At 53.2% G+C, this 136,835-nt stretch overlaps 10 protein-coding genes and 1 pseudogene across 14 annotated transcripts in view; 4 read left to right on the top strand and 7 right to left on the bottom strand.

Annotated features, from left to right (window-relative positions):
- S1PR2 (sphingosine-1-phosphate receptor 2) overlaps positions 1–5,588 on the bottom strand; it is a 7,975-nt gene extending 2,387 nt beyond the window's left edge. The window contains exons 1-2 of the mRNA XM_081091079.1: positions 5,295–5,588; positions 1–54 (exon numbers count right to left, since the gene is read on the bottom strand). The exon at positions 1–54 is cut by the window's left edge and continues 2,387 nt beyond it. Of these exons, the coding sequence (XP_080947205.1) occupies positions 1–12 (12 nt within the window). The 5' untranslated portion in view covers positions 13–54; positions 5,295–5,588. The remainder of the gene's footprint in view (positions 55–5,294) is intronic.
- A 15,511-nt stretch (positions 5,589–21,099) lies between these two features.
- MRPL4 (mitochondrial ribosomal protein L4) lies at positions 21,100–28,647 on the top strand. The gene is made up of 9 exons (XM_081093477.1): positions 21,100–21,415; positions 21,500–21,566; positions 21,641–21,791; positions 23,886–23,937; positions 25,128–25,245; positions 26,161–26,267; positions 26,369–26,478; positions 26,553–26,629; positions 27,707–28,647. The coding sequence occupies exons 1-9, from the start codon at positions 21,359–21,361 to the stop codon at positions 27,850–27,852; spliced, it is 885 nt and encodes a 294-aa protein (XP_080949603.1). The 5' UTR covers positions 21,100–21,358; the 3' UTR covers positions 27,853–28,647.
- A 9,681-nt stretch (positions 28,648–38,328) lies between these two features.
- ICAM1 (intercellular adhesion molecule 1) lies at positions 38,329–49,931 on the top strand. The gene is made up of 7 exons (XM_081091163.1): positions 38,329–38,448; positions 40,556–40,816; positions 46,534–46,842; positions 47,202–47,489; positions 47,568–47,822; positions 48,007–48,255; positions 48,345–49,931. The coding sequence occupies exons 1-7, from the start codon at positions 38,382–38,384 to the stop codon at positions 48,512–48,514; spliced, it is 1,599 nt and encodes a 532-aa protein (XP_080947289.1). The 5' UTR covers positions 38,329–38,381; the 3' UTR covers positions 48,515–49,931.
- Positions 49,322–51,308, top strand: ICAM4 (intercellular adhesion molecule 4 (Landsteiner-Wiener blood group)). Its single transcript, XM_081091164.1, has 3 exons — positions 49,322–50,535; positions 50,653–50,958; positions 51,099–51,308. The coding sequence occupies exons 1-3, from the start codon at positions 50,142–50,144 to the stop codon at positions 51,215–51,217; spliced, it is 819 nt and encodes a 272-aa protein (XP_080947290.1). The 5' UTR covers positions 49,322–50,141; the 3' UTR covers positions 51,218–51,308.
- Positions 51,309–52,471: 1,163 nt separating this feature from the next.
- On the top strand, positions 52,472–59,520 carry ICAM5 (intercellular adhesion molecule 5). 2 transcript variants are annotated; one of them, XM_081091162.1, is made up of 11 exons: positions 52,472–52,865; positions 53,779–54,048; positions 54,223–54,543; positions 54,773–55,060; positions 55,351–55,605; positions 55,732–55,980; positions 56,691–56,933; positions 57,022–57,300; positions 57,380–57,619; positions 58,207–58,473; positions 59,274–59,520. In XM_081091162.1, the coding sequence occupies exons 1-11, from the start codon at positions 52,784–52,786 to the stop codon at positions 59,369–59,371; spliced, it is 2,592 nt and encodes an 863-aa protein (XP_080947288.1). In that variant the 5' UTR covers positions 52,472–52,783; the 3' UTR covers positions 59,372–59,520. The 2 variants fall into 2 exon arrangements, with proteins under 2 accessions (XP_080947288.1, XP_080947287.1); XM_081091161.1 differs by having other exon boundaries at positions 59,097–59,520.
- A 2,565-nt stretch (positions 59,521–62,085) lies between these two features.
- ZGLP1 (zinc finger GATA like protein 1) lies at positions 62,086–64,704 on the bottom strand. The gene is made up of 6 exons (XM_081090900.1): positions 64,585–64,704; positions 63,969–64,343; positions 63,294–63,367; positions 62,849–62,942; positions 62,571–62,696; positions 62,086–62,425 (listed from the first exon to the last, which is right to left on the bottom strand). Exons 1-6 carry the CDS (start codon positions 64,695–64,697, stop codon positions 62,338–62,340), a joined length of 870 nt encoding a protein of 289 aa, XP_080947026.1. The 5' UTR covers positions 64,698–64,704; the 3' UTR covers positions 62,086–62,337.
- A 490-nt stretch (positions 64,705–65,194) lies between these two features.
- Positions 65,195–71,049, bottom strand: FDX2 (ferredoxin 2). Its single transcript, XM_081090901.1, has 5 exons — positions 69,539–71,049; positions 69,390–69,444; positions 69,092–69,198; positions 65,865–65,952; positions 65,195–65,615 (listed from the first exon to the last, which is right to left on the bottom strand). The coding sequence occupies exons 1-5, from the start codon at positions 69,681–69,683 to the stop codon at positions 65,459–65,461; spliced, it is 552 nt and encodes a 183-aa protein (XP_080947027.1). The 5' UTR covers positions 69,684–71,049; the 3' UTR covers positions 65,195–65,458.
- RAVER1 (ribonucleoprotein, PTB binding 1) lies at positions 69,902–85,273 on the bottom strand. 2 transcript variants are annotated; one of them, XM_081090898.1, is made up of 13 exons: positions 84,902–85,273; positions 83,242–83,308; positions 80,307–80,776; positions 76,478–76,669; positions 76,154–76,283; positions 75,714–75,808; positions 74,674–74,761; positions 74,152–74,363; positions 73,749–74,057; positions 72,324–72,398; positions 71,732–71,890; positions 71,264–71,347; positions 69,902–71,174 (listed from the first exon to the last, which is right to left on the bottom strand). In XM_081090898.1, exons 1-13 carry the CDS (start codon positions 85,169–85,171, stop codon positions 71,028–71,030), a joined length of 2,298 nt encoding a protein of 765 aa, XP_080947024.1. In that variant the 5' UTR covers positions 85,172–85,273; the 3' UTR covers positions 69,902–71,027. The 2 variants fall into 2 exon arrangements, with proteins under 2 accessions (XP_080947024.1, XP_080947025.1); XM_081090899.1 differs by having other exon boundaries at positions 71,732–71,872.
- Positions 85,274–85,669: 396 nt separating this feature from the next.
- ICAM3 (intercellular adhesion molecule 3) lies at positions 85,670–92,412 on the bottom strand. The gene is made up of 7 exons (XM_081090743.1): positions 92,070–92,412; positions 91,190–91,456; positions 87,589–87,885; positions 86,970–87,257; positions 86,399–86,653; positions 86,039–86,287; positions 85,670–85,955 (listed from the first exon to the last, which is right to left on the bottom strand). The coding sequence occupies exons 1-7, from the start codon at positions 92,149–92,151 to the stop codon at positions 85,762–85,764; spliced, it is 1,632 nt and encodes a 543-aa protein (XP_080946869.1). The 5' UTR covers positions 92,152–92,412; the 3' UTR covers positions 85,670–85,761.
- Positions 92,413–97,551: 5,139 nt separating this feature from the next.
- Positions 97,552–98,531, bottom strand: LOC308518939 (phosphoglycerate mutase 1-like; annotated as a pseudogene). The gene is made up of 2 exons: positions 98,315–98,531; positions 97,552–98,090 (listed from the first exon to the last, which is right to left on the bottom strand). The product of its transcript is annotated as a phosphoglycerate mutase 1-like (transcript).
- Positions 98,532–99,679: 1,148 nt separating this feature from the next.
- TYK2 (tyrosine kinase 2) lies at positions 99,680–117,532 on the bottom strand. Of its 2 annotated transcripts, none has more exons than XM_081090741.1 (23): positions 117,322–117,532; positions 114,459–114,582; positions 114,191–114,338; positions 113,683–113,846; positions 111,444–111,810; positions 110,783–111,001; positions 110,539–110,696; positions 108,685–108,793; positions 108,405–108,594; positions 108,219–108,322; positions 107,941–108,123; positions 107,783–107,870; positions 106,779–106,906; positions 105,838–105,973; positions 105,600–105,754; positions 104,308–104,458; positions 103,534–103,631; positions 103,234–103,426; positions 102,846–102,964; positions 102,253–102,425; positions 101,951–102,068; positions 100,960–101,070; positions 99,680–100,865 (listed from the first exon to the last, which is right to left on the bottom strand). In XM_081090741.1, the coding sequence occupies exons 1-23, from the start codon at positions 117,515–117,517 to the stop codon at positions 100,731–100,733; spliced, it is 3,567 nt and encodes a 1,188-aa protein (XP_080946867.1). In that variant the 5' UTR covers positions 117,518–117,532; the 3' UTR covers positions 99,680–100,730. The 2 variants fall into 2 exon arrangements, with proteins under 2 accessions (XP_080946867.1, XP_080946868.1); XM_081090742.1 differs by having other exon boundaries at positions 110,783–110,986.
- Between the last annotated feature and the right edge of the window lie 19,303 nt (positions 117,533–136,835).

The raw sequence follows: 136,835 nt of genomic DNA, 5'->3' as shown, positions 1-136,835 counted from the left end.
CAGGCTGCCCATGGTGGGGCTCAGTGGCCGGCCGAGGCCATGGAGCTGTCAGAGCTGCAGAGAGAAGAGACGGATAGGCAGGTCAGTGGTGTGGATGCTGCCTGGGCTCTGACGTTGGACGTCTAGGGGTTGAGTCCCAGGGCCATCCCTCCTCGCTGAGCGGCCACCTAAAGTCAAAATGACCATGATCCCTGCTTTACAGATGGGAAAGCCAGAGAATCAACTCACTTTGCCAAAGTCTCAAAGTTAGTAAGTGGCAGAGTCAGAGCGACCGGCTCCAAAGCCTCTAGATCAGTGGTTCTCAGCCTGTGGGTCGCGACCCCTTCGAGGGTCGAATGACCCTTTCACAGGGGTCGCCTAAGACCATCGGAAAACACATATATAATTACATATTGTTTTTGTGATTAATCACTATGCTTTAATTATGTTTGATTTGTAACCATGAAAATACATCCTGCATATCAGATATTTACATTACGAATCATAACAGTAGCAACATTACAGTTATGAAGTAGCCACGAAAATAATTTTATGGTTGGGGGTCACCACAACATGAGGAGCTGTATGAAAGGGTCGCGGCATCAGGAAGGTTGAGAGCCACTGCTCTATAGCCTCTAGGCTACACTGTCTCTCAGAAGCTCCCCCAATGGCATGAAGGACACCAGGTGGACCTCCAGAAGCCTTGCCCGCCTACCCAGAGGTGGAGCTGTGGGCAGGAACCGGAGGGCTCGCCCCTTTTCTCAAATACACCAGAGCCTGGGGCCTCGTGCCACCTGCCAACCTGGTCAGAGAGATGCTTGGTGCCCTGCTCATGACCACCCACGGCCCTAGATTTCAGACTGGGCGTAAGCCTAGAGGCTGTGGGTGCTCCCAAAATAAGGTCTGGAGGAGAAACCAGGTTGGCCCTGAGGTTCCAGCATCCCAGAGGTCATGTCACCCCAGAGGACAGAGGCCTGGAAGACAATCTAGTGTCAACGCCACACCCCCTCTGACATGCTGTGGGGTCTTGGGCAAGTCAATCGGCGCGCAGCCCCAGCGTCGTCACCTGCGCAACGGGGAGAAGCAAGCCCACGTCACCGGGTGACAGAAAAATCCCGTTGAACAATGCAGGAGGCAGCCTCCCCACGTAACAAGCGCGAAATAAATACGGTTAGTTCCCTTCTTCCTGCCGCACTCTGCTGGGGACTAGCTGCCCTCCACCCAATCTTTTGGGAGGGGATGCTGACGGAGCCAGCCCAGCAAGATTCCCAACAGCCCGTTCTCATCAGCACCATGTAGCCCTGCCCTTGGACAGAGGGTCCAGAGGGATAGGCAGGGCGCTGGCACCCCCTCCCAGGCCGGATGAAATCCAGATGTGAGGCCCCTGGAACAAACAGGGTGGAGTCCTGGTTCCCCGTCACATCCGCTGTGGGGAAGGCGGGGAGGGGGTGATGGGATGGGGGAGAGAGACACCGGAGACCAGTCTGGGAGGTCCTGGCTGGGAGGATGGGGCAGCTGTGCTGAAGTCATGTGAGAGGTGAGGGGGTGTGCAGCCCCGCGGGGAGGGGGGGGCGGTATTTGTTTCCATGAAAGCCTGAGTCACCCCCTCTCAAGGAAAACCAATCCGCCGGGGAGGGGGCGGGAAGAGGTGCAGAGAGGATGCAAGGCCGACACCGCGGCCGGCCTCCCTCCAGCTTGGGAGGGAGGTGTCTCAGAGGAGCGGTGCAGCCTGCCTTTCACGAGGGGAACCATTTGCTAAAAGGGGGTGGGGGATGGGGCGCAGGAAGAGCCCTCCCCAGGTCCCTGGAAACATGTCTGCCAAGGCCTGGCAGGGACCACGTGTGCGGCAGGACCCGCCTTCCAGAAAAGGCTGGTTAGGCCGGTTCCCTGTGAGCCCCGGGAGTGAAGGGGGACTTCCGGGGTCGCTCGGCTATCTCTGTCACCGTCACCGGTGCCCCCTCAGGGAGGTGGCCCGGACCTTGGCCGGACAGAGAAGCAGCTGCTCCCCTTGGGCGAAGGGACATCCGTCCTAGTTTGGGAACAGAGAAGGGCTTGTGTGCATCCCCGGGGCTGCTGCCCTGCCCAGATCGCCACACAGAGGCCCCTTGTTCCTGTACAGGACAGAGCTCTGGCGCCCCGATGCCCTCTGCCCGCCGCAGAGGCCAGAAGCAGGCTTAGCCCTACCAGACCCACGGTCGGGCCAGAAACAGCCCGCACCCTGATTGGCTTATTTTCAATTCCAGGGTATTGGGCTATTCGCTCATTGGCCTGAGCTTCCCATCTTCGGCTTCTGATTGGCCCAGTTTGGGAGCGCTCAGCAGCTACCACCACTGAACTGGTCCTTTCCTGGAGGCTGGAACTCACTGCTTTCCGAGGAGAATTAAAACTGTGTGAATGTCCCTGGGGAGAGTTTGAACTGTAGTCTGACCGCCAGGTCATCCTAACCAGACATCCCCAGGCTGCCCTGGCCTACTGGGACCCTCCTGGAGTTTAACATTGAGAATCAAAAACCCGTCACTGGCCTGGGAAGCACCCTTGCTAGTGGGGCCAGAAGCGCAGGGCGTGTCCTGTGGCTGCTCCCTCCTTCCCTGAAGGAGGGCCACCACCCTCTCGAGTCAGGCGGCCAAGAGACAGATTTATGGCCACTTCCTGGAGAAATAAGAAATGGGGTCAGCCCTGGCCGGTTTGGCTCAGTGGACAGAGCACCGGCCTGCAGACTAAAGGGTCCCAGGTTCAATTCCAGCCAAGGGCACATGCCTAGGTTGTGGGCTCGGTTCCCAGTGGGGGGCGTGCAGGAGGCAGCCAATCAATGATTCTCTCTCATCATTGATGTTTCTCCCTTCCTCTCTGAAATCAATAAAAATATATATTTAAAATAAATAAAAGAAATGGGTTCAGCCCTCGAACCCCAGGAACTGACCAAAAAGTCTATCTCTTCCCTGGGAGGGAGGACCAGGGCACTGCACCCTCATTTTCTGCAGCCCCAGGAGGCTCGTAGGCATCCTCAGGAGGGGTGGCGCTCCGAGTAAGAGAAGGGGAAACTGAGGCTCACACGACTTCATCTTCCCAACTAGAGTTTTGCTAACTAAAGCAGGAGCTTAAGGTGGGTTGGTGCTTTCCAGAAAGAGGAAGCCAGCCCCGGGTTGGGGCTAGCAGATGCATGCCTCGCCTGCTTCTCCTCCCTGGGTGGGCTCCCAGGCCTGGCTACACACCGGGCCTGTCTCCTGCTCACCTTTACCAAGGCAACCCTGACTCCCTCCCAGAGGCCCCGCAAGAGGTCACTGGGCTCGAAACCAGGGAATGTCCAGGCCTGAAATGGAGCAAGAGGGACAAGTGGGAACAAGAGGCAGGGTTGGGAAGGGCAGGGAAGAGACACAGATCAAGATTGTTCAGGGGGTGATGAGGAGGGAGGAAGGCAGGAGGAAGCTCCGTGCTTCCAGGAGCCCCTCCCCCGAGTTCCACTGAGGCAGGGCCTGTGGTTCGGTTCCCCGTGGTCACTCACTGATCCCATGCCTCTTGCCTAGGGCAGCGGGCCCCAAACCCCACTTTCCTCCGGTTTCTCTTCAGCTGTCAGGTCCCTCCTACACTGCCATTCACTGTATGCTCTTCCATACAGCAGCCTGGGGAGCTCCAATATGTCACTCCAAATTCTTCCATGGCTCCCCACTGCCCCAATCGGCATGGCCCCTGGCCAGTTAGCTTCCTCCCACTCTCCCCCTGAGCCATTCCACTCCAACCACACTGGCCTCCTACAGGCCAACCCCACCTCCTAGCCTTTGCCCCTGCTGTTCCTCCACCCGGCATGCCCTTCCCCCAAATCCTTGAGTAGTCTTCGTTCCCCCAGGGGTCTCCTCATCTTTCAAATTTCAGTTTTAAGGTCACTTGCTCTGACCCCTGCTCTAGAATAGCCGCTGTCTCCTCAGAGCATCTTGCTTTGTTATCTTGGCAGCACTTAACACTTGTGAAAAGCATGATTTCTAGTTTTCTATCTGGCTTCCATCGTAGAATGTGTCAGCAACCAAGTCCACTTGCAGTCCCTTTGGATGGAGACCTCGCGTACACACGGTGCTCAGAAAACATGTGGGATGGATGTGGATAAACAGATGGACGGATGGATGAATGAATGAACGAACCAACCAATCAACCAGCCAACGAAAAACAAATGAGGCCCCAGTGGGCCAGGGCGGGTGGAGGCTCCTAAGTTCAGCCCAGCCCCAAACAGCAAAGAGGGCTGGAGACGCCCCGGGTGTGCTGGCAGCCTCCCTGCTAGGCAAGCCCAGATGCCCAGAAAAAGGCGACAGGACCCGCCCCCGCCCTTGGGCCACAGTCTCAGCCTCCTTATCTGGCGGTGGAATGTACGGTATCCACACTTGGGCTACTGGGGCCGCACCTCCTTTCTCTTTCGCCATACACACGCACAGTATCTCCACAGCTGCCAGTGGGGTTGGGGGACCCCTCCCCGTCCCGCCAGGTGCCCTGCCCCAATACTCCCAGAAGACACGGGGGGTGCGGGTGGGGGAGATCCCAACCTCAGCCTCACGGCAAGCGCCGCACCGGTATCGGTGTCGCGCCACAGGGGAGACTGTGGGCTCAGCGCGTGGCGCCCGGAGCATCTGACTAGAACAGAGTTTGGGGAGGGGGTGGAAATCCCCGGTGAGTCAACTCGTGCCGGGGGAGGGGGCGAGGTTCCGAAGCTCTGCTGGGCCTGGGACCCAGCGGGGCCCATGCCGCGCGCGCCTGCACCCCCGCCCCATCCCCGGCCCCAGGGGAGAGGGAGAGGCGCCGGAGCCACAGTCACGCTCCCTTCTCTTCCAGAACAAAGCCAGGTCCCCGCGGGGGACCTGAAGACGACTTGAGGAAACTGAGGCAGAGCGCCAGATGTGCAGGCGGGCCGACTGCCCTCGCCAGGGGCCCCGCCCCTCGGCTTGGCGGCTCCGCGGCGCGCAGCACCTTTTGCTCAACCCGAGTTAGCCAAGAGGGGCGCCCTACCCACCTCCTACGCACTCCCCAAACTCCCCGGCACGCCGTCCTGTCTCCCAGTCTCCGGTCAAAAGGGCTTGGATTCCGCCTTCTCGGAGCCAACTTCCTGCCGCTGGGTAAGCGCAGTCAGGGGTTCGCGGCCGAGCCCGTGGGGGGCCGCCTGGAGTCGCCGAGAGGGCGCACGACGACCACTCCCCGGTGCAGCGGGGGCACGGCGACGCGTGCGCGCCCCCGACCCCGGCCAGGCCCCCCGCCCCCGCCGCCACGGCTCGGATCCCGCGACCCGAGAGGACCGAGCCCGCCTTTGATTCCTCCCCCTTGCCACGCATGCTCACCTGGCTAGGCGGACCCGGGTCCCGGCCCTGGCCGGAGGGGCTTTGGCATCAGCGTTCCCGGGACGGCCTCGGCTGGGGCTGGGGCTGCCCGCCGGGCTCGGCTGCGTCCCGGGGCTGGGGACTAGACGGAGCGGGGGGCGGGGAGAGGCGCCGCCTTGGCCCCCCCACTCGCCCCGCCTTCCTCTCCTCCCCTTTCGGGAGGCCCAGCAATGCATTCCAGATGTGGTCTGGCCGCCCGGCGCGCGCGGAGGCCGGCGGGGGCGGTGCGCCAGTCCCTTTGTCCGCGCCCCCCCCTTCCCCCGGGCCCTGCCCCTCCCAGGTCCTCCCGTGAGAACCGGCTGGAGCTTGACGTCACTCGGCCCCGTGACTTTATGTCCCTCCTGGCCAGGTGGCCTGAACCTGAAACAGCTGTCTGCAAGTACGGATTTATTCTGGCCCATCCCTGGGACCCTGGAATTGGAGGAGAGCACGGGCTCCCCTTGACTCAACAAGGAGCCACGAAGCGCCTACTGTGTGTTCATTTAAAAAATAATCAAGTTCCTACCGTGTGCCGCGCACTGTCCCGAATACAGAGCTGATTTTTGCCTTGATAGGCTCCCAGAATTCGGCGCTGCCTCCTGTCCCCTAGAAGACGCAACCCACAGCCTACCTGCTGTTGCCCATGGCTGCCCCGCCCTCGCTGCCAGGTCCAAGTTGTACCCTGCCTTCCAACTTGGGGCCCATCCTCTATCTGGTCCATGAGTGTCCCCCTCTTTTCCCCATTCAGCCTGCACTAGTTGTGAACATGCATAAGTAACCTGCTTATATGTTTATTTACCAAATACACTAAACATCTGGTGGGTGCCAGACACTGTTCTAAAGGATAGAGACAAATCAGGGTACAAAACAGGCAAAACTCCCGGCCCCGTGCGGCTGATGTTCTACCTGATGTGTGCAGAATATCCAGAATATTGCAAGAAGAAACTGGTAAATGTCCTGGGGGAGGAGGCGGTTCCACTCTATGCATCCTTTGTACCTTTTGGCTGTTGTAACGTGCACGTTATTGTAACATGTTTAAATATTCCAACAATAAATTAAATTAAAAATTAAGCCTGCTTGCCCAGCTGGTGTGGCTCAGTTGGTTGAACATTATCCTATGCACCAAGAAGTTGCCGGTTAGATTCCCTGTCAGGGCACAGGCCCTGGGTTTCAGGCTTGATCCCCAGTAGAGGGCGTGGAGGAGGCAGCCAATTGTTTCTCGCTCATGTATGTTTCTCTCTCTCCCTTCTCCCTCTCCTTTCTCCCTCTCCCTTCCTCTCTCTAAAAAATACATTAAAAAAAACATATTTTTTAAAAAATTAAAACTGTTTGATACCCAAACAGTGCAATAAAAAGAAGGGAGAAGGTAGGTGCTTCAAAAAACAACAGCAACAATATTACGAAAAAGGGTATCTCCACTCCCACATGTATTGCAGCATTATTCACAATAGCCAAGACATGGAAACAACCTAAGTGTCCCTCGGTGGATGGCCGGATAGAGAAAATGTGAGCCCTGGCCGGTTTGGCTCAGTGGATAGAGCGTTGGCCTGCAGACCAAAGGGTCCCAGGTTTGATTCAGTCAAGGGCATTTACCTTGGTTGCAGGCTCCTCCCCGGCCCAGGCCCCGGTTGGGGTTCATGCAGGAGGCAACCCATGGATGTGTTTCTCTTACATCAATGTTTCTCTCAGTCTTTCCTTCTCTCTTCCACTCTCCCTAACAATCAATGGAAAAATGTCCTCAGGTGAGGATTAACAACAACAACAACAACAACAACAAAGCAGAAAAAGTGATATGTGTTTTTCATATATATAATGTTCCATTTATAATTTCATATATAAAAAATATATATAATGGAATATTATCTAGCCTTAAAAGTAGGGAGTCCTGCCGAAACCGGTTTGGCTCAGTGGATAGAGCGTCAGCCTGCGGACTGAAGGATCCCAGGTTCGATTCCGGTCAAGGGCGTGTGCCTGGGTTGCGGGCACATCCCCAGTGGGAGATGTGCAGGAGGCAGCTGATCGATGTTTCTCTCCCATCGATGTTTCCAACTCTCTATCTCTCTCCCTTCCTCTCTGTAAAAAATCAATAAAATATATTTAAAAAAAAAAAAAAGTAGGGAGTCCTGTCATTTGCAACAACATGAGTGGACCTTGAGGGCATTATGCCAAGTGAAAAAAGTCACAGGGAAAGACAGATAGTGCATGATGTCACTTGTATATGGAATCTAAAAAAAGAAAGTCAAACTCACAGAAACGGAGAGTAGGAAAGTGGCTGCCAGGGGCTGGGGTGAGGGAAATGGGGAGAGGTTGGTAAAAGGCTACAAACTTTCAGCAGTAAGATGAAATAAGGTCTGAGAATCGAATGTGAAACATGGTGACTATAGTTGATAATATTGTATGATATTGAAATGTGCTGTGAGTAGAACTTAAATGTTCACACACACACACACACACACACACAACACCTCACAAAAACAGATAAACAAGTGAGGTGATAGATGTATTAATGAAATCAATGGGAGAACTCTTTCAGAATGTATACGTATATCAAATCACTATGATGTGTGCTTTAAATACCGTATAATTTTTTTATGTCAATACAGCTGAAATTAATGAAACAAAAAAAAAACTAAACTGCTTGATACCTTCATAAAGGGTATTGAAAAGCAAAATGATGAAAAAGGAAATTAAAATGGACCCATTAAGCCCTAACCGGGTTGGCTCAGTGGATAGAGCATCAGCCTGCAAACTGAAGGGTCCCAGGATCGATTTCTGTCGAGGGCACATGCCTGGGTTGCGGGCTCCATCCCCAGTAGGGGGCGTGCAGGAGGCAGCCCATCAAAGATTCTCTCTCGTCATTGATGCAATATAAAAAAATATATTTAAAAAATGGACCCATTCATGCTCATTACAAAATTAAAATGGAGTAGTCTTGTTTGTACTGAGTGAAATTGTCTTCAACGTGTTAACTTGAAAAAAAGCACAATGCAGAACAGTTTGCATTGTTTGCCTGAACTTCTGGGTGTATTTACAAGGGCTGTATAAATACTCACACATTTGCCTCTCTGGGAGAAGGCACAAGACACCCGTCACAGCGGTTAACCTCGGAGGGGAACTGAGCGGGGGGCAGGAGGATAGGTGAGAGGGTGTCAAACTTTTCATCCTGTGCCCTGTAAGACTGTCTGAAATTTTTAGTTCATATTACCAATTCAAAAAATTTACAAAGACATAAAAATTAAATAAAAGGTAACAAATCACCAGACGTTTAGTTGTAAAAATCATTCCTGTAATAATAATCATAATCAATATAAATATACAAAGCACTGTTAATAAAGATATCGATATTATTATTCAACTTATCAATACTAACAAATTTATATTAAGAATAAACGTGTTGCCCGGCCAGCATGGCTCAGTGGTTAAGCATTGAACTATAAAGCAGAAGGTCACGGTTCGATTCCCAGTCAGGGCACATGCCCAGGTTGCAGGCTTGATCCCCAGTGTGGGGGCGTGCAGGAGGCCACCGATCAATTATTCTCTTTCATCATTGATGTTTCTATTTCTCTCTCCCTCTCCTTTCCTCTCTGAAATCAATAAAAACAGCTTTTTTTTACACTATAAGTGCAAGTTCTTTTTAAAAAAATCTTTATTGTTGTAACTATTACATATGTCCTCCATTTCCCCCCATTGACTCTTCTAGCCTGCCCCCACCCTAGGCTTTCACCACTCTATTGTCTGTGTCCATGGGTTATACATATATGCATACAAGTTCTTAGTTGGCCCTAACCGGTTTGGCTCAGTGGATAGAGCATCAGCCTGTGGACTCAAGGGTCCCAGGTTCGATTCCAGTCAAGGGCATGTACCTTGGTTGTGGGCACATCCCCAGTGGGGGGTGTGCAGGAGGCGGCTGATCGATGTTTCTCTCTCATTGATGTTTCTAACTCTCTATTCCTCTCCCTTCCTCTCTGTAAAAAAATCAATAATATATATATATATATATATATATATATATATATATATATATATACATATATATAAAGTTCTTGGGTTATTTCTTCCCACCCACCCACCCACCCAATAAAAACATATTTTTAAACAATTAAAAAAAAATAAACATGTTGCCCGGGCCCCATTTTCTCAGTGGTTAGAGCACCAGTCCAAGAACCGAAGGGTCTTGGGTTTGATTATTAGTCAAGGGCATGTATGTACCTGGGTTGCAGGTTCAATCACCTGCTGTTTAGGGCAAGTACGAGAGGCAACACATCCCCGATTTGATGTTTCTCACATCAATGTTTCTCTCTCTCTCCTTTCCCCTCTCTCTAAAATCAATAAACTTATCCTCAGGTGAGGATAGTTTTTAAAAGTATTTAAAAAATAAACATGTTTACATGATTAACAAAGGAATGCATAAAGATTATATTAATGCTATATATATGTGTGCAGCATATCCTATATAATAAAAGGCTAATATGCAAATCGACCGAACAGCAGAATGACTGGTTGCTATGACGCGCACTGACCACCAGGGGGAAGACGCTCAGTGCAGGAGCTGCCCCCTGGTGGTCAGTGTGCTCCCACAGAGGGAGTTCTGCTCAGCCATGTGGGAAACTGTTTATTGCCTTCACTATCTGATAAGCATAGACAGAGAACCCCCCGAAGGCTGGGTGCCTTTGAAGCCCTCCCAAAGGTTGGAGCTAGGCGCCACCTCTGTTTGTCCAGACAGTGGTAGCTGAAACTACTCCCCCATTTATTATTATGTAAATCCTTGCTGATGGGCTAGTCTGCCTGTTGCAGGGGGTCACCTGCCTAGGGCTATGCTATGGGTGCATCCCAGATGAATAAAAGCTTGGTGAGGCCTGAGCACGAGGAGAAGTCCTTCGGGACTTGCCGCCTGGTCCCCCAATATTGCAAAATTATCTCGTGTCTTTTTCTCTCATTTGCTGTGTGGCTCCTCTTTCAGATACCGAACCCTACTCCATGCGAGTCGTGGAAGGAAACACACTCAACATCTGGCGCCCAATGCCAGAAGCAGGGAGTGGGCCTAAGCCATCAGTCGGACATCCCCCGAGGGGTCCCAGATTGGAGAGGATGAAGGCTGGGCTAAGGGACACCCCCCCACCCCCCCCAGTGCACGAAGTTTGTGTCCAGGCCTCTAGTATATTCATATAATGCTCTGTGCAGGTTCTGGTGATGCCTCCTGGGTCTCTGCCGCCCAGACCTGACAGTCTGATGGAGGAGACAGTGAAGAAGCCAGACAGTTCTAGCAGCGTAACACGGCTTTGATGTGGAGATAAGGAAAGAGACCGTGACTTTGCTCCTTTTCCTGAACCAGATTTCAGCGTCCACTCATTTCAGGGCCAGATCTTGGGGTCCACTGACACCTCAGCAAAACCCCACTGAGTCCTCTCCCAAGGGAAATGTCTTGCCTGAGCAACTGCTCGAAGCCAGGTGTTCAACACACAGGGGACAAGGCAGAGAGCAAACTGGGTCTCTTCTCGACGGGGAGCTATCAGAGCGGAAATCTCAGCTCTTTGTGGGGACCTGAAGGCTGGGGAGGAAGTGACCCCCCCACACACTTGCCTGGGCTGGCTCAGCAGTTTGCCATCCCCCCAGGGACCTGGGGGTGGGGATGATGTCAAGGCCACAGACATATCTGGCGTCTGTTAGAGAGACCATGGCTACTAGACAAAGGTGATATCCTCAGAGACACAGAGATACACCCATAAGCAACTTCCGTCCCCTCTTCTCAGCCCTCCCACCGCCCACTTCTGGGGCAACACCAGGTCTCCGCAGGGTCAGCTGAGGGAACGGCTGGAGAACTGGAAAACACGGGAGGCCTGGATTTCCTGAGATCGGCCGGGGTGGGGGAGATGGGGGCACAGGGGAAGCTGCTCTAAGGGGGCTCCTAAGAGAGAACAGCGGACGAAGGAGGAAATGACCCTCCTCTTGGGGAGCTACCAGGAAGGGAAACTAGAGGTGAAGCGCCTCGGAGCAGCCTCCACTGATGATAGGGAGGCTGACAATGGCTAAAGCTCACGTGACACAGACTATTCTGAGTGCAACTCTGAACCCTCCCAATCCTAGGAGGTGGGGAATATTATCATCATCCTATTGTTTTAAATCGGCTTTATTTTTAGGACCGTTTTAGGTTCACAGCAAAACCAAGCGGAAAGTACAGCGATTTCTCATATACCCCCGCCCCCTGCCCTCAGGCATGCAAAGCCTCCCCCTCTATCAACATGGCGCCACAGAGGTGCTTTGGTTATCATTGATGAGCCTACACTGATACACCATTAGCACCCCAAATTCAGAATTTACACTGTGGTTTGCTCTCGGTGTTGCACCTCCTGTGGGTTTGATGAAACATATAGTGACTTGTACGCATACAGAATGGTTTCCCTCCCCTAAAGATTCTCCGTGCTTTGCCTATTCATCCCTCCCTACCCCCAACCCCTGGTCTTTTTTTCTTTTTTTTTTAAGAATAGTTTATTGATTTTTAGAGAGAGAAGAAGAGAGAGAGAGGAAGGGAGAGGGAGAAAGAAAGAGAAACATCAATGTGAGAGGGGAACATCCATAGGCTGCCTTCTACATGCCCCCTCCCGGGATCGAGCCCCAAACCCAGGCATGTGATCTGACCAGGAATAGAACCGGCAACCTTTTGGTGCACTGGGTGATGCCCAATCCACTGAGCCGCACTGGCCGGGGCACCCCTGATCGTGTTACTGTCTCCACAGTTTTGCCTTTTCCTTCTCACCCCAATTTAAAGATGAAGAAGCTAAAACAAACAAACAAACAAAAACCTAGTTGCCCCGCAAAAAAAATAAAAATAAAGATGAAGAAGCTGAGGTACACAGCAGTGGGAGGATTTGAATTTGTTTATCCCCAGTCCTGATGCAGCGACCCCCTGCCCTGTCCCAGAGGGTTGGGACAGAAGGATGATGGTTACTACTCAGGACCACATGGGTCGGTGGTGAGATAGGATGTTCTTCTCTGTGATCCAGGTGAGGGAAACCCTCTGATCTCTGATTCTTTGAACTCCCCCGGATCGAGGGGGCCCAGGCCTGTCTTCAAGCCTCTCTGGGTCTCTACTGTCACCCCACCCCCAGCTCTCCGCTTTTGGCAGGAGAAACTGCATAAAAAGAAGTGTCTGAGACAGGTCCCAACTTTCTCATCATCACCCCGGCACTGGGGGAAGGGGCCCCAGCTGCAGAGAAGCTTTCCAGATGCTGATCTTGGCAGACGCTTCCTCCATCCATGGGCTTGGGGCCCACTTTCAGCTTCAGGGATGGGCTGAGTTCCTGCCACGTCTGCACCAGATGCAGTCTTGGCCCTTCCAGCCTGGGAAGGGTGGGCTCTGTCTTCCGGACAAGGGACCAGAGAGGCAAGCCGTTAGGGGGAGGGGGACACCTGAGGCCCACTTCTCAGGACCACCCCCTCTTCCCCGTCCCGTCTCCCCCCTCCCCCACCCCCCACCCCCCCGCCCCGCCGCCACCAGCATAAAAGTAATGGCTGACACATTTTTACGGTGCCTGTTACTGTCCTAAACATTTTGCAAATATTGGCTCATGAAAATCTCACGGCAGCCCTGGCAGTTTTGCTCAATGGTTAGAGGACCAGCCCGCAGAAGGGTCTCGGGTTCAATTCCCAGTCTAGGTCATGTACCTTGGTTGCAGATTCAATCCATAGCTCAGTCAGGGCATGTGGAGAAGGTAATAGTCTCTGTTGTATCGATGTTTTTCTCTCTCTCCCTCTCCTCCCTTCCTCCACTGTCTCTAAAAAAAAAAAAAAAAAAAAAAAAAAAAAAAAATCAATGGAAGAGATACTTTCCAGTGAGGATTAAAAAACAAACAAACATCACAGCAGCTGCCCCAACTAGGGAATGTAGACACACTGCAGTCCCTCCTTACACAGGTCACTCAGGAATATATTTGGAACCGCCAGTTCCAAAAGGATGGAGCCAGTTATAAATAACAACGTGGATGGATCTCAAATGCATCATAAGGAGAGAAAGCAGCCATACACCAAAGGCTGCAGGCTGTATGATTCCATTTCTATGACATTCTAGAAAAGGGCAAACTATAGGGACTATGAACAGACCAGTAACTGGCAGGGCTGGGGGTTAGGGAGGACTTGACTACAGAAGGGGGAAAGTTTTTGGTAATGGAACCATTTTATGTCTTGATTGTGGTGGTGGTTACATGACGATATATGTTTGTGGAAACTTGCAGAACTGTACACTGATAAGGGGAGACTTTATTGTCTCTAAATTGTATCTTAAAACAAAAACAAATAAAATCCCTCACAGCTGCCTTACATCAGAAAAATAGAAATATTTCAAACAGAGGGGATTTAATACAGGGGTTGGTTACATAGATACGAAACCGAAGTGTAAACAGGGTGAGATTAGAAATTAGCACATAGGGCCTGACCAGTGTGGCTCAGTGGCTGAGCGTCGACCTATGAACCAGGAGGTGATGGTTCAATTCCCGGTCAGGGCACATGTCCAGGTTTTGGGCTCGATCTCCAGTCGGGGGTGTACAGGAGGCAGCCAATCAATGAATCTCTCTCATCATTGATGTTTCCATCTCTCTCCCTCTCCCTTCTTCTCTGAAATCAATAAAAATATATTTTAAAAAAAAGGAAATGAGAACTTAGGCAGGCCTTATCCAGTGGGAGATGTTGCCAAGAGCCGTTGGGAAGAAATATTCTGGCTTCTCCTATCCTCCTGCCTTCCAATCTACCCTCAGTGCCTGCCATTGGCAAAATCTGGGCAGAAACCAGTGGACAAGGGAAATGTTGTGTGCAGGGGTCAGCCCCTAGCCATGGGACAGGGTTGGCGGGGGAAGTGGGTGTCTGAGGGTACAGAGGCTCAAGGTGGGCACACACCATGGGAGGTCAGGTCAATTACACCTCATTTTACAGAGGAGGAAATTGAGACCCAATGAGCCCATGTGCCCTCCCCAGGGTTTCAAGCCCTGAGGAGGGTCTGAGTTTCTGCCAAGACCTGACTGGAGTGCTGGTTCAGTGCCTTTTTTTTTTTCTTTCTTTCTTTTCTCCAAATTCCTATTGCGGTTAAACTGAAGGTAACTAAAATGGCATGGAAATGACTATGCAAATCAGGCCCATCCTGGGGGTGGAGGGGTGACTCAATGGGAGACTCCTCCTCCAGGCCTTGGCAGTTACCCACAAACTGAGCTGCAAACACACAGCAGATGTTCTGGCAGGTGGTGAGGGGGCACTTTAGACAGCTCCCCTCAGTAGGTCAGATCCCCCCATCAAGCCTGCACCCATGCTCTGCATCTCCTCAGGGCTGCCCCCAATATTGCAGCCTTGGCCTCTGGCCTTTGTGAAAACCTTTGCACAGTGATTGGGGAGGGGGGCCTAGGAAAGACCAGATGTTGGGGGGCCCTGCAGTTTATGATGTGTCTTCCCTAAATTGCTATCATGCTTGTGGCCAGCAGAGTCACGAGGCTGATACTGGAGGCAGAGGCTACCTGCCGTTGAGCCTTTGATCCACAGCCGTGAGCTGGACATGTTGACCTTTGACCTCCACCAAGGCTCAGGCCAAAATGGCCAAACTTTGAGCCTTGCAGTATGCAGGTCTCAAGGTCACTATTTCTCTTTCATGAAAGGCTCAAAAATCAATGTGCTGCCGCGGGCGGGGGGGGGGGGGGGGGGGAGGTGCAGAGCCCTGTGCAAAGTGCTTTCTCTACATCCAATTTGTTCAATTACTGTGTATGGAGAACTTACTGGGTGCCCTTCTTAGCAATGGAGTCCAGCAGTGAGAGAAACAAAGAACCCTGTCAGCTAGGAGCTGACGTTCCGGTGGGGGAGACAGACAAGCGTCAGGAAAATAAGAACTCGGTGTCGTCTGTTAGTATATGGTGAACGTTCCGGAAACAGATGACACCTGGGAAGGCAGCAGAAAGTAAGGTAGGAAGGGAGCAGTGATTTTAGACCCAGTGTCAGCTGAGAAGGTGGCCTTTAAGGAGATGAGGGAGTGAGCCATGAAGACATTCAGGGGAGAGTGGTGCAGGCAGAAGGAATGACAGATGAAAAGGCCCCGAGACTGGCGTGGGAGTGACAGGTCTGGTGACAAGACCATTGTGGCCAGAAACCAAAGAGTGACAGAGGAGGAGGGCAGGAGGCGGTGAGGACAAGTCCTGAAGGGCCTTGTCGGATGCAGGGAGGACTTTGGCTCTAAGGGAAATGGGAAGTAAGAGGGTTCTGAGCAGAGGAGGGATGTGATCTGATTCCTGTTTGTAGGTTCCCTCTGTAGGAGAGAAAGGACAGTGGGGAGTATAAATGGAAAGAAAGAGAACTCTGGTCCTCCATACAGCAGGATCATAGGGCGGAATGTTTGTGTGTGTCACACTAATTAGACCCCCGGAAGAGCTAACCACTTGCTGATAAACATGTGGCCAATTAGCAGCAGCCCCTGGAGTTGAACCTGTGTCTATGTGACTCCAGTGCCATTGGGTAAATTATCATTTACTGGGTACCTTATGTGCCTGTGACTTCAGGGGGATAGACACCTTAATACAACAGGAGTGCTTTCTCTGTTTCTGGTAATACCTCTGCAACAGGGCAATGAGAAGGAATTGGCTTAAGAAACACGTCATGAGCCTCTACTGTGTGACAGGTACTAGGCTGCATGCTGGGCTATAGCAGGGAACAAAAGGGAGCAAAATTTCTTTCTGACTTGGAACCTGGCTGGCATGGCTCTGTGGCTGAGCATCAACATATGAACCAGGAGGTCAAGGTTCAATTCCCGGTTAGGGCACATGCCAGAGTTGCTGGCCTGATCCTCAGTAGAAGGCGTGCAGGAAGCAGCCAATCAATGATTCTCTCTATCATTGATGTTTCTGTCTCTTTCTCACTCTCCTTTCCTCTATGAAATATATATAAAATAATTATATATGTATATATAAATAATATAAATATGTAAATTTATATAAGTATATATGTACATATAAATAAATATATACAAGTATACATGTATATATAAATAAATATATACAAGTATATATGTATATATAAATAAATATATACAAGTATATATGTATATATAAATAAATATATATAGGTATATATGTATATATAAATAATTCCTACCCTGGAGAAGTTTATATTCTAATGGGAAAACAGACAAAAAGCATTTAAAAAGGGTAGGATTATGTAGGATGTTAGAACATAAATCTGATGGGAAAAATGGGGCAAGATGAGGGAGTCAAAGAGAAACCAAGATGGCGGCATAGGTAAACACCGGAGTTTGTTGCCTCGAACAACCACTTCAGAAATACAACTAAAAGATGGAACGGACATCATCCAGAACCACAGGAAGGCTGGCTGAGTGGAAATTCTACAACTAGGAGGAAAGAGAAAGCATACCGAGACTCAGAGGAGGCGCAGTGCTGAAGTAAAATACTAAGGTGCAGAGTGCATGCAGAGCGGGCTGGAGGCTGAGGGTGTGGTTGTCATTTTCAATCGGGAGGGAGTGTCAGGCTCTGAGCTCCAGTTCCGGGCGAGTCTCCAGGGACCCAGACTCAAACGGGAGAAGCGGGACTGTCTGGCATCGCTCAGAACCCTAGGGCAGCTTTCTCTCCGAGGGGCTTGCAGCGATTACTGGGACACTGAGAAGCCGAGCCTCTGAAGGCAAGATGGAGAGCAGCCATAATTGCTAACCCTGTCCTGTTGATCCCGTGGGACCCGCCCCGCCCAAGCTCTGCAGGGAGACTTTTGCTGGATAGCCTCAGGCAAAGGCTAGATTCTTTAGCACCTCCCTAGAGATCCAGGAGCCAGGAAGCCCAGAGGTCAGCGTGGGACCATCCAGTTTGCAGCTCCGTGGAACCATAAAAGACACGCTCAGGGGGCAGACTCAGTGAGCACCAAAGCCCCATCAAAGCAAGTCTAGCCCCAGAGGGGTGTCTCCAGCACAGAAGCTCTCCCACTGCAGACACAGCTGATTCTCACAGCCAATTGGCCTGGAGGTCAATTCCTCCCAGTGATACCTACAACAATCAAGGCTTAACTACAACAAGACTGTGCACAAAGCCCACAAGGGGGTGCACCAAGAGTGCCTACCTCAGGTAATTGGGACACTTAGCACAGAAAGGAACTCTATCGACACAGCGAAGCATAAAAAATGCCGAGACAAAGAAACAGGACACAAATGACAGAATTGAAGGAAAGCAAACTGTTGGATATAGAGTTCAAAACCACACTTTTAAGGTCTTTAAAAAACTGTCTAGAAGCCGCCAATAAACTTAATAAGGCCCTCGAAAAGACTGGTGAGACAGCCGATAAATGTAGTGAGATCTTCAAGAAGACTGGTGAGACCGCCGATAAATGTAGTGAGATCCTCAAGAAATCTAATGAGACCCTCAATGTTGTGATAAAGAACCAACTAGAAATTAAGCATACACTGACTGAAATAAAGAATATTATACAGACTCCCAACAGCAGACCAGAGGAGTGCAAGAATCAAGTCAAAGATTTGAAATGCGAAGAAGCAAAAAACACCCATCCGGAAAAGCAAAATGAAAAAAGAATCCAAAAATACGAAGATAGTGTAAGTGTAAGGAGCCTCTGGGACAGCTAGAAGCGTACCAACATCAGAATTATAGGGGTGCCTGAAGAAGAGAGAGAGCAAGATATTGAAAACCTATTTGAAGAAATAATGACAGAAAACTTCTCCTACCTGGTGAAAAAAATAGACTTCCAAGTCCAGGAAGCGCAGAGAACCCCAAACAAAAGGAATCCAAAGAGGACCACACCAAGACACATCATCATTAAAATGCCAAGAGCAAAAGACAAAGGGAGCCGAAACCGGTTTGGCTCAGTGGATAGAGCGTCGGCCTGCGGACTGAAAGGTCCCAGGTTCGATTCCAGTTAAGGGCATGTACCTGGGTTGTAGGCACATCCCCAGTAGGAGATGTGCAGGAGGCAGCTGATTGATGTTTCCAACTCTCTATCTCTCTCCCTTCCTCTCTGTAAAAAAATCAATAAAATATATATAAAAATTTAAAAAAAAAAAAGACAAAGGGAGAATCCTAAAAGCAGCAAGAGAAAGAAAATCAGTTACCTACAAGGGAGTACCCATACGACTCTCAGCTGATTTCTCAACAGAAACTTTGCAGGCCAGAAGGGAGTGGCAAGAAATATTCAAAGTGATGAATACCAAGAACCTACAACCAAGACTACTTTATCCAGCAAAGCTATCATTCAGAAGTGAAGGCCAGATAAAGAGCTTCACAGATAAGAAAAAGCTAAAGGAGTTCATCACCACCAAACCAGTATTATATGAAATGCTGAAAGGTATCCTTTAAGAAGAGGAAGAAGAAGAAAAAGGTAAAGATACAAACTATGAACAACAAATACACATCTATCAACAAGTGAATCTAAAAATCAAGTGAATAAATAATCTGATGAACAGTATGAACTGGTGATTGTAATAGAATCAGGGACATAGAAAGGGAATGAACTGACTATTCTTGGGGGGGGATGTGGGGGTGAGGGAAGAGATTGGACAATAATCGTGCACCTATGGATGAGGACAGTGGGGGAGGGGGGTTGAGGGCGGAGGGTGGGGTGGGAACCGGGTCGAGGGGACTTATGGTGGGAAAAAAGAGTAACTAATGTAATAATCTGAACAATAAAGATTTAATTTAAAAAAAAAAACCAAAAAAAAAAAAAAGAAAGATGAGGGAGTCAAAAGGGCAAGGGGGAAAAAAAAGGGCTAGGGGTGGGGACTGCAATTTTAAAAAGAGTGGTCAATAGAAAAAGACAAAAAAAATAGGTTGGTCAAGACAGGCTTCTTGCTAGAGGTGACCTTTTGAGAAAAGAATCAAAGGAAGTGAGAGATCAAGCCATGTGGAGCTCTGGGAAAAGTATACTCTAAGCAGAAGGAACTGTGGAATGTTAAACGCACATCCACAATTATTCTTTCAGGGATATTCTTGCAAAGACCCTGAAGTGGGTTCAACATAAGTGCAGGAGTTGAAAACAAAGCATGTGGCCATCAGGAAGGTTCAGCTCCCCCACCCTGTCACACCCTACTCATTTCCAGGCTTCGTAAACTCTGTTCCCTCAGCCTGGAACACCTTTTCTCCTCTGGACAAACTGCCAGTGGACCCTCAACCCTTAACTCCCAGGTTACAGCTTCAGAGAAGCCAACTCTGACACCTCATCCCACAGACTCTGAAGAACCCCCTCCCCCCCCCCAATTCCAATCCCTCAGCCTTCTCCACTGGACTATATCTCAAGGGTGTCTACTGGCTTTACTCCAGTGGTATACAGTAGGTGCCTAATATAATCATTAAGCAACTAAGTGCCATTCCATCATTCATCACAAAAAATCTTAACTCCCTGGCGATCTGCCTGTAAAATCAAACTGGTTCTGAGAGGAGACACACAGCTATTTGTGGTGGTGACTTCTGGGAAGGGAACTGAGTTGGGGTCAGGGGACAGAGGTTAGAGAAAACAGATTTTTTTGTCTGTGCTAGTTACCCATTTATAGTTTTTAAAAAAATATATTTTATTGATTTTTTTACAGAGAGGAAGGGAGAAGGATGGAAAGTTAGAAACATTGATGAGAGAGAAACATCAATCAGCTGCCTCGTGCACACCCCCTAGTGGGGATGTGCCCGCAACCATGGACATGCCCTTGACCGGAATCAAACCTGGGACCCTTAAGTCCGCAGGCCGATGCTCTATCCACTGAGTCAAACCAGTTAGGGCCCATTTGTAGTTTTTGAATTTTTTTTTTTACCAGGTGCAAATTACTGACACAAACATAAAATGAATAAATGAAATTCTACAAAACAAAGGACTAAAAGACTTTTAAATTGCAAAGAGTGTGGAATTTTAAACACACATTCAGTTATTCTTTCAGGAATACAATACACAATGAAATACATTGTAAGTTTTAATTATCAATTCATACAAATATTCATTTTATATATCAGATGCAAAAAAAAAAAGCCTGTATCTTTAACATGTCATTCAAATCCTCCAGGGTCCACCCTCATCCCTGCCTTGGTTCTTGCCTCACTTTGATGACAAAATTCACCTTTAATAATAATGATAATGCGATGTAATAAGTTTTCACCTTGTGACAAGCATGACACGCTTTGCCTCCATTTATTTCATTAAAGTACCACAACCACCCCGTTTTCCAGATAGGAAGACTGACTGAGGTCGGTGCAGACCACACCGACTCCCTGGTGATCAGGCCTGATCGGGAAGGGAAGGCTGCTATGGGCTCGTAGCGCCCCTGGAGGTCGTGCGGGGAACGTGGCAGAGAATTTATAAATGAGCATTTGGATTTCTGTTGAGAGGGTGGGCGACAAGAAAGGCGATCCGGGATCCCTGGACTCTCCACTTTGCTGTCTCCTTGGAGAGCCTGGCAGTGCTCTGACGGGACAGGAACCTGGCCTAGGGCGTGCGGGAGACACAGACCTAATCTGGGGGGGGCGGCGGGGGGACGGACACAGCCCGTCGCCGGGGAATCTAAGCGAATAGGCGCTGCCCTGCAGGCTGTCCTGAGGGCTTCCTGTAGAAAATAAGACCCCGCAAGCGATCAAACAAGCAAAGCCTCTCATTGAATAGAGCAAAACCATCTCGGAGCCCAGGCGGCTAAGGGGGGCGGGGCTTGGAGGGCGTGGCTTACACCAAAGCTTAACGGTTATTGGTCAATTCCCTTAGGTGTCCGCCCAGAACCTCCCAGCCATGGGCGGGCCACTTCTGCAGACTTAACGCTCATTGGCTGAACGAGCACAGGCTCTACGGAGGGAAAGGGGAGGCCTGGGGGGCTCCATGCTGTGGGGTCGCGTTCCCAGGTGTCGCAGAGGGCCCTTTAGGCCAGGAGTGAAAATGGGGATCCTGGGAAGGCAGTGGGGCTCGGCGTCTTCACTCTGCAGTACACGCTCTGCTTTTCGGCCCCGAACGTGGGCGGAGCCGGCGGCGGCGCGGACGTGACGTCATCACTAGACGCCGCGCGCGCCCAGAGGAAGCTTTGACCTCGGGGCGTGCGGGGCTGCTTCGCGATGCTGCGGCTAGTCCGGGCCGGGGCGCGGGCCTGGCTTCCGCCCACCCGCTGCCAGGTGAGGCCGGGACTGGGAGCGGGGTCGAAGGACCAGGGTTGGAGGGTGCAGGCGTCGTCTCTCATTCTCGCCCACCGTTTACAGCGGCTGAACGTGCTGGCGGAAGAGGCAGTGCAGCCGCCGGAGAAGCCGGAGCCGGTGGCGAGCGCGGGTGAGGTTGCCGGGGTCGCCCCTCTTGGGAGCTCGAACCCTCTCCCCAGACCCCTGACTTACCAATTGCTGCAGGTCTCCAGGCACCGGTACTGCGAAAATGCGAGCTCCCCGTACCCTCACACCGGCGGCCGGCGCAGGCCTGGGTCGAGTCCCTGCGGGGCTTCGAGCAGGAGCGCGTAGGTCTGGCCGAGCTGCACCCCGACGTTTTCTCCACGGCGCCCAGGTGAACTGAGAGCTGAAATGGTGAATTGCGTGGCAAAGAGACAGTGAGCGCGGCTTTAGGAATCAGGTTGACCTGGGCTGCAGCCTCTTTAGTTTTTCCACCTGTCAAAGGGATGATGATAGCTTTGCGCAGTGGCAATGAGGTTTATCTGGGGCGCAATTATTGCTAATTGAAAAAAAAGGGGGAGGGGGGTGGGGATTATTTTCCCTGCTGCAGAGTGGTGAGGTTGAGAGCTGAGAGGTAACTTCGTCCAGGCCGGTTCAGGAGGCAGAACTCTGGAACTTGCAGGGGTTAGGGATGCAGAACCTCGTTCAAATCCTGCCTTCCCCCATTCTGTCAAACATCAAGAGGTTGCCGTGATGATTAAATGAGATAATTCCGGCACATAAGTTCAATAGACATGTTGATTATCGTTGCTGTGACTGGTTTTTGCAAAAATCGGTTACTAACAGTGTCTAAATCCTATCTGTGTGCCGGGCACAGCCTATTTGCATTTTCGTTAACTAGACCTCATAGCAACACTAGGAAGGGGTTCTGTTAGCCTTGTTTTGTAGATAAGGAAACTGAGCACAGACAGATTAAGAAATTTGGCCACACAACTTGTAAGCTTTAAAGCCAGGATCGCAACCTTATGTGGGCCAACTCCCAGGGCTGGGTTATTGCTTGCCCAGGTGTATAACGCATCTCAGGTGCATGGTGTCTGGTACCGTAATAGGTGCTATTAATTCATTACTCCTACTGTTATTGGTATAGTTTGCCCCTACCTGTACAGAGTCATAATCTAGTAGAGGGTGACAAAGAAATTTTAAAACATTTGTTTTGTAAATATTTATGAAGCAACTATTATATGCCAGATTCCATTCCAGGTGTAGTGAATGAACACTGATGTTGCTTAGAATCTAGAGCAGCCGCGGGCCGGATCCGGCCCGTTTGAAATGAATAAAACTAAAAAAAAAAAAAAAAAAAAAAGACCGTACCCTTTTATGTAATGATGTTTACTTTGAATTTATATTAGTTCACACAAACACTCCATCCATGCTTTTGTTCCGGCTCTCCGGTCCAGTTTAAGAACCCATTGTGGCCCTCGAGTCAAAAAGTTTGCCCAACCCTGATCTAGAGGAAGGGTCAGATAGTAAATACAGTGGGGCCTTGACTTACGAGTGTCCCGACTAACGACTTTTTTGAGATACCAGCTGTGTCTCGGCTGATTTTTTGCATTGAGTTGATAGAGTAATTTGAGTTAACGAGCTCGGTCTCGGAACGAATTAAACTCGTAAGTCAAGGCCCCACTGTACGTTAGCTTTTGCAGACTAACATCTCCATGGCAACTATTGATCTCTGCCAATGTAGTGCAAAAAGTAGTTGATTCATCAGCAAATGACCATGGCTGTGTTCCAGTAAAACATATTTACAAAAAGGGGCAGCAGGCCAGATTTGGCCTATTAGCCATAGTGTTCCAACCCTGGCATACTGTTACCCTGGCAGCGGTGTCCAGTGTAGCCACACAATGTGAGCCACATAGTGTGTAACTTAGATTCTGCTGGTAGCCACATTTTTTACTACAACAGGAAGAAACAAGTGAGATTGATTTCAATAATATAATTATTTAACCTGATGTAGATATTATTGTCATTTTAACACGTGGCACTGCCCACAGTTTAGACATGTGGCCAGTGTCTACTGTATGGGACAGCGCAGGGCTAAAGAGTCAAACCAGTTCACAGAGAAGGTGGCATTAAGCAAGCTGTAATGGTAGGAAAGGAGGACGGTGTAACTCTCTCTTTTGCAAGGGAGCTTCTCTGGGTGACAATGTTTGGGCTGAGACCTGTAGGCTGAGAAGGAACCAGTCAGGGGAAGAGCATTTCAGGCAGAGGGAACAGCAAGTGCAAAGGCCTGGGGGCCAGACTCCATTTCACAGAATGGAATGGAGGGCAGTGAGAAGGCGGCAAGACCTGGGGTCAAAGAAAGGCTGAGGCAGATCACACTGAGCCCTGGCCCTGGCGGGGGAAGAGAGGAGCTTGGGTTTTCATCAGTGGGGAGGGACTGTGGGAAGGCTTTAAGCTGAGGGAGACATCTTGTGTCCTTCCTCCACAGGCTGGATATCCTGCACCAGGTCGCCATGTGGCAGAAGAACTTCAAGAGAATTGTGAGTGTCCTGAGTGGGGTGAGGTGTGGAAGCCCCTTGGTGTGTTGTCTCTGGATTACTGGGCTTGGGCCCATCTTCTCTCTCCTGACCATTCACTGATGGGCCATTTGCCAGGCATTTTCTGAACACCCACTGTGCACAGGCATGGTTCTCGAGGACGGGACAGGAGAGATCCCTGCCCTCAAGCAGCTCACGGTTTAGGTGGAGAGGTGAAAGGATCATGTAGTGATACCTGTAAATGTCTGATTAGGGAAGTTATCCCACAGAAGGGATATTTAACCTCAGGTTTGCAGTAAGAGTCACTAGGTGAGCCCAGCCAATGTGGCTCAGTGGTTGAGCAACAGCCTAGGAACCAGGAGGTCACAGTTAGATTTCCGGTCAGGGCACATGTCCGGGTCGTGGGCTCAATCCCCAGTGTGGGATGTGCAGGAGGCAGCTGATCAGTGATGTTCTCTCATCATTTGATGTTTCTATCTCTCTATCCCTCTCCCTTCTTTTCTGAAATCAATTTAAAAAATATATTTTTAAAACAACTAGGTGAAGGGGATAGTGGGGCTGGGGTGGAGGTAGTGGGGACAGCATATGCAAATGCCCTGTGGCAGGGGCCAGAAACAGCCCAGTGGAGCTCAGAGGCCAGCAGGAGTAATGGTGCAGACCTTGGATTTTATGCCAAGATTGAAGAAGCCGTTATCAATCAGGATCTCTCCGCCTTCCATCTGCCCACCTCAGAAGTCCAGCGAGCTCTCCCCCTGCCACACCCTCCCTGGCTCCTTGTTGCTCTAGGAATAGTGGTTAGCCCGGCATTGGAAGTTCCTCATGGTCCCCTGCTACACTTCCCTCTGATTCTCTCTCCGTGTCTGTCTCCAAGTTCCACCTTCCTTTCAGTTGCAGCCCCATTGGAATTATTTCAAAAAATACTGAGCACCTACTGATGCAGGCAGCAGAGTCCCTGCCTTTCTGAGACTGACATTCTGGAGTGCAGGAGGGAACTCTTGATTTCTTTGTCCTTCCTCCCTCTGAACGTGATCAGTGCTTGTCCTGATAGAGCCCCATTCTCTGTGTCTCCTCTCTGGCTCCCCAGTGGCAGGCCCAGTCCATCCAGGTCACGGCTATATTCCTGGGCTTGGTGCCTTTTGGCTACAGTGACATCTGCCTCAGGAACCTGACCCCTCCTCACTTTGTGTCCACAGAGCTATGCCAAGACCAAGACTAGAGCTGAGGTGCGGGGTGGTGGCCGGAAGCCCTGGCCACAGAAAGGCAGTGGACGTGCAAGGCATGGCAGTATCCGCTCCCCAATCTGGCGAGGAGGCAAGTGGGCAGGGCGGGGAGGAGGCTCTGGGCTAACTCGGGGTCTGGATGTTTCTTTATACACATCTAGCATGATGTCTTGTTGGTCCCATTCCCTGTACCTCACTGCCCACATGCAGCCAGAGGTCTGAGGGTCGCTCACTTTTCCCCATCCCCTGATTCTCCCGGCTCCACCTGCAGCCAACTCCAGCCTTGGCCTCTCATCAGACTATGGCCACAGCCCCTTTTGGCCCTACCTCACATCTCATCTCTCCACACGTCACACAACACTCAGAGGATCTTCCTAAACCTCCCAGCTTCTGCGGCCTTTGCATGAGCTCCTTACCTTGTCATTCCAGGCACTGGTGGCTGCTGGACCCTCCCCATGTCCCCTTCGCACCCTTTCTGGCCAGATAGCTCTGACTTAGTCATCTCCCCTTTGCCTGGTCAACTCTGTTCATCCTTCTGGTGTGTTGGGGCCATACTCCTCCAGGAAGCCCTCTGTGACCTCCTTTGGGTTCCCTGCCCACCCACGCCCACTCCCAGACTCTTGGGCTGCCATGCCCAGCCCTGATTCCCTCCGTAATCAAGCCTCTGTATGAATGTGAATGGCGTGAGGGCAGGGATCCTTCCATCTTGTTCTGTGCTGTATTCCCAGAGCCCGGTGGGAGGGTGGACGTACAGGTAGACAGCCCTCACTCAGGGTTTGATGGCCGAAGAAACAGAGGCCCAGAGAAGTGAGGTTACTGGTCTCAGGTGATGCCCAATCAGGCCTCCCCTCTCCATCCTTACCTGAGGCCCTGCCCTCTTTGCTGGAGTCGAGCCTGACTGCTGGCAGCCTACCCACCCCCTCCCTCACACCTACCACTGGGGCTAATTTTTTACCTCCAGTTCTAGCTGGGGCCCTCACCTGCTTACACACCTCTGTCCCCACAGGAGGTGTTGCCCATGGCCCCCGGGGCCCCACAAGCTACTACTACATGCTGCCCATGAAAATGCGGGTGCAAGGCCTCAAAGTGGCGCTGACCATCAAGCTGGCTCAGGTACAGCCCGATCCCATTGGGAGCCCCTGGGGTATTTGGGTGTGTGGGCCGCGAGGGCCGGGAGAGGTGGTAGCGCAGACCTCTGTCCTTCCTCCCACCAGGACAACCTGCACATCGTGGACTCCCTGGAGATGCCAACTGCAGACCCTCAGTACCTGACAGAGCTGGCCTGCTACCGCCGCTGGGGGGACTCCGTGCTCCTGGTGGACTTGTGAGGATTCAGGGCAGAGGGGTGGGGGCTGAGCTCCATCCTCCACAGGGCTCACCTCCTGGCCTCTCTTTCAGAGTGCACGAGGACATGCCTCAGAACATTGTGACAGCCACAGCGGGGCTTAAGACCTTCAACCTGATCCCAGCTGTGGGTGAGTGAAGGGCACTGGTCCACTCCCAGATCTCCAGGGAGCGCCTGGGTCAGTTCAAGTCCTGTATCTGCCTCTCAATCACTGAGAGGCCTTGGGCAGTAACTGCCCTCCCCACTCCTCAGCTGGCCCAAACGGAGCACTGGGAGGATGATGTCCTTCTTAAATGCTCTGATAGCACATCGTCCAGCTGCGCTCAACAGTGCTGGGCGTGGAGTGAGTGCGAGGGCCCACTGGCTGTCCCCACCTGGCTCCTCCCTCAGAGAGGCTGGATCAGGTGTGTCCTGAGCACATCACAGCTTTCACCCTGCCGACTGATTCCCGTCTCCGGATTGCATTCCTGCTGCCTCCGGGGTAGCTGCACATGGGGGTCTCAGGCATCTCCTTCCTTCCAGTGGCTTAGGCCCCCACCACGCCGTCACCCTCCACTCCAGTGAGTCAGCTCACACAGTTGGCTCTGTCTTTAAACATATCCAGAATCTGATCGCTTCTTGTCACCCTGGGCCAGCCCCCTGCCTTGATCAGCACAGCCCCCTCTGCCCTCATCCCCACAGTCTGTCCCCCCACCCCAGCTGCCAGACGACACCTGTGAGCACCTGAGTCTGCACGCATCACTCTGTTGTCTCCAGCTCTCCGTGGCTCCCACTGCACTCTCGGGGGTGGGGGGAGCCCAAGTCCTCCCCAAGACCCACCAGATCCTGCATGACCTGCCTTGTCCCATCTCTCCTCCCTTTCTCCTCCCCTATTAACTGTAGCCCCACTGGGTACTTTGTTTTTCTTTATCTGCTCTGTCTGTGATCAGTACCCATCCATGGGAATCATGGCCAAGCAGAGGGCAGAGGCAGGCACATGGGAGGCTGTGAGTCAGAAGCTGATGGGTTAACAGTCCCTTGCCCAGGGTCCCCCATGGTGAGCTGCTGAGCCAGAGTTTGAATCCAGGCCGCAGCGCTCTTGACCCCATGTCAGACCATGGTCTCTCTATAAGGGGAAGTGCTCCCGGAAGGAGGGAAAGGGGCTCCAGATGGGTACAGTCCCACTCTGACTGCACTCCTGCCCTGACCACACTCCCTGCCTCCCCAGGCTTGAACGTGCACAGCATGCTGAAGCACCAAACGCTGGTCCTGACCCTGCAGACTGTGGCCTTTCTGGAGGAGAAGTTGCTCTGGCAGGACTCACGATACACGCCCCTCTACCCCTTCCGCCTGCCCTACTGCGACTTCCCCTGAGCCCCGACCCTGCGCCCAGGCCCATCCGCTGCCTTCCTTCCTGCAGCGCTCTCCATGCCAGGTGCTTGCTCTGAGCCACGCCGAGAACCTGGCCGGTTTGGGGGCCTTGCGCCCACCCTGCGAGGGCAGCACTATCCAGGCTCCCTCGTCCCAGGAGGAAGCTGAGGCCGTGAAGAGTGGCTGGGCAGGCCAGGCAGGAGTCACGGTCATGACCAGGAAGGGGCAGCTCAGCAGAGAGCCCAGTCAAGCTCCTGTCCAATTCTCTCTTTTCTGTTTTAAAGATAAGCTTTATTTTTTATTACAGAGGAGAAACAGAACAGCTCATTGCCATGTTGAGAGTAATTCCATCTGGCAAGTCGGGCTCTTTCCTTGGTGCTGGGCACCGTCAGTACCTCTCTCCCCAAAGGGCGACCTCAGTGCTGTTCATAGGAATGTCTCAGCGTTAGCTTCCCTAGAGTGAGCCAGCCTCCAGGGACTCTGAGGATCGGAGCACTGCCCTTTCCTGGGAGCCTGCTCCTGGCACCCCCTGGCTCTCGGGCACCCAGGCCTGTTAGGAGAGCATGTGCACAGGAAGCTGGGAGCCTGCCTGGGATGTGGTTGTTCATAGCGCTGTGCACCTGCTTTCCTAACAGGATCTGGGCCCCGTGTTATGGTCCCTCGGTCCAATGCGCGGGCTTGAGTCCACTAACAGGTGCCGTATGCACACCAGAGCTTCCATCACAATGATTTCCCCTGAGCGCAGAATCAGAATCACTGGTGAATAAATGAGAGAATAAATACATTTTTTAAAACACCAAACCAGTATCCCAATTCTTGAGTCTGCTGATGTTGTTTGCCCCCAAGTTAATTTTTTTTTTAAATATATTTTATTGATTTTTTACAGAGAGGAAGGGACAGAGGAAGGGATAGAGAGTTAGAAACATCGATGAGAGAAACATCGATCAGCTGCCTCCTGCACGCCCCCTACTGGGGATGTGCCCGCAACCCAGGTACATGCCCTTGACCGGAATCGAACCTGGGACCCCTGAGTCCGCAGGCCGACGCTCTATCCACTGAGCCAAACCGGTGCTGGCCCAAGTTAATTTTTAAAATAATCATAATACAGCCCAGCAGGCATGGCTCAGTGGTTGAGTGTTGACCTATGAACCAGGAGGTCACGGTTTGATTCCAGGTCAGGGCACATGCTTGGGTTATGGGCTTGATCCCCAGTGTGGGATGTGCAAAAGGCAGTCGATGAACGATACTCAGCATTGCTGCTTTTATCTCTCTCTCCCTCTCCCTTCCTCTCTGGAATCAATAAAAATGTATTTTTAAAGATAACCATCATAATACAGACTAAATAATGTGGCTGGTTTTTTTGAAGTCACCCAGGACCATCTGCATCTGTGCGCAGGCCCAGCCAGGCCAGCAGTCACGGTGGCCACCCACCAGCTGGGCTGTCCCTCACCAAAAGCATCTCTGAAATGCTTCTCTTGGGAGTGACTTCAGAACTTGAAACACATTCTTTGAAAATTCTCAGTGGACATAAAGTTTGACCCTTACAGCACCGGATTTGACTAAGTAAAAGAAAATCATTCGGAGCCAGCAGTAAGGGGTGCTGAGGCTGAGCAAGAAGTGCTATGTGGGCTTGAGACAGGCCGTCACCCCTTTTCCCTGCGCCTCTGACCAACCCTGTGAGGCATCAAGGCCTAAAATAAGACCCAGCTGTTGCCCTGACAGCACCTGGCCTCGTCTAGTCATAAGTGGAAGTAACACGGCTCAGTTGTCTACAGCACAGTCATCAGGAAACCGAATGATCACCCCCTGCCCAATGGGTTTTCAAAAAATGGGTCAGAACATGTTTCCCTCCACTGGAGTCCCTCAGCCAGATCAGAATGGAAAAAGGGCCCAGGCAGTGTGGCTTTGTGGTTGAGCGTTGACCTATGAGGAGGTCATGGTTTAGTTCTCAGGGCGCATGCACAGATTGTGGGCTGGATCCCCAGTGGGGGGTGTGTAGGAGGCAGCCAATCAATGGTTTTCATCATTGATGTTTCCCACTTCCTTGCTCTCTGAAATTAATAAAAATAAATTTTTAAAAAAGGAAAAAGGGGGTGGGAGCGGCTGGGAAGAGGTCAATGGAGGAAAAAGAAGACATGTAATACTTTAAACAATAAAGAATTTAAATTTTTAAAAAAATGAGCTAGTGGGGAAAAAAAGGGGGGGTATCAGAAAAAAGGTCCAATGCCTAGAATATGCTTTTAAATAATTGGGTGGGGGGTAGTGTGTGCTCAAACTGCCATAACAAAGTACCTCAGATTGGGCCGGGGGCGGGGTGAGGGGGGGGCTTCAACATCAGATGTATCAGCTCACAACTCTGGAGGCCAGAAGTCAAGATCAGGGTGTCAGCGGGTTGGCTCCTGAGTCTGTGTTGAAGAATCTGTCCCACCCCTTCCCCTGGCTTCTGGTGGTTTGCCAGCAATCCTTGGTGTCCCTTGGCTTGTAGACACATCCCCCCGATTTCTGCCTTCATCTTCAAATGGCATCCCCGTGTGCATGCGTGTGTGTGTCTGGGTCCAAATTTACCCTTTTTATAAGGACACCAGTCATGTTGGGTTAGGGTCCACCCTAATGACCCCATCTCGAGTTCATCATCTTCAAAGACTGTATCCCCAGATAAAGTCATATTCACTGGTACTAGAAGTAAGAGGAGTTTCTCTTTTTCTTTTTAATTATTATTATTAATTATGATTTTGCAGGGAGGAGAAACAGTTAAACCTGTGACAGTATGTAAGGAGAGAGATGGAACAAGAAGATTGGCTGTGAGAACTGTGGAAGTTGGCACATATGGCTTCATCATATGTCCTTTTTGCTGTTGCCTATGTTTGAAAATATAATAAAAAGCCCCTTTTTTTTTTTTTTTAAAGAGAGATGGATGAAGACATTTCTTCGGGGGGGGGCGGCTGTTGCTACCTGCAAGTCCCCACCCCACCTCTTGGGGCAGGGGCTAACCCAGAGCCCAGAGCGGGAGGGGACTTCACAGCTTTTGAAAGTGTCCTTTGTAAAGGCTACCCAGGACGTAGGCTGACTCAGGCCAGGGAAGCCGGGACCTGGCTCCTGGGGAACTTGGAAGGCAAGAGGCAGCTCTGATGGTGGAGCCAGAGGGTCTGCTATTGGTGCTCAGTTGACCTTGAAGGGAGGAGAAAGCAGGATCAGATTCCCCAACCCAGCGAAGGGGTCCCCAGGAAAGAGAAAGCCTCAGAGCTCCTCAGATCACACATCCACCATTTCCACCAGGGGGTGCCACTTGAACACACTGCTGGGTCGTCCAAAGTGGGCAAAGCCATTAGCCAAGGAGGAACTGCCCTGCCCTTCCCTGCGTCTGGGCAGAAGGCGTCCAAAGGCTGGTGAGAGGAGGAAAGGTGGACAGGAAGAAAGTCAGTGGTAAAGGGGAGCCCTTCTTCCCCATTGAGGCCTCCATCTTGAAGAGGCCTGACCCTGGGCTCCCGTCAGACACCAATCAAGTTTAGACACTTGAATGTAATGCGGAGCTGGGCCTGCTCCCAGCGGGAATTCTCAGACAGGGTAGGGCAAGATTCCACTACAGAATTAAGCGGTGGAGGGAAAAGCATGAGTTTTCGCTCTACACCCTAGGACCACTAGGGGAGCTGTAATGCAGTACGAACAAGACCTGTGGGAACCAGACAAGCAGCGAATACAGTGGGGCCTTGACTTACGAGTTTAATTCGTTCAGAGACCGAGCTCGTTAAGGAGCTCGTTAACTCAAATTACTCTATCAACTCAATGCAAAAAAATCTGCCGAGAGACAGCTGGTATCTCAAAACACTCATTAGTCGGGACACTCGTAAGTCAAGGCCCCACTGTACTCTCTGCTCTCACATCCACCCTTTGAGATATATGTTATCCTAGTTCTACAGCTGAAGCCATTAGGTGCAACCAGGGGAAGTGGCTCGCTGAAGGTCACAGCTTGTGACCGGTCCTCTCAGCGCTGTGCACAACCGCATCCCCTTGGCACCAGCTGTCCCAGGCACACTCCCAGCTTCCTATGCGGGGCTTGTACACCGGAAAGTCAGAAGGACTGGGAACCACAATGAGATACTACTTCCCACCCATTAGGATGGCAATAATAATAAAATAAAAAATAAGTGCCAAGACCGGTTTGGCTCAGTGGATAGAGCGTTGGCCTGCGGACTGGGGGGTCCCAGGTTCGATTCCGGTCGGGGGCGTGTACCTGGGTTGCGGGCACATCCCCGGTGGGAGATGTGCTGGAGGCGGCTGATTGATGTTTCTCTCTCATCGATGTATCTAACTCTCTGTCTCTCTCCCTTCCTCTCTGTAAAAAATCAATAAAAATATATTAAAAATAAAAATAAAAATAAATAAAAAATAAGTGTTGACGCCCTAACCAGTCTGGCTCAGTGGACAGAGCGTCAGCCTGCGGACTCAAGGGTCCCAGGTTCGATTCTGGTCAAGGGCATGTACCTTGGTTGCGGGCACATCCCCAGTAGGAGGTGTGCAGGAGGCAGCTGATCGATGTTTCTCTCTCATCGATGTTTCTAACTCTCTATCCCTCTCCCTTCCTCTCTGTAAAAAATCAATAAAATATATTTAAAAAAATAAGTGTTGACAAGGATGTGGGGAAAACCATTGTCCATTGCTGGTGGGGATGTAAAATGGTGCAGCCACTGTGGCAAAGTCTGGCAATCCCTCAAAAAGTTAAACACGGAATTACCATATGACCCCAAATTCCACTTCCAGGTATATACCCAAAAGAACCTACAACATGTTCATGCAAAGACTTATACATGAATACTCATAGCAGCTTGATTCACAATGGCCTAAACATGGAAACAACCCAAATTTCTATCGACTAATGAGTGGATGAACAAAATGTGATATGTCCATGCAAAGGAATATTATTCACCAATAAACAGGAGTGAGGTATACCCAGCGGAGGATACAGGAACTCTAACAAATGCTTGTATGCCAATGTTCACGGCAGCATTATTCACAATAGCCAAAGGTGGGAAGAGCCTAAACGTCCATCTACAGATGAGTGGATAAGCAGAATGACATATAGCCTTACACCGGAACATTATTCAGCCAAAAAGGGAAGGAAATACTGATGCATACTGAGACATGGATGAATCTTTATGGTAAATGTTCGGAGTATCACGCTGAGTGAAAGAGGTCAGACACAAAGGCCACATATTGTTTGGTCCCATTGATTTGATTTTATTATTTTAAAATATTTTTATTGAGTTCAGAGAGGAAGAGAGAGGGAGAGAGAGAGAGAGAGATAGAAACATCAATGATGAGAAAGAATCATTGATCAGCTGCCTCCTGCACGTCCCACACTGGGGATCGAGCCCACAACCCGGGCATGTGCCCTTGACCAGAATTGAACCTGGGACCTTTCAGATGGCAGGCCAGCGCTCTATCCACTGAGCGAAAGAGCGAAACTGGCTAGGGCTGATCGAGAGAGAGAGAGAGAGAGAGAGAGAGAGAGAGAGAGAGAGAACGAACTATATATGATCCAGCAATTCCACTTTTTGGCATTTATCTGAAGGAAACAATATCACTACCTGGAAAAGTTACGTGCAACACCATGTTCATTATTTACAGTCGCCAAGACATGGGAACAGGCTAAGTGTCCACGAGTTGTGGGTTCAATCCCAGGTTGGGGCACATGTGGGAGGCAACTGATCAATGTATTTCTCTTCTCTCCTCTTCTCTCTCTCTCTCTCTCTCTCTCTCTCTCTCTCTCTCTCTCTCCCCCCCTTCCTCTCACTCTAAAATCAATAAATAAATTAAAAACAAATTTTAAAGATGTTGTTCATGCCTTGCTGGCCTGGCTCGGTGGTTGAGAATTGACCTATGAACCAGGAGGTCATGGTTCGAGTCCTGGTTGGGGCACATATTGGGTTTCAGGCTCTGTCCCCAGTGGGGGTGGTGTGCAGGAGGCAGCAGATTGATAATTGTCCCTCACCATTAATGTTTCTATCTCTCCCTCTCCCTTCCTCTCTGAAATCAATAAAAAATATATTTTTAAATTTTATATTTTATTGATTTTTTACAGAGAGGAAGGGAGAGAGATAGAGAGTCAGAAACATCGATGAGAGAGAAACATCGATCAGCTGCCTCCTGCACACCTCCTACTGGGGATGTGCCCACAACGAAGGTACATGCCCTTGACCGAAATCGAACCTGGGACCTTTCAGCCCATAGGCTGATGCTCTATCCACTGAGCCAAACCAGTTAGGGCAATAAAAATATTTAAAAAAAATAAAGACGTGGTTCATATATACACAATGCAATGTTATTCAGCCATGAAAAGGGGGGAACTCTTGCTATTTATGGCAACATGTATGAGCCTTGGCATTGTCTCAAGTGAAGTAAGTCAGACAAAAGACAATACTGTACAATTTCACGTATATGTGGACTCTTAAAAAGAAGACTTATAGAGATGGAGCGCAAATTGGTGGCTGCCTGAGGTGGGGGTGAGGAGGCGGGGATGGTGGGGCAGGGAAATGAGTGAAGGAGGTGAAGAGGTGTAAGCTTCCAGTCACAGGAAAGTCAGTCCCAGCCCTGGCCAGGTACTTCAGTTGGTTAGAGCGCGTCCGAGCACACCAAGCTTGCGGGTTCTATCTCCCGTCAGGGCACATACAAGAATCAACTAATGAATGCATAAATAAGTGGGACAACAAATTGATGTTTCTCCCTCTCTCAGATCAATTTAAAAATTTTCAAATATATTTTTTATTGATTTCAGAGATGAAAGGAGAGGGAGAGAAATATAGAAACATCAATGAGGAATGAGAATAATTGATCGACTGCCTCCTGAACATCCCACACTGGGGATCGAGTCCGCAACCTGGGCACATGCCCTGACCAGGAATCAAACCATGATTTCCTGGTTCGTAGGTTGACGCTCAACCACTGAACCATGCCAACCAGGACAATAATTTTTTTTTTTTTTAAAAAAAGCTAAGTCCTGGAGATATAATATACAGTATACTGACTGCCAGGTCTGATCAAATCATTGAATGGATACCCCCTCCCCTGGGAACTTCCCTTTAGGCCACTTCACAATGGACATTCCACTTGCTAAGACTCTTATCTCTCCCCTCCGGAGTTTCCCAGAATCTGGACTTGCACAGAGAATTCTCCACCCAGAAAAAGCCCGCCTAGAGTCCTTTAAAAACCTCTGACTCCCCGTCTTTGGGGGCTGGAACCACTTTGGGGCTCACCCCATCTGGTATCTAGATGACCTGATAAGCCTTGTGCGTTCCTCCTCCGGCGACCCTAACAATGACTTAAAGTATTGGGGAGCTGACATTCCTGGAGCAGCTTTTACTGGTGGAGCAGCTTTTACTGGTGGAGCAGCTTTTACTGGTGGAGTCTACCCACAGTCAAAGTTCCCGAGTGAAATGCACTCGTTTCCCCCAAAAGGGAAATCCACTAATGCTCATCTTTGTTGTCTCCTTTCTGATTCCCTCTGCCCACGTGTTTCCTGGGGTCACCTCCCAGATAAACTACCTGCACGACAACCTGTGAGTGAAATGCTCTGGGAACCTTTTGTAAAAGCGGTGGGAAGGGAATTCTGGGCTGGAGGAACAGCATGTGCAGAATGCTCAGAGATCAGAGAAGTTTATTTGTTCAACAAGGACGCGTTGATCACCTGCTAAAATGACCATTCATTGCTTCAGGTTCTGGGAAGCACAGGGTGCCTCTTTCTGGAGTTCACAGAAATGGAGGTCACAGACGATCAAATAAATCGAAAGAATTTCAGCAAGTGAATGAAGTTTCAGTAATGAGCCCACTCGGGCAAGGAACAGGAGTGAACCAGGAGTGGCCTAGAATCAGGGCGGGGGGCGTCCAGGAAAGCTTTGCAGGGAGATTCGGGCCATAAGCAAATAGCGGCAGGCCACGTCAGGGTTGAGGAAAGAGCATTTCAAGCTGAGGAAACGGCAAGGTGGCCACACCAGAGCTCAGAGTGAGGGAAGAGCAAGTGTAATGCCATGGAGCCAGGCGTTGGGCTTATTTCTTGGCCTGCCTGAGACGGCCTGGCATCCTGGAGGAAGCCCTGCCTTTCCTGGCGTCAGAAGCAAAGGATTGGGGACGATGTGCTTCCCTTTTCCTTGGAAACACACAAGGGAGGGTAAGATGGAAAGATTCATGCTCCTCCTGCCAAACCTGCCCCCCATTACCATCCCATTCTCACTCAGGAAACGGCCCTCGGCGTCCCAAGGAATCATCCTTGACTCAGCCCTGCCCTCATGTTCTAGCAGGTCCAGTCAGCCCTGCCTCCAAAGCAGATGCCAAATTCCACTACTTCTCCGTCGCCACCGTGCAGTCATCACTTGCCCGAACTAGACAGTCACCGCCTCTATCATTTGTCTTCTACCCTGTCTTCCCACTCCCTGCCTGGCACTCTTGCAGTCTCAGGAGGGCACCTGTATACACCTGAGTCAGGGCTGGTCCGTACCTCCTCTGCTCAGAACCCTGCATGGCTCCCACCTCACTCAGGGGAAAAGCCAAAGCCCCCCCCCCCCACCCGCTCCCTGCCCTCCTCTCCTCCAACTCTCCTCCTCTTCACTGCACTCTAGCCACTCTGGCTTCCTGACTGTCCTTAAGGCAGTTGCTACCTCAGGGCCTTTGCACATTCCGTGTTCTTTGTCTGACACACTACCTTCTTAATATTGTCACTGCTCCCTCTGGTCTTTGCTCAAATGTCACATTCTCAGTCTTCCCCAGAATACTCTATTTAAAAGTACATTAACCCTCGTATTTCCTCTCCCCTTCCCGGTATTATTTTTCTCTTTAGCACTAATAACAACCTAACATTCATCTATTTTATTTTTGTGTCTTGACTGCTGCCCCCACTAAGACCATCTCAGTACGATGGCAGAGATTTCTGTCTGTTCTGTTTATTGTGTGTCCCCAGCATCTGGAGTGATGCCTCATAGAGAACTGGCGCTCAATCAACACTGCTCAGCGGTGTGGAGAAGGAAGAGCGCTTTTCTGGCTGCAGGGGGTACCCGGGCCGCGAGGGGGAGCCAGCGGCTGTGCACTTGGATTCAAGGCCAAGGGACCCACTGATGCGAGCCTGGGAAAAATCCTCCGGAAAATAACACGCCGCGCAGGATTTTCCCAGGCTCTCTCGAGGGACTCGGACCCCAGGCCATTCTGGGGGTGGACTTTTGCATCCGCCATTCTCCCCCAGTAAGAAAGATCCCCGTGGAAATTCCTTAGGAACCATCAGGGTGGGGGGAGCGGGACGCATTTCTGGATGGCGGGTGACTCGAAGCACCATCTCTCCGAGGAAGGGCGGAGGCATCCCCCGGGCCCCTTCCTTTCCCCTTCTGCTGGGCGAACCTGTGGCCCTCGGAGGTCTCCATGGTGACGCGGCACGCGCCGCACAACAGGAAGCCTTGGGCGGCGCTCTTAGCGCTCGGGACCCTCCTAGCCTCCACGTGGTGAACGATGAGTCTTGAGGTCACACGCACGGCCTGTGCCCTCGGGATGAGGGACGTGGGGGCGGCCGGTGGACGCGGCGCGGGGCCTCACGGCGCCTCCATCGCCCTAACGGAACCAGCCCGGACACCTTCCTGCCCATTTTTAGTGCTAGCGCCCCGGGTTCGAGTTTCAGGATGGGCAGGGGTTTGAGCGTCCCCTCTCCCCGCCCCACTTCAGAGCCTAGGAGCTGCCTCAGTTTCCCCTGGAAAGGCAAGGGCTCGAGTGCCTCTCCTCCCCCGTCTGGGTCGGCTGCCTCAGTTTCCCCGCGGAGCCTGGGAACGGCAGCGGGGAGCGCGGCATGCTGGGGCCACGTGACTTCCTTCCCCTTTCTGGAAACTGTAAAGACGCCCCCACGGCCAAGGCAGAAAGGGGAAGCGAGACCTCGGGAGAGGGGGCGCCATCGGTGGGGGAAAGCGGATCCTGGGAAGTGACGCCGCCGCGTGTCCTCGCCCCCGTGGCGCACGGGATCCTGGAGGTGCCGCTCCGGCCGCTTCTCGGAAATCACGGAGTCGTGCCCTTTCGGGGAGGGACACCCTTGATGGAGGGTCACGGGACCCGACCCAGCGAGGGATCGTCCACTCGGTTCAAGGGACCGGCAGGCGCTGGGGGTCAAATCCCCTCGCAGCTCGGAGCCCCAGTTTACCCCTCTGTGGAATGGGCACAGGAACAATTCCTAAGACGCAAGAACAGCTGTCAGCTCTCAGCGAGCGCCGCATGGAGATGAACCCGCCCCCAGGACCGGACCCCCGGCCCGGGGCCGCCCTCCGGTCGCTACCACCTCTGTGGTCCCTTTGCTTCATTTCGGAAATTCCGGCGCGGCAGCGGCCAGCGAGGGGGCACCGTCAATCCGGAAATGCCAGAACCCTCCTTCCAGGGTTTCCGGGAAGGCAGCACCGCCCCCACCCCACCCGCCCCCGGGGCCTGCTATAAAGGACGCGCGCGCGCGCGGCTGGCGCCCAGTGAGTGCAGCCGACCTCAACTCCAAGTTCACTGCTCTGCTCACTTCGGTCGCGATGCTTCCCGTCGCCGCCCGATCCCCGCGGACCGCGCTCCTGGCCCTGCTCTGGGCTCTGCTCCCAGGTGAGTGGAGGACAGGGGCTGCTCTGGCGAGCGCTCAAGCGGTGGGAGGACCGCCCCCCCCCCCATCCTGGCTGAGGTCCAGGCCATTCGTATTTAGGTAGTTGTTTAGGGGAAAGTGCGGCTACCACCCACATATAATAATCAGTGAATACATAGATAAGTGGGACAAAAAATATCTGTCTGTCTGTCTCTCCTTTCTCCTCTCTCTAAAAATCAGTAAGTCACCCTAACCGGTTTGGCTCAATAGATAGAGCGTCGGCCTGCGGACTGAAGGGTCCCAGGTTCGATTCCCGTCAAGGGCATGTACCTTGGTTGCGGGCACATCCCTAGTGGGGAGTGTGCAGGAGGCAGCTGATCCATGTTTCTCTCTCATCGATGTTTCTGGCTCTCTATCCCTCTCCCTTCCTCTCTGTAAAAAAATCAATAAAATATATTTTTAAAAAAATTTTTAAAAAATCAATGTCAAAATTTTAAAAACGAAAGTCAAGGCCAGCCTGTGTGGCTCCGTGGCTGAGCATCGACCTGTGAACGAGGTTTGATTTCATGGTCAGGGCACATGCCCAGGTTGCTGGCTCGATCCCTGGTGTGGGGCGTGCCGGAGGCAGCCGGTCAATGATTCTCTCTCATCATTGATGTTTCTATCTCTCTCGCCCTCTGCCTTCTTCTCTAAAATCAATAAAAATATTTTTTTAAAAAAAGAAAAAAAATCAACCGCCATGGGTTCAAATCCAGACCCTGCACCTCCATGTGTGGCCTGGGGCTACAGGCTGAGCCTCCCGGAGCCTCCGTTTTTCACCTGTAAATGGAGAATGTGATGTCAGTGCGCACACTTTGCCTCGGTTGTTCCTGACCCAGCACAGCTGGCAGTCGTGTGATGGGGGACGCTTACCCTCTGAGCAGGCTGGGACCCCACGCAGCAAGCACAGTTTCTTCCTCCTTTCCAGCCCTTGGGGAAGTCCAGACCTGCTTCTGCTCAGGGGAATTCCAAGCCTGACTCGCCCAAGGAACACAGGCTGAGAAGTGAGATTCCGAGGCACCCCTCCACCAACTCCAGAGGGGGGCGAGAAGGGGAACAGAGAGTCTCAGAGGGTGATAGGGTTGGGGAGCAGGAGAGTGGAAGATGGACACCATGGTTACCAGCTTCATAAAACGTTCTAACACAGACTGCAGTCCAGATTCTGCCACTTTCTGGCTGAGTCACCGCCCCCCTCCTCCCCCCCGCCCCTCCAGGCCTCACCATTTTCCTCTGTGAAGTGGGAATGAGCCCAGGATCATCCTCGGAGAGCTGTTTTCACATCTCTCCCACCCAAGATAGAGTGGGCCCAAAGCGGAGGGCAGGAATCTCTGGGGGTGGGGTAGGAGGGACGGGTTCAGACATTTTTTCAGCTTTGGAGGCACCAGGGTCTGAGGGAGCTAACACAATCCCTCTCCTTATCTGTGGCTTCTTGCTCCCTGCCCTGTCCTAGGAGATACTTTCAGTAACAGGGTTCGGAGGACTGTACTTACAGATGGGGACACTGAGGCAGGAGAAGGGAGATCACTTGTCAAAGAGAGGGAGGAACCAAGGTGATGAGAATGCGTCCATCCCCAAAGGGCTGCCCCCGCTACCTGACCTCTTGGGAGGGAGGACAGTGATGCTATGTTCCTCCTCTGCTGAAATCCTCCAGTGGCTCCCCATGGCCTTCAGAATGAAAAACACATCCTTGGCATGGCTTCCACGGCCTGCGTGATCTTCCTGAGCTCATTTCCCCTAACTCTTCCCCCTTGCTGACTTGGCTGCAGACACCCTGCCCCAGGACCTTTGCACTTAGGACTCATTTCCCTTTTCTCTGGATCGCCCTTCTCATCATCCATATCTGTGCTCATCCACAACCCGGTCATCAAGTCACTGTCCTGTCACCCAGTGTTGTTGTTTGGTTTTTGTCAGAGTTCTTATTAACATCAGTTATTAATTATCTTGTTTGCTCGTGAATTTTTCTGCCTCCCACACTGATGGCAGAGAGTTCTGTCTTATTCAAGGCTGTGCCCCCCAGCACAGGCTGGGGACCCAGGAATATCGATGAACCCAAATTGCAATGCCTTTCTCCTCTTCACACTTTTGTTCCAGGGCCTGGAGGTGCCCAAACATCAGTGCACCCCAAAGAAGTCATCATACCCCGGGGAGGTTCCGTGTTGGTGAACTGCAGTACCTCCTGTGATCAATATACCCTCTTGGGCCTGGAGACTCATTTGGATAAGAAAGAAGTGGCCAATGGGTCCAACTGGAAGATGTATGAACTTAGTTCCGTACAAGGAGACACCATCCCATACTGCTACTCAGTCTGCCACAACGACCAGTCGGAGGCTACAGTGTCCCTCACTGTGTACTGTGAGTGGCTGGGCCCAGGGGCTGGGCTAGGCATGCTGGGTGGGGGAGGTGGGCAAGGGAGTCCATAGTGGGCTGGGACTGCCTTTGAAGTTTGGTGGTGGGGCCAGGGAGGGTCTCACTGAAGGGCAGGTGGTCACATCTTCGGAAAGCCTCCTTGTCATTTGAAACCTCTCCTTGAGCTTCCTTGGGTGCACTTAAGGGTATCTACAGGGATTCAGCACATTCAAGAACTGTCTCTCTAGACCAGCGGTTCTCAGCCTGTGGGTCGCGACCCCTTTGGGGGTCGAACGACCTTTTCACAGGGGTCGCCTAAGATCATCGGAAAACACATATATAATTACATATTGTTTCTGTGATTAATCACTATGCTTTAATTATGTTCAAGTTGTAACGATGAAATTGGGGGTCACCACAACATGAGGAACTGTATTAAAGGGTTGCGGCATTAGGAAGGTTGAGAATCACTGCTCTAGACCTCTGACAAGGCCCTAGATCTGACTCTTTTTTTTTTTTTACAAACTTGGAAGGCCCTCTGATTTCTTTTTTTTTTTTTTAATCTATTTTATTGATTTTTTACAGAGAGGAAGGGAGAGGGATAGAGAGTTAGAAACATCGATGAGAGAGAAACATTGATCAGCTGCCTCCTGCACACTCCCTACTGGGGATGCCCGCAACCAAGGTACATGCCCTTGACCAGAATCGAACCTGGGACCCTTGAGTCCGCAGGCCGACGCTCTATCCACTGAGCCAAACCGGCTAGGGCTAGATCTGACTCTTTTATATATATGTACTTGAGGCCTGGTGCACGAATTTGTGCATGGGTGCGGTCCCTCAGGGGTGGCCTGCGGGGATTGGGTCCCAGCTCATGCCCTCAGCCTTGAAGCCCCGCAGCCCTGCCTGGCACCCTGCCATGGCCGGTGCCACCCCCTCACCTGCTCCACCATCTGTGGGGCGATCAGCAGGGCAATCAGCCCCTGGCTCACACCTGCCTTGGCCTGGCACCACCTGCTCACCTGCTTCACCATCCCACTGCTGTCCCATGCTGCTGTCCCGCTCTCCACGGGGCCCATTGGGCTGGCAGCGCCTCCACTGCCAGTGCTGCGTCTCTGACTCCCGCCATGTTCTGCACCGCCCCCTGGTGGTCAGTGCACATCATAGCAAGCGGTGGAACTCCTGGTTGGACAATTTGTATATTAGGCTTTTATTATATAGGATATATATAATTGATTTCGGAGAGAAGGGAGAGAGAGAAACATCAATGATGAGAATCATCGATTGGCTGTTTCCTGCACATCCCCTACTGTGGATGGAGCCTGCAACCCAGGCAGATGTCCTGATTGGGAATCAAACCATGACCTCCTTGTTCATAGATTGACATTCAATCACTGAGCCACACCAGCCAGGCAAGCTGACTCTTATGTATTTATTTTTATTGTGTTTTAAGATATATATCTTTATTGATTTCAGAGAGGAAGGGAGAGGGAGGAAGAGATAGAAACATCAATGGTTAGAGAGAATTATTGATCAGCTGGCTCCTGCACATCCCACACTGGGGATTGAGCCCGCAACCTGGGCATGCGCCCTTGACTGGAATTGAACCCGGGACCCTTTAGTCCACAGGTGGACGCTCTATCCACTGAGCCAAACCAGATAGAGCCAGCTGACTCTTTTTTAAAAGATGCAAATTAAAACTAGCCCCGAAGTGAAGTTTTCTTCACTCATTGGCAACAATGGAAAGAATTGATAACAGCTGCGCTGACAAGACTGCGCTAGCAGGCCATCCTGGGACATCGCTGACGGGTTGGGAGCATGAGGAAGCACAGCCCCAGGCAGGGAAGGGGCTTCAGTTCTCCAGGTGACACATGCGCGTGCCCTCTGATACAGAAACCCGACTCCTGGGAACTGGGCTTGCATGTGTCCCTGCTCAGAGGGGACTGGGGGTGGGCGGGATTATTCTGCAGCTTTGTTTGTAAGGACAAAAGTTTACAAGCTGCTCAAACGTCGGGGCTGGGAAATGACTGTGGGTTGGCTATACAGTGGAATAGTATGCAGCTGTGTACACGAATGAGGAAGTTCCTTGTGTCCCCAAAAGAGAGGGTGCTAGTTGCTGCACACTCTGAGACGCTGCAGTCAAACTCAGAAGGAAGGTATGCCCAGAATGAGTGGCATGCCATTCTGTGTGTCAGGGAATGCTGGAGTAGGGTGAGGGAGGTTGTGTTTACTGAAAGAAATGACCATATTAACTGTGGAGGGCGGGGGGGGGGGGGGAGGGGGGCGTTCCAGGAGAGGGCAGGAATGAGTTTTTTCTCCTTGTGTCTTTTTTTTTTTTTTTTTCCTTTGGGCATTTTGAATGGTGAGAATGAGTGACTATGACCATAGGCAATAAATAAAATTCAAATTAGAACAAAACAAACCAAAAAGGAAGGAAGGGAGGAAGGAAGGGAGGGAGGAAGGGAGGGAGGAAACTGGTCACCTGGCTTTGGGATTAGACAGCCTTGGGTTCCAGTCCCATCATGGCCCTTACTAACTGTGTGACTGTGGGGGACCTGGCTTCTGGGTTGACTTTCACATGAGACCTCCTGGGATGGGGATGGGGATGCAGTAAGGCATGAAGGGCATTCCATCTTCATGGTGTCTGGGCGAGGAAGCCTTTGGGCGAATATCAGTTTTGCTTTTGATATGGAGGATGTTTGAGCAGATGCTGGCCAGATGAGGGAAGTCCCCAAACATTCCCAGGGGCCTCTGAAAACCCCAGGGAACTCCCTGGAAGGCCCTTCCACAGCTCAGCCTGGTCGTTGAAAGCCCAGCACTTCAGGCGTGAGTTCCTGCCTCTGCCACTTACTCTCTCTGTGACTCTAGAGACCAGACTGTGCCTCAGTTTCCAGCTCTGTGAAATGGAGCAGGTAGCAGGCGCACAGCAGGGCTGTCCGCTGGGAAACACTCTGGCTTGGGCCTGCCCCGCCCTCAGCGTAACGGCAAGGGGCTTCCCTGGGTGGCTAAGCTTTCTCGAGAAAGGTTAGAGTGGCCATTTGTGCAGGAAGTGACCCCTAACCAGGCCTTGAAGGGTGCACGGGAGCTGGTAGACAGGCATTCTGGGCAGAGGGAACAGCCTGGGCAGAGGGAACAGCCTGGGCAGACGTTTGGAGGGGGAAACATGCTGATCCGGGGTTGGGCAGGTCGGAGGGGCTGAACATCAACAGATGAGCGAGACTGGAGCTAAGGCTGGCAGTTCCTCGAATGCCAGGCTGGGGAGTTGGGCCCTCTCCCCAGGGTGATAGGGAGCCACACTTCAAAAGTGTGTGAGCAGGCCAGGGATCTAGAGAGCAGAAGGCCAGACTGAGGGGAAGCCAGAGGACAGTTGGCTGAGGGCCTTGTCCAGGCCACACATTTTGTGGGCAGTGGCTGCTTACAGGAAAGGAAGGGCAGACAAATATTTGAAGAGCAGTGTGACCAGGACTTTGTGAGGGACTGAAGGTGGGGGGTTGGGGGTGTCAAGGAGAGGTACAGGCAAGACAGACCTCTTCCGGCAGCCTGGCTTACAGTGCAAAGAGCCAGGTTTGGAGACATGGGGGCTGAGGTTTAAGGAGGCCTCTCGTTCTGCAAATTGTGGTTTGCAGCAGATGATTAGATGTCAGAGCTGGGTGCCTGAGAGTTTTCTGGGCCTTTAAAAAAAAATTCTTTTTTTTTTAATTTTAATGATTTCAGAGAGGAAGGGAGAGGGAGAGAGAGAAACATCAATGATGAGAGAGAATCATTGTTTGCCTGCCTCCTGCATGCTCCCTACTGGGGATCAAGTCTGAAACCTGGGCATGTGTGCTCTTGACCAGAATCGAACCCGGGACCTTTCAGTCTATAGGCCAAAGCTCTATTCACTGAGCCAAATCGGCTACAGCTCTGGGCCTTTTTTTAAAAAAAAACAACAACAACAGATTTGAAGTGCGTAAGTCAATGAATTTTAGTGTTTATAGAGTTGTTCAACCATCACCACCATCTAATTTAAGAACATTTTCATTACCCTAAAAGGAAACCTTATGCCCATTGCCACTCACTCTTTCAATTTCTTAAATGGATTAATAATAGTCCTACCTCCAGTAGCCCCACTTTACAGCTCAGGAAACTGCGTCTCCGTTTCTGAGCCCTGAGGGCTGGGACTGTTCCAGAGGCAAGTCACTCACCCTCAGCCCATAGCAAAGAAGCCGAAAAGGAACCAAACCCAAGCCCCTGACCCTTTAACAGCATTGCCAAGTGATATTCCTGGGCCTCTTGAGAAGGGAACAGTGACCCGGAGCCCTCAAGACCCCTCCCTGGGGAGCTTGGCGGTCTCAGTGCTAAGTCACAGCTCAGCAGGGCTCTGCTAAAATTTTCATTGGCTGTTCAGGCTCAGAATTCTGTGACCTGGTGCAAAACGGAAACCCTGGCCTGTGGAAACCGAGCCCACAAGTTGTATCTTCAGGGCTATTCAGAGTTGCCTTTTGGGTGTCTGTGGGTGCTTACTTTTTTTTTTGGTTCTTACATGTTTAACATTTCAGAGGGTCATACAGCACATTCAGGAACTTCTTTCTCGCTCTCTCTTTTTTTAAAATATTTTTTTATTGACTTCAGAGAGGAAGGGAGAGGGAGAGAAAGAGAGAAACATCAGTGATAAGAGAGAATCATTGTTTGGCTGCCTCCTGCACGCCCCACACTGAGCAACCCAGTCATGTGCCCTGACCCGGAATGTAACCGTGACCTCCTGGTTCGTAAATCGAGCTCAACCACGGAGCCATGCGGGCAGGGCTGGAACTTCTTTCTCTTGAACGTGGGCTCCTGAAAGGCCTCCAATCAGTGTGTGTGGTTCAAACTTATTCCTTCTAATAAATATAGAGTGCCTACTGCGTGCCAACAAACAACATGAGGGGGCAAAGCAGACACAGATCCTGCCTCCGGGGATCACATTTCATGGGAGGAAATCGAGGAGAAACAAGTTCACTGAGTAGATGATCTTGTGTGTCAGAGAGTGAACGGGTGCTACAGAGAAAAATAAAGCCAAGATAGGGGAAGGGGGAGCAGAGGTCTCTTTCTCTCGTTTATTCTGTCTTTTTTGGTTTGGCTTTTTAGTTTTCTTTTTAAACAATTTTTATCGTTTTAAATTTATTTTTCTGTTCTTAATTTTGTTTGTTTGAAGAGCAGAGGTCTTTTTAAAAACAATCTCTAGCCCTAACCGGTTTGGCTCAGTGGATGGAGCGTCAGCCTGTGGACTCAAGGGTCCCAGATTCGATTCTGATCAAGGGCGTGTACTTGCTTGTGGGCACATGCCCAGCAGGGGGTGTGCAGGAGGCGGCTGATCTATGTTTCTCTCATCGATGTTTCTAACTCTCTATCCCTCTCCCTTCCTCTCTGTAAAAACAAAAAACAAAACCAATCTCTACTGGGCAGCTGAAATACTGTATTTCACTGGACACCTGGTGATACACTCCGAGGTTCTTTTCTACTTTTCACTCTCAGAAGCTGCAGTGAATAAAAAAATGGTTTGCCCTTTCACAACCACTTGGGGACTTCTCACTGGTTTCCCCGAAGTTCTTAACATTCCTGAATGACTCAGGTGGTTTGGGATTAGTCAGCCTCGGGGTGTGTTTGGGGCGTGAGGCTCCCTGGCCCAGGTATGGTGTCCCTGTGCCCCCTGCTGGTGGGTGTCCTTCCTGTCCAGCTCACAGGACACTCCCTCTCCTCTCCCCCAGGGTTCCCAGAGCGTGTGGAGCTGGAACCCCTGCCCCAATGGCAGCCTGTGGGCGAAAACCTCACCCTACGTTGCCAGGTGGAGGGAGGGGCGCCCCGGACAAACCTCTCCGTGATGCTGCTCCAAGGGGAGAAGTTGCTGAGCCGGCAGCCTGCGAAGGGGACGCCTGTGGCTGAGGTCACGGCCACAGTATTGGCACGCAGAGGCGACCATGGCACCAACTTCTCTTGCCGCACAGAACTGGACCTTCGGCCCCAAGGGCTGGGACTGTTCCAAAACAGCTCAGTCCCCAGGCAGCTCCGAACCTTCGGTGAGGCATTGGGAAGTTCTCAGGGCAGGCTCAGGCATTGCTCCTGCTTGGGGTGCGGGGTTCCTGGGAAGGAGGCGCTCCTGGCCTTGAGGGTACAGAGAAGATAGTGACCTAGATTGCAAAGGCTTCTGGGAAGAGCATGTTCTTGGCCACTGGGGTGGGGTGTTGGGGGATGGGCCGCCTGGGCCACAGGATCTTCTGAGAAGGCTGTGACCCAGGGTAAGGGGTACGAGGGTCCTGAGTCATAGATGGCCAAGTTGCAGAGTCTCCCGGGGAAGAGGCGTTCCAGGTGACAGAATGAAAATGCCGCGGGAAAGGGCTTCCGTTCCCCTCTGTTCACACCCACCTTCTCTGGCCAGTCCTGCCAAAGGTCCGCCCACACCTTGTTACTCCCGGGATCATGGAAGTGGGCACACAGCGGTCCGTGACCTGCTCCCTGGATGGGCTGTTTCCGGCCTCAGAGGCCCAGGTTCACTTGGCACTGGAGGACCAGAGGCTGACACCCACAGTCAAGTACAGCAAGGACTCCCTCTCGGCCACCGCCTTGGTGGAGGTGGCCCCGAGGGATGAAGGCGTCCAGCAGCTGACCTGTGCAGTGACCCTGGGAAACCAGAGTCAGAGGACGCGGGAGAGTGTGACCATCTACAGTAAGTAGGGACGGGCCAGAGCTCTGGACGCGTGGGGCCAGACCTAGGGGCGGGGCTCACTGCGTGCTCCTCCCCCAGGTTTCCCAGCTCCCAACTTGACCCTGAGTGAGTCTGAAGCCCCCGAGGGGACTGTGGTGAGCGTGGAGTGCAAGGCCCATGCTGGAGCTGTGGTGACGCTGATCGGGGACCCAGATGAGCCTCCATTTCCGAGTGCCCAAATCATGCTGAATGCCACTGCTGAGGACAATGGGCGTGGCTTTGTGTGTTCTGCTGCCCTGGAGGTGGCCGGGCATGTGCTGCACAAAAACAAGACCCAGAAGCTCTTTGTCCTGTGTGAGTAGGGCTGCTGGACAATGACCCCAAACCTCCAAGGCCCAGGCCCTACGACTCCATGAGCTCATGTCTCTGGAGCCTACCCCCGCCCCTGCCCTGGGTTGCCTACCTAACTCCTCCAGACCTGGGTGGTGAGAGGGGTTCTGGTCCCTGACCCGGCCCCCCTCTTGCTGTGTTTCTCTAGATGGCCCCCGACTGGACAAGGAGAATTGCCCAGGAAACTGGACTGTGGAGGAAGGCCTCTCGCAGATCCTGAGGTGCCAGGCCTCGGGGAACCCAATCCCCAAGCTGGACTGTCGCCGGAAAGGGGATGGGGCTTTGCTGCCCATCGGGGAGCCGAGGCCTGTCACGCGGGATATTTCGGGCACCTACGTGTGTCGGGCCACCAGCCGTCGCGGTGTGGCCACCCGTGAAGTGGTTGTGAACGTGATCTGTGAGTGCCAGTGCTGGGGACGGGGCTGGGTTGGGCAGGGTCAGCGAGTCTGGCTCAGCCCCCAACTCCCCTTACTGTTCGCCCTACAGATCAGCGGAGTAACTTGGTCACCATCATTGCAGTGACAGCCCTCATCCTGGGCATTGCAGCCACAGGGGGCACAGCCGCTTACCTCTATAACCGCCAGCGGAAGATCCGGAAGTACAGGCTACAGAAGGCCCAGGAGGCGGCCGCCATGAAGCTGAACACACCACCGTGAGCCCGTCCCTGGACAGGGCCTCCACCGGTGGCAGACTTATGCCATTCAGCAGCACCCACCTTTCTAGAATGCCAGGAGAGAGGATAGAGGCCTCAGCCAGAACACAGGCAGCGTTTAGGGTCATGGCACCTGCACACCATGGCACATTCACACCTGACCTGTAGCCACAGGACTGAGCCAAGACTCAGGGGCAAGACTATGGGCATGACTGTGAGGGATGGCAAAGGCTGGCCTGCCAGAGGTGTGTGACGGAGATATACCTCTGACATGGGGACACCCAATGGAAAATATTGAAACTCACCCTCCTGCATGTGCCAAGGCCCTACAGTCCTGAGAGAGAAGTAGCCCTGCCCAGACTCGGGCAGCATCGAAACGAATTCCCACACTTCCTCTGACAGCTCTGACAGTGCTGTCTACTGACTGGTCCCAGCGCTGGATGATGACATATTTATTCATTTTTCTATTACCAGATATATATTTGTAAATAGTGGGGGGGGGGGTTAATTGATTTTTCATTGAGAGAGGAAGAGAGAGATATGAGATCTGCTGCCTCCTACAGGTCCCCACCCCCCCCCCCACCCCCCACTAGGACCCAGCTGTAACCCTGAGGTGTGCCCTGATCTGAACAGAACCAGTAACCTCCTGGTGGATGGAACAATGCTCAATCCACTGAGCCACACCGGCCGGGCCAGTTACCAGATATTTATTAGTGCCTTCTGTGTGTGGTAGAATGGTAAACAAGAGGAACAGAAGTTCCTGCCCTCAGGCCGCTCAGTCTGATCTCATTCAGGGTCACCAGGTACCGATGTATTGACTTGCAAAAAGACCCGGTGGGGTGGAATTTCCCACTCCATTGGCCAAACTGCTTCCCCCCCTCCCCCACCCCCCAAGCAGGGAAACCAACATGGTTTAGCTGGTGACAGGACAACCCACTGGTGCTGACCTCTGTTAGCGGCCTCCACCCACATGCGCCTCTGCTAGTGCTCACAGTGACACCTGGTGACATGCTTAAACACGAGTGTCCACTCTGTGATAGCTAAACCAGAGGACCCCATGGAACTATGCCCGACCCGTGTGTCCCTGCTTTGTCCTGTTTCCATCTCATTGGGGCCATGTTAAGAAGCGAACGCTGGCAGCTCCAAATTCCCGAGGGCCCTGCAGACAGCTGGGGTGGGGCTGATTTCCAGCTCTTCCTGAAGCCTCTCCCTTGTGTTAATAAAGCTTTTTTCACGGGCCCAGCCTCTTGTGAGTTGAGGGGAGGTGCTCCGTCCAGCTGGAGCTCTTCCTAGCTGCCCTGTCCTACTTCCTCCCTCCAAGGAAAGGCTGCTGTTCAAGGCCCATTCCTGAGGCCCTAAACCAAATCAGGGCGTATTGGTAACTATTGAGACTCTGGGTAAAATTAAAGACCTCTCTCTGGAAAAAACACACACAAGTTTGGTTTAAAATGGGGTCTGGAATCCCATTCTTGAGTGGGGGGGGGGGGGGGCGGTATATGTCGCAGGGATCCTGGCCCTCTAAGAGCCTCTGTCTCTCCGGGTGGGGCTGAGAAGGCGGGGCTTTGGGCTTTCTTATCTGCAGAGCCAGCCTGGCTTCCTGGCGCGGGGTCTCTCACTACCGGCTCTTTGCCATGGGGTTTCTGCTTCCCCTCTCACTTCTGGTTTTGCTGGCGGTAGCTTGCCCGGGAGGCAGGAGCGCGCGGAGGTGCTGGGCTGCGCGGGCGCAAAGCCCCGGAGGCAGCTCTCCCACGCTCTCCGCGACCACAGCGCCGTTCTGGATGCGCATAAGCCCCAATTTCATAGCCGTGCGGCCGGGGAGTTCGGTGTGGCTCAACTGCAGCAGCAGCTGCCCCCTCTTGGAGGGTTCCACCCTCCAGACTGGGCTGCGGCGGGGCCAGAAGCTCAGCGGGCCCAGCTGGGTCTCCTTCCAGCTGCTGGATGTAAGGGCCTGGAGCTCCGAAGTGCACTGCTTCCTCACCTGCGCAGGAGTAACGCGGGGGGCCACGGCCAGGATCCACGCCTACAGTGAGGGACGAGGGTTGGGCCCTGCTGGGGAGACGGGAGGGGGACAGAGATGGGGCAGTTGACAGTCGCGCTAGGGGGCGCCCGCGGACCTTGCTCAGCGGCCCCCTCTTGCTTTAGAACCGCCTCACCGGGTGATCCTGGAGCCTCCGGTCTTGGAGGGCAGAGAGTACATTCTGCGCTGCCACGTGACGCACGTGTTCCCCGTGGGCTTCCTGGTGGTAACTCTGCAGCGTGGCGGCCGGGTCATCTACTCCGAGAGCCTGGAACGCTTCACGGGCCTGGATCTGGCCAACGTGACGCTGACTTACAAGTTCCAGGCTCGGCCCCACGATCTCTGGAAGCCCGTGACCTGCCACGCGCGCCTCAATCTCGACGGGCTGGTGGTCGGCAGCAGCTCAGCACCTGTGACGCTGACATCCATGGGTGAGGCATCCTTGCAATCCTGGGGACTTGAGGGTGGAGAAGGGTTATGACCCCAGGAGGGGCACTGGCCCAGCTTGAGCTCCACGTGTGTCATCACGCCTCCGACTGCGCCATTCCTAATTCTCACCTCCTGCCCCCAGCTTGGAGCCCTGCGTCCAAAGCCTTGGCTTCCACTTCCATCGCAGCCTTTGTGGGGATCCTTCTCGTCCTGGGGGCCGTCTATCTGCGAAAGTACCTACTGATGCAGTCCGAGGTGTAGAAGGGGATGGCCATGCCGGCTGAGTCGGAGCAAAATCTGGGACAATTTGGAGACCCCTCCTAAGTCAATAAAGCCTTCCTCAGTCAGCCTGTCCCTCGGCATGAAGGTCCCCCATTAGGGCACCGCCTCGGAGAAGTGGTCTTTTTTGGCCTTGTCACAATCACTTTCTCCAAGTTCCTTGTCTCCCTGAAGGTACCCGGGGGTCCCCAATCCTTCTGCATTTCCAGCCGGTGTAGTAAACACATCTCCCGCGGGCATTATCAGCGCGGTGCAGATGGGCAAAGCCTAGGCGCCGGAGGGCCTTGGGTTGTGGGCGGGCTTCTGCTGACTGGCTCCGCCACTACCGCGCCACAGCTCTGATTGGATGTTTTGTTTCCTCTCCGCCCTCCTCCCCTTTTCACGTTGATCCCGTACTTTTCTGGAGGACCAGAGTGGGTCTACCACTGACTTCCATAGTTCACTTGTTAGCTCTGGGGACAAGAGCACAAACGGGCGGGCTCGCATGTACATATCGAGGGACGTGGATATGCAGACAGGGTACCCAGGTGTTGACTGCTGGGAAGGAGCAATCAGATGGTCCACGTGGCGTGGCACAGACTCGCGTTCTGGCAACCTCCTGACAGTCATAGGACCCGGAGGCCCGGAGGCCCGGATGCGGGATCAAAAGTATCAACAGGTGGTCTCTTGGGCTCGCGTGGACACAGTCCGAGTGTGCACCGGCTGCGGGCACGGCCCTGCGGCCCAGGGCTCTGGCCGCCACGCGGAAAGGGAATTCAGGGGTGCTCTTCCGCAGCTCGTGCTCGCACACGCCGCCGAGTAGACACGTGCCCGCTGCACTCTGGGTAAATACAGACCCGGAGCCGAGCCAACCCTAATTTAGACGCCCGCGAACGCCGCTGCGCACGAACACGTGCTGCTGACTCGCTAGCACTTCGGTCTCCGCCCCCTCTGTCGCTTGCGGGGGCGCAGCCGGAGGGGTACTGGGGACTTGGCTGTCATCCTCAGCTCCACGGGGTCAAAAGAAGAAGGAAGGCATTCCACACCCGCCTCTAGAACTGTGCCCACCTTGTCCTGCGCTTCCCAAATCTCTCCTAGCCCGTAAATCAATTCCGGCACCAAGGGGCGTTGGTGGGAGGGGCAAAATATGGGGGCGGAGCTCGGAGTCCAGCTCATTTTCACAGCATCTAAACTAGGGGTGGAACAGGGGGTTGAGATGGTCAATCCAGCATTTCCCCCGACCTCCGCGTCGCCTCCGGGGATGACGCGAGAGCTCCAGGCCGCCCCAGAAGGCTCCGGGCGATGGGGCCGGCTTCCACGTAGACCCCGGGGGTCGCTAGCTCCTGCCCGCACGCCTTCACCGAGGCCGGGAGCCTGGCGCACGCTCGCCCTCCCGCCTCCCCGTCGCCTCTGCCGCCTCCCCCTCCTTGGAAACCAAGTTACCAACGTTAAACCAATCCCTGAGCGCAACTCTGCCTCCTCCACACCCCACCCGCCGCGCCGCGCTGTCCTCGAGCTCAGCTCAGCGCTCGCGCTCCCCTCTCCTCCGGTACTTTCCCCGCGGCGGCGATGCCAGGGCCCTTGCCAGGGCTGCTCCGGGCGCTGCTCGGTCTCTGGGTTGCCCTGGGCCTGGGGCTCATCGGCCTCTCAGGTAAGAGCCCGTCCCGGCTCCGGGTGGACAGGGCGGGGGCGGAGTTCCCGACCGGAGAAGAGGCCACATGCCCCTCCCGGCTCCGCCCTCGCCTCGCTCCCACGCTTCTGCCCCCACCTTGAGCCGCGGGCTTTCTTTATATCTCTCTCCTTCCAACACACACCGGAGACACAGCTTCTCGACTCCTCGCTCGCCCAGATCTCTACCATACCCCCTTCGAGATCCTGGGTTCTCTTCTGCACCCAACCTTGCACCTCGGAGACCCGGTGTCGCCGGGGACCTCCGCACGCTCTGCTATGCACCATGGTCCACGGATTGGCATCTTACCCACTTGCGGCCCGCGAAGACCCGCTCTCTCCATCACTCAGAGGCTCTGTTCCCTCCCGCCCTAGGCCTGGCAACCGCGTTCCTCGATGTTTCCGCGGTTCCTTTCTTGAGCCTAGCCCCGCGACCTCCTTTCGTGTTCTTCACCCGGGTTTACAGTCCTCCCTCATCCTTGATTCAGCTTCATTTCTCCTTTGCCCTCCCCTCAACCTCAGTCTCCCCTTCTCTCCGTGATAACCCTGAGAACCAGTGGTTCCCCTTCCCCCACCTGGGGTCCCCTCCTCCCAGGGGTGCTTGGGTATGGCGAAGATCCCATCCTCCCTCTCACCTTCCCCCATCCCTCCTCCCATGCGTTCCCACCACCCAGCTGGCACCTTGCAGACCAGGGCCCTCCGCTGCCATGTCCCAGAGGCTCCCTATAGGTTGTGCCCTGGGAGCACGCCTCCAAACCTGAGGCCGGAGCAAGACGCTGGACTGGAGTTCTCTGTCTCCGGCCTCTGCTCCTTCCCCGGGAATGCCTGACTCAGCCCAGGGGCGCTAAGATGCCAGAGAGTGGGTTCCCAGGCTGAGCCCGCATTTCTCCGGGCAGCGGTCGCGCAGGAGCCTCTCTGGGCGGACCTGCAGCCCCGCGTGGCGCTCGTGGAGCGCGGGGGATCGCTGTGGCTGAATTGCAGCACCAACTGCCCGCGGCCCGAGCGCGGAGGCCTGGAGACCTCGCTGCGCCGGAATGGGACCCAGAGGGGTTTGCGCTGGCTGGCGCGTCAGCTGGTGGACATCCGAGAGCCAGAGACCCAGCCGGTCTGCTTCTTCCGCTGCGCGCGGCGCACACTGCAGGCTCGTGGGCTCATTCGTACTTTTCGTGAGTTCTCAGCGGCCACGCTCTAACCCCACTACTTTCCCTCCCTCCCAGGCCCCGCCCCCTGGGTCATGAGGTCCTCCCCTTCAGGCCCCTTCTTCTGGATCCCCAAACCCGCACCTCTCGGCCCTTGGGTACCACCACACGTTTCCAAGAACCTGGGTGCCTCCCTTGCAGAGCGGCCTGATCGTGTAGAGCTGATGCCCCTGCCTGCCTGGCAGCCTGTCGGCGAGAACTTCACCCTGAGCTGCAGGGTCCCTGGCGCTGGGCCCCGTGGGAGCCTCACAGTGACCCTGCTGCGGGGCGCCCGGGAGCTGGTCCGCCGTAGCTTCTCCGGAGAGTCGCCCCGAGCGCGGGGCGCGGTGCTCACGGCCGCAGTGCTGGCGAGGAGGGAGGACCATAGGGCCAATTTCTCGTGCCGCGCCGAGCTGGACCTGCGGCCCCACGGCCTGGGGTTGTTTGAAAACCGTTCGGCCCCCAGAATGCTCCGAACCTTCGGTGAGTGGGTGTGGGGAGGTGAAGGGGACGCAGAGGGGCTGGCCCAGTGCTTGAGAAGTTCGGAGGCAGAGAGGTCCGAATTCTAATCCTCGCGCCAACGCTCACCAGCTGAAAGCCCTGTTCCTCTCCGGCTCCAGGATAGCGGGATAAGATCGTGCTCGTAAAGCGCTTAGTACACACATGGTGGGTGTTCAGCACGTAAGTTCAAGCTCTCTTCTTGGACTCCCAGCACTGTCTCCGGAGCCCCCGCGCCTCGCTGCCCCCCGGCTCTTGGAAGTGGGCTCGGAAAGCCCCGTGAGCTGCTCCCTGGACGGGCTGTTTCCAGCCTCGGAAGCCCGGGTCTACCTGGCGCTGGGGGCCCAGAGGCTGCATCCGGACATCATCCTCGAGGGGGACGCGCTCAGGGCCGCTGCCACAGCCACGGCGAGCGCAGAGCAGGAGGGCGCCACGCAGCTGGCCTGCAGCGTGACCCTGGGGCGCGAGAGCCGCGAGACCTGGGAGAACGTGACCGTCTACAGTAAGAGGGAGCGGGGCCGGGCCTCTCGGGCTTGGGGGCGGCGCCGGAGGAACGCGAAGGCGGGACAGAGAGTGCGTGGGGTCTTCATATCCGAATGGGCGGGGCAAACTGAGTGACGAGAGAGGCGGGGTCTGAGCGGCTGGGCGGGGCTGTGGCTTGACCACCGCCAAGTGGCGGGACGAGGAGGGGCGGGGCCTTAGCAGTTCGAGGGGCGGGGCGCCGTATCCACCGAGAGTTCCCGCCGATCAGGGGTGTGGTCAGTTGACTCCGAGGGAATGTTTCACCCCTAGGCTTCCCCGCGCCCCTCCTGACCCTGAGCGCGCCCAGCGTCCCCGAGGGGGAGACGGTGACAGTGACCTGCGCTGCTGGGGCCCGAGCTCTGGTCACTCTGGACGGAGTTCCGGCCGCAGCCCCGGGACAGCCCGTCCAGCTCCAGCTAAACGCCACTGCGAACGATGACAGACGCAGCTTCTTCTGTGACGCCACCCTCGAGGTGGACGGGGAGGTCCTGAGCAAGAAAGAGAGCACCGAACTGCGAGTCCTATGTGAGTTGAGCTCTCGCCTCCCCCCTGGTGATCTCCAGGGGCCTGCCCAGTCCCCGCCGTTTGTGGAAGTGGAGCCTTTCCCACGGTCCACGTGGAGCCTTCTCTACCCCACATCCCTGCCCGCAGACGCCCCCCGGCTGGACGATTCGGACTGTCCCAGGAGCTGGACGTGGCCCGAGGGCCCGGAGCAGACGCTGCGCTGTGAGGCCCGCGGAAACCCAGCGCCCTCCGTGCACTGCGCCCGGCCCGATGGCGGGGCGGTGCTGGCGCTGGGCCTGCTGGGTCCCATCACTCGCGCACTGGCCGGCACTTACCGGTGCACCGCGGCCAATGTCCAGGGCGAGGCGGTCAAGGACGTGACGCTGACAGTGGAGTGTGAGTGGGGGCGCCCAGGGTGCATCTCTCTGATGCTCAGGGTCTAGGGGTGGCCAGCTTGCAGGGACAAGCAGGAGCAAGGTCTCAGGGATGCCTCTGGGTCGGATTCTGGGGAAGGGACGAGGCTGGTGTTTGGGATTAGGGGAAGACCTTGCATGAGAAAGGGTTGGCGTGTCCATAGGAGTGTGTGGGCGTGGCATTTGGGCGGAGTCTCGGAAAAGTGTGTGCTTCAAGCCATCTAACAATTTTTAGGCTGAAGGTTGGAGCAGGGTCTTTGCAGGAATCAGTAAAAGGTGCCCCTTCATAGCTCATGAAGCCCCAAAACAATGCATGGCTTGACTGGTGTGAAACCCCTTTGGTTCAGCGTCCCTGTGCAGGGAGGGCATAGCCTGCCCAACCCTACGTGGTGGCCGTGGAACAGAAAAGAGGGTCTAGGGCAGCCGTGGGCAAACTACGGCCCGCGGGCCGGATCCGGCCCGTTTGAAATGAATAAAACTAAAAAAAAAAAAAAAAGAGAGACCATACCCTTTTATGTAATGATGTTTACTTTGAATTTATATTAGTTCACACAAACACTCCATCCATGCTTTTGTTCCGGCCCTCCGGTCCAGTTTAAGAACCCATTGTGGCCCTCGAGTCAAAAAGTTTGCCCACCCCTGGTCTAGGGACATTCGGTCGATGCCCAAACCCAACAACACTCCCCCCTCCAGACGCGCCAGCGCTGGACAGTGTGAGCTGCCCAGAGCGTATTACGTGGCTGGAAGGAACAGAGGCCTCGCTGAGCTGTGTGGCACATGGGGTGCCGCCACCCACCGTGAGCTGTGTGCGCTCTGGGGCGGCGGAGGTCATCGAGGGCTTGCTGCACGTGGCCCGGGAGCACGCAGGCACCTACCGGTGTGAAGCCACCAATTCTCGAGGCTCTGCGGCCAAAACTGTGGCCATCACGGTGGAATGTGAGCGGGGGCAGCAAGGGGCAAGGGAGGGTATGTTTGGGCAACTCGGGTCTGACTTTCAGTCCTTGCGTGACTCTCTGCTCCCCAGATGGCCCCAGTTTTGAGGAGCTGAGCTGCCCCAGCAATTGGACGTGGGTGGAAGGGTCTGGACGGCTGTTTTCTTGTGAGGTTGATGGGAAGCCGCAGCCACGGGTGGAGTGCGTTGGCTCCAGGGGCACCACTGAGAGGGTGCTGTTGCCGCTGGCACCTCCAGACCCGAGTCCCAGAGCTCCCAGCATCCCTAGTGAACCTGCCTCTGGTATCTACACCTGCAATGCCACCAACCAGCACGGCTCCATGGTCAAGATGGTGGCCGTGAGCGTGGAGTGTGAGCGGGGCCCAGGCGGGTGGGAGGAGGGTGTGCCCCGACGTGGTCCCTCCCTGACGCCCCCGTGGCTGCTTTGCAGCGCCTCCGAAAATGGATGAGTCCACCTGCCCGAGCCACCAGACGTGGCTGGAAGGGGCCGAGGCTGTGGGGCCGGCCTGCGCTGCCCTGGGCCGCCCCTCCCCACAAGTGAGCTGCTCCCGGGAGGGTGGCCCCTGGCCTCAGCGGATACACGTGTCCCGACAGGATGCGGGCACCTACCTCTGCTTAGCCACCAATGCGCATGGCACTGACACCCGGACCATCACCGTGGGCGTGGAATGTGAGTGGGGGCAGCACAGAGAGAGGGCCCTCAGTTCCCAGACAGGGACTTGTGCAGGGAGTTCCAGGGCACCTCCTCCCAGTCCCACTCTCGGGGACAAGGGAAGGGACCCAGAGCTGGGAGCAATGAAAACTCTAGGGAGCAGGAGCCTGGCCCCCCTCAAGTCCTGGGTCCCTTACCTCCTTCCATTCAATGAAGCAGTACCGACTACAGCCAGACTGTAGGGCAGTGGTTCTCAACCTTCTGGCCCTTTAAATACAGTTCCTCATGTTGTGACCCAACCATAAAATTATTTTCGTTGCTACTTCATAACTGTAATGTTGCTACTGTTATGAATCGTCATGTAAATATCTGATATGCAGGATGGTCTTAGGCGACCCCTGTGAAAGGGTCGTTCGACCGCCAAGGGGGTCGCGACCCACAGGTTGAGAACCGCTGCTGTAGGGGGTAGGGTTTCTGATAGGAGGCAGGATCCTCACCTGTGCATCCGAGCAGGGGTGGTGTCAGACTGTGGTGGGTTGAAGCAGGGAACTTGGTCATCCTCAGGGCTGGCGCTGAGCCCCAGTCCAACCTCCTGTCCCCTGCAGACCGACCAGTGGTGGCCGAGCTGGCCGCCTCGCCTCCAGGAGGCGTGCGGCCAGGTGGGAACTTCACGTTGACCTGCCGCGCGGAGGCCTGGCCCCCCGCCCAGATCAGCTGGCGCGCCCCCCCAGGGGCGCTCAACATCGGCCTGTCCAGCAACAACAGCACCCTGAGCGTGGCCGGCGCCCTGGGTAGCCACGGAGGAGAGTACGAGTGCGCGGCCACCAACGCGCATGGGCGCCACGCGCGGCGCATCACCGTGCGTGTAACTGGTAAGTGGTACCTGCGGGGGCGTGGCCTGAGCCTTGGGACACCGGACCTCCGGGTCAGTCCCCACGGATGAGATTGGAGGAGGCCAGGGTAGAAGTCAGGGGCAACCTTTCGTGAGAGGCTCTAATGGCTGGTTGGGGGTGTGAGGTGGAGGGAGGGGGAGCTGAATGAACTTCGCGGGAGGAGCCCTCCAGGGCTGTGACTGCTGGGGGGAGGGGCTTAGTAACTTGGGGGGAGGTTTTCTGCCTGGTGGAGACTTGGTCCAATGCACCCTCCACTGTGTGGCTGTACAGGAGAGGATCTGGAGAGGGGCCAAGGGCAGGGGATGGGAGTGGGCGCCATGACCAGATCCCTTCCCCCACTTCGTGTCACTCTGAGACTTGGTTCTTTCTGAGATAGAGGAATGACACGGTTCCCCCCACCCCACCCTCATCGTTTTGGGGGTGAGGGGAGTTGATTTCTGGGGATCTCTGCTCAGCCAGAGGCTTATAACCCCATGTGCTGGGTGGCATGTGACGTGGGTCATGGGTCGCACCAGCACTGGGGATGGCTCAGGCTTGGCATCTCGTCAGGGTGGGGGGAATCCCAAGCTCGTCCACCCTCTTTGAGGGGCTCCACCCCGCAGGTCCGTGGCTGTGGGTCGCCGTGGGCGGTGCGGTGGGGGGCGCAGCGCTGCTGGCCGCAGGGGCTGGCCTGGCCTTCTACGTGCAGTCCACCGCCTGCAAGAAGGGCGAGTATAACGTGCAGGAGGCCGAGAGCTCGGGCGAGGCTGTCTGTCTCAACGGTGCGGGTGGTGGCACAGGTGGAAATGACAGCGCCCAAGGTGGAACAGAACCTGATGGTACCGCAGAGACGCCTGCGGGGGGCGAGGTCTTCTCCATCCAGCTGACATCAGCGTGAGCCCACTACCCTCTCCCCGCAGGCCGGGGGATGCCCCCCAGACACATACGGGGGCTTATTTATTGTTCTATTTATTCATTTATTTATGTATTCAACTCCAGGATGTCACTCCCATTTTCTAACCCTCCCAATAAAGTTTTTATAAAGGACTCTGGGTCTGTGTGGGTGGTCTCCATGATGTGGAAGCAGCCCATAGGGTATTCATTCATAAAACTGTTTTGAAAAAAAAAACACCAAAAAAAAACCTGTTTTGATTTTGAGGGCCTACTATGTATTGGGTGCAGTTCAAGACATCTTTGCATGGTGCGACCTGGAACTTCTCTCCATTGCCCATTTCCTGTTCTCACCGGACCCCTGAGCCAGGCTGGGGACCACACTCCTTCCCTCTCCCTGCTGCTTATTCCTTGGCCTAGAACTGCCCTCCGATTGAACTAACTCTTGGGGGCAGGAGCTAGGGGCCTCCCAGGCCTGGTTCTGGACAGAGCTGAGGCTGCCTTCCCACGACGGATGGAGCTGCCCACTCAGAGGTCTGGGTGTGGGGACCCTGCCCTGAGGCCTCGTCTGGATAGTAAAGGAAGGCAGTGGCTGCAGCTATGGTGTCAGCCCCCAGGATGTCCCTGTCCCACTCTCAATGCTGCCTTCATTCAGTGCCTCAGTTTACCCCCAACCTGCCTTTGGATCTGGCCCATCATGGTTCAGTACACACAGGGTATCAGCCACAACCCCACAGCACACCACTGTGCCCCTCACTCCCCACAGAATAAGGAGAGAACAGCTGGTCGTCCACCCCCCCACCCCCACCCCCCACCGCCGCCTCAGTCTCCTCCTGTCTCAAAAGCAGGAACACGGATGCAGAGAAGGAAGCAGGTCTGGGCAGCTCCAGCTTCATCAGCTGCCCACGCAAACATCTCATGCACAAAGGTGAGAGCAGGAAACAGGGGCGCTAGAGGCCAAGCCAGTGCAGGGTGCCCAGTCCAGAAGGCAACAAGGCACAAGGTGGTGCAGCTCCTGCTGTCCGACCTCCCTCCCTCCCTCCGTCACTTCTCTTCACTCCACCCACCTTTCTTGAACCCCACAAAGTTCTGCCTGCCACAGGGCCTTTGCTCTTGCCATTCTATCTTCTCGGAGAGTCCGCACCCCAAATAATCCCATAGCTAGTTCCTGATTCCAAGGTCTCTATGCAAATGTCACCTCCCCAGAGAGGCCTTCCGGATAACCAGGGCTAAGATACCCGCACCCCCCCCCCCCAACTCCTTATCTCCTTCTATACTTTTATTTCTCTGTAGCACCTGACATTCTATTAGTCATGTAATTAAGTATTGACTGACACTCTAGAATATTGGCCGCACTAGAGCAGGGATCTTTGTTCTATTCAGTGTCTCCATTGGGGCCTAGCATACAGTAGTTGCTCAAAAAATGTTGACTAAATGGCTCAAAGCAGCCTGGAGTTTGTACATACACAGTCTGAGACCTTCATGTATTCATGAAGAGGTTCTCCGTGCTGGACACTGGGGTGGGAACCCTGGACCTTCAAAGCCAGTGTCCAATGGGGGAGAGGAATGTAAAGAAATGACCCTGGAGAAGTAGAGCACTGAAAATTCTGGTAAGTTCTCAGCAGGAGACCAGCCAGGAGCTGAGGTTGAGCCTGACACGGGTGGGAGGGAGGGGTCTGTTTTAGACAGGGCTGCCAAGGGGGCTTCTTTGAAGGCTGAGCCTCTCCTCCCCAAGTAGAGAGAAGGTGGCAGCTACGGGAGTCACGGGGGAGGGTGTTCTGCACCATGGAAGGGTGAGACCAAATGAGTCAGGGGTATCAGGGCTGAATGTGGGCCCAAGCCTTCTGCACAAGCCCACCCAGGAGAGACAAAGAGAGTCTTGCATGGGCCTGTCTTTCCGAGGCATGTGGCCAGGCAAGCCTCAGTCACCCCCAAGGCAGGGACCACCTCTGCCTCCCTGCATCCCGCCATCCTGGACTCCCAGCCCCCCCCCCCCCGTCCCCCCACGTGAGCACTGGCGGTCAGTGTGCCCTGGTGACAGCGGCAGGGCTGACTCTGCCCTGGGCTTGCTTTCCCACATGGCTTTTGGCTTCAGACTGGGGACACCTCTTGGAGGGGTGAGAGCGATCTTGAAAGAGGGGGAGGGGGACACAGCAGGGACTAGTGCCTGTAAGGATGCCATAGGAGACAGTCTGCAGGCAGGGGTGGAGCTGACAGGCAAAGGGCCCACTGTGTCTGTATCACTGTGTACCAGTGTGTCATCTGTGTGTGTGTGTGTCTGTTGACATGTGTGTCTGTACTGTATATGTGTATCTTTTGTGTGTCTATGGACATGTGTGTTTATCGTGTATCTGGACATGTGTCTGTCAACCCATGTATCTTTCAATCTCGTGTGTAGTCTGTCTCTATATGTGTGTCGTGTGTGTGTGGATGCATGTGTCTTGTGTGTGTCTGTCTTTTGTCTGTGTTGTCTCTGTGTGTGGTGCTCTTTCCCTGTGTGGACGTTGTGATGCATGTGGCTAATCCTCTATGGGGGGCTGGTGCCTTTACATATATGATTATGTGTGTTCTTACAAACCCACATTCTGGGACTGGGAGAGTGGCAGGTGAGGGCACACGAGGTGGGATCCCCGAAGTCACAGTACTGCTTCTCTGAGGAGTTCTGCTCTTTTTTTTTTTTTTTAAATATATTTTATTGATTTTTTACAGAGAGGAAGGGAGAGAGATAGAGAGTTAGAAACATCGATGAGAGAGAAACATCGATCAGCTGCCTCCTGCACATCTCCTACTGGGGATGTGCCCGCAACCCAGGTACATGCCCTTGACAGGAATCGAACCTGGGACCTTTCAGTCCGCAGGCCAACGCTCTATCCACTGAGCCAAACCGGTTTCGGCAAGGAGTTCTGCTCTTTATTGTCCATTCTATTCACAAACAGCACGAGTTCCTACTGCGAACACTTCCTGAGGGGGAGCTCAGCCAAGCAGGGGCCAAGGAAGAGGCCAGTGAACCTCTGAGACAGGGGCTCTAGGGCCTGAGGCCTGGATCTTCTGCCTGGGGTCCCTGAATGGGGAGAGGGCAGAGGCAAGGCAGGCTGGAGCCCTCAAGACCCAAGCTTTCCCCTCATTCCTCTTAGGAGGGCTTCTTCCCAATCTCCCCCTAGAGAAACGGAGGCAGGACAGGCTCGGCCGGGTGAGGAAGGGCTTACCCTTCCTGGGGTGGGCCTTGGTTGGGGCCCAGGAACATCCCACATCTGCCACATAACTTCTTGGGCTCCACATTCTTCCTGGGCACCAGCCAGCAGCTGGCGCACCGGGTGCCATACTTCTTGTACCTGGGATGGGGGCACAAAAATCCAACATTCAGGATGCACCAGGGACACAGAAACCACCACAGGGAAACCACTTCCCCTTCCCAATACCCCATGCCAGCCAAGCACAGGCTGACGGGAGACCCTACCCCAACTCCCTCCTCCAGTCTGCAGACCTGATGCCACAGGCATTGCAGAGAGGTGTCCCATCTTCGGCATCTCTCCAGAGTGGGGTTCTCTGAGTCCTGCAAGAAGCACAGCGCCTGGGCTCTGGAAAGGCAGAGGCCAAAGGGCAGGAGTCAGAGGCCAAGCGTCCAGGCTCAGGAGGCTCGCGTGGGGTGGGGAAATCTGGGAGGATCCCTGTGAAGGCCCAGCCGGGCTCTGGGCCCGTCCCCGGGTATTGCCATATCTAAGACAAAGGGAAAGTCAGGAAGGGAGACAGATGGCACAGCTTGGCAGAGGAGGAAGCCGGGGGTGGGGGTGACTCAGCAGAGTGAAGGGGGCACTGAGACTCATCCTGGATGGGTCTAAATGGGGAAGCAGGGTAGGGAGTAAGACAGGGAAGATAGAAGGCGCCCCCCCCCCCCCCCTATTTATAGCTCTCATGTCTCCAGGACTCACCCAGGGCCTCGCTGCCTCCTGGGTTGGCCTCGGGGCCTGTAGGGGGAGCCTGAGAGCGGCTGCTGCTGGCCAGGCTGGGGGACAGACAAGGCGTCAGTATTGGGGGATCTGAATCCTGTCCCAGAAAGCCTCCCAAAATAAAGATTTACTACGAAGATATCAGGCATCCCTCATGCGGCACCTGATGTCTGAAAGGCCTGGCTTTGTCCCTCATTAGGAATAATAATAATAATAATAATAATAATAATAATAATTTGAAGAGATAGCTCGCTTGGGACCATCCTATCAGGTTGAAACCCCATTTCTCTCTGCCCTTGCTGTGTGACCCTGGAAAAGTGATGTCCCCCTCTGTGCTTCAGTTTCCGAACCTGTAAAATGGGCTTTACAAGGCTTCAATGAACCCACATACATCAAGTGCTGCATGTCGCCTCTTAACTGCTGCTCCTGACAAACGGCAGCTGTTGTTATTATTGGAAAAAGTAATGGCAGCAGCCGCCTTCAGCATGGCCAGGCCGGTCTCGTAGAGAGGAGCCCAGGCTCGGCCTGGGCTATGACCGGCCATGGCAGCAGGCCGGGCCTGGCACAGTCCATGCCTGGAGCGCGTCCCCACAGGCCCTGTCCCTATCATTGCCATTGGCTGCATAAAGGGCGCCCTCACTCCCCGGCCGTTCCCACCTGTAGCTGCGGATAATCTGAAGGCTGGAATCCGGCTTTATCTGAAACCTCAGGGTCACTCCCGCGAACCGAGGGTCCACTTTCTCGGCGCCCTGGCGCGGGTTTGACTGCTTCCGGGGCCTCCTCCGAGGTGGGGCTGGAGGGGCTGCGGAAATCTCAGGAGGCACCAGGCTGCGTCCTCGCTGACCAGTTGGGGTCAGCATGGCCCTGGGATCCCCGGCCAGGGGCGGAGGATCCAAAACCCCCAGGGCCTTCCGCTCCCAGCAGGGGCCCCGGGCCGGGGTGTCCTGGGCAGGGGGCTCCGCCAGCCCCGCTGCTGTCTCTCGGAGGAGGTGCAGGCTGGTGACGGAGTCCTGACGTGTAGTCCAGAAGGCACTGGGGACAAGGGGCAGTGTGGTCACCCCCCTTCCTGGGCAGCCCTACACAGGCCTCAGCGAGGGCAACTGCATGGCCCCTGGCGACACGGGACCCCACGTATCCCTGGGGATCAGAGCCTCTGCTTTGTAAGTACCAGGAACTAACACGGTGGCTCCTGAATAACCCCGGGAACCGAACCAGGGTCATGACCCCTTGGCCACTGGGCCCATTTGGGAGAAAGGGCGGCTCCTTCACGCACCTGCTACTGGGTCTGAGGCATCTTGGGGTCCTCGGCGCCTGTTGGGCGGGGGGTCCGGGGAGCGGCTCGGGGTCCAGACATGATGGCGCCAGTAGTTCTCGCAGCAGCATCATGGAGAGGTCTGGCGCTGGCTCGGCCTCCATCATGCCCCCGCCCAGCCCCCTCCCCGATCTCGCCCCGCCCCGCGGCCCACGGATGAGCGCCACCTGGGTGAGGCGCCGGGTGCGTGTGCGGCGCTGCAGCAGGGGTCAATGAGCCCCAGCTGGGGGCGGGGCGCTGCCGGACCCTGCAGCCTCGCCCCCTGCTGTAGGCCAGCCCAGCCCTTCCCCTTCCTACTCCGGGACTCTGCTGGGGGCCCTGCACACCCCTCGTGGCCGGGGGCCCTGCAAATCCCTCCGCGGCTGCAGGGGCGGGGCCTTGCCCTGCTGACGCACACGTAGCCCTCCAGCCTCCTGGGCCTGTGCCAGGCCTCTGCCTCAGTTTCCCCGCGGGCCCCGTCGCTGCCGTGGGAGGTGAGAGTTGAGGGCCTGGAAGATGAAGTTGTAGTTCCGGGGCGGGGCGGGACGGGGCTGCCCCCACCTCCCCGCCAAGGACACTCGGGATGCTGGAGTTCCGTAAGGTGGTTTTATTGTCACTCTAATTAGATTCCACCCCTTTCCACACGCAGGTTCTCCGGGGCTTGGAGAGGCTGCCCCAGCTGGGGCCCTGTCTCCACCAGGGCCTGGACATGGGGTCTCTCTGAAGCATTTGGCCTTCTTGGTGCTTCTGACATCTCTCGGGCCTGTCCACGCTCTGGGCTGGGCTGGCAGCGTGGCTGTTTCTCCAGTCCTGGCCCTTGGGCCACGGGTGTCCGGGACGGTCCAGCTGCCCATTATCAGTGCGGCTTGGGGACGTGACCATCCACGTAGAAGTTCCTGGTGATCTTGGGCAGGGTGAATTCGGCCCCTTCCAGCTCAGGGGTCAGGATGATCTGGCAGCCCAGCCGGGAGTTCTCCTGGAGGAGGGGGGCCATGTCCAGCATGTCATCCTCCCTGGGCGAGGGAGGCAGTGGTTAGCAGTGGGCACGCTGATGCAGCTGGTGAGGAGGGCTCAGAGGAGCAGAGAGAGATCACCTTTCAGGCCAGGGAGGGGCAGGCTGACTGAGTCCAGGGGAAGGGTTAGAGGGGGAGAAACGCTGGGGCTGCCCTCAGCGGCTGCCCAGTGGACCTCTGGACACTGGGAAGGAAAAGGCTCAACAGCCAACCCTGCGGCTCCGAGCTGCGAGGGGGCTGCCCGCTCACCTCTCATCAGGAGAAGGCAGAAAGTCCAGGTGGTCCTCGCTCACATACACATGGCAGGTGGAGCAGGCCAGGGACGCCTCACAGGCCCCTGGGGGGCAGCAAGTGAAGGGAGTTTAGGTAAGTGGCACCATCAGGCTGGTGTCACCCAATGAAAGACATAAGGGAGAAGCCTTTTGTTTCACCACGTGCCCCTAATCTTTCCCTCCCGCCTGTATGCCCTGTGGGAGCCCCCCCCCCCCCCCCTCTCAGCCCGCTGTTCCTGAGCTGTGGATGGGTTTTGCAAAGGGATGTCCAAGGTGTCGCATTTCCCAAGGACCCCCCAGCAAGCTGAGAGGGAAAGGCCAGGCAGGTTCCCAGTAGCCTTTGAATTCCCCTGCTGTCACTGTGCTGGGCAAATGTGTTCCTGCCTCCTTTCTGCTCCTGAAGGAGGGACTGGCTCACTCAGCACCAGTGCATGAGGGGAAGGAGACAGGAAATAAAGGCAGAAGCTGGGGTTTTCTGATTGTCCCTGGACACATTCCCAATCCTCTGACTGATGACTGAGAACTGTGCTTGGGGATAATGTCCCTCTTGGGCTAAAACCTTCCAAAGGGTCTTCACAGCCAGAATAAAATCCAGACTCCTCCACGCAGTCCTGGTGGCTCCCCCACCCCTTCACTCACTCCACATCAACCACACTGGCTCCCTGGGCTCGCTGCCGCCACCACCACAGGACCGCTGCACTTGCTACACCTTCGGCCTGGAATGCTCTTCTCGCCACTCTTTTCGTGGCCAGATCTTGTACTCAGGAACCCAGCTGTCCTCCAAGTCCCCCTGCCTGTTTCTTGTCCTTCCCCCTTGTTAATTTATTAATTTCTGTACAGCACTGATCACACCCTGTCAACCTGTCTTCCTCTCTCTGTACTTGGCACTGAGCCTCATATGGCATGTTGTAGATGCTTGAGAGACATCTGTTATAAGCGAATGACAGGACAGAATATTTTCCTTTCTCTTCCAGACATGTCGGATAATGAGAGTAGAGAAGCAAGGCAGCCTCCTGACCCAGCAGAACCTCCCTGTCTACCGGGGAGAAATCAGGCCTTGAAACTCCAAGTGGTCCCTAGCATCTCTTCCTTCACCCTGTTTCCCACCTTGTTAGCATCCTCATTCCTGAGATCAAGATGATCCTATCTAATAAAAGAGTAATATGCAAATTGACCATCATGCCAACATACAAGATGGCCACCACAACATGGCCAGCAGAGGAGGGCAGTTGTGGGCGATCAGGCCTGCAGGGGAGGGCATTTGGGGGGGACGAGGCCTGCAGGGGAGGGCAGTTGGGGGGAACCAGGCCAGCAGGGGAAGGCAGTTAGGGGCAATCGGGCCGACAGGGGAGCAGTTAGGTGTCGATCAGGCTGGCAGGGGAGTGGTTAGGGGTGATCAGGCTGGCAGAGGAATGGTTAGGGGGCAATCGGGCTGGCAACCAGAAGCAGTTAGGGGCAATCAGGCAGGCAGGCAAGCGGTTGGGAGCCAGCAGTCCTGGAATGTGAGAGGGATGTCCAACTGCCCTCGAGGGGTCCCAGATTGGAGAGGGTACAGGCGCGCTGAGGGACACCCCCCCCCCCCATGCATGAATTTCGTGCATCAGGCCTCTAGTCTAATATAAATGTCCCAATTAGTCACTACACACTAACCATGTGCCAGGTACTAAGCATTACACATGAGATCTGTTTACTCTTCTGTAGCAACCCAAGGAAGAGGGGACTAAGTTATCCCATTTTATAAGTGAGCAAACAGAGGCCCACAGGTGCCAAGTGCCTTGCTCAGGGTCACACAGCTGGTAAAAGGCAAAATCTGAAAACAGGCCACCTGCCTCTAAAACTCATATTCCCATCTATGTCCTAGACTGCCAGCTACTGGATTCCAGAACAAAACCTGAGGAAGGCCTGCCATAACCTGCACTCCACCCCCAACATCTCCACCTCTCTAATGACTAAATCAGCTTCCCTATTACATTCACCCAACAAATAACCCTGTACTTTTTTTTTTCAGACCATCCTTTTCAGTTGCTGATGATATAATCACATGTTTACTCCCTATTAGGTTGAAACTGGTGTGAAATGACAGGAGCCTTACCTATTTTAGTACATTGTTGCCTGGCACACACTAGTGTTCAATATTCATAGAAGAGCAGCATAGGTTTAGTGGCTAAAATTGCTGGGTTTGAATCTAATTTTGCCACTTCACCTTGGACCAGGTGTACGTAACCTGGGACTCAATTTCCTCACCTATAAAATGTGATAATCTGCCTGGCCAGTGTTGCTCAATCCATGAACCAGGAGGTCACGGTTCCAATTCCTGGTCAGGGCACATGCAAGGGTTGCAGGTTCACTCCCCAGTAGGGGGCGTGTAGGAGGCAGCTGATTGATGGTTCTCTCTCATCACTGATGTTCCTATCTCCCTCTCCCTTCCTTTCTGAAATAAAAAAATACATATATTTGAAAATAAAAATAAATAAAATGATAATATATAAATAAAACAAACTATGACATACAGTTGTCATGAAAAGTCAGTTAATATGTCTCAATATGCTTAAAGTAATGTCTGCTATTATTATCTTTCCTTCAACAAATACTGACTTAATCCCTGTTGTGTCTAAATACCATGAGAGGCAACAGATACATGTAAACAAGGAAAACAGCGTTTCTGATCTCATTCTGGGGAGAGATGACAAAGAAGGAAACAACATGGTGAGAAGTGCTATGAGGACAATAAAACAGTCACGTAAGAGGGAGGCTGGGCCACTCTAGGGCCACTGAAGGGGATGCTTTGTCAGGAAGATGACATTTACACCGAGAAGTGAAGGATGAGAAGAAACCAGAAGATCTGATGGAAAATCACTTCAGACCCTGGGACGGCAAATGCAAAGGTCCTGGGGCAGGAATGAACTAAGCAGTTTGAGGAACAGCAAGGAAGCCAGTGTGGCGAGAAGAGGAAGGAAAGAGAAAGACAACACAAGCTCCCAGGCAGGAGTTGTCATGGCCTCTAGTAAATGCTCAATAAACAAAGCCGGAGAAGGAACCCTGAGAGCTCCCTGAGCAGGGGATGAGGCGGTGCTGAGGAGTCTAGATTTAGCCCAGGACCGTGGGAAGCCATGGAGGGTTAATCAGCAGAGAGACAACTAATGGGCGTGTGTTGTTGTTTTCAAGGAATGAAGGGCCTCAGAGTTCCCTGTGCCTGGCTCCCACCTTCCAGGTCCACCCCGTGGCGCTGGGCCAGGTGGAGAACGTTATCCCCGACTCTGCCTCTCACCGGGATCCGCTGGCCCGACCGGTCTACGAACACCACGTTCACCCTGAGGACAGAGGGATGCGGAAGCCGCATGGACGCGGGCCCGGGTTCCGGTGGAGTCCAGGCTTAGGGCGGGGAACCAGGACGGAGCGGAGCGCAGGGGGACTCTAACGGTGAGGGTGCGGGGAAGGTGGGGGCCGGGAAAACCTCGTGGGATGAGGAGTGGGGAGTCCTCCCGCCCCCACCCGCACTCACACGTCCCCGGGCCGCTCGGGGCCGCTCGGTTCTTCCTCCCCCGCCGAGCGCGAGCCTGGAAAACACAGTTGGGTGAGCCGCGCGCAGCGCCCTGCGGGCATCCGACGGGTTAGTGCTGCCCAACCCCGGACCCGAGGCGCCGCAGGTACCTGTCACCCGGAATTTCCTGGAAGTCGCTGGTGACGCCGCCTTCCCGGATCCCCAAAAGCCCCCAGAACGGCTCCACCAGCGACCTTTGGCCACCCGCAGCAAGAACCCAGCACTCACGCCACCCCGGGCCACGGAGGCGGCCATGACAGGCGTCACGTGACCCGGAACTGGAGCATGCGCGGTAGCGCGCGAGCGAGGCGGACTAATTACCGCAATATAAGCGCCCACGGCGGTGGGGCAGCAACGGCTGGAGTTGGGGGGCAGAGGCAGCGACGGGATCTGGCACACCAAGCCCTGTAGGGCCACCCCAGCCCTCCCACCCAGGCCCACTGTCTCAAGAACCAGTCAGCTCTGCTTTCTTTAAAACCATTTACTTACAAACTTTAATTCAGCAAAGGTCTGTGAGAGAGGATGGGGGACCCCCAGAGTAAGAAGGAAGCTGTGGCCTAACTGGCCAGGGGCGGGCCCAGGGTCACTTCAGGTCAACAGGTCCTGCTGGTGGGCAGGGGCATGGAGTTGTGTGATTCCAGCAATGGTCCAAGGGGAGGCCAGCTCCAAGTGACCTGGCCAGGGATGGAGGTGCTCATCTTCAACAAGGGGGGAGTCAGCAGAGGCTCAGTGAGGTGCACAGTGCCGGACTCCCATAGACAAAGAGCAGGGGACTGGTTTCAGTGGGCAGAGGAATGGTGGAGTTGGTTTGCTAAGACCAAGGCTTTGGCCTTCTGTCCCCAGGGTGGGGGCCCTGGGTAGAGGGACCCAATCCCCAGGCCAGAGCTGTTTGGTCCTGAGTCAAGCTTCCAGAGCTTGACGTCTGAGAGGCTCTGGCCAGTGGGTTTGGGGCCCGGCTTTAAGGCATCAGAAGGCAAGGGGACCGTGGCAGGGAGCAGGGCACCCAGAGCTGGAGGACAGGCCAGACTGGGCAGGCAGGGGCAGGAGGCAGCCATGCCTGCAACAGACATGAGAGAAAGAGAAAAGAGCCGAGCCATTTCAAACCGAAGAGTGTGGAATGGAGGCTCAGACATGTTGAACCTTGCAGGTATAAGACCTGGGGGTCGTCCTGGATTGTTTAAAAAATAATAAAAATTAGAAAAGGAAACAAAAGTCAATTGTCAAAGTTAAAAAAGGGGAATAGTCTCTGATCCTCATGGGAGGTCAGGGAAACCTCCAAGGCACTCGAAAGGCCAAGATACAGGAGCGACGAGGCAGAAGAGGGCTCCCTGAGAGGCAGATGCTGGCGGACACAGGGAGGGCAGAAAGGGGCCCAGCCTGCTCTCTCTTAAGGCTGCAGGGTTTCCATGCTAGGAGCAGACCAGAGATGCAGAGTAGCCCCCAGACTCTCCCATACTCCTTGTGCTCCAGCTGGTTGGTCAGCAAAGTCTTTCAGAGATTTTCTATTACTGAAAGGAAAAAACAAAACAAAAACACAAAACACCAGAAAACCCAGAAGCAATTTGGTGCAGGCCCTGGAGCATCTCTGGCACTAGCCCCTTAGAAAATCCTCTTGCGCTTCAGGTACGAATCTGCATAATGGCCACCAAGGCCTTGGGAGTGCTGTCCCACATAGCTGCCTTCTGGGCTGGGCTCTGGCGAGGGCAGCAGGTGGGCAAAACTGCGTTTCTGGCCACCCAGTGGCGTCTAGAAACAGAGGAGAGGGGGTAGCAAGTCAGGGGCCACCTGGGGGTCACCGTTCCCCAGCTGTGTGTGCCCTCAACCCTTGCCCGTACCTTCAGCAGGTGGCTATGGCCATTGGGCCCAGGGCCCAGGCCCAGGAGCCCTTCTCCGGAGCCCAGTGGAGAGGAACCAACCGCCTGGCAGAAATGGGAGATGGGATAAAAGAAACATCCCCCAGAACAAAGGTCAGGACTTCAGATTCAAATCATGCCTCTGCTGTTTACTCGCCATGATTGGGGGCATATTAGCCCTGTCTCTGAGCTTCAGTTTTTTCATCTGTCAACTGGGGCTAAGACCATCCAACACCTGGCTTCTGGGAGACTAAGCGGAGGCTCAGAAGGCTGGGCAGCACCAGGTGCTACACACACAGGTGCAGGAAAGCTGTTCTAATTCACCTTGGCTCTAAGCAAAACTGATCCCTGCCACCACCCTAGCCTCGACCTAGGCACCGAGGGTCACAGGAATCCCTTGCATCCTGGTTGTCCCTGGGAACCTGTGCTCGGCTGGGGGAGGCTCCTCACCTTGTTAAGGTGGCTTTGCTTGAGGCCAGCCTGCAGGCCGCTGGTGAAGTAGGAAGTGGGCGAGCCCGAATAAAAGTGAGAGAAGGATCCCCCACCACCTCCACCACTCCGTTCGCTGAAGCCACTGGGTGGAGGGGACATCTGCAGAGAGGAGGCAGGCTGAGTAAGGAAGACTACTGCAGTATCCACCCGCTTTTGTAAACCACTCCTAAATGACTCTGGACTTTGGCCAACAAGCAGAGGTGCCTGCCTCCTTTCTGCCTCTAGGGAATCCTGGGATCACCACCACGTGTATGTGCACAGGCTGGCCAGCTGGAGGGTGAGTTCCACGTGGGGCTCACCAGCAGAGACCCCCAGACAAGGCCCATTTACCAACCTACTGGCCACCAGGTATATGACTAAGGCCCCTGTAATTGTTGAACTTCAGCTGAGCTACAATGTGAGTGTAGAGAACCACCCACCCACCATCCCACAGAATGGTATGAAATGATAAAATGTTTGCTGTTCTAAGCCACAAGTGGTAGGACCACTTGTTATGCAGCAAAAGCTAACTGATACACCTGGAAGGTGGGATTCACAGGGCAGCTCTTACTTTGTGTCGGCTGGGTCCGTGAGGCCCGAGGGCTGGCTCCCGTGGGTGGGAGAAGAGCCGCCTAGGTCCCATGTCCTGAATGAAAGTGGGAGAAAGTGTGTTGGGTTGGGGTCTGCACCAACCTCACTCTTAGCTGAATTCTCCAGCACAGATGTCATTAGGGAAGTTTGCCCCTTCTAGTAGAGGGGAAACTCGACCTGTAGAGTGGGGCAATGAGACAGAATGTGCTCTGTCCCGGGGATGGCTCCACCTAAGACCCAGAGATGACTACTATGAAGTCATGTGGCCCCACTGGAGCCAGGTGTTTCGAGTTTTCCAGGCAAGCTGAGCATCAGGGTTGTGTGAATGCTTGCAGTTTTTATATGTTGGTATCAGCGTTTATTTCAGTGTTTTTTTAAATAGACTTCACTATCAATTGTTATTCTTTTATATATAAAAGGCTAAGTGACCGGCCATATGTCCGTCCAACCATCTGGTACATATGATGCACATTGGCAATTTAAAAATAAACGTTGACTCACGCATGCGCGATACATATAAAGCTCTCAGTGGCACCAATATAGAAAGAGTAGGAATATTCCTACCTGAACCCGTTTCAGACATGGTCAGTTATATATTGCTTGGCGTTAAAGTTGTAAATACTTCATCACAAGGGAAATCGGTCAAGCACTCTGAAAGTGTCTTTACTCTTAATGTGGTGTACCGGGAGATATTAGAGTAAGTTTAATCAATTTATCAGTCATTGTTTTTATATCATGTTTTTGGTTTTTTTTTGTATCATGTTTTTGTTTTCATATCATGTCTTTGTTGTTGTTATATCATGTTGTTATTGTTTGTTAATCAATTTATATATTACTTTCATATACATTTTACTAATTTTCTTTCATCTCTGACACTTCTATTATAGAGAAAGGACGAATAGCAATATTAAAATATTTCTTCTAATTGATTTCCTTTCAATGTGCACGAATCCATGCACCAGGTCACTAGTTTTCTTATAATACAGTGCGGGTCAAACAACACAGGTGGCCTGCAAGTGGCCAGTCTGCAACATCTGACCTGGAAAACGTTGGAGTCATAGAAAGAACAGTTCCCCAGGGACAGAGACAGGAATCTCAGAGGGGAGAGGAGAGAGAAGGGCAGAGAGACAGGAAGCTGAGCCCTGTCTCTAAGGAGAAGCAGAAGTACAGCCTAAGGCCTCTTGGGAGAGAAAGACAGACAGGAAGCAAGGTCTGATGTGCAGAAACAGACAAGAGACCGAAGGGCAAGGACTGTGTCTGGCATGTTCCCCACTGTCACAGTGCTGGGCCTGGCACAGTCAGTGCTAGAGAAATATTGGTTTGGAGAATGACTTGCTCCCAGGGGACAAAGGGCCACAGTAGCCAGCCTTCGGGAGGGCTGACAACAGGGCAGAAAGATACTCACCGAAGGGTAGTCGAAGCCATAGCTGTCAGGAAGCCCTGGTTCGGGGGGCAGGCGCGTGCTGGTGAGGGGGCTGAGCAGGCGGGACTTGAGCTGGAAGGCTTTGCTGCTGCCGCCACCTCCACCACCGCCACCTCTGGGGACTGGGGGGTTAGGCAGGGGGCCCTCAGCTGGGCGGCGGCTTCTCCCGGCGCCTCCCCAGCCCCGGGCCTCCTTACTCGCCAGATTGCTGGCAGGGAGCAGGCTGTGTAGGTTCAGGTAAGGGTTCAGGGGGATCCGGAAGTCCTTGGGGGGCTCCCCCAACAGTGAGACCTGTGGCGAGAGGGCTGGATTCGAGAGGGTTCCTGACGGGAAACATCGCAGGGCAGGAGACTGGAACAGTGCTGGGCCCAGGACAGGACCTTACCCCGGGCGGTGTTGGCAGAGGTCCACTATCTTTCTGTAGGCCTCTGAGGCCAGTGCCTAGGAGTCCCACAGGGGCAGGGGGTGTAGTGAGCTGGGCTGCTGGGGGACCCAGGCCCATGGGTTCTCGGTCGCCTCCGGAAGGACCAAGCAGTGGCGGTAGCAGGGGTGGTGGCTTCCCTCGCCGGGGTGGCAGCTCCGGAGGCAGGCCCCCTCCTACAGAGAGAAGAATGTCAGTGGCCCAAACATACAGGACCCTACCTTCCCAGGGTCCTAAAGCATTTGCTTGGACCAGGGTGAACTGCCGAGGAACAACTATGCGCTGGTCACTGAGCAAGGCCTCTGCGTGTATCAGCTCCCAGAATGCTCATGGGTTCTCCCACAAGGTGGGCACCCAGCTGACAGACGCTGAGACCCAGAAAGGTTAGGGCACTTGCCCAAGGCCATGCAACTGGAAATGTACCACCCAATAGGGAAAGGGAAGCAGGATGGGCCCAGAGAGATGACCAGGGGCAGGGTCTGTTACCTGCAGACAGCTCCCCAAGGAGGTGGTTGGCCGACTGGGCACCAGGCTGCAGGGGGCCCAAGGGAGAGTCTCCCAGGATCCCAGGCTTCTGGGGACAGAGCACAGTCAGCCGGTGATGGGGGCAGTGTGGCCTTAGTAGCAGACAGGTATTGCCAAGGGTCTCAATGCCCCGCACACCCAGACTCTAGCCCACGCTGTTCACGGGTCCCCCAATGTCTGTGACACCCTGGCCATCATCCACCTGGCCAGCTAGTGGTAACCAAGGACCTCCTGCAGGCCAAGGCCCACCTGAGACCCAGGGAACATGGACCATACACTCAGCAGTCAGGGCCTACCACCCCAGTGTTAGTATCACACACACACCGTGACAATCCTTAGGCACCCACCAGCCCACACCCAGCCTCCTGCTCATTATCACGGAAGGAGTCATTCTTAGCTACATATGGATTCAGTCAGTCTCTGAGACACACGAAAAAGTCCAAGCCCACAACTTCACACTGTTAGTTATCATCAGACATACTCATGCCACTGACGGCCCCAGTGAATCAAACCAGACAGGGTAGTACACGTATGTTCTATTTTTCTGTGTCCATCTATGTGTGGTGTGTGTGTGTGCGTGCGCATGCACATGTCTCTGTCTGACACACCGGTACCATACTAAGGTGTGGTGTCTATTTTTGTGTGTGTATGTGTCCCCATGTATATCAGTTTTTGCATGTGTGCATGTGTCTCCGTGTGTGCACTGAGGTGGTATGGTATGTATATTTGTGTGTGTGTATGTGTGTCTATTTTTGTGTCTTTGCGTGAGGGAGTAGGGGTGAAAGGCCATTCTATTCCCTGGTGGGGCCAGGTTCTTCCCCAAACTGAGTCCTGGGCACCTGTGACAGGTCAGGCCCCATATCAAGCACCAAGGACACAGCCAGATGGCCCACAACCCCGAAGGCGAGGCCCAGATGTGAGAAGTGTTTGAAACTGAAAGGGAAGGGGCTGTGGCAGCACGTGTGAGTAAGGAGGGAACCCAGGGCCCACACCCATGTTACCTTCTGACCCTGGGTTTGCAGGGCCAGCTGCAGCAGCGCTGTGGACAGAGCAGGCCCGCTGAGCAGTGGCATGGCTGGAGGGGCACCCAGGAGACCTGGAGGGAGACCCGGGAAATGGGCGGTGATCCCTGGATGGAAGCCCCCCTCTGCAATCAGAGGCAGCCCTGCGCCCGAAGCCATGAGAGAGCGAGCGAACAGCCCTAAGGAAGGGCCTGGGAAGGGAGTCTGCCCTGGGAAAGGATGGCCCCTTTCCCACCACCCTGCCTCACTGCAGGCTGCAATGCTCCCACCTCTGACCCCGTGCAGGTGACCTCCATTCTTAACACGGCTCTGGCTCATGGGGCTCTTGTCACAGGGAGCTCAGGTGGGAACACAGTCCCTGGGAGACGCCCGGCTGAGAGGCTGGGGACCCCGCCCGCTGTTCACTCGACACGCCTTACCCTGCTTGCCTCCCGAGTTGCTGTGAAGCAGGGGATTGAGCAGCAGCTGGAGGGAGGCGGAAGGCCCCAGGCTGTTGAGCAGCTGCAGGATATTGGGTTCAGGCAGGAGCCCTTTGCCCCGATTGAGGGCCTGAGGAGAGAAAAGGACGGTGGTTCAGAGCCCTGCCAGGCCACAGAGGTGAGGCCTCATCCTTCCCTATTGCCGCCAGAACCTGAGTGGTGACCGCCAAGAGCCCTGATTTCTCAAGGGAGAGCCTGTGTCCCCCCCACCCCCCACCCCCGCCCCGCCAGCTTCCCATTCCCACTCCCTGGGCACACACTCACCGTGGCCTGGGCAGCGATGAGCGCAGCCAGCATGCTGCGCCCAGGGGGCCCTGGGGCACAGAAGGAGATGCGCAGGTGGCTGCCCCCCAGGGCCAGGCCATCTGCCTCCTGCTGCACCTCTTCAGCCATCTCGGCAGTCTCATACTCCAGCACAGCGAAGCCCTTCAGCTGCCCATCCTGGCCGTACGCCAGCTGGTGAGGGTGGGGGGAGGTGGACGTGAGTGCCAGGGGGCAGTGACCACTCTCACATAGAGTGACAACTGTGACCAGGCATGGATCCCGATTAAGAGACCCCCTCCCCGCCAGAGAGGGTAGATTTTTGGGCCTGGCACTGTTCTGAGCCCTGTTCCTCATTAGCTCATTGAATCTTCTCCATGGCCCGGAGAAGCTGCATCCTACCCATTTCTCAGAGGGGGCAACTGAGGCTCAGAGAAGTCAGTATGCTCAAGGTCACACAGCTGGTGGGAGGACAACGCTGGGACCCGTCTCACAGGGATCAACTCCCTTGCGCTTCATGCCAGTGTCACTTTGGGACTTTGAGATTCCTGAGCACAGGAAGCAAGCTGAGGTTTCAGGGCTGGGAGGAGGGGCTGGCTGGAAAAGAGGCAGGTGGGTGGCTTTGGAGCACCACCAAATCAGGAGCCTCAGGCCAAGGACACTGCAGCCAGGGCTGGGAAGGCACAGAGCCTGGGGGCAAAGCAAGTGGCCTCTGAGCTCAGGTGAAAGGTAACAGCCAGTGAGCCACAGGACAGGGAACAGAGGTGCGATCACGGGCAGACCAGGGAGGCCTGTGCATCCCCCTTGATTGCAGCCATTTGGTACTTTAGGCTTACAGATCCTCCTCCAGGCCCTTGGGCCAGATGTGTTCCCAGACCGAGAATTTTTAAGAAATCAGAAAGGGAGAATGCCACACATATTATATATTACACATCAGTCACTCCAGTGGGGTCCAGGGCACCCTGAAAATCAAACACGCAAATAGCTCTGCATCAAGACACTAAGAGAAAGGCCACGGACAGCCCCACATGGGTTCTCTGCTGCCAGAGCTCTTGGTTTTCAGGATATTGTGAGAGCTGGCATTGCGGATGGAGGCTATCCCAGGGAAAGCAGATACTGGGTGAGAGCACTCAGCTGGGCTCTTCCTGTGTCCAGATGCAGGCACTGTCAGCATGCCCACTCTGCAGGTGAGGAAACTGAGACTCAGAGAGTGGCAGTCCCTTGCCCAGGCCGCAGAGCTGGAGCTGGGATCAAGCAAGGCGAAGCTGTACCCTAACAGGACTGGCCACCTCAGGGTGGCGATGGCTATCCCAAGAACTAGTATCATTGCTCTGGGTTCTGACTGATGGAGGGTGGTCTGGGACCAACCCAATGCCCACCAGGAGGGAATGGTCCAGAGTCCATAAAATGGAATATGGCACAGCTGCAAAGGGACTGAGGAAGCGCTCATGTCTGAACACGGAAAGATGCCCAAGACAGAATGAGTGGAAAAACCAAACCAACGCAGGCACAGCAACGAATGGATCAAGAAGAGAGGAATGCAGGAACATACAAACACATTCGTTGAAAACGCTTAATAAAATCTCGCTGGAAGGACACAACAAACTGGTACAAGCAGGGGCTCTGCAGGAAAAGTGCTGGGGGGCTGGAGGGAGCCTTTACCACAGAATGTGCTGAGTTTCCAAATGTGATTGGACTGTCCTTTCAGAAAAGCAACGAAGTGGAAAAGGCTTTTTTCACAAGGTCATGTGAAACCTGCTTTATACATATTTATAACATTCAAGCATTTTTAAGCAACTCTGTAATGAAATAAAGCAACTATAATATGGAAATCTGCCTGTGAATAAATGACAAAGTGCCTTAGAGTGAGTTGCTATGGGACCTTGGTCTCATCTTGATTGTGTTGAGAATAAAGCCTCCCATCCCCAGGACGACAGCAGATTCCCAGAGTGGCATCGGCCGTCGTGGGAGGCAAGGGCACCCAGTTTAGAGCACAGGCCCTGGAGTCAGCTGCCTGACCTTGACTCCCAGCCCACCTCCAACTGGCTGGCTGGCCTGGGCAGGTGCCCCTCCCTGGCCCTCAGTTTTTTCGTCTGCAAGGTGGGGCAGCTACTCTATCTACCTCAAAGGGTAGTTGTAGGGTTCAATAAGATGTTCAACAAGGGCAGGGAAGGGTCCCACTCCAGCCATAGTAGCTCAGGGAGGCTGTCGGCAGGGGCCCAGCACCCGCTTTGCGTGCCAGGCAGGGTAGCCTCTAGCCATCAGCCCATCTCTGGCCAGGCCCCATACCAAGGCCGGGACACACATCTTCTCACAATCACAGATGAATAGAGACTCAGCGAGTCAAAAGGCAACCAGATGGGGAAACTGAGGCTCAAAGAGAGAACTTGTAGTTCTTGCCAACCTCAACCTCCGCGTGAGGAAGTGGCCATCGACCTAATTCATCTATGTCCTGAGCCCCACCCAGGGCCTAACACACAGGAGGTGCAGGAGCATGAATGAATGCTGAGAGAGCAAGGAGAGGAGTTCCTACACATGTCCCATCCCCAGGTCCTAAAACCATTCATACAAGAGGAGTGGGCCCCACCTAACACCAGAGCTGGGGTCTGAGTCAGGTATCAGCTTCCTCTAGGCTGCCTGGGGCTCTGGAGCCAGGCTGCAGTGTTCCAATCCTGGCTCTACCAGGTCCTGGCTGCATAACCTGGGGCATGTTACTTGACCCCTCTGTGCCTCAGTGTCCCCACCTGAAAATGGGGTAACACCTGTTACAGGTTGTTACAGAAAAAAGGGACAGCAATAATGTGCTCAGAATCCAGTGAGTGCTAAAGGAACGTCTGCCTTGGGGGGGAGGGGAGGGCAAGACCATCTGGGGCTCTGCCAGGGCTGGGCCTGGCCTATTCTCACCCCACTGTGCTTGTCACGGGCACACATACAGCCGTGCCTGACAAATGTGACTTGGATGAACAAGGATTGTTTTGCTAACCAATGTGTGAACACTGACTCCCTTAAGAATGAACCTGGTCAATCCATTTTCTAACCTTAAGGCTAAACAGACTGTGGGCTCCTCCAGAGCAGTCTCCCCAATGCTGGGCCTGGGACCCAGTAGGTGTTCAAGAGACAGCTAATGAGTGCAGGAGTGAAGGTGAATGAGGGATGCACAAGCTTTCTGCCCAGCTTTTACAAAGGCAGCCGCCTCACTTGCACTTCACATGGGGAGAGGCCAGCGAGGTTAAACCAGGCACTAGGGCAGCGGTTCTCAACCTGTGGGTCGCGACCCCTTTGGTGGTTGAACGACCCTTTCACAGGGGTCGCCTAAGACCATCCTGCATATCAGATATTTACATTACGATTCATAACAGTAGCAACACTACAGTTATGAAGTAGCAACGAAAATAATTTTATGGCCAAACCAATGGATATGGACAACAGGGGGATGAAAGCATGAGTGGGGGTTGGGGGGGTTGGGGGTTAACTGGGGGGGGGGGGATAAGGACACACTTGTAATACCTTAACCAATAAAGAAATTAAATTAAAGATAAAAAAAGAAAATAATTTTATGGTTGGGTCACAACATGAGGAACTGTATTTAAAGGGCCAGAAGATTGAGAGCCACTGCCCTAGGGGGAATGCAGGGATTTGAACTCCAGTCATCTGGCTCCTGTCTGAGCTCCACCAAGTGGCCTAACAAGAACCCCATTCAAAATGGCAACGTCAACACTTTACTGAAAAGGGATCCAGGAGATTGGGGAGGGCAGGTGAACCCAAAGGACCCTCCCAGGTGCTCCAGGCCTGGCATCTGCTCACCAGGTTCCCACTCCAGGCTCAAGCTCACCTGGCAGAAGGTCGGTGTGTGGACAGCCGACAGAGCCTGACGCAGGGCGTCCACATCACTGAAGCCAGGGGGCAGGCGGTCAACACAGAGGCAGCGGGAGTGGAGCAGGGCGGGTGTCAGCTGTCCCGCGTCTGTCCAGTGCACATAGAGGGTGCGCGTGCCCAGCGGCTTGCCCAGCAGGTCCGATTTGGCACGGGCAGCCGAGTCCTTCTTCATGTACTCGGCAAAGCCATACCCCTTGGAATGGCCAGTGCGCTCGCTATAGACCAGGAAGCAGCGCTCCAGGCTGCCGAAGGGCCGCACCAGCTCCTCGAACTGCTGCTGCGTGAGGCTGGGGGGCAGGTTGGCCACGCAGAGCAAGGCGTCAGCGGGCTGCAGTTGCACAGACAGCTCGCGCTCCCGCAGGCAGCTCTGGTGGAAGGTGCTGATGGCGGCCTCGGCTTGCTCCCCGTTCAGCAGGGTCACAAAGGCTGCAGCGGGAGGGGGAGGGGGTCAGTGGGGTCCCAGAGCGCCTGCCCCTAGGCCCCATGGCTGCCCGCCCTTACTTCTCCTAAACCATGTGTGATCTCAGAATACTGACCCACTAAGACACCCCAGGCCCCAGTGGACTAGATAGTTGCCAGCCTTGAGCAACTTCTACCTCCAGGAGGCCTGCTCCCTGCCCTCACCCCCTAGCCGTTCTCAACCTACTCATGAGCTCACCTGCCCTCTTATATACTGTGCACCTGGCTAGGTGACAATAGGTGAGTAACTTGGGTGACACAGAGAGTAGTGGTCAAGCACGTGGTCACTAGAGCCTGGTTTCAACTCCAGCTTAAGTGGCTGTGGGGGTCTCAGTTTCCCCATCTGTTAAATGGGAATAACTTACTCCTCATAACCACCATGGTGCCAGCAAGGAAATGAGTGCAGAGCAGCGGCACCCCTAACAGAGGGGAGGAGCCTGGACTGGAACCCAAGCAAACAGGCTCCACAGCCCCACTCTGCACCCCGTCCTCACCACCTTTCTAGGCCAACACCGCTCACCTCTCATGTCTGAGCCCTGGCCTAAGCCTCAGTCCTGCTGCCCTCCTGGTTTGCTGTCCAGCCAACAGCTAGCTTTTCAAAATGATTATCAGAATGTGCCATGCCTTATCCAGGGGCTTCTCACTGCAGGGGACAAGGGAGCCTGTGTGGCCTGTCTTTGCTAACTTCCTCTGCCATCTCCTGCTGCTACTTCCTGGACTATGCCAGGCACATGCCCGCGTAGGCCTTTGCATCTGTATTTCAATGGAACACTGACCTCCCCTTCTTCACCTGGTTAATCCTGACCCACCCTTCAATCTGACTGCAAACATCACTTCCCCCATGAGGCCTACCCTGACTGCTCCTGTTTCAGATCACAGCTCTGGGCTCCCACAGCACCCAGTAGCTTCTAGTCCTATGACCACTTCACCTTCACGCCTGCAGTTGTGTGGATGACATTCTCCCCCCAGACTAGCCCATCGCTGTTTGGTTCACAGCTGTGTCCTGTGTCCCAGCATATACTGGCGCATAATAAACATTTATCGAAAAACACTATAATGAGAGTCACTTAACCTCTGGAACCCCAATACCTGGCATATACACAGAAGAGGTACTTAGTAAAACAGTTCTGACTTGTTGCCCCTGCCAGTGTTTACTAAGTATCTACTGGGTGCCAGACACGCACAGCCTTTTTAGGTATTTTAATGATTTTAATGTGTTTTACCTTGTGGCCAACCCAAGCAGGTCAAGCCCAATTTGCTGAGGCTCAGGAAGGGTGACTCACTTGCCTCTGGCCTCCAAGTGAGGACAGACCAGGACTTGAACCCAGGTCTATTTGTCTCCAGGTCCCAAGTTTTAACCACTTACCCTAGCCCACCAGGTAGGTCTCCAGGGTCCCCGTCCTCACCTGCTTCTCACCCAAGTTACAGATTGCAAGCAAAGGACTAGAGGACACAGACACCCACCAAAGGTCTCCCACAAGGTGGGGGGTGCAAGGCTGACAGGACTTGTCCCTGCTCTCATGGAGATGACCACTCAGTGCAGGAGGCAGCGAGCGAGCCAGCAGTAACAGCCCAGAGTGATGGGGAGAGGCACGCAGGGCACTGTTGAGGAGCTGCCTGCCTGCACCTGGATAGAAGAGGGGACAGCTAAGAACAGAGGCAGAGGGAACGCCTGGAAGCTTGCCACTGAGGAGGTGGCAAGGCTGGGGCACATCCTTGCAAGATAGTGTCAAGAGGAGCCTCAGACAGGTATTGAGGAGAGAAAAACAATCAGGTTAGGATTAGTTTTTTTTGTTTTGTTTTTATATGTTTGAGTTTTAAAATTCATTTCAGAGAGAGGAGAGAGGGAGAGAGAAATAGAAACATCGATGATGAGAGAGAATCATTGACTGGCTGCCTCCTGCACACCCCCTACTGGGTAGCAACCCGGACATGTGCCCTGACCAGGAATCAAACTCTTGGTTCATGGGTCAATGCTCAACCACTGAGCCCACTGGAGGGCTAGAATTAGGTTTGATCAGATTTGCAATCAACTGATCAAATTTGATAGACCCTGGCTCCCTGGGGGAGGGCAAGTAGGAGTGTGAAATCATGGAGAGGCCAGTGGTGACTGCCATTTTGACAGAGATGGAGGAGCACTAATTGTTCTGGAGGTCTTGACAAAGACCAGACAGGCCTAGGTGACTGGGGGTATGGTGTGGGAAGTGGGGAAGCCCAATGCTCAGGTATCTGGCTGAGCAGCCTGAAGGAAGAACAGGAATATCAAGACTGCTCCATAATGAGCACCCAGAAAAGATTGGGGCAACAGTCTGTCTTGTGCCTGCCTAGAGGATGTTGAGCCCAAAATTCAGGAGAGAAGATGCCAGGCCAGAAAGCACCTGGCTTCAGGGACTGTCACCCTTGCCACTAGCCCACCCCACAGCCCCACAAACCTGTCCCTTTGTATTTGTCCACAAAACAGTACTTGAGCTCGTAGTCGCTGAGCAGGTCGTGCACTTCCTGCAAAGACAGAAGCCAAAGGACAGGGAGTCACCAGGGGCTGAAGGAAGCAATCCAGCGCAACCTTCACATGGAGCAGCTACAGAGGCAGGTCAATTACAGTCCCCATTTAACAAAGGAGGAAACTGAACTCAGAGCAGTTACTTGCCCAAAGCCATTGAGGCCACACCTGGCAGAGCCGGGATTCAAAGTCTAATTGCAGATCCCATTTTCTTAACCAACACAAAATACTCTTAGAGAGTCAGGCGGGTCTGAGTTCAAGGCCTAGCTCTGCCTAATGCCGTTAGGGAAGTTGTTTAACCCAGGGGTGCCAACCGGTGGTCCGCGAGGTCCAAAAGTTTGGTGACCGCTGCTTTAACCTGTCTGACTGACCCTTAATTGGAAGCCTGACTCCTTTCAACATTACAAGTTAGGTAATAACAAACCCATCTTGCAGATGAGGAAACAGGCTCAGAGAGGTGAAGGTCAAGACAGCAGCAGGAATGCCACCCAGGGGTACCTGACTGCGGACCCCGTATACTTGAAGCCCACACTGGGTGGCTTCACGTGCCTCCCAGTTCCCTCCTGCTGACACGGTTGCCTTCTTGTAAGCCAGCTGCGGGGGCGAGCCTCTACCGGCCTGCTTGTGCCAGATACACTGTGCACCCTGCAGGAGAGACAGTGTGTTCCCAGCTAAGAGAGGGCAGGTGCTAGGAGGAGGGCTGACTCTAGGAATAAACCAGACCATGCCTAGTGGTGCTTGCCCCAGGTCTGTCCCCCGAGTCACGCCCTCCCCACACTTTGGTGGCCCTACCACCCACGTGCCCACCAACGGAGGGTGAGCCAGCGGCAGATGTGTGGGTGGCCCCGAAAGGAGGAATCCTGAGCAACAGGAAGAGAGAGCCCATTCCACCACCGCAGGGCAGGGCGGACCAGATGCGATCTCCTTGGGTCCAAAGAGCACTGGAAAGCCCTGCACCCACAGGCCCCAAGAGAAGAGCACCCCTAGCCAGACCAGCCAAGGCGAGCTCCACACAACACGGGCCCCTCCTTTCTTTCAGGTCTGTGGGCTGGAGGCAGGAGACCCCTTTTTCCAAATACATTCTGGGGCTTTGGGAGAAGAAAGATCTCAGGAGCTGCTACAGCTTCCGATCTATCTGTAAGAGGAGTTCATAATCCGTGCTCTAAGCCAACCCTGAACTTCTGACTATGCGGTCTGGCCACCTCATGGCAGAGGGGAATGAGGATAAACACAATCAGAGCAGGGGGCTCCTGGCGTCTCTGTTCCCACAGTCCCGGTCTAGCTGCCCATTCACAACCCCCCCACGCGGCCAAGGCTGCCCACCCACTTCAATCACGAGTGCTCTTCCAAGCCCGTGGTCGCCGTTTAGCACATCCTCCCTCAGTCCAAAGTTGGTTTCTCCCTCCATCACCGTTCCCCCCCCCCCCCAACAAACCGCCCTTGGTCTCTCCCAAACCCTCATGGATCCTGCGTTTGGACTCTCCCGCCGACGCCCCCTACACCCGAGCACGCCAGCGTCGGTGTTGCCTGGTTCCCCCCGCGCACGCGCACGGTGGTATTTCCCGCCACGCTCCCACACCGCCCCCCCATACCTGGTTGGTCACGTCCCCCGGGAGGCCCCGGATCAGTATCTTGCGGCGGTTACGGAACTGGCGCTCGGTGTGTTCCAAGCGTTTCCTGATCTCCTCTGGATCTAGCGGCTGCAGTTCTTCTTCGGGCGCCCGGCGCTCTGGGGCATCGTCAGTTTCAGCCTCGGCCCCAGGCTCCGGACTCAGCGGGGGCCGGTGAGTAACGGACACGTCGGCCGCCATCTTGGGAAACCCGGCGCCTTCTGGGACCAGCGAGCCAGGGCGGAGCGGCATAGAGCGGCAACGAGGGCGCGTCCACCTATTGGCCGAAAGGAGCCCCTCCCCTTCTCTTCAAATCTCTCAGCCCATTGGCTAGGGCGCAGCCCGCCTCCCAGAGTTCACGCCCCATCTCGGCGCACAGCCTCCGCCCCTTGCCACCGCTGAGATGTCACTCAATAGACGCTCAGCGCTGTGGGGGATCCCCTTAGCGCAGGTGGAATCCAGCCACAGACTCCGGCGGGGCTGGTGTGGTTCAGTGGTTGAGCATGGACCTATGAACCAGGAGGTTACAGTTCGATTCGCGGTCAGGGCACATGCCCTGGTTTCAGGCTCGACCTCCAGTAGGGGGCATGCAGGAGGCAGCCAATCAATGATTCTCACTCACCATTGATGTTTCTATTTCTCCCTCTCCCTGCCTCTCTGAAATATATATATATATATATATATATATATATATAATATATATATATATATATATATATTTTATATATATATATTAAAAAGCCACAGACTCCGGATTTTGAGCACTTTATTGTTGCAGAACCTGATGATAAAGCCAAACACCCCCGCCCCCCTCCCCCCTTCCGTCGTCTTTGGCTGGAGGCTCAAGATGGTGGTTCCCCCAGAGGCTCCTCAGCCGTTTTAGACGTGAGGGGAAACCCGGCGTTTCCCTGATTCACATGGTACATGTCTCTACGCTTGTGCACCCCGAAGACGTAAATTGAGGCCGGGATGGCAGCCACAAAGCCCAGGATGGTCAACACTGCTATGACGATGGTAATGGTGATGGGGTTCCGCTCTGTGCAGAGAAGCAAGGAGTAAATACTCGTACCCCTGGCCCTAGGCTTGCCCATTTAGAACCGCAGGCCCCCCTCAGCTCACCTTGAACATTCATCACCACAGTGACAGTGTATATGCCCTGTGAGCTGGCCGCCTGGCAGTGGTAGGTACCACTGTAGTTTAACCTGACTCGGAATGGGATCCCGACGGGGACCTGGGCCATGGAGCCTTCGTGCAAACACTGTAGCTGGGGATCTGGGTTGCCCTGGGCTTGGCACTGAAGGATTTGGGTCGTTCTTTCTTTCCACATCAAGTGCTGAGGACATTTGGCCGGGTCAATCTTGGGACCATCTGTGGGACCGCCAAATGATCAGACAAACCCAAGGTCCAATGGGGCAAGAGAGAATCAAGTCTCTCCAAATCAGGAGAGCAAGGAATTCAAGGTCAGAGTGACCTACTCACACAGTACACGCAGCTGGACGCTCCTGTTCTTGTGCAAGACCACCCCATCCACCTCGAGGGCCGCACTGCAGAAGAAGCTGCGTCTGTCGTCCCTCTCAGTGGCGTTTAGCTGAAGCAGCGCGAGCTGTCCCGGGGCTGCAGCGGGAACTCCGTCCAACGTGACCTGGACTCGGGCTCCAGCAGCGCAAGTCACATTCACTATGGTCCCCTGACGGACGGTGGGCTGGCTCAGGTTCAAGACGGGCCCCCAGAAGCCTGAAGGAGTAGCATTGCCTGGGCGTTTGCTATCCACTCCCTCATGTCCACTAAGCCCAGCTGACCACCCAGATTTTTCCCCTCGGGGTAACCAGACCTTGCCTTTTAGCTACTCTTGGGGCCCCACCTAAGTTGGGGCACTCAGGCGGTCCTGTAATGAAGGCCCCTGCCCCGCCCACGCGGCAACTCCTCCCACGTTGGCGGCTAAGGCCCTGCTTTTCTGGCTTGGCTTCTCCCGTGCCTTGCCCTTTGGGCTAATGAAGCTCAACCCCCTGGCCCTCACCTCTGCAGCAGTTTTGGCCCCGGCCCCTCTTACTATAGATGGTCAAATTCTCCTGAGTCTCCTGGCTCTCGCCTCCCAGGGTCACATTGCAGACAATCTCCTGAGCCCCCTCCAGCTCCGCGGTGGCTGTGGCTGTGGCGCTGGCCGTCAGCGTGTCACCATAGCTCTTGACTATGGCATTCAGCATCTGGTCCCCCAGCGCCAGTTGGACCTGGGCCTCTGAGGCCGGAAACAGCCCGTCCAGGGTGCAGTTCACGGCCTGGGATGTTCCCACCTCCAAGAACCGGGGAGCGAAGAGACGCGGAGGCGTCACTGGCAGGACTGGGGAGAAGAGTGGGAGTGAGCTGGAGGTCTCACACAGCCGTGGACACCCCTTTCCCTGTGACACACTCATACCCCCCAACCAGGGTTCTTCTTTCCCAGGATACCCTGTAACCTGGATCACCCCCTTCCTAGGACACATCTATCTGCACATACTTCTCAAAAATTCCTGCCACCATGGGAATTTTTGAGGCCGCCCGTCCAATGGCCAAGGGCAGGCCTTCCCAGAAGCCCTTGAGGTCCAGGCCACCCCATTCTCAGGAACCTCAGGGCCAGGGCACCCCTGCTCTGGCTCAGCTCATTACCCACACTGTGCAGTCCCTTCCCTCACCGAAGGTTCGGAGCTGCCTGGGGACTGAGCTGTTCTGGAACAGACCCAGCCCTTGGGACCGCAGGTCCAGTTCCCAGCGGCAAGAGAAATTGGCACCATGATCATTTCTGCTGGCTAGCACCGTGGTGGTGACTTCTCCAACCGCCAGCTGCTGGCTCAGCACCTCCTCCCCACGGAGCAGCAACACGGAGAGTTTGGCCCGGGGTGCCCCGCCTGCCACCCTGCAGCGCAAGGTGAGGTTTTTGCCCACAGGATTCCAGGGGGACAGGGGTGCCAGCTCCACACGCTCCGGAAACTCTGCGGGTGGGTGGTAGAGGGAGGGGAGAACAGAACTTATCAGTCAGCCTTGCAACCCCCTCCCCAGGGAGTGGAGAGGACCCGAGGGTGGCCCAGTGCAGAACTGTGAACTTCGAGTTGATAAACCTAGAGGGCTTAGAAATGTGCTAGTGGAAGTGTTTGCTATTGTCATTAGCACCAAGACGATTATTTCCTGTTTTGTCAGACAGGGAAATAAAAGATTTGTTTACAAGGACCTTACAGTAAAAAAAAAAAAAAAAAAAAAAGAGCCCTGGCACGTTTTGCTTAGTGGACGGAAGGGTCTCCAGCTGATTCCCCGTCAAGGGCACCTGCCTCGGTTGCAAATTCTGCAAGTTCAATTGGGGAGTGCGTGGGAGGCAACCAATCGATGTGTCTCTCTCACATTGATGTTTCTTTCTCCCTCCCTCCCTCCTCCTTCCCTTTCACTCTGAAAATTAATGGGAAAAAGATATCCTCGAGGTGAATTTCAAAAAGAAAAAGAAAAAAAGAAAGGGAAAGGGTACTAACGCCTATGACCACTTACGATGTTAACAGCAATTATAAAAGTTCCTATTTAGAGCTTTCCTTAGATTTTGCAAATGTCATCAGGCATCCACCTTCATTCACATAGCAACTGAGTAAAATGTTCTCTATTATTCTTTTTACAGATGGAGAAACAAGCCCAGAGAGGTGATCTGCCCAGAGAGGCACATCCAGGAAGGGGCAGAACCTGGGTTAGAATGTGAGTCTCCCAAACTTTGGACCTGTGTGTCCACCTGCCTCTTTTGGTGTCACATCTAGGGATTCCCCTGGCTCTCCTCCCAGCTTCTGGCCTGGACTCTGGCCTTGGCCTCTCTAAGAGCTTGGCCCAACCCTTCCCCATCAGTCCCAGGTGCTCAAGACTCTCACAGTCTACTTGCCTGGGGCAGCCTCTCAAGGTGCTCTGGCGCAATCTTGGGGGACCGGACCCCTGCAGTGCCTTTCTCAGGCACACAGACCACATCCTTCACCTCCTTGGGAAGCAACTTACGCTCACCTCCGACAACTCGAGTTTGGATCTCAAGCTGTCAGAGAGGCCCATGGACTGGCTGCTATGAAAAATCTTTAACATCTTACTACAATTTTAGAATATTTGACAAGGAGGCCTCCATCTTACTCTTGGGCACCACTGGTCAGGGCTAGTGTTATGCTGGTAAATTCTGGTTATGCTTGGGCTCTCGGGGGTGGGGTGGGAGAGCCCGGATAAGGAGCATTTGCCAATTTCTGTAGTGTAAGTATCCCCACCATGGCTGATACCAAGCTACCCAAAGTGAGATAGAGTTGGGAAGAGCTGAGCACAGTCAGACCTCATGAGCCAGGAACAACAGGCCTGGCCAGAGGCACCTCACAGACACACAGATCCATACAGGTAGATGGACACATGCAGATGTACACATTACACAGAAATATATATGGATGCAAACATATATGTAGACACATTGACACAGACATCCACAGACACACAGATATTGAAACAAACACACTTGCCCCCACACACAGATAACACAGGCAGTCACACATGGAGATATAGATACAATCATGGAGATACACACTGACAGACACAGACAGACACAGGCACACACACACACAAGCACTAACACATACACATGTACACTCCCACAAACATAGACAATAGCAGATACATATGCTATGGACACACATGGAGGTACACAAGTACGTAGACACTGGCACCCACATAAGAGCATACCCGTGGGTGCTACACTTATCCATGAAGGCTTCACAAAGCAGTAGGCACCGTGAGTGATCTAGTCTGTTGTATGCCTTTTCAAAAAATATGTTTTTATTAATTTCAGAGAGAGGAAGGGAGAGAGAGAGAGAAACACCAATCTGCTGCCTCCTGTATGCCCCCCTACTGGAGAACAAGCCCACAACCAGGTCATGTGCCCTGACCAGAAATCGAACAGGGACCTCCTGGTTCATGGGTCCATGGGTCCACGGGTCCACACTCAACCACTGAGCCATGTTGGCCGGCTCCTCATTGATTTTTAGAGAGAATAGAAGGGAGGGGGAGAGACACACAGAGAGAGAAACATCTATGTGAGGGAGACACATTAATTGGTTGCCTCGCGCACACACCCTGACTGGCCAAGACTCAGTTTGCAACCAAGAAACATGCCCTTGACCAGAATTGAACCTGACATCTTCAGTCTGCAGGCAAACGCTCTAACCACTGAGAAACCGGGTAGGGCAATAAACTATCTATCTATATAAAAGCCTAAGCAACCGTCACAACCGAAGGGACAACCGAACAGGCTGCGTGGGGCACGGCCAGCAGGGGGTTAGTGAGGGGCGACCAAACGACTGAGCAGCAGGCTGTGTGGGGTGACCAGGCTGGCAGGGGGCTGAGGGAAGGACGACCAAACGACTGAGCAGCAGGCTGCATGGGGTGACCAGGATGGCAGGGGGCAATTAGGGGCAACCAGGCCGGAAGAGGGGGCAGTTAGGGGCAATCAGGCAGGCAGACATGTGAGCAGTTAGGAGCCAGCGGTCCAGGATTGTGAGAGGGATGCCCAAGAGGTCCTGGATTGGAGAGGGTGCAGGCTGAGCTGAGGGGACCCTCCCTCCCCCGTGCATGAATTTCGTGCACCGGGCCTCTAATTCTAAATAAATAAATGCAGAGAAACTCTTGGAAGGATCACAAGAAACCAGTGCCAGGGGGATTCCCAGTCTGGAAAGGAAGGCTTCACCTGTTACTAAGTCTTGGGAGCCAGACTGCCAGCTTCGCCGCTCAGGGGCTGTGAACCCGACGGATGACTCCACCCCACTGTACCTCAGTTTCCTTAGCTGTGAAATGAGGCTCACAAGGGCAGCGCTCCCCCCCCCCCCCGCCCTGGGATCTTTGTAGGACTGAATGAGGGCTAAAGTGGGTTTATACACTTAAAGCAGTGGTCCCTGCCAGCAGTGCTAGGTAAATGGAGATTTGGCATTGCTATGTTTTTATACTTTTTTATTTTGGAGCCCCATTAATTTATTACCTGCCATAAAAATATAAGTAATAAATAAAAGACATGTACTATCATTTTTAAATGCCTCCTGGGACCCAAATAAATTGATTTTACACTGCTGCTCTGTCATATGCTTGAGATGCATCTGTCTCTGTCTCTTTCACACACACACACACACACACACACACACATGTCCAGGTCCAAACTCTGGGTCAGAGTCCTGGTCCATTCCTGCAAACTCCAGGCCCACTCCCCCCGACTGCCTGAGGCCAGTCCCAGCTCCCGGCACATCTACTCACGGTACACTGTGATGTCAGAGGAGTCTGACATCTGCGAGCCGTTGCAGATGCCGGAGCAGAAGATCTCACTGTCACCGGTCACATTGCTGAGCCAGTAGGCCTTCCAGCCCAGGCCTTCGCCCGCTTCCTCCTTGAACAGGGATGTCTCCAGGCTGATGAGTTCAGGTTGGGGGCAATCTGTACTGCAGTTTACCAAGAGGGACCCTCCAGCAGGCACCACCGGGTTCTGGGGCTCCACCCGAAGCCGGAACGCCTGCCCCTGGGCACCTACGGGAACATGGAAGCTCCGCTGCTTGATCCAGCGCCCCCCAGCCCATGCATGTTGAGGCCCTACCATCCAACACCTCCTCAACCTGAGATACGGTCTTTGCCTTCATGGTGCCTCCAATTCAGTGGGGAAGACAGGTGATGGATCAGAGACGGGAGAGCTCAGAGGGAGGCCTATAGGAAGGGGCCTATAGGAGGAAGTGAATCAGGGAAGCTTCCCGGACAAGACAAGTACAGGCAGTTTTAAAGGGTAAGTAGGAGTTAGCCAAGTGAAAGGGAAGAGTGATCCTGGTAAGAGGAAGAGTGTAGGCAGAAGTCAAAGTTTCAGATGGAGCAGAGAGAGAGAGAGAGAGAGAGAGAGAGAGAGAGAGAGAGAGAGAGGAGAGAGAGTTGGGTGGGGAGGACAAATCACAATCACATCCAGGGACTGGGCCCCAGGAAGCCCTGGCTGAGTTAAGGCCCCACAACTTTCTCTCCAGGACACTGGTGAGCCCCCAGTCAGATTTGAGTTTAAGAAAGAGTTTGCAGCAGGATGTGGGAAGTTTCACTTTCTCCGGTCCCCCATTCTCTACCAGCCCCCAATTCTAGCCCTCCCCAAGTTGACTGGCCTCACCTGGAGGCAACAGGCAGCAGACCAGAAGCAGAGAGATGAGCGGAGTCCAGCAGGCCCTGGGCAGTGGCCCCAAAGGCACCATGGTGGCCAGCCTATGGAGGACAGTGCCTTAATGTGGCACTGGGCAGGTCAGAGGGGAGCAGGCGGGGCCACCAGGAAGCACAGCCACAGCGGTTAAGATTGCAGAAGTCCGGGGCGGCACCTTGCCCAGGCCTGGGGAAGGGCAGGGGGGATGTTCTGTGGCCCCGGAGGTCCAGAGTGGGGAACCCAGCTAGGGTCCAGGGAGGTGGAGGGCTCTAATGAATCGCCCACTGGGTGGGCCTCAGTTACACTTCTGGCTCCCAAATGAACGCACAGGAAATGAGAACACAACCCTCTTCCTTTGTTCTCGTACTGGGGAGGAGGGGGGTTGGAGGGGGGCAAGACACCTCCTTCCTGCTGAGCTTAGGTAAGTGTGAAATTGCGCACACTTCATTTCTTTCATATGACCTTCTCTCCTTTCTTTCCTTGTGATCAAACTGGCCTCATCCCACTCCCTGACTTTCACCTCTCCCTTGCTGGTCCACTCCCTTCATCACTAAGCCTTCAGGACAATGAGGTTCTGGTTGGCATCAAATAATCTTTGGAACAAAGCCTCAGGTCTAGTGACCACAGAGGAAGATAGGCCTCAGTTATATGTCAGCTCTGGACCCAAGAAAATGGAGCGATCCCACCCACCAAATCCTTGCAAAACCAGACAGAATGGAGCCATGGCTGACGTGAGGACCAGATGCAATGATCAGCCAGCCCTTCCTTACCCTGGCCTCCCAGCAACATTCCCCCAGGTAGCCCTCCCCAGAAGCCACGGAGGAGCCAGGTCTATGCACACAAGCTCCAGGCGTAGCACCATTCCCTTAACAGACCGTTACTTTCTTGGCTGCGAACTCATGTTTGCTTTGACGCCAGCAGTTGACCAAACTCCTTTACTTTAGTAACAAAGCAGAAGGTGTTCTGTTCCTAGAGAGAAAGGTAATGGGAGTCCGGCTGGCGTGGCTCAGTGGTTGAGTGTCAACCCAGGAACCAGGAGGTTATGGTTCAATTCCGGGTTAGGGTACATGCCTGTGTTGGGGGCTGGATCCCCAGTGGGGGGTGTGCAGGAGGCAGCCGATCAATGATTCTCTCTCATCATTGATCTATCTATTTATCTATCTATCTCACTTCCTCCAAGAAATCAATAAAAAAATATTTTTTTTAAAAAAGGTAATGGGAGACCACCTGCCTGTGTCCTTGAAGTGATAAGGTGGGATTTCAAGGCATTTCAAGAGAACAACGAGGGACTTCTAGGCAGGGCCTCAGGGATTAATGTGAGATCCAACATTCTTAGGGGACAAATAAGAGATTTGGAGATGATAAAGAGGGGTCCCCGAAGATGAGTAAAGCCATGAAAATGAACAGAGCCCACATTTATTGGGCTCTTGTGCCAGGCCCTGTGTTGGCCACTGGAGCAGCTCCTGTGGGGGGAGCCACCTTTGAAGATTGTGGGGGGTCCTGCCACCTTTGGAGGTTTTGGGAGATCCCCGAATTCCCTATGCACAGTGCTGAGGTGGAATTGTTAGGGGACAGCTGAATCCTGAGCCACCATCCGTCAAGGATGCTACTTGTTTTTGTTTAACTTTTAAAATGGATTTTTAGAGAGAGAGGAAGGGATAGTAAGAGAGAGAAACAATGTGAGAGTAAAACATTAATCAGCTGCCTCCTACATGCTAGCAGCCCTGGCATGTGCTCTGACCGGGAATCTAACTGGCAACTTTCAGTGTATGGGACAACACTGGAGCCACACTGGCCAGGGCAAGGATGCCACTTGTAACTTGCCCCTGCCCCTGTCCTCATCTCTCCCTTGCCTGCCTCTCCAGGCAGTTGGTCTTTTCATCCCAAGAGAACGGACTTGGTGTCAGGTGGCCACTCCCACCTCCATCTGCTCCATGTCTCAGGCCTCCAGTCCACCTCTTGTTCCTCTGATCTGAGCGCCAGTGAGGGACCTTGTTGAGGGCCTTGACGGTACTAGCATTCATCCACTCTCCCCACCACTGAGGCCATGCCCTCTCCTCTCTCACCTGGGCACCACTCCCTCCAATCAGGGGTCTCCTCTGCTGCCCTGCTCCCCCATCTAGTTCCCAGATGGTGCTGAGAGGGCAACTAAAACTCAAAAGTATTTGTAAATAATATATCTGATAAGAGATTCTATCCAGATTGTAAAGAACTCTTACAACTCAACAACAGCAGCCAAAACCCAATTAAAAAATGGGCAAAGTTGAATAGACATTTCTCCAAAGAAGCTGTTCAAATGACCAATAAATACATGAAAAGTGCTCAACATCATCAGTCATTAGGGGAATGCAAATCGAAACTACAATGAGATAGTGCTTCACACCTATTAGGATGGCTCCCATTAAAACAACAACAACAACAACAAAACACCCACAGAAAATAGCAAGTGTTCATGAGGATGTGCAGAAACTGGAACACACACACTTTGCTGGTAGGAATATAAAACTTTGTTCCTCCAAAAGTTAAACAGAATGATCCAGCAATTCCTCTCCTAAAAGAATTGAAAGCAGGGACTCAGACCCTGGCTCGGTAGCTCAGTTAGAACTTCATCCCAATATGTCAAGGCTGGGAGTTTGGTCCTCAGGGCACACAAAAGAATCAACCAATGAATGCATAAATAAGTGGGACAATAAATCAATGTTTCTCTCTCTCTCTCTCTCTCTCTCTCTCTCTCTCTCTCTCTCAAGAATAAATAAAAATAAAAATAAAAAAAGAGCTGGGACTCAGATAGTTACACACCAATATTCATAGTAGCATTATTCACAATAGCCCAAGGGTGGAAACAACCCAAATTCCACCAACAGATGAATGGATAAACAAACTGTTGTATACATACAATGGAATATTATTAATCCTTCAAAGGAAAGAAAATTCACTCTGCTGGTGTGGCTCGGTGGTTGGGCGTTGACCCATGCACTGAGGTTGCTGGTTTGATTCCCCGTCCATGGACACAGAAATAGTGTGGTGAAGGCCTGGGGGCTGGGTGAAGGGGGGCGAAGCAGGGGGAAATGGGGAGACATCTGGAATACTGTCAACAAAAAATAAATTTAAAAAAGGAAAATTTGATACATGCTACAACATGGGTGAACTTTGAAAACATTATGCTAAGTGAAATAAGCCAGGCACAGCCAAACAAATATTCCACTTATATAAGGTCCCTAAACGAGGAAAATTCATAGAGAAGGTAGAATGATGGTTCCCAGGGGCTGGTGGAGGAGGGAAATGGGGAGTTAGTGTGGGATGGGGGCAGTTTCTGTTTGGAAAAATGACAACATTCTATAAATCCATAGTGGAGTTGGTTATACAACATTGTGAATGTATTTAATGCCACTGAATCCTACACTTAAAAATGGTTAAAATGGTAAAATTTATGTACATTTCAACACACACACACACACACACACACAAACAGCATTTACTTATTTTGATTTGTATCCAAAACATGAGATGGATTGATGGCCCAGGAATGAATAGATGAATAGATACAATATGATAAAGTAAATTTAATAACATGGCAATTGTGAAATCTAGGGGTGTTCACTGTACCATTCTTCCAACTTTTCTGTATGTTTGCAATCGTTCAGAATGAAGTAAAAACTGCATCCCTGATGGGTCTAGGTGGCTACTCATGTCACAAGAGGAACAAGCAGACCTTGAGTACCTCCTGCTAAGAGGGCACAATGGCCTCTAGGAAAGACTTGCCAAAAAAATAGAAACTAGACCAGCCAGTGTGACTCAGTGGCTGAGCATCCATCCATGAACCAAGGGGTCCCCAGTTTGATTCCCGGTCAGGGCACATGCTTGGGTTGCAGGCTCAATCCCTAGTAGGGTGCGCACAGAAGGCAGCCAATAGATGTCTATCATTGATGTTTCTTTTTCTTTCTTTCTTTTTTTAAAATGTATTTTATTGATTTTTTACAGAGTGGAAGGAAGAGGGATAGAGAGTTAGAAACATCGATGAGAGAGGAACATCGATCAGCTGCCTCCTGCACACTCCCCACTGGGGATGTGCCCGCAACCAAGGTACATGTCCTTGATCAGAATCGAACCTGGGACACTTGAGTCCGTAGGCTGTCGCTCTATCCACTGAGCCAAACCGGTCAGGGCTATCATTGATGTTTCTATCTCTCTAATCCCTCTCCCTTCCTCTCTCTCTAAAAAAGAAAATCAATGAAAACATTTTTCTTTTTTAAAGGAAGCTGAACTGGATCATCTGTGGTCAAGATGAGGACAGAGAAATGCACTGAAACCACACCACAAGGATGACATCAGACTGGTAAAGCCTAAAGGACAACCCCATTTCCTCCACGAATATGTGGCAAGTGGGGAGAAAAGAGGAAGACAAACCAGTCCCCAGCCAAGTGCAGTGTGTGACCTTGTTTGGATTTTTATTTGGACAAATGTTTGAGAGACAATTGGGGAAATCTCACAGGCTACCCAATGCTATCAAGGAATTGTTAAACCTTTTTTTTTTTTATTATTGTACATCACTCCTTTATCATACTCATCTGAAAAAAGATTTAGTAGTTATGCTCAAAATGCCTACTGGGCCCACGTGGCAGGGCCAGCAACTGGAACATGATTCAGAACGCACACAGTGAAAGACACAGCTGGACATGATCAAGTGACATTTCACTGCCATGAGACACTGAGGCCGGGGAGGGATTCTAAAACACAGCAGGATGATGCCTACCGGCCAAGGAGCTCTCCCACCCTGGTGTGAGGAATGGCTTATTTGGTGATGACCCCTTGTGGGAAGAGTTCACCACTACTAGAAACCCCAGAAGGGTTTTTGTTTTGTATTATTTTATATAGATGTGCTTTCTTTTTGTAAAAGTCAATGCAACACGTAAACATTCAGGATTGATCCCAATCTTCTGGAGCCAGCTTTCCTGGGGTCAAGGAGGAAATGTTTGTTGGAATCACCAGGCGTTCATCTTCCGCTGGAATGACCAGAGCCCCCAGTCAGTTCACCTGTCTGCAGAGTAGCACAGCACTGCTTGCAGGAACACAAACAGCCTCTCTTGCCTCTCCTCATTGGTCACGCCTTAACATGGCTCCTCCCTAGCCCCCTGCTCTCAAGCAGGTCCTTAGTCATAAACAAAACACTAGCAAAAAACTGGAGTTATTACCCCTGGACTCTCTTAGATAAGAGTCTCCCTCGGCCGGGATGGAGGACCCATGCCCCACAGGTGCCATTCTGACTAGATTGCATGAAGGGAGTGGGTGCAGGAGACAAAATGGCTAACGCAAAATTGGGAGCCACCAGTCTCCATCTGCAGCTACAACCTAAGACGCCTACAGATGTGGTCAGTGTGACATGTGAGCAGGAGAGATGCAGAGGAATGGGATGGGAGGGAGGGTGTCCTTGGGAAGGTCGTCTGCCTGCTCGCCTTCACTTCTTGGCCTTGCCCTGGGTATTCACAGCCTCCATGGCTTCATGTACAGTCTCTTCATCCCCCAGGAACTGCATGGGTTTGATGGGCTTCAAGTTCTTGTCCAATTCATAGACAATGGGAATACCAGTCGCAGGTTCAGCTCCATGATAAGCCCCTTCAGAAAGACCCTCCAGATGTCTGACAATGCCCCGAAGGCTGTTGCCATGGGTTGCAATCAGTATCGGTTTCCTCTCCTTGATCTGGGGCGCTATTTCTTCATTCCAAAAGGGCAGAGCTCTGCAATAGTGTCCTTCAGACTCTCACAGGAGGGTAGCTGATCTCAGTGAGGTCTGCATACCTGCGATCCTTACTGATGTTGCTGTAGAAGAGATGGTCGGGCTCCATCGGTGGTGGTGGGATATCATAAGCGCCTCCAGATGTTTACCTGGGCCTCGCCTTGCTTGGCAGCAGTTTCTGCTTTAAGACCAGTCAGACGCACATAGTGCCGCTCACTGAGACGCCAAGCCCTCACTACAGGCAGCCACATGTGGTCTAACTAAGGCCGTGGTCGGCAAACTGCGGCTCGCGAGCCACATGCGGCTCTTTGGCCCCTGGAGTGTGGCTCTTCCTAAGCCTTAGGAGTACCCTAATTACGTTAATAACAATGTACCTACCTATATAGTTTAAGTTTAAAAAATTTGGCTCTCAAAAGAAATTTCAGTCGTTGTACTGTTGATCTTTGGCTCTGTTGACTAATGAGTTTGCCGACCACTGGTCTAAGGCATCCAGCACAGTCCAGAGGGTCCAAATTGCTCTCTTCTGCACTGAGGTGAAGCAGATGTCAAACTCAGCCGGCATCTTGCAGCGCCTGCCCACCTCGCTTTGCCTCCTCGTGCCCAGCTGGGCTCAGGTCCACATGGTACCAGCCGCTGAAGCGGTTCTCCAGGTTCCACGCGCTCTCGCCAGGCCGGATCAGCACCAGCTTGGAGGCAGCCATGGTGGCGGGTCCAAGTGCGGCGCAGACTCAGGAATTGTTAAACTTTTTAGGTGTGGGGACAATATTGTAGTGATTGTTTGTGGTTACATCTTTTTGAGACATATATGGAAGTTTTTACAGATAAAATGATATGATATCTGGGATTTGTTTCAAAATGATCCAATGGTAGAGGTGGGGGTGGGAGTAGAGTTGAAGCATAACTGGCCACGGGCATTGGAAACTGTTGATGCTGCCTGTTCATGACATTATTCTCCCTTGTTCTGCATATGCTTTAAATTGTCCATATAAAAGTTTTTTAAAAATAATTCTTTATTGGTGAAAATATTACACCATAAAAGTTTTTTAAAAAGCAGCTGCACAAAAATAGGCCAAGATAATTTTGAAGAAGAAAAAGGAGATCTATCCTATATCAAATATCAAAACATAATCTAGTGGCAATATCTTTCCCAATTACCAGGCTAGATCCTGCAAGCAGCTATTCCTGTTGGGAATGTGCCCTACAGATACCCTTGAGTGTGGGTGGAACAATATGCACCCATGGCTGCTCACTGCAGCAGCGTCATGGATACAGCAAAGGACTCGAGATAACTACATGAAGAGCAAAGGCTGAGCGATAACTACATGTCCCCCAGCGAGGACTATAACACAACCACAAATAGCACAAGGAAGTACTGTAGGCCTGGATATATGGGACCACCTCCAAGACAAAGGGCAAAAAAGAAGCAAGAATCCAGACTAGAGTTGTGTGTCCTTGCACATGCTACCATTTTTGCAAAAGATAGGAAAGTATAATATGTGTACGGGTTTCCTTGTATCTGGATGAAACATCTCTGGAAGCAAAAACAGGAAACCAGATGGCACTGGTTGCCTCCAGGGAGGTGAAAGTGGTGGCTGATGGGCAGGAGAGAGACATGTCACTGCTTATGTCAGTATCGGGGGGGAAAATAATTACAATACTTAATTCTGAAAACTGTTATAAAAAGCAAATGCCACTAGAATCCTGTGTAATTGTCCACTCAGGAGAGCTTGAAGGCGTAAGGTCTTGAGAAGTCCTATGGGAAAGCAAATTACTCAAATGCTCTTCACAACGTGGCTGACACATAACCCGCCTCAAGGATATCTCTGAAGGAGAAACACTTCGGCCAACACCAGATTAACAAGATCAACTGTTTATTAAGTAGTTGTTTGCATATCCCTCAGCTAAGCACTCGACATACACAATCTCTTTACATTCGTCCTCCGAGACAGCAGGCGTGACCACCCCCAGCTCACAGTTGAGAACGGAGGCCCAGATAAGTAAAGTCACTCGCCTGAGGCCGCACAGGGAGGAAAGGGTGAAACTGGCAGTCTTACTGACGTGGCATGAAGCCCCCCCAACCCTTTGTTGGGATATATAACAAGTAGTTATTGAGTGCCTTCTGCATCCCTGGCACTGGGGATCTAGAGGTGAGCAAAGGTTGAACAGCTGCATGTGGCTTCTCCCATCGTGTCTTGCTGCAGCTGCAGTCCCCAGAGGAGCAGGCACTTGCTGAAGAAGGACCCAAAGGCCAGAGTCCCCGGCAGAGGAAACGAGTTTATTACTCGCTAGTGGAGATGGTGGGCTCCCAGGGCAGGGCTGGGGGAAGGCATAGGATTGGATTCAAGGGACTGATTAGCCCCTTGTTGGTCCTGGGTCTCTCCAGAGCCTGTGGAAGGCTATGGCTGTGGAGGATCCTATGGCTTGAATGTTTAAGTCCCTTCAAGATTCAGGCGTTGAAACCCCAATGCCCGACGTGATGGTATTAGGAGGTGGGTCTTCGGGAGGTGGGTGGTCCCTCATGAGTGGGATTAGTGCCCATATACAACAGGCTCCAGAAAGACCCCTCGCCCCCTCCCACCTGGAGAGGGCGCAGTGCGAAGGCGCAGGCTAGGAACCGGGAGGGCCTTCGCCCGCGTGTAACAATGCTGGCATCTTGAGCGTTGACTTCCCAGAGCCCAGAACTGTGAGAAATGAATTTCTGTTGTGTACAGGCCACCCGGCCTACAGCACTGTTATGACAGCGGATGGATGAAGACAAGGAGAGTCAGGCCCCAGACCTGGGGTCTCAAGGGGTAACACATGGGCAGTGGGTGAAGCCAAAGTCTCCCTGGGCAGAAGCGGGAGGCCCTCTCCGTGGGTACTACCTGCTCGACTCCCGGAAGCAGAGCTGCTGGCAGGCCTTAGCCGACACTGAACACCAAGGGGGCCTGGGCCTGGTACTTCGCATGGGCCGTTTTCAGGATGGGTATGAGGTTCTGGAAGGTTGGGCGAAATGAGGCCTCTGCCTCCCAGCAGTTCTTCATGAGGACATAGATCTGGGGGAGGAAAAACGGGGGCTGTGGTCGCTGCTCTGTCCAGTCTGATGACAGGGACAGGGGAAAAGTGTGTGTGTGTGTGTGTGTGTCTCACCTCATGGGGACATTTCTCTGGCCGTGGCAGCCTCTCCCCTCGTTCCAGCAGCTCAGTGAGCCTCAGTACCGTCAGCTGCCCCTGGGTGAGGCCTATGAGCTCGATGAATTTCTACAGAAGAAACAAGACAAGTCTTCAACAGGCAGGACCGCCGAGGCAGAGGCCAGGAGCTTTCGGCGGGACCACAGGGGTCCTAGTCCTGTCTCTATCCCTTCTCAACTGCATAACTTTGGACTTAGGATCTCACTTCCTTAGGCTTCAGTTTTCCCATCTGTAAAATGGGGTAAAAACATCAACTGCCTGGGATGATTGTGAAAGTTAAATAAACTCATACTCATACAGTAAGTCCGAGTCAGGTGATGGCGGTGTTATAAAACCTCCCGGCAAGTTGTTTTTGTCCGGACAGGATCTTTTGCCCCTTCCTATATAGGCACTATCATCGACTTGGGGAATAAACATCTAACATATTCTTTACTCCTCCCCCAGCCCAGGTCTGGCCAATTATTATGGCCCACGGATACACAGTGATTGGCTCCCTGGAGGACACATGAGCCAAGCTGGGCCAATCAGATAGTCCTGAGAATTAAGCGGAGAAGAGGACCCCTTTTAACCCCTCACCTGAGGGAAATGGGTGCCTGGAAGGCAGGGTGGGTGGGGAGCTGTTGCCACAAGAGAGAGGGCCTGCCTAAGAGATGCTACCACAGAGAACAGCAGAGCTGAGACAGAGAAAATGGGATTCATGATGACATGAGGGTCTAGTCTGGATCAAGCTGTGCCCCAACTCTTCCCTCGAGCGCAAACAGCAGAATAAGCTGTTCCGATTTGAGTGGGTTTCTTTCTGTCGCAAGCCAAGCCTCACAGTCCCATTTTACAGACCGGGACCCTGAGGCTCTGGTGGATTAAGCACTGGCTAAGCTGGGGGAGTTGGGAATTGAACCCATGGCTTTCTGACTCCTCTGGTACGAGGTGGCCGTGTGGGCCCGGCTCTCACCGAGGGGGGGCTTTGGCTGGAGTCACAGTAGGTCAGCAGTTCATACATGGTGACTCCAAAGGACCAGACATCGGACGCATAGTAGAACTTACACTCCTTCAGACACTCAGGAGCGTACCTGCGGGGAGCGGGCAGTCAAGGCCAGACCCGGATGGAGTCCTTACCTGGGGCTTGGGAGCCTCTTGGCCCGTTAGGGCCCCATCCTTAAGAGAGAGCAGTTTCCCTGAGATAAGGCCTTGTCAGCTGAGACCCCAGCATCCACCTCCCCCCGGCACCCCCCTGGCTGGGTCTCGCCTGGTCACCAGAACACGGGGCTGTCCCCATCCTCGCGCACACGGTAGTAGTCATGGCCTTCGGGCACGGCCTTGGCCAGGCCAAAGTCCCCGATCTTGACCAGCCTGTCGTTGTCCAGCAGCACGTTGCGGGCAGCCAGGTCTCGGTGGACATAGTGCTGGGTGTGCAGGTAGGCCATGCCCTAGGGGCGAGGCGGGGCAGGGAGGGTCATGACCAGCGGGGCAAGGTGGGGGGGCCTGAGGAGCTGTGACCAGGATGGTGGGGGGCAGTCAGGGGAGGCTTGCAGGGCCCTGGGGCAAAAGCGGGCAGTATGGCAGGTGGAGCCCAGCAGGACAGCAGGGGCAGGGCCACAGAGGGGTGAACTGGGAGGGGTTGGGCTGCTGGGCATGGCCCAGTGAGCAGAGGGAGTCTCAAAAGTGGAAACTAGGCAGGTTGGCGACCCAGCCACTGGGGTTGTGGCCAGGTGATGGTTGAAGGGGTAACTACAGAGGCGAGCTGGCCCAGGGGCGCCCAGGGGCGGAGCGTGGCAAGCAAAGGGCTGGGACACTCAGGCCAGGCCAAAAGGAAGGGGCAGCTCTGTGAGCAGGCATGGTGGGCCTACCTCGCAGATCTGCTGGGCGAACAGCAGCAGCTGGGCCAGCCCTACGTGGTGCCGGGGCAGGTAGTCTCGGAGGCTGCCCAGAGGCACGTACTCCATGACGAGCTGGATCGATTTCTCGCCTAAGGGTCATAGAGGCAGGGGCTGGGGGCCGCTCCCCTGAACCCTGCAGTTCCCACCCCAAGGTGGGGAGGAAAAGCCAACACCTGCCCACACTAGGCCTAGTCCTCAGGTAGAATGGATCCATCCTGAATGCCGTCCCGATAGAGGGAGGGAGCAGAGCTGGTGGGTGGAAAGGAAGCCGCCCCCCCTTTGCCTACGAACCGTGTCCTCCAGCCTGGGGCTGAGAGGCTCAAATCGGCCAGGCCCTCAGGCCCTCATGGCCGCCCACCTTGGTCCTCACAGCAGCCCTTGTACTTGACGATGTGCTCGTGGTAGAGCGTGCGCAGGATGTCGATCTCCCGCCTCCAGCTGGTGTGGAGCTGAGGGCCGCAGTCCGCCTTGAGAGCCTTCACGGCCACCATCTCGCCGGTGCCTTCGTTGGTCGGGTCATAGCAGTACAGGCTGACCTTGCCGAAGTGACCCTGGCCCAGACGCAGGACGGTCAGCGCCCCGTTGCCCCACCCCCACCCCCGGCTTTGCCAACATGCAGGTCTCTTTCTAACAGCCAGACCCCTCCACTGGCCCTCACCTCACCCAGATCCCGGATCTTCTTCAAGTAGCGCTTGTGGAAAACTGTGGGGTCTGACGCTGGCGAGGTTGGATTCACACACAAGATTTCAACAAGATCTGAAAAAGCCACGGTGGGTGAGGCCGGACCCTGAGCCTTTCCCCGGCAGGCCCACACTCCGGGGCACAGAGAGCAAGTGACCGCTTCCCCCAGCATCCAACCCAGAGATCAGGAAAGCTTCCTCAACAGCTGGAAAATTCCACTTCTAGTCCAAAATGCAGAGTTGGCTGCATCAAACTGACACCTGCGATGTCCAATGACTGGGTAAAGGGCACGAACTCTTCATCAAGAGAGAAAGCAAGTCCGACCAGCGTGCTGGAGCGTCAACTTATGAACCAGGAGATCACGGTTCGATTCCCGGTCAGGGCACATGCCTGGGTTGAGGGCTCCATCCCCAGTGGGGGGCGTGCAGGAGGCAGCCGAGCAATGATTCTCTTTCATCATTGATGTTTCTCTCTCTCTCTCCCTCTTCCTTCCTCTCTGAAAAAAATTTAAACAAAAAAAAATTTTTTTAAAGAGAGAAAGCAAAACCAAAAAATTTTGAGGGTCTAATTCACCCAAAAAATGTGTGGCTGTCCCCAAACAAAACGTTAAGAACTCGGGTCATTCTCATCACTTAGGATCCAGCACACACCCTGAGCCACTGTGCAGAGATCCTGGGTGCACTGAGCCTGTGTCAACAGGGTTCCTGGCCCCTCCCCCCGCCCAAGGTCCCAGCACCGGTTTGGGGCTCACTTTGGGGCTGAAGGTGAGTGAGGTCACGAAGGATGGTGCGGAAGGAAGGCCGCTGAGCCGGCTCATAGGTCAGGCATTGGCTGGTGAGCGTGGCTAGCTCCGGGCATGAGGGTTCAGGCAGCTGGTGCTGCTTCTGGTAGAAGTACTCCTTCTGTGGAGAAGGGGACCTGAAGAGTGAGTGACCCCATCCTCCCAAGGCCCCTTACCCAAGAGGCAGAGCTAAATCCCCAGAGCGGCAGGGGTAGGCCAGACAGGTCCTTGTTCCGTCACCCCAATTTACAGATGAGGCAACCGAGCCTCGGCCGACTTGCCTGCCACAGCAGAGCCAGGACTTGAACCCAAGTCCAGCAGACTCTGCTATGCAGAGCGCCTCACACTTGGCCCTTCCTGTCCTGGCTGCCACCCACCTTTGCTCCCAGCTCTGCAGACGCAGCTCCCAGAATGCACCAAAGCCTCTGGGTCTTTGAATAAGTTGTGCTGAGGCTACCCTTCCCTAGCCTGGGCCACTGCGGTATTTCTGTACTTAGACTAAAACCTCCTGGCCCTGGCCGGCCAGCTCAGTTGGTTAGAGCATCATCCGACAAGCCAAAGTTGCAGGTTTGATCTCTGGTCAGAGCACATACAAGAATCAACCAATGAATTTATAAATAAGCAGAACAACAAACTGATGTTTCTCTGTCTCTCTCTCCCTTCAAAAAAAAAAAAACCTTCCTCTGGGCAGCCTTGCTGGATGCCTCCGCTAGGTCAGGGCTATCCTCTGGGACCTCCCCTCTAGCCAGTGCTCCCCCATCGCTGGCCTGGTCACTGTATCTAAAACCGAAGCAGTCACTTATTTTATTATTTTTTATTCTCATGCAAAGATATTTTCCCATTGATTTTTAGAGAGTGGAAGGGAGGGAGAGCGCTAGAGAGAGAAACATCAATGTGAGAGACACATCTATTGGATGCCTCCTGCACACCCATCAGGGCTGGGGATTGAGCCTGCAACTGAGGTACGTCTCCTTGTTCAGGAATCGAACCCTCGACGCTAGAATCCTTGAGCTGACACTCTAACCACTGAGCAAACCGGCCAGGGCAGCAGTCCCTCACTTGCTGTGTGCCACAGTGACCTTGGAGGTCGGGACTATGGATCACCCCAGTGACAGGTAACCTGATGGAGCCTCAAAGAGATGAGGCGACACATGTGAGACCACAGGCCAGAGGGGGCAGCTCCAGACCCCAGACCCAGACCGCTCGACCCCTTGGAAGTGCTGGCCCCTTTATGAGAGGGTCCCAGGGTCGCCCACATGTACCTCGGCGGGGCTGCGGTCCTGCAGGGGGGCCTCCCCATCGAAGCAGATCTCCAGGAGGGTGGCACCAAAGCCCCACTTGTCAGCGGCGGTGCTGAGGCTGTTGGCCCCACCAAACAGGCACTCGGGGGCCATCCAGGGGATCCGCTCTACCCGCTCTGGGGGCCAGGGCCAGAGGTCACCATAGGTGAAAGGAGTGGGGCAAACCGGTCCCCATGCCCAGCCCGGTCCCAGTCCTCACCCTCCCTGGAGAGGGCGCCCAGGCCCATGCCAGGGTCGCTCAGTTTGATGAATGGGCTGGTGCCCTCCGCCAGCCCTAGACGTGCCAGCAGGATGTTCCGGCCACACACGTTACCATGAGCCAGGCGCTTGTCCTCCTGGGGGAGGAAGGAGAGGGGGCATGACCACTAGGGGCCTCTGGACCCTGTCCCCACCCCATCCCACAGGGACAGCCTGTGTGAAAAAGACAACCAGGGTCATTATTGGGATCCCAATCCATGTCATTGTGACCGGACACCACTGGGTGCCCAGTGGGTCCTTCCTGTCCTCCCAGAGCTGGTGGGTAAGGCGCTTGGCCTGGAACAAAAGGCCAGAGGACCCCACCGCTGTCCTCAGACTCACGCCAGGCACGCCTCTGCACTGCTGTTCCTTCTGCCTGGGCCGCACCTGGGGAATCCTCCACCCCATCTATTTAAAACCTCACCTCTTCCCCAACTTGTAGCACCTCCTTACCTCCACCCTACTCTCCCAGAATGGTGCTTACTACTTCCTAACATATTATGTAACACTCTGAATTATTATTTCTTGTTTATCTCTTTAAGTAAAAACACTGGCTCCCCAAAGGATAGAGGCTTCTGTCTGTTTTGTTCTTTGTGTGTTCCCAAGGCCTATGGCAGAGCGTGGCACACAGTGGGTGCTCTGGAAACCAGGGTGAGAGAACCAGGCAGGGCTGGGGATGAATGGCAAGAGAGTGACAGGTGGCTGAGGCCAGGCCTCAGAGCACACCAAGTGGAGGAGTTAGGTGCTCTCTCAGGGGAGAAGGGAGCCACAGGGGTATGTGAGCAGAGGAGGTTTGTGGAAAGACCGCCAGAGGTCAGTGTGTGGATTGAAGGATGTGTTGAGGCCTCACCACCCAGAACTGGCCCACCCTGCTGACCCAGGCCCCGCCCACAGGCCACACACCAGGTAGCTGAGGGCACTGGCCAGCTGCTGGGCCACTGCCACCTTCCAGGCCACGGGCACACGGCCCCTCTCCCGCCGCAGCCACACGTCCAGGGGTCCATGCTCCACGTACTCTGTCACCATGATATCTGCAAAGGCCAGCTGCTGCAGGGGCTGCCCACCTGCTCCACCCTCCAGGGCGCCGGGGAAGGAACATGGGGGCTGGGACTGGGGGCGGTCTGGGGCTTGCGAGTGACTTTGGGGAGAGAAGAATTGCAGGATGGAGCATAGGTTGAGGTGGGTGCAGGATGAGGCAGAGGCGAAGGGTGTGATTTGGGTCCAGGGAGAGTCCGGGTAGAGAACAGCTGCCTGTCAGTGAGAAAGGTGAGCATGGGCCTGAGGACCTGGAGGTGGGTGCAGACGAGTTGGAGGTGCAGAGCTTGAGACTGGGGTATCAGTGATGCTAGGATCCCACAGGGTGGAAGTGCTCAGGGTGGAAAGTATGTAGAGTCAGGTGCAGGCTGGTGTTAGGGGAAAGCAAGAGATGGACACATGGGGTTCAGGTTCTGTGGTCGCCCTGGGCAAGGAGTTTGAGTTACACAGGGGTGGGGCAGGGGCTGAGGTCTTGGAGGCCTAGAGTGCCCAACATGGCTGGGGTCTGCATGGGGTCACAGTCCTGCTGAGGTCAGAGGGCAGATGGGGGCTGGTCTGTAGAGGCATCTGGGTGGTGGATGAAGGATGGGATGCAGTCAGGAGTCAGGGTGTGGTTGAGGGTTGGGGTGTAGGTAATGGCCACGGTACAGTCAGGGGCTGAGCTGCAAAGGGTTGGCATATAGTCAGGGGTTGGGGTACAGGTGAGCATTGGGTAGTCACAGATTGCGGTATAGTCAGGATGTTGGTCAAGGGTCGGCGTGTAGTCAGGGATCAGGATGCAGGTCAAGGGTTGGGGTACAGCCCTGGTAGTGGGTACAAGGGGGGGGAGTCGGCCTATAAATGGCAGGGCGTGTGTGTTGGGGTCCACTCACTTTTAGAGCCATGCACGCAGACACCGTGGACGAAGGTCAGGTGCACGTGGGACACCTGGCTCATGAGGCTGGCCGTCTCGTAGAAAGCCTGTGAGGGCAGGTCAGGTCAGGTGGCCGCCGACCCTGCCGCTCTCCCGACCCCCATCACACTCACTTACCAGGGCGACGTCATGGTGACTAGGGTCTAACACCTTCAGCACCACTCGCAGCTCCTGCCCATGGCCCCCGCCGGGCAAGGTGGGGTCCCCAACATATGCACTGTCCTCCTCAGGGCCTCTGCCCCCAACTCTCAAGAGGCCCTCATACACATTGGTCCTCGTGCCCTGGCCCAAGTGGGACAGCTGGGGGAACATGGCAGAGAACATCTCCATGACAACAGCTGGTGACTGCCCTCCCCGCTCCCCCTGTGCCCCAGGGGCCCCACACCCACACACACCTGGGTGAGGTCATCCTGGCAGACCTGGTGGAAGCTGAGCTGGCTGAGATTGAGAGGCCTGGTGCTGGCTTGAGGCCCCCGCATGATGATGAGGTTGGAGATCTCTGGGGGGCGGGAGCAAAGTCACTGAGGGCTGGCGTGGGGGGAGCCACCCCACCCCCACCCCGTGGCCCCCCGTCATCATACCCCCTGGCTGCGGCAGGCAGCAGTGGCGCAGGGAGAAGCAGTGGTCACCGGCCCGCAGTGAGCAGCCCTGCAGGGCAGCCCGCAGCTCCCGCACGCTGGGGAAGGACCGGTCCCAGCTCTGCAGCCTGAAGGTGCCCTCACACAGCTCAATGGGGAACTTCCACAGGCGCAAACGCGGCGTGCCAGGTGCCTGGGGTGGGCGGCAGGACGAGGGCGGTGAGCAGGGGTCTAGGCAGGGAGTATACCCAGGCCCAGCCCAGAACCCCCACCCCAGGCCCACCTGGTCCTGCTGGGCCACCGTGAGGATGAGGCGGTTGAAGTGGCTGGTGCTCCAGTGGATAAGGTAGAGGCCATCCTCGCGCTGCAGCTTGGCCAGCACAAACGGATCCCTGTGGAGGACAGGGGCGGCGTCAGGGGGCACTGCTGGGCCCACCCGCCCGGAGAGGCACACTCCCAGCTGGGACAAATGTCAGACACATCTGCTTATGTGCTGACAGGGTCTGGGACACACACACACACACACACACACAGCTAGAACAGTCACACATGACAACTCACACAGAGACACCATCACTGACACAGTGACACAGATAGGAATCAAACCCTGATGGGCACACACCCAGCCGTACACTCACAGGGTGACACACAATGAACAGCCTGTCCCACAGCTGACCCTAGACACAGCTGTTTACCCAGCATAACAAGGCAATACAGGGCCTCAACAGCCCAGACCCAGAGGTGACAGCCACCATGAGCACAGACACTACAGGTGACCCCGCTACACGGGCCCAGACGCCTGCATGTGCGGCGCACACGCTGCCACAGACTGAATGTTGGTGCCCCCTGAAGTTCCCATGTTGAAGCCCTAACCCCCAGTGTGATGGTATGGGAGGTGGGGACTTGGCAGGGTGATGATGTCATGATGATGGAGCGCTCATGAATGGGATTAATGCCTCATGAAACAGACCCCAAAGAGCTCCGTGCCCCTTCCCACCATCTGAGGACACAGCAAGGAGAAAGCTGTCTTGAACTAGGAAGTGGGCTCTCAGCAGACACTGGGCTTACTGGTGCCTTGACCTTGGCACCAGACCTGGCCTCCAGGACTGTGAGAAATAAATGTCTGTTGTTTCTAAGCCAGCTGGTCTGCGGTAGTCTGTTAGAGCAACCCGCACAGACTAAGACACACTGACGTGGCCACGGAAGCTGTCAGAGCGGCACACACCTCGCCGTGACAGGACACAGCTCTCAGGAGGGAAACGGCCACTGCACCCTCCGCTGGTGCCTAGCCTAGGCTCAGACCTCTCAGAAACCCTCAGGGGCAAGTCCCAGGGCTACAGGTAGGACAAAGGACACCCAGGCACAAGGCCAATGACCAGGTAAGCTGACAGTCACGAACCACGACCTGGCGGCATGCAGGACGGCCACACAGGCATCGGACTGCATATAAGCACTGTCCCTTCACAGCCTCTACCCCCCACGTCCACACAGAATCACTCAGTGGCCCACAATTACCGGGACAACACACACCTGCGGGGCTGTACACACCCACACGTATTTCTGAATGGCCACCAATATCTGTACAACACAGCCCCCTAAAATCACCCATCACATCCCACGTGAAAATGTGTGATGACAATTTTATGTGCAGCCACTGGAGCAGTGACACTGCCGCACACCACATGGGCTGTCAAACGTCCAGACACGCACAGCGACGGTCCCAAATCCGGGCCCCTCAGCGCGACATGACGCCCACCCCGTTGCAGGTGTTCTCTCCCCCTCTACAATCCCTGGTGCCGCACTCGCATGCACGCACATGGGAATAAACACACACGGACAAGCACACATGAGTGAGCACACGTATGCACCCACGGATATGAATGGATGCACACGGAGGTATGCGTGAATACTTAAACCCATAACGCATGCTTGCACAGGCAAACCTGTGCTCACACTCACAGGTACAGACTAGACACAAATGCTTGCACACACATGCTCACACTCACTCACACAAGTGCAGGCACACAAACATCTGCACACATCTCACTTGAGCCCCACAGTCGTTCAGAACGCAGGGTCTAGTTGGCAGCTGCCACCACCACAGTCCGTGCCGCCCAGCCTCCCTTCGGGCACTCACAGCAGGGGTCCGTGGACACCGTCCTGGATGCTCATCACCAGCCGTGGAGGAGCCACCTCGTGGCACAGGTAGTGGTTCGAGTCGGCCGTGAGGCGGAAATAGCCGTCCACCAGTGACACCAAGGACAGGGCGATGGCCGGGGAAGGCAGGGTCAGCTCCTACAGGCCACGGGGATGTCAGGCGGGCGTCACAGCTGGGGGTGCCTGCAGCCCGGCCCTCAGCCCAGCCCCGCCCCGGGCCCCACCAGGCGCTTGTCCTGACAGTGGATGCTGACGTGGCGTTCTCTCAGCACCACATGGGTGATGTCCCGGAAGTCACAGAAGTAGGCCCACGGCGCCTCCCGCGGCCTGTCCACGGGCTGGCCGCCCCACTGCTGGGGCTTGGCTTTCTTCCCAGATAAGCCAGCATGAGGATTCCTGCTGCTGCCACCGGCACCACCACCAGGACCCTGGACACCCAGCACCTAGGGAGGTTGATTTGAGCAGGGCTATGCCTGTTTAGTCCCCCATGCATTCCCCATGGGAGTAGGCTGGAGCCGGAGCCGGAGCTGGAGGGATCAGGAAGTCTCAAGTATCTCTTCCTAAGTCATGGTGTTACAGGTGGGACGGGGACCCACCCCCAAGAGAGACACATGCCAGAAGCAGGAACCTCAGGGAGGGCAGAGAGGAGGATCCTACCCCTCTCATCCCCCAAGTCCAAAGGGGTTCCCAGAGGTACAGACCCCAGAAATCAGGTCCCCAGGGTCCAGGCAGAGGACACAGACCCCAGGGAACAGAAGGACAGACCCCAGAGCCATGAGGGGAAAGGGCTCACCATAGTCCCCCTCAGAGACCATGGCCAAGGTTGAACAGGAAGCTCCCGCCCGTCCCCACCTGGACCCCCAGATGAAGAGGCACCCTGCTCACCTCTGCCTGTGTTGGCCGCCACTGGATGCCGCCAGTGCCGGTCACCAGCACCTCATGAGTGGGCGGTTCGACCGCAGACTTGGACTTGGGATCTCCAGGGGCCTGTGCACTGTCCTGGATATAGCAGGGCTCCCCCTCGGCCTGGGCTAGCAGCTCCAGGTGGCACACAGGCACACGCTCCGTGCCGAAGCGGGGGGCTAGCCGCTCGAGTGTGGCCAGGTACTTGACCATGACGACGTGCTGGGAAAGGCTGCCTGGCTGGAAGGCGTGCAGGAACTTGCGGAAGATGATCCGCAGGCGTAGCCGAGTGAACGCATTGTACTGCCGGATCTGTTGCCGGAAGGAGCGCGGGACACAGTCCTTGAAGCTGTGAAAATGACCGAGAGGGGCTGGTGAGGGGCCTGGGTTGCAGGCCTGGCTGGATGACATGTGGTAAATGAGTCAACTTCCCTGAACCACAGCTGCCTCGTTTAGAAAATAGGCAGGCTGTCGTGAGGTGGAAAGAGAGAATACAATAAAGGGCCAGCACAGGGAGGCTGGATGGTGGCGGGGACCAGGGCACAGGACTCGGGAGGGGACTATGGGGTGGAAATCCCGGTTCTTGGATAACTAACTTAAGCTCTATAAGGCTGTGTCTGCTCCTCTGAAAAATGGGTGCAAACAGTGCCCACCTATAGGGCTGATGACAGAATAAGAAGGACTATGTCACTGTCAGCTGTTATTATCACTGAAGTCGCTAATGTATTTATCACTAATATTTTGATCATCAATAAAAGGAACAGCTCTGGGAGCCGCTCTGCTCTTCACAAAGCCCTGCCCCTTTAAGCCATCTCCCCATCCTCTACCAGGATAGCCCCCCTAGATGACATGTTTCCAAGCCTCAGTCTCTATGTCCTTAGCCTTCTCTCCCACCCCTTGACCAGAGGGACCCTAAAGCTTGAGGTTCTAGCTACCTTCCAGCCCCACTTCCAAGCCTTCCAGGGCTCCGGACTGGAAGTAGTTGACTAGTGTCTTGCCAACTCCTGCACTTGAGCAATCATATTCTACATCCAGTTCCCCTGGAAATAGGCTTTTGCCATCTTCTGCCTCTGGGCCTTTGTATATGCTATTCCATCTGCCTAGAATGCTTTGCGCCAAGATAGTCCCTAACTGGATAAAGATGACTCAACCTTTAGGTCTTTTTTAAATTTTTATTTTAAATATATTATTATTGATTTCAGAGAGGAAGGGAGAGGGAGAAAGAGATAGACACATCAATGATAAGAGAGAACCACTGATTGGCTGCCTCCTGCACGCCCTTCACTGGGGATCGAGCCCACAACCGGGGCATGTGCCCTTGACCTGAATTGAACCTGGGACCCTTCAGTCTGCAGACCAACGCTCTATCCACTGAGCCAAACTGGCTAGGGCTCAACCTTTAGGTCTCAGCAGAAGTATCACCTCCCCTGGGAAGTGTTCTCTGGTCTCCAGGCTGGATAGGCTGCCTCCTCTGGGTTTGCTAGCACCCTGGGCTTCGTTTGCTGCCACAGCCCTAGACCTCCAGAGTGATAACAGGACAGGGACTGAAAAATATGTGCTTTAAGGAGAACTGCTGGTCCTGAAAGACCCGGCTTTCCTGCTGCCTCGTCCAGGCAGTGTGCCCCGATTACTCTAGCCCTTGGCTGGAGGTAAACATAGCTAACTCCTTCCTGCCCTTGAATGCTAGGAAGTTCTCCAAGCTCACCCTACTCTAGCCACACCTCCTCCAACATATCAGGCACAGTCGGCCTCAGGGCCTTTGCACTGGCTGTCTCTCTGTACAGAATTCTCTTCTCCCAGATATCCATATGGCTTCCTCCTTCACTTCCTTCAAATCTTTGAATGTGACCATCATCTGCTCAGTGAGAAACTCCCCAACTACTCAATTTTAAATTATATACCCCTCATCCCCTGGCATTCCCCTTCTTTCTCTTTTCCTACTTAATTTCCCCCCATTGCACTTTATCACCATCTGGAACACTATGCATTTTACTTTTGTATTTATTTTATTGCCTGTCTTTTTCACCAGATGTGAGAGCCAAGAGGGCAGGGATTTTTGTCTGACTTGTTCACTATTGTGTCCTCAACAACCACAACTAGTGCCAGCATACAGAAGGTGCTCAATAAATGAAGGCATGGCAGTATACGTCTCTTCCTTGGCCCCCGGATGCCCACATATATCCATCCACCTCCGCCGTGTCTCTGCCCCATGCCCAGGCACCTGGTCTTCTTGGCCACCTTCTCCAGGGGAACGCCACGGCAGAGAGCAAGGTGACAGAGGTGCAGAAAGGCCATGCCCAGGCTCTCGTTCTTAAAGTGGTGGATCTCCTCCTCACTCGACAGCTCCCACAGCGATGCCACATCATTCACAAACTCGTGCTTGCCCTAGGGGTGGGGAAATCGGATTGAGAGGGAGGCCCGAAAACCTGTTCACTCCTCAGCTTCTGGCCACTTTGGGAGGGGAAAGAGGGACTTCCCATTTTCTGCAAAGGCTAAATATACAGCATGCATGCCTCCTGTGCCCATGCCTGTGGCAGACATCACTAATCGATCACAGCACTCTTTCCCACGCAATCCTAAGACTCTCAGAACTCTTTGGTTCACGTAGAAAAAGGACCCCAGGTTGTGTGAGCTGAAACCTGCTAGCTATAATTGTAGGAAGAAGAGGGGGTGCCTCAACTGCCCCTCAGTCCCCCCAAAATAACCCCACTTCCCAGCCCTGCTCCTACCTGCTCAAAGAGGTACTCAAAGGAGGCTGCGTCCAGGAGCTGCACCCCCTGCTCTGCCTGTTCTGACGAAGCCTCGGCACCTGGGGGCCTGCAGCGGTACACAGCTGGCTCCTGAGGATTCGTGCCATGCCAGTTGCGGAAATAAAACCTACAGGAAGGGAGGGGCACAGCTAGGGCTGAGTGCCGATTCAGCTCCAGGAAGACGGGATTCATGGGGAGAGAAGAGACAGAACAAAGGGGACAAGCCTTCGCACAGGCCTTCACCCACCTCATGCGGAAGTGCAGCGTCAAGTTTGTGCCTCCAGAGACCTCAAAAACGTGGTTTGGGGGCAGCCAGACCTGGGCCTGGGCATCAAAGAGGGCAAAGAGAGTGAAACAGGGTGGAGTGATGCCTGGAAAAGGGAAGAAAGAACATCTGGTGTCAGCGTCTGCGGCCATGACCCTACGGGCCCCCAGACGGCTATCTCCTTTCACAAGCCCTCCCTAGGCCTCCTCCCCTGCTGACAGAGGATAATGCAATATGTTGACCATGCTGTGGCCTCACAGCAGACCACATTTCCCAGCCTCCCTTGCAGCTTGGATGGGGCCACTGGATTGGTTTCTGGCCAATGGGATGTGAGCAGACAGATATGCAATCTTCCAGGCCTGGAAATAAACTCTACTGCCATCTTCCCCGCCCCATCTTGCCTGCATTTGATTTTAGGTACCTTTATTGTTTTTAGCCCAGGAAAATCACAGGTTGGGGGTGGGGGGAATTGCGTGTTAGTGCAGCCAAACCTATCCTAGACTGACTAACACAACTCTATTCTGATCTCTCTCTGAACTGCAGCCAGGAAAACATACCTAACTACCTCCTGGCTGTCTCCTCCTGGATGTCAGAAGCTCCCTTAGAGGTGCTTGTTCCAAACAGATCTCATCCAAGCTCCCCACACCTGCCCCCTTGTGCCCAGTTCTTTTTTAAATACGTTTTCATTGACTTTTTTTTTTTAATGGAGAGGGAGAGGAAAGGAAAGGGAGGAGAAAGAGAGAGAGGGAGAGAGAAAATCATCGATCAGCTGCCTCCTGCGTGCATCCCGACCCACCTGGACCGAGGATCAAGCCCACAACCTGGGCATGTGCTCTGACCAGGAATCGAACTGGCAACCTTTCAGTGCCCAGGACGACACTCAACCAACTGAGCCACACCAGCCAGGGCCTCTGTCCAGTTCCTAAGCCAGGACTTGGTCCTTGTTCTCAACTCCTCCCACCCTTTTCACTTCCGATGGGTAAAAGTCCTGCGCTTTCTATATCCACCATCTCTCTAGGATCCAGCCACTTCCTTCAAATCCAAAGCCCAGGCCGAGTCCAGCCTCCGGACTTGCTGTCATTCCCCACACTGGCCATCTGAGGCATTTTTTAACTACACATCACTTAATTTTTTTATATAAAAGAGTCCTTTCAGAATAATTCATAATCACCTAAGTACCAGCTGCCAGATAAAGAAGTAAAACTTAGAAAGTACAATTGAAGCCCCATCTACATCCACTTCCTTTTTCCTCCCACAAAGAGGTAACCATATTCCTGAAGTAGAATTTATTATTTTCATATCCTCTATAATCTAGTCTTGAATATTATAAACTGAAAATGTGGTATTATACCACCAATACCCCGCAATTTGCTTTTTCATGCTACCTGATGATACTTGTAACATTGGTTAAATTCCCTTTTCGTGGCTCTACAGTATTCCAGTGTTCAACTATACGGCTGTTTATGTGTGCATTCTCCTGCAGAGGGACTTTAAGCTGGCCTCCCATCTTAAGATAAATGAGGCAGCTCTAAACATTCTCATGTGCGTCTCCAGGAACACATGAGCTGAGTGTCCGTATGGTGAATATCTAGGAGCAGAGCTGTGTGGCCTCAGAGAATGCACATTCCAACCGTGTTAGATGATGCCAAATTGCTCTGTCACTGCATACCGGTGTACTGCCTCCCGCAGGAGAATGCCTCCCTGTGAGACAACTTCCTAAAGCCCATCTGACTGCTTCATTCTCTGGCTTAAACATTCCATGGCTCCCTATTGCCCCTCATCACAGAATAACCATGACCTGGACCTTACAATTACGGCCTGCTTTCAATTCCTATTTTCTCTTCCAAATTCTTGAAACTGACACTCCAGTTACTCTTACTTTTGCTTCCTCAAATTGAGCAGGCTCTTCTCACACATGCTATTCCCTCTGACGGACGTGTTTCACATCACCCGGCACATCCATCTGAGTTCTTTTAAGAATCAGCCACTGATTGAAAAGTACAAGGTGTTGTAGAAATCCTCCAGAAGGCCCCCCATCCAGTTATGGGGGAGGGAGTTTGAGAGGACTTCCTGGAGGAAGGGGCATGTAAGCAAAGTCCCCTTAGTGAGACCTCCTCCTCCTCTGGCAGAAGAAAGTATACTTTTGAGCACATCTACTACAGGCTCTTCCAGCTATTCTCTGGTTCCTTACTGCTCTCAAGAAAAAGCCTAAACTCGCAATTCCTCCCTCTGGCGTTTAAGGCATTGTAAGATCTGGCCCTGACTGACCTCTCCCCCATAATCTCCCACCTGGAAATCACCTCTGCCATGGCCTCCCTACTCCCACCCTCACCCACTAGTATGTTCCCCCTACAGCGACCAGAGAAGACCTGTGAACACCTGAGCCCAGTCACGTCCCTCCTTTGCTCACAGTCCCACCTCACTTGGAGTAGAGTCCAAAGGCCTCCCTGAGGCCCACAAGGCCCTGCATGACCTTCACTGTTCCCCCTTTTTCCCTCACTTACTCCTGTCTCCTCTCCTTCAGATCTAGCTGTTGCTGACAAGTTCCCACCTCAGGGCCTTTGCACATGCTGTTCCCTGAGCCTGGTACTCATCTTCCCCCAGATAACCCCATGGCTCCCTCTCTTATCTCCTTAAGTTTTAAATTTCCTCTATGATCTATCTCTGCCCTCCTACACCGTTTTCTTATTTATTATGCTTTCCCTATGAGAATATCAGCACTACAAAGGCAGTGATTTGGGGCTGGCACGTAGTAGGCACTCGCTCAATGTCTTCTGAATGAACAGGCAGACGATGGATGGGGTTCAGCCGTTGCCCAAACCTCCACCCCTGCCATGGGACTCACCGACTTTGCGTGCGATGTGAACGCAGACCTCCTCTGCGGTGAGTGTGGCCTCGCTGAAAGTGACCCAGGGCTCCCTGCTGCCAGGGCCAGCCCAGTGCAGGAGCACCTTGAGGCCTCCTGTGATGGCTGTGAGCTGAGTTTCGTCCCCATCAGGCTTGCTGCCCCCGGCGGTGGCCCCCCCATGGCACAGAGGCATGCTCTTGACAGCTGGCTTGGCTGGGAAGGGACAACCCATTAGTCCCCAGGCCTCAGCCTAGAGGCTCCTGTTAGCACCTCAACCTGCTGCCCATTTAGACTGAGGCCCGAGGGGATATTCTGAACTCCCCTTGCTGTGCAACCTTGGGCACCCAATTCCCCTCCCTGAGCTTCAGTTTCCACACGCTTGATGGAGTTGGGGAATGCATCCCCACCTTTTAGACCCGTCATGAATAATAGCAACATCCACCTCTTTACTGGACTAACTAGCACCAATACGAAAATCTGTTCTCAACACATTATTCCCAAAATAACCAGGCAGGCAGGTGTGGACAAACGAACCTGGGGGGTGAATCTGGACGCTCCCTGTGTCCAGCAAGTCACTTAGCTACTCCCGGGCCTCAGTTTCCCCATCTGGAGAATGGAGATGCTGAGACCGTTGCCATCAAAAGATGGTCCTGCCGATTCACCACAATTCTGCATGTTCGTATGCTCAGCACAGACCTTGATATGGGCCTGAAGAAAATAACAAATATGACAAAAACAAGAGTAAAATCATTATTATTGGTTTCATCCTCATGATGGCTTTTTCTCTTTTAAGCCAAGATCCCTTGCCTCCCACCTCCACCCCCTTGAGTGACCCCTGGCCCTTGTGACTCGCCCAAGCCTAGGAGGGGTTCAGTCCAGCTCGCTCCTCCGGAACTAGCTCCCAGATTTTTGAAGGCCAGGCCCAGGCCCCAGGCCCCCTGAGGTCTCCAGTACCTCCAGGGAGGGGCTGTCGGCGATTCCACCGATCTGACTGATTTAAGACCAACGGTGGTGGGAAGAGGAGAATGTTGTCATAGCATAATGTCGGATTCCCCAGGAATCAGCTTCTCTCTCTAAGCCTGTTTCCTCATTTGGAAAATGGGCGTATAAAGGTCTCTCCCTCTTAGACTGTGGGGAAGATTCACGGAGATGAGGCAAGGAAAAGGCTGTGCACAGGGCCCGGGCCCTTGATCAATGTCTACTATTATTGTTCTATTAACTTTTAAAATAAGATTGTGGGGACGGGGCTTTTGGGGTGCCCATCCTTCCTCGCCCCCATTGAGCCCAGACACAGCTGTGACGATGGGGTCGGGATGAGGTCTGCACTCAGGAAGCGTGCACACCACACATCCAAGCCCCCAACCCTGCCGGCAGGGGCAGGAAATGTGACGGGCACCCACCGGGCATCGACCGGTCCGGAGGCAGCGGGCGCTCCTATCCACCTCCTGCAGCGCGCGGCCAGTCCCGCGCCGCCCGCGGCCGCATCCTTCCAGGTGACTTCCGGGAGGGCACCCTCCCGCGGCGTCCGCCACACTCACCCTCTCCCGGGGCTCCGGCTCGAACCCGGGACCCAGCCCTGCCACCACCGGCGGCCGCCGACTGCTCGCCGCCGAGATGCCGCCTCCCCTGGGCCACCTGTAAAGGCCACCCTCATTGGCTGCCTCCCTTTCCGTCACACGTAACCATTGGTCCTTTCGCTGCGACAGAGGCGCTCCTATTGGTCCCTGGTTCGCCTTTCGCTCAACCGCGATTGGCTCGATCGGCTGCCGGAAGTGCCGCAGCGTCAGCGATTGGTTGACTGAAGGGGGGGGAAGCAGAGGGCAGTCCGCGCCGGCGGGCGGAAGAGTGCGGGTTTCTGGGGACTCGGGGTTCTTCGGGCTCTGTTTACCCTAGACTTCCGGCCTGACCGCCGCAAGCCCAGATCCTCTTTTCCGAGGTCAGGGCTGCAGCTGCGCGCCCTCCATCCCCCAGCCCCGCCATGTGACTCCACCTTCCACCGCCTCGCGTCTGCCTGGCCAGCCCCACCTCGCCGGCTGAGACCCCCTCCTCGGATACCGGAGGCGTTTTCCTCCCCGCCTCTCACATCTCCCTCACCTGTCCTCAGAGGCCCCCTTGCTGCCTGTCGCAGCGTGGATGTCCCTCCTGATTGGAGTTCTAATCCTCCCCACTCCCGGTCGCTGTCCTTGACAGAGAAGGAGGTCCTGGCCGCGGTCCTGAGTGGCGGCTCTTCCACCCATTTCTCAGAGAGAAACAGGCCCAGAGAGGTGCCAAAGACCCTTCCCTGAACCAAATTTTAGTCTCTGAGCCTTTTTTCCACTAGCCTTCGACCTTGGCCTGTGTTCTGTCTTCGCCCAGTCCAGTCTGAGCAAAGACTCCTTCTACCGTTAGTGGTTCCCATCGTGGGGCACACGCCCCCCCGGGGGGGGGGGCAATTTGATTTTTAAGGGGGGCAATTCGAGAATGAGTTATTAACAGTGAATTTTTTTTTTGCATTTCTTATGGTTCTAGGGGCCTCGTATACAGTATATAAATATATTGTGACATGTTTATGCATTTCAGTTCTCTTACATGTTTTGAAGCTTTATTTGCTATTTTTTTATATCACTTAATGTTATTTTTTAAAACAATTTCTTAGTGGTTTCTTCCTCAGTACTTCAACTGTCCTTTCGTTCTTTTGTTTTTCTCTTTCATGGATGCCGTGGTCTTTGGAAGCTTGTTTAGACCAAGTTAATGACCCTTTAGGCTTCCTCCACGTGAATAGGAGTTCACTTTTTGAATAATAAGAATTATAGGTCACAGGGGGGCATCAGGATTCTAGAGATGCTTAAGTGGGGCATGGCCAAAAAAAGGTTGGGAGCCACTGTTCTAAGCCATCCCACCACCCTTGATATCTGATCAAGTTCCTCGTCCCTCATCTTTGATGCATGTAAGTCCTTGGCCTCTCTTTAGCAAGAATTCTCAGTTCAGTTTAGCAAGAGTCCCTCTACCCTTGATGTAGTCATTTCCCATCCATAGGCAACACCCCCTCCCTTGGCTCACAATCCCCAGCTGTCTTTGCTGTATTCCGCGAGGAGCCTGAACTCTCAACCCTGTTACAATCCCCTCTTGCAATAGACCCGGCTCAAGTCTTCCTTGCCGTTTTAACAAGCGTCAGATGGGTTGAGTAACTTTTTCAGGTCATGGCACAAAAGGGCAGAGACAGGTTTGTTTCTGGAGTCGGAGCCCTAACTGCTGTGGCCAGGGGCACGTGGCTACTCCTTTCTGAGTCTGAGAACATATGAGGAAAGATAGATTCTCCCCCACAGGGCAGCTATGGGGATCCAGTGTGAGATAGTAGAGACAGCGCGGTACCTGGGAAACTGGGGCTGAGGGATTCATCCTGCTGAGGGCATATATGCAGCTGGAGGGAAATGGGGGGACTTGTGCTGACACAGAGGCATTGCCAGAGTGTCTATAATAAAGGAGAGGGCCCAGCCAGCGTGGCTCAGTGGCTGAGCGTCAACCTATGAACCAGGAGGTCACCGTACGATTCCCAGTCAGGGCACATGCCTGGGTTGGCCCTGTGTGTTTATAAACTGGCCCCCACACAGAGGGCAACGGGAGACCGCAGAGAGGCAGATCACCCCAGATCAACGGGGCGGGTTTAATAAGCAAAGGAACTTACATGCACGGCTTGTCTGGGATGACCACCAGATGGGTAGGCCCCGCCCCTGCACACCAGAATCTTAAACGTTTATATAGAGGCCTTAATGGGGTCCAGTCACGTATTCAAGCATGGGGATGGCCTCCATCCCCAGTAGGGGGCGTACAGGAGGCAGCCAATCAATGATTCTCTTTCATCATTGATGTTTCTCTCTCTCTCTCCCTCCCCTGCTCTTCCTTCCTCTTTCTGAAATCAATAAAAATATGTTTTGTTTAAAAAGGAGTGGAATAAAAGGAATGTATTGTTGTTGGAGGAGATCATCAAGAAGGCATGACTACCAGTTGACCCTCGAGCTGGACCTGGACAAACTGGAGGCTCCTCACCTCTGCCCTGTCTTTGGAATGTACACTTCACCTACTGTCCCCTCAGTGGGATCTGTTCCAAGGACATAGCCTTGGAGAGGAAGGTGTTGAGAGTCTGACATGCTTGAATACGTGACTGGACCCCTTTAAGGCCTCTATATAAACGTTTAAGATTCTGGTGGGCAGGGGCGGGGCCTACCCATCTGGTGGTCATCCCAGACAAGCCGTGCATATAAGTTCCTTACTTATTAAACCCGCCCCGTTGATCTGGGGTGATCTGCCTCTCTGCGGTCTCCCGTCGCCCTCTGTGTGGGGGCCAGTTTATAAACGAACAGTTGTATTTTTTTGTGCCTGCTCAGCCCACCTATGTAAGGACTCAAGAGAAAAACGGAACTATTGGGTAGCTCAGAAAGAGAAATCTTAGGGTCCTTCCTGATTCCCCCATTTCTCTCACACCCACCTCTGGCTCATAAGCAAAAGTGGGCTGTCTCCCTGTTCCCCATCGTCACACACCTGGACCAACGCAGTTGCTTCTGGTCTGTTTCAGAGCTCCTGCCCGCACCCCTCACAGTCTGTCCTCCCTTTATTGGGGGTCCCAGGGGGCCCTGTGAGCACTTGAGTCAGGCCATGTCTCTCCTCTACTCAGAACCCTCCTTGGCTCCTACCTCACTCAGAGGAAAAGCCCAACTCCTTCCCGTGGCTCATAGGCCCTGGGTGACCTGCCCGTTCCTTTTCTGCCCTCACCTCCTCTCATTCTCCCCCCTGCCCCCCATTCACTCTGCTTCAACCACAGGGGCCTCCGCGCAATTCCTCCAACACACCAGGCACAGTCTGGCCTCAGGGCCTTTGCACTGGCTGCTCCCTCTCCCTGGAATACACTTCCTCAGATTTTTTAATGACTCTTCCCCTCACTTTACTTAGATCTTCAAATACTAAATTGCTGTTTTGTGCAAGATTTTCAACTTTACAAAAATATATCCTACTGTTCACATTCTGTGACTTGATTCCATGTAGTCAGGGACACATTCTTGAGAGTCATCCATGTTAAAGCAAATGGTTCTAGAACATTCCTTTCCTCTGCCTTATCATATTCCAACGTACAGATTCATAGCTCAAAACTTAATTGTCCATTCTCCTGGTGAAGGCCTGTGGTTTCCAATTTTGTTGTTAAGAGGAACATTTTTTTTCTTTTTTTAAGATAAGAGAGAGATCGGAGTTTATTTCTTTTTTTAAATTTATTTTAGAGAGAGGATGGGGTAGGGAGAGAGAAAAACATCAATGTGAGAGAGGAACATCGACAGGCTGCCTCTTGCATGCACCCAACCAGCAGCTTAGGTACGGTGCCTGATCAGGAATGGAACCTGCCATCGTTTTGGTATACACTCCGAGCAACTGAACTACACCGGTCAGGGCACCAGGAGCATTCTTGTGTGTGAGACGGCATATGGTTGTTTTCTTTTTTGGAACCATTCCAGAACTTCTCTTTTACAGGTGCAAGTGGTCAGGCCCAAGGCCTGATTGTACGGGTTACAGAACAGCAAAGCGATTGCAATGCACAGTTCCGATGGACTCTTCTGCTGAAGTCAGGGCAGTGAGTGGGGAGGAGTGGTTTCCTGGGGTTCCGAATGGGAATAATGAGCAGATACAGATGATCCTGAGAACTTTGAGTCTGTGAGTACCCTTCTCTGAAGAAAATTGGCCTTTGTATGTATGATTCTGTGATATAATAAAACATATATGTTTGGTCTTTATCCCCGATTCCTGGCACAGAGCTTCTAGAACGCTTCTTACTTCCAGAGGAACCACCCATGTGACTAGAAGGTTGGAACTTTCAGCTCCACCTCCACTCCAGGGAGAGGAGGAAGGCTGGAGATTGGATTTAATCATCAAGAGCCAGTGACTTCATTAATCGTGCCTACATACTGGAGCCTTCACAAAACCCCACACGACAGGATGCGGGGAGCGTGGGGGTTGGTGAACACATCCATGTGCTGGGAGGGTGATGCGCCCCTCCTCCACGGGGACAGAAGCGCCTGAGTCTAGGCCCCTCCCAGCCCCTGATCATCTGCATCCTCTACAATGTCCTTTATAATCAACTGGGACACCCCGAAATGTTCCCCTGAGTTCCACGAGCCATTACAGTGGGGCCTACACTTACGAGTGTCCCGACTAACGAGTTTTTCGAGATATGAGCCGTCTCTCTCGGCCGATTTTTTGCTTTGAGTTGCGAGCTAAAATTCGGGTTACGAGCCCGCTTCAGATACCCCACCGCTAGTTGGCACAGCGAACGTCACAGTGAACGCCACAACATCAGCCCAGCATCACGTGTCTCACTCGTTCACTTTATGATTTGACATACGAGTAATTTGAGTTACGAGCTCCGTCACGGAACGAATTAAACTCGTAAGTCAAGGCCCCACTGTACAAAAATTATTGAACCTGAGGAAGAGACTGTGGGAACCCTGCGTGGGGACTGCTATTGGAGGCTGAAGGGGGCGGGGCAGTCCTGCGGGACTGAGTCCTTAGCGTCTGGATAGTTAGTGTCAGAACTGAGCTGAACTGTAAGACACCCGGGTGGTGTCCACAGAAAACCGGAGAATCTCTTGGTGTGGAAAGCCCATACCCTAGGTGTCAGAGTGTCGTGCGTAGGGAAACAGCTTTCCTTGACCATGCATTAAAAACAAAACAAACAAAAAAACAACTTTCACCCTAGCCTGTTTGGCTCAGTGGGTAGAGCATCAGCCCTCGGACTGAAGAGTCCCCGGTTCAATTCCGATCAAGGGCATGGACTTAGGTTACATGATCAATCTTGGGACCCTGGGGCAAGTGTGGGAGGCAATCTATCAATGTGTCTCTGTCACAAATATCAATGTTTTTTTCTCTCTCTCTCTGTCTCTCCTCCTTCCATTCTCTCTAAAAATCAATGGAAAAATTAATCCTCTGGTGAGGATTAACAAAAAACAAACAAACAAAAAAAACTTTCACCCAGCCGGTTTGGCTCAGTGGGTAGAGTGTGGGCCTGTAGACCAAAGGGTCTCGGGTTTGACCCAGTCAAGGGCAGGTACCTGGGTTGCAGGCTCCTCCCCAGCCCAGGTCCTGGTCAGGGCTTGTGCAGGAGGCAACCAATCGATGTGTTTCTCTCACATCAATGTTTCTCTCTGTCTTTCCCTCTCTCTTCCACTCTCTCTAAGAAATCAGTGGGAAAAATAAATAAATAAATAAGTAAAAAAATCAATGGGAAAATGTCCTCGGGTGAGGATTAAAAACAAAACACGTTGCCTTAGCTGGTTTGGCTCAGTGGATAGAGCGTCGGCCTGTGGACCAAAGTCTCAGGTTCGATTCCGGTCAAGGGCACATGCCTGGGTTGTGGGCTCGGTCCAATGTGCAGGAGGAAACCAATCAATGATTCCCTTTCATCATTAATGTTTCTATCTCTCTCTTCCTCTCTGAAATAAATAAAAATATATTTAAAAAAGCAACAACAACAATAATAAAACATCAACTACTCCGGCTAAGAAACAAACCCTCACCACTCCCCAGAAGCTCCTCATTCTGAACCAGCAGAGTCATCTCTCTGCTCCGGGGTCTGCTGTAGTCTTTATGGCCTTTATGACGACCTGACATTTCACTGGCCGTTTCTTTGAGCACTGACTTAGATGCCTGGCTTCCCTCCTAGGATGTCAGCTCCACGAGGGCGGAGGGTCTGTCTGGTTCTCCACTGTGTCCTCACACCTGGAGTTGTGCCTGGCACCTCATAGGTTCCAAGAAGCTGGTGGAAGCAAGGGGAGGGCAACCCCTTCACCCAGTTGCCAAACAGCCCCCCACCCCATCCCCTGCACCTTCCTCCTCCCTCCATCCCTGATGATTCTGGCCTTCCCAACCAATTTTTTTTTAAAAATCCTCACCTGAGGATATGTTTATTGATTTTAGAGAGAGAGGAAGGGAGAGAGAGAGAGAAAAACAAACAAACATCAGTGTGAGAGAGAAACATCAATCAGTTGCCTCCTGTACTCATCCCAACCTGGGATCAAACCTGCAAACTAGGTATGTGTCCTGACCGTACACTAAAACCTTCTGGTGTACAGGAGGATGCACCAACCAACTGAGCCACCTGGCCAGGGCCCAAACCACTTTTGATCTTCTGATTCCTCTTGAGTTGGAAGCAGACCGAGTCCCTCCCAGGCACCCCAATTGGGGGATGGGGAGGGGGGAACCTGTCTTTTTATTTTTTTCAGACAGGAAGGGAGAGGGAGAGAGAGATAGAAACATTAATGATGAGAGAGAATCATTGATCAGCTGCCTCCTGCATGCCTCCCACTGGGAATCGAGCTTGCAACCCAGGCATGTGCCCTTGACTGGAATCGAACCTGAGACCCTTCAGTCCACAGGCTGATGCTCTATCCACTGAGCTAAACCGGCTAGGGCAGGCCCTGCCTTTTTTAACGACACCCCAAGCCCCCACCTGTTTCTCCCTTTCCCAGGCTGCCAACTTCTAACCTCAATAATGACTCTGCATGTGTCTGTTTAGTTCTGTGTACAAATGGGATGTTGTGGAGATGACCCCTCCCCCCACCGCCTGGCTCCCCTCCCCTTTTCCACTTAGTCGTGGCCACTCATGCAAGCAGGACCAGTAAGAGTCAGGGAACTTCAATTTTAAAAAAAGAAATACACACAACAATTTAAAAAAAGAGCTGGGCTGGTGTGGGTCAGTGGATTGAGTATCGTCCCATGGACCAAGTGGTTCCAGGTTCAATTCCCAGTCAGGGCACCCATCCGCAATATTTCTATTTCTTTCTCCCTTCCTCTCAATTTAAAAACCAATAAAAACATGCCCGGCTGGTGTGGGTCAGTGGTTGAGCGTCGACCTGTGAACCAGGAGGTCATGGTTCTGCAGGAGGCAGCCAATCCATGATTCTCTCTCATCATTGATATTTCTATCTTTCTTTCCCTCTCCCTTCCTTTCTGTAATTAATTAAAATTACATACATACACATATTTAAAGGAAAGAAATATAAATAAAAATCAATAAAAATATATATTAGAGGCCCAATGCACAAAATTCGTGCAAGAGTAGGCCTTCCTTCCCCTGGCTGCCGGCACTGGCTTTCCTCTGGCACCCGGGACCCGGGCTTCCCTTGTTACAGAGTAGGAAACATTTTAGGCCTGCTTAATTACCTAGCCACCTCAGCAGCTTGACAGCCTGTGCAAAGTTTCTGGGAACTGAGCTCCCACACCTGAACAAAGGCCCACAAAGAACAAACAGATCAACATTGAGAACCGTCCTGACCTTTACGTGACCCAGAAATCACCAACAGGAGGAAGATGAACAGCTTGGCTAAAACTACGCAATGAGCTTTTGTCACTTGGCTTTGCCTGCTGTGGGAACCGGAGCATGGATGCAGTTGTGCCCTTTAAACATTGGGCTCTGCAGATGGTCGGGGCCGCTTCTCTCTTGGGCGTCCCGAGTGGAGGCGCGGACCCCGGCCAGTCACTAAAGGCTCTTTACATTTTTTTTTTTTTTGGCTCTCTACATTTTAATCCGTCTGGAGCTGGTCATTCTGTCACTCGCGCTCCACAACACCCTCACAGCCCCGGCTTTGTCCGGGAGGTAGTCGGGAAGGACATCCGGTCTAATTTCTAATTAGCATATTATGCTTTTATTTTATACACACACACACACACACACACACACACACACACACACACACACACACTGGTGGAGTGAATGGCCTGGGGAGCTCTGTGGAACCAAGCTACTGTCCTGTCTGCTTTGAAGGGCTGGCCATGGCCTTCTGACCTCAGCTTCCTCTCTGCCACTGGGAGTGCAGCAGCAGGAAGCTGGGGGTGCCAGATTCTTTAACAGCCAGCAGAGGGGAGGGGGGCATCCTCTGCTGGGCCTGGAGGCTGCGCCTACAGAGGACAGGATGTAGCTGGGGCCTGGTGTCTGCTACTTCAGGAGGGACTGACAGGAAATGATAAAGTGGCTAATAATTTTAACACTAATGGTAATAATCCCAGTAATAATAATAAATTATAACAATAGCTCCAGTGTCCCACCCTGGATGCTGGACCAGGGCTGGGTGCTTAGAACTCTTCCGTTCTTTCTTCCTTTTTAAAAATATGTTTTTATGGATTCTTAATTTTTAAATTAATTAATTAATTTATTTATTGTTTATCCTCACCCAAGGATATTTTTTCCTCAACCGAGGATTTTTTTAGAGAGTGTGGAAGGGAGGGAGAGAGACAGAAAGGGAGAGAAACATCAATATGTGTGAGAGAGACACATTGATTGGCTGCCTCCCGCACTCGCCCCAAGGGCACCAGGATTCATCCTGCTACCTATGTACATGCCCTTGACCGGAACTGAACCCAGGACCCTTCGGTCCGACGCTCCAACCACTGAGCTAAACCGGCTAGGACTATTTTTATTGATTTTAGAGAGAGGAAGGGAAAGAGAGAAACATCCATAAGCTGCCCCATGCAGGGAATCGAGCCTGAAACCCAGGCATGAGCCCTGACCCGGCATCAAAGCAGTGCATGGGTCAACACTCAGCCATTGAGCCGCGCCGGCCAGCTCTCCAGTTCTTTTAAAGTGGGACCAGCCCCCCTATCTGACAGCTGAAGAAAATAGGGTCATGGGCGCTGCTGGGAAGGTTGGCGTGCTGCAGCCTACATCACAGAGTGGAGCCCAGCAGGAAGGCTACAGGTCACCCCAACAATGGTCCGGTTTGCCCAGGACTGCAGGGGATTCCCACACAGGGGACTTTGGGGTGAAAATTGGGATAGCTGGGCAAACTAGGATAATTAGCCACCCTTCCCCACTGGGTTTCCAGGAGGAAGCTAGAATCAGGGTTTTCCCCGGATTCCAGAGGCCTGCAGGAAGTGGATTCTCCAGAGCTCCCAGGAGACCAGGGAAAGGCCAGGAGTTGGTGAATTAAAAAGAAAATCCCTTTGCATCATTTAGAATTGGAAGGTTCAGGAAATAGCCCCTCCCCAAAACAGCCTTGAGGTTGGTTGGGAATCCTTCCAAGAAAGTGCCACACCCTGTGGGCACATGGGCATGTGTGTGAACACACAACCTCTGGAAAGTTCCCAGGAGCAGGCCCAGCTTGGACACTGGGGCTGGTCTCAGGTGCCAAGGCTGACCAGCAGACCCTGAGGGACCGATGAAGGATTACGCTGACACAGGTTTCTGTGAAAGAGAGAGCTAAGGGACTGCCTCGCTATAGGAACCAGACAACCTCTTCAGGCTTTTATTGTAAAAGCAGTTTGAGATAAAGTTTAACTTTTATTTATTTATTTTTAAATATTTTTATTGATTTTTTTTTACAGAGAGGAAGGGAAAGGGGTACTGGAATTGAATCTGGGACCCTTCAGTCCGCAGCCCAACGCTCTACCCACTGAGCCAAACAGGTTAGGCTGAGATGGGTGTTGTTGTTTTTTAATATTTTTTTAATTGATTTTTTACAGAGAGGAAGGGAGAAGGATAGAGAGTTAGAAACATCGATGAGAGAGAAACATCGATCAGCTGCCTCCTACACACCTACTGGGGATGTGCCCGCAACCAAGGTACATGCCCTTGACCGGAATCGAACCTGGGACCCTTCAGTCTGCAGGCTGACACTCTATCCACTGAGCCAAACTGGTTAGGGCAAGGTTTAACTTTTAGATACCATCAATAAGGTAAGCATTCTTGGGAGGACACATGCGTCTGCAGTGTCCTTTAAGCAAGGATGTCTAAAGATTAAGCATAAAGATTACGGTAAACACCCAGGGTCTGCATGTACAGACTTGTTTGCAAAGGTCAAGGAACAATTAGGGGCGACTGCCTTCAGCCAACTCCCCTAGGCCAGAATTTCCTCCTTACAAGCTTTCCAACCAAGTCTTCTGTGCTTCCCCACACTCTGACCAAGAATCAAACTGTGACTCCTGGTTCATAGGTCGATGCTCAACCACTGAGCCACACTGGCTGGGCTCGACTTTTTTTTTTTTTTGAGAGGCAGGGGGCGGGGAGGGAAAGAGAAAGAGAGAGAGAGAGAGAGAGAGAGAGAGAGAGAGAGAGAGAGAGAGAGACATCGATTTGTTGTTCCACTTATTTTCTTAAAATATATTTTTATTGATTTTAGAGAGGAAGGGAGAGGGAGAGATAGAAACATCAATGATGATAGAGAATCATTGATTGGCTGCCTCCTGCATGCCCCCTACTGGGGATCAAGCCCACAACCTGGGCATATACCCTTGACCAAAAGAGAACCTGGGACCTTTCAGTCCACAGGCCGACGCTCTATCCATTGAGCCAAACCGGGTAGGGCTGTTGTTCCACTTACTTATGCATTCATTGGTTGCTTCCTTTATGTGCCCTGACCAGAGATGGAAACCAAAACTTTGGCATATCGGGACAATGCTCTAACCAACTGGGCTAACAGGCCAGGGCCTATCTTTTTCATTTAATGACATTTCCTGGCAATCTTTCCTTTCCACTCTGTAGAGATCTATTTTGCGGGAATGTTTTATGATGAAGTACTCCAGGCATTCAGAAAGGTGTAGAAATGAATAAAAACATCAACTAGGCCAGTGGTCGGCAAACTGCGGCTCGGAAAACCACGGCTCGCGAGCCACATGCGGCTCTTTGGCCCTTTCAGTGTGGCTCTTCCACAAAATACCGGCTCTTCCACAAAATACCAACTTCTGTGCATGGGCCACAAAGTTTCCATCGTACTGTACATGCGTGCCCGCATGTGGTATTTTGTGGAAGAGCCACACTGAAGGGGCCAAAGAATCGCATGTGGCTCACCAGCCGCGGTTTGCCGACCACGGATCTAGGCAAAAGGTGGAAACAACCCAGGTGTCCACCAAAAGATGAATGAATAAACAAAATGTGGTGTATATATACAATGGAATACTATTCAGTCATAACAAGGAATGGAGTTCAGACACATGCTACAAAGTGGATGAACCTTGAAAACATTATGTTAAGTGCAAGAAGCCATAAGGACAAATATATGTGATCCCACTGACATGAGGTCTCTAGAGGCGTGATATTCATAGAGATAGAAAGTAGATGGTGGCTGCCAGGGGCTGGGGGAGAGGGGTGGGGAGTGAGTGTGTAATGGGAACAGAGTGTCACTTTGGGAAGATGGGAAAGTTCTGGAGATGAATGGTGGGGATGGTTGCACAACAATGTGAATGCCACAGACCTGGACACTTAAAAACTAGTGGAAATGGGTAATTTTATTTATATTATGTGTATTTTATCACACGTAAAAAAAAAAAAATCAAGGGGCCCTAACCGGTTTGGCTCAGTGGCTAGAGCGTTGGCCTGCAGACTGCAGGGTCTTGGGTCAAGGGCATGTACCTTGGTTGTGGGCTCGATCCCCAGTAGGGGGCGTGCAGGAGGCAGCTGATCAATGTTTCTCTCTCATTGATGTTTCTAACCATCTATCCCTCTCACTTCCTCTCTGTAAAAATCAATAAAATATATATTTTTAAAAATCAGGGGGTGGATATGGGTGAAATGGATGAAGGGGGTCAAACAGTACAAACTTCCATTATAAAATAAATAAATCCTGGAGATGTAATGTATGCCATGTTGACTATGGCTAATAATATTGTACTGTATATTTGAAAGTTGCTAATAGAGTAGATCTTAATAGTTCTCACCACAAGAAAAAAATTTATTTTTGTAACTGTGTATGGTGAAGGATGTTAACTAGACTTATTGTGGCAATCATTTTGCAATATATACAAATACCAAATCATTATATTGTACACCTGAAACTAATATGTTATACGTCAATTACATCAGAATTATGTATTTATTTTGAAATATACTTTTATTGATTTCAGAGAGGAAGGGAGAGGGAGAGAGAGATAGAAACGTTAGTGATGAGAGAGAATCACTGATCAGCTGCCTCCTGCACGCCCCCTCCTGGGGATCAAGCCCGCAACCCGGGCTTGTGTCCTGAAGGAGAATCGAACAGAACCGTGACCTCCTGGTTCATAGGTCCACGCTCAACCACGGCACACCAGCCGGGCATGTCAGAATTTTTTAAAATCTAAAAAGAAAATCACTTTTGTGCCATCCACTCAAGTAGAAAAAAAACATAGCGTACACACCAGGGAGAATCTCTGCATTCCACTCTCCACTTGTATTCTCTGAGGGAGCCGCCGTCTGGGGGGAGCTGTCCACGGCTGCCGCTAGGCAACCAGAGGAAGGCTGCTTTCCCCTAGGCCAGCGGTCGGCAAACTCATTGGTCAACAGAGCCAAAGATCAACAGTACAACGATTGAAATTTCTTTTGAGAGCCACATTTTTTAAACTTAAACTATATCGGTAGGTACATTGTTATTAACTGAATTAGGGTACTCCTAAGGCTTAGGAAGAGCCACACTCCAGGGGCCAAAGAGCCGCATGTGGCTCGCGAGCCGCAGTTTGCCGACCACGGCCCTAGTCAATAAGTACACATCCCTTGAACACCTATGGTGCGCGTGGCCCTGGGGCACAGCCGAGAAGACAGATACAACGCCCTCCCCTTGTGACGAGGGCCTTCTAGGTGGAAAGACAGCTGAGAAAACAGTTTAAATGTATAGTGAGGCAGATGGCGACACAATATGGGAAAAGCAAAGCCAGGTGATGAGCCTGAGTCCCCCGAGGTGAAGGCACAGGGATGCGAGGGGAAGGGTGTGCCAAGCCGGGGGCACTGCCCAGGCGAAGGCCCGGAGGGAGAGCCTGTCTGGAACTCTTTGTCATTCCTACCCACCCGCTGGACTCTGCAACTTGCCAGCTTTGTCCAGACTTGTTTCTCTTTAAATATATAACATTCTATTTTCAGAAATTTGACGTCATACAGAACATACAGTTTTGTTTCCTTACTAATTAACATTCCCCTGAGCATTTTTTTCATGTGATTAGAAGTTCTCCATGAGCGTCAGTGTAAAAAGTGAAGTCACACTGGAAAACATGGGTGGATTTGCCTTTTTTAAAAATTGAGATATGCCGTCCACATTTCTGTTCATGAATTGTATCCATATGGATGCAAATTGCTTGAATTCACTTGGCTTCATGGCTCTATTGTGCAGCATCTTACACATCAATACATTACAATTTACTTGTCCCTTATCCCAAGGGTAGACGGTTATGTGGTTTCCAATTTTATGGCTTCAGTGGCTCCAAGAAGCATCCTTCTACCACCATTCTTTTCTTTTTAATGTTATTTTCTTATATTTATTTTTAAATAAGTAATTCATTCACATGATTTCAAATTGAAAAGGCACAAAAGGGTTTTGAGGACAAGCCTCCATTCTGCCTCTGACATTGAATTACTGAATTCAAAACACACTTATGGGCCCTGGCCAGGTAGCTCAGTTGGTTAGAGCATCGTCCCCCTACACTAAGGTTGTAGGTTCAATCCCTGGTCAGGGCACATACAAGAAACAACCAATGAATGCATAAATAAGTGGAACAACAAATCGATGTTCTCTCTCTCTCTCTCAAATCAATTTTTAAAATGCTGGGTTGCAGGTTCGCTCCCTGCCCAGTTGGGGCTGGTGCAGGAGGCAGCCAGTTGATCTCTCTCTCTCTCTCTCTCTCTCTCTCTCTCTCTCTCTCTCTCTCTCTTTCTCCCTCTCTCTCTCCCTTCTGCTCTCTCTGAAAAAGCAATGGAAAAAATAACATCTGGTGAGGACTTTACAAAATGGTTAAAATGGCCGATTGTATGGTATATACATTTTACCACAATATAAAAAAACAGACTTGTGCAGTTTCTACTTGTGAGTTCTAGGCCCTGGGATCTGGCCATGAATAAAACACAGGAATCCCTGCCTTGGAGGATCCGACATAAACCAAATACATGCTAAGAAATGGGATTTAGGGTGTGGGGCTGGATGACTTTAAGTGCTAGGAATGAAAGAAGCTGGGCTGGGCACATAGGGGTACTTGGTACAGAGTCTACCCTGTTCTATGCACCCAGCACCATTCCAGGCACCCAGCAGGAGTCCCAAATAGTTGTTGCCTATGAATAGCTATGGATTGAGGGCTCCCTCTGGTGGCCACAAAATAAGCAAGTTGTATTGCCTGGCTTCCACGTCCTGGTTTCTGTTGGGTTCTGCCCGTGGGGAAGCCTGGCGGACCAGAGGTGGGAGACAAAGCAACAAGGGGTATCTGTTCCCCTCCCACCTCCTGACTCGGCCACAGTTCAGGCAGTGGCTGTGTCTCTCTATGACCACACATCCTGCAGGGAGTTCCCTCCCCACACCCCTAAGTCCTGGACTTATTCATAGCTCTCTGATGCTGCTAGTTCTGGGGCGCCTCCCTTAACAGAATAACATACCCCACCCCCAAAGAACCTGAGGGAGAATTAAGGTTGCTGATGGAATCAAGGCTGTTAACCAATCAATCAATCAATCAATAAGAGAGGGGGAAAGGATGCTAATTGGCTGATCTTAAAATAGGGAGATGAGTCTGGGGGACTCAATGTTGTCACAGTGGTGTTTAAAAGTGGAAGGGAGCTTGGCTGGCATGGCTCAGTGGTTGAGCGTCGACCTATGACCCAGGAGGTCATAGTTTGATTCCTGGTCAGGGCACATGACCCCGGTGTGGACTCGATCCCCAGTGTGGGGGGCATGCAGGAGACAGCCGATCAATGATTCTCTCTCATCATTGATGTTAATATCTCTCTCTCCTTCTCACTTCCTCTCTGAAATCAATAAAAATATTTTTTAAAAATTTATTTTAAAAAAAGTGGAAGTGAGAGGGGGAAAAAGAGATAGGAGTGATGTGATTCAAGGACTCATATTTACCATCTTCGAAGATGGAGGAAGGGGCCAGGAGCCAAGGAATGCAGGCCATCCCTAGAAGCTGGAAAAGGCAAGGACGTGGTCCCACCCAGAGCAGCCCCCAGAAGGATCACAGCCTCGCCAATGTCTTCATTTCGGTGAGACTTCTGACCTGCAGAACTAGAAGATAAGGCATTTGTAGCTACTGAGTTTGTGGCACTTTGTTACAGCGGCCATAGAGAACTAATACACTCAACATATGTGTGTTTGTTTTCCAACCCCGCTCACATCACCGATACCAGTCCCCCCACTCTTCTGAGTGGAATTCTAAGTGTTTCCCACTAAGCAGTCCTGCTTCTGGGAATTTTCCCCACAGGTGGGCAGCCTGTATTCGTGGCAAATGGTATCCAAGGGTATTTCTTGAGGCATTGCTTGAAAAAGTGGAGATTAGAAAAAACCAAGTGTTTGTCAAAAAGGACTGGTGAGCCCTAACCGGTTTGGCTCAGTGGATAGAGCGTCGGCCTGAGAACTGAAGGGTCCCAGGTTCGATTCCAGTCAAGGGCATGTAACCTGGTTGCTGGCACATCCCCAGTAGGGGGTGTGCAGGAGGCAGCTGATCGGTGTTTCTCTCTCATCAATGTTTCTAACTCTATTCCTCTCTGTAAAAAATCAATAAAATATATTTTTTTAAAAATCTAATCTGTAAAAAAAAAAAAAAAAAAGGACTGATGAAGTAAATGCTGAGATGTGCACGTACCGGTGCTTTCCAGGCTGGGGAGACAGAATGAGGAAGTGCTGACGGACCGTAAAGGAAAGATCTGCAGATCATATTGTTCATTGAAAAAAGCAAGATGTTTCAGACCGTAGAGCGGGCTACGTTTTGTGTAAAAAGAAAGGGAAGTGGCCCAGCCAGCGTGGCTCCGTGGTTGAGCGCCAGTCTATGAACCAGGAGGTCAGGGTTTGATTCTGGGTCAGGGCACATACCTGAGTCACGGGTTTGATTCCCAGTGTGGGGCGTACAGAAGGCAGCTGATATGATTCTTTCTCATCCGTGATGTTTCTACCCCTCTTTTCCTCTCTCTTCCTCTCTGAAATCAATTTAAAAATATATTAAACAAAACAAAACCCTCTGTAGCTGCCCTAGTCGGCTTGGCTCACATTGGCTTAGGGCGGCAGTGGTTCTCAACCTTCTGGCCCTTTAAATACAGTTCCTCATGTTGTGACCCAACCATAAAGTTATTTTCGTTGCTACTTCATAACTGTAATGTTGCTACTGTTATGAATCGTAATGTAAATATCTGATATGCAGGATGCTCTTAGGCGATCCCTCTGAAAGGGTCGTTCCACCGCCAAAGGGGTCGCGACCCACAGGTTGAGAACCGCTGGCTTAGAACATTGGCCCACGGACTGAAGGACCATGGGTTCGATTCCAGTGAAGGGCACATATCTCGGTTGCAGGCTCAATCCCTGGCCTGGAAGGGGTGCGTGCAGGAGGCAACCAATGTGTCTCTCTTACACAAATGTTTCTGTCTCTCCCTCTCCCTTTCACTCTCTATAAAAAAAAAAACACGGAAAAAATATATACTGGAGTAAGATTAACAAGAAACAAGACAAAAACTCTGTAACTAAGATAAACACTTAAATACTTTAGTGCAATATTTTCGAACAGCACAATGAACATAAAAAATGTCCATGATAAACAAAATATCGAAATTTTAGGAACTAGAGTGCATAGTTATAGTAGAGCCTGAGGCAAAAGGAAAAATCGGGAATATGGATTGTCTTTGAAAGTTTTCACAGTAAAGAATTAAGAAGTTGCCCTGCCCTAACCGGTTTGGCTCAGTGGATAGAGCATCGGCCTGCGGACCAAAGGGTCCCAGGTTCGATTCTGGTCAAGGGCATGTACCTTGGTTGCGGGCACATCCCCAGTAGGGGGTGTGCCTGGGGTGTGCAGGAGGCAGCTGATGGATGTTTCTCTCTCACTGATGTTTCTAACTCTATTCCTCTCCCTTCCTCTCTGTGAAAAATCAATAAAATGTATTTTTTTAAACAAAGAAGAAGTTGCCCTAGCCGGTGTGATTCATTGGATGGAACCTTGGCCTATGGAGACCCAGGGTTCAATTCCCGTCAAGGGCACATGCCTGGGTTTCCAGCTCCTTCCCCAGTAGGGGGTGTGCAGGAGACAGCCAATCAAAGGTTCTCTTTCATCATTTATGTTTCTATCTTTCCCTCTCCCTTCCTCTCGGAAATCAATAAAAATTAAAAAAAAAAAAAAGGAATTAAGCAGTTGACAACCCTGGATGAGTAAAGTTTATCCAGGGCCTTAGGCTGCTTTCCCCCCACCCTGCCCTCCAGATCCACCACCTGCCTTTCTCATCTGTATGAAAAGCACTAGATGCAGCTCACTATTGCCCCCTGGTGGCGATCAGCTTGTGCACAACAGCATTCTGGGACCCTTAGCTTTGGCAAATGTTTGCTCAGAGCCCCCTGTAGGCTAGGACCCCTTGGGGCGCTGTGAATATCTCAGGACTAGGAAAGACTCCCATCTGTGCTCTGGTGGCGCTCACAGCATAACAGAGACAATACACAGGTCGGCAAAGTCAGGCACTTGGGCAGGTGAGGCAGGCTGCCTGGGGTCAGGAGGGGCAAACCAGAAGGTTGGTGGAAGGCCTCTGGGAGGTGGCACTGAGCTCTGGTCTTAGTGACAAGCATGCTGGGGTGGTATCCCCCAAA

This window comes from Myotis nattereri (genome assembly GCF_964212035.1).
Source record: "Myotis nattereri genome assembly, chromosome: 5".
Classification (NCBI taxonomy): Eukaryota; Metazoa; Chordata; class Mammalia; order Chiroptera; family Vespertilionidae; genus Myotis; species Myotis nattereri.
The sequence above is the reverse complement of the archived record's forward strand: the minus strand, read 5'-3'. Positions and strand labels throughout refer to the sequence as shown.

Coding starts and splice junctions, on each gene's coding strand:
- MRPL4 (XM_081093477.1), top strand. CDS start 21,359: ATGCTGCGGCTAGTCCGGGCCGGGGCGCGGGCCTGGCTTCCGCCCACC. Junction 23,938..25,127: donor AGAAGAACTTCAAGAGAATT/GTGAGTGTCCTG, acceptor TTGTGTCCACAG/AGCTATGCCAAGACCAAGAC. Junction 26,630..27,706: donor CAACCTGATCCCAGCTGTGG/GTGAGTGAAGGG, acceptor CTGCCTCCCCAG/GCTTGAACGTGCACAGCATG.
- ICAM1 (XM_081091163.1), top strand. CDS start 38,382: ATGCTTCCCGTCGCCGCCCGATCCCCGCGGACCGCGCTCCTGGCCCTG. Junction 47,490..47,567: donor GGAGAGTGTGACCATCTACA/GTAAGTAGGGAC, acceptor CTCCTCCCCCAG/GTTTCCCAGCTCCCAACTTG. Junction 48,256..48,344: donor AGTGGTTGTGAACGTGATCT/GTGAGTGCCAGT, acceptor TTCGCCCTACAG/ATCAGCGGAGTAACTTGGTC.
- ICAM4 (XM_081091164.1), top strand. CDS start 50,142: ATGGGGTTTCTGCTTCCCCTCTCACTTCTGGTTTTGCTGGCGGTAGCT. Junction 50,536..50,652: donor GGCCAGGATCCACGCCTACA/GTGAGGGACGAG, acceptor CTCTTGCTTTAG/AACCGCCTCACCGGGTGATC. Junction 50,959..51,098: donor TGTGACGCTGACATCCATGG/GTGAGGCATCCT, acceptor TCCTGCCCCCAG/CTTGGAGCCCTGCGTCCAAA.
- ICAM5 (XM_081091161.1), top strand. CDS start 52,784: ATGCCAGGGCCCTTGCCAGGGCTGCTCCGGGCGCTGCTCGGTCTCTGG. Junction 55,061..55,350: donor GGAGAACGTGACCGTCTACA/GTAAGAGGGAGC, acceptor TTTCACCCCTAG/GCTTCCCCGCGCCCCTCCTG. Junction 58,474..59,096: donor CATCACCGTGCGTGTAACTG/GTAAGTGGTACC, acceptor TCCACCCCGCAG/GTCCGTGGCTGTGGGTCGCC.
- ZGLP1 (XM_081090900.1), bottom strand. CDS start 64,697: ATGATGCTGCTGCGAGAACTACTGGCGCCATCATGTCTGGACCCCGAG. Junction 62,943..63,293: donor AGGAGGCAGCGAGGCCCTGG/GTGAGTCCTGGA, acceptor CTGCCTTTCCAG/AGCCCAGGCGCTGTGCTTCT. Junction 62,697..62,848: donor TGCAATGCCTGTGGCATCAG/GTCTGCAGACTG, acceptor CCCCCATCCCAG/GTACAAGAAGTATGGCACCC.
- FDX2 (XM_081090901.1), bottom strand. CDS start 69,683: ATGGCCGCCTCCGTGGCCCGGGGTGGCGTGAGTGCTGGGTTCTTGCTG. Junction 65,953..69,091: donor CCACGGGGTGGACCTGGAAG/GTGGGAGCCAGG, acceptor GCTGCCCCCCAG/GGGCCTGTGAGGCGTCCCTG. Junction 65,616..65,864: donor CTGCCTTCTCCTGATGAGAG/GTGAGCGGGCAG, acceptor TCCCTCGCCCAG/GGAGGATGACATGCTGGACA.
- RAVER1 (XM_081090898.1), bottom strand. CDS start 85,171: ATGCCGCTCCGCCCTGGCTCGCTGGTCCCAGAAGGCGCCGGGTTTCCC. Junction 83,309..84,901: donor CGGGGGACGTGACCAACCAG/GTATGGGGGGGC, acceptor CTGTCTTTGCAG/GAAGTGCACGACCTGCTCAG. Junction 71,175..71,263: donor GCCATAGCCACCTGCTGAAG/GTACGGGCAAGG, acceptor CTCTGTTTCTAG/ACGCCACTGGGTGGCCAGAA.
- ICAM3 (XM_081090743.1), bottom strand. CDS start 92,151: ATGGTGCCTTTGGGGCCACTGCCCAGGGCCTGCTGGACTCCGCTCATC. Junction 91,457..92,069: donor CTGCTGCCTGTTGCCTCCAG/GTGAGGCCAGTC, acceptor ATGTTCCCGTAG/GTGCCCAGGGGCAGGCGTTC. Junction 85,956..86,038: donor TGTGGTGATGAATGTTCAAG/GTGAGCTGAGGG, acceptor TTCTCTGCACAG/AGCGGAACCCCATCACCATT.
- TYK2 (XM_081090741.1), bottom strand. CDS start 117,517: ATGCCTCTGTGCCATGGGGGGGCCACCGCCGGGGGCAGCAAGCCTGAT. Junction 114,583..117,321: donor TCACATCGCACGCAAAGTCG/GTGAGTCCCATG, acceptor TCCCTTTTCCAG/GCATCACTCCACCCTGTTTC. Junction 105,755..105,837: donor GGGCGCCCTCTCCAGGGAGG/GTGAGGACTGGG, acceptor CCTGGCCCCCAG/AGCGGGTAGAGCGGATCCCC.